The 144,179-nt window shown below is 44.9% G+C and overlaps 2 protein-coding genes across 2 annotated transcripts in view; both read left to right on the top strand.

Moving 5' to 3' along the window:
* The first annotated feature begins 34,140 nt into the window (after positions 1-34,140).
* VPS51 (VPS51 subunit of GARP complex) lies at positions 34,141-90,878 on the top strand. The gene is made up of 10 exons (XM_069207978.1): positions 34,141-34,379; positions 41,850-41,979; positions 47,455-47,601; positions 60,128-60,347; positions 62,350-63,136; positions 65,299-65,514; positions 75,744-75,962; positions 76,708-76,829; positions 87,491-87,578; positions 90,091-90,878. Exons 1-10 carry the CDS (start codon positions 34,200-34,202, stop codon positions 90,349-90,351), a joined length of 2,370 nt encoding a protein of 789 aa, XP_069064079.1. The 5' UTR covers positions 34,141-34,199; the 3' UTR covers positions 90,352-90,878.
* A 52,100-nt stretch (positions 90,879-142,978) lies between these two features.
* Positions 142,979-144,179, top strand: part of LOC138259967 (toll-like receptor 5) — an 8,044-nt gene continuing 6,843 nt past the window's right edge. Inside the window, exon 1 of the mRNA XM_069207979.1 lies at positions 142,979-143,113. Coding sequence (XP_069064080.1) covers positions 143,080-143,113 — 34 coding nt within the window. The 5' untranslated portion in view covers positions 142,979-143,079. The remainder of the gene's footprint in view (positions 143,114-144,179) is intronic.

Below are 144,179 nucleotides of genomic sequence, written 5' to 3' on the forward strand. Positions count from 1 at the left end.
GCGGCCGCGACTAACTGAGTGAGCAGCGATCCTGTGGCGGGGAGCGGAGCGGCCGGAGCAAGTGCTACAGGGCCTGGAAGCCTGCGATCGGCCAAGCGGGACCATCTGGCTCGGACGATCCTCCAGCTGGGCAGAAGAGGAACCGGTAAGTGGGAGAGGAGGCCGTCCAGGAGGGGCTGCGTCCTCCCCACCCCGGTCGCAAACCACGATCGTGCCCTGCACCCTGAGGCCTCACGAAACGCGGTGAGTGGAGTGGGGGAGTCCCCCGCCCAGAGGAGGGCGGCGAGAGGAGGGCTTCCGAATGGCTCAGGGGGCCGGAGACAATTTAACTATTAACCCCCCCACCAACCGACAGTGCCGCGAGACTCCTATCCCTCAACGCTGTAATCAAAGAGAGGAAGAGCCCAGAAATCGGGGACTGCAAGCTAGCGAGGGAGGTGCAGAGGCATAGGAACATAAACCCATCCCCATAACGACTACCTGTCGGACCGGACCTTGTGAGGGGGGACCCCCGGCGCTGAGGGCCCTTGACCTGGCTTGGGGGGGAAAAGTTACTGGGGGCGCCCCTGGCCCTGCTCCTATCCTCCGTTCTTTTTGCACCCTCGGCCTCCCCGCTGCACCCTCTCCCTGAAAAAAGTCAACAAATACTAAAGTTTCTGAAGAATCCCCCCGAAATCCCAACAGAAAGTAACTACCCCACTACCAACATAATACTCCAACATCTGAACCAACGACTCCTTCAACAATGGGGAAAACCAAAAAATGCGAAGAACAGAGCCAGGGCGAGGCTGTAAGCACTAAACCCACTACCCACCCCACAAAATCACACTCCACAGATGATCTGTCACTACAGGAAACTACATTGGACACAGTTCTCCTGGCCATTAGAGAGTCCCGCAAAGCACTGGAGAAGAAAATAGATAACTTAGCAACGGACCTCACAATACTGAGAGATGACCATCGCAAATTAAAGGAGAGAGTAGGAACCAACGAAACATTGCTCACGGCAGTGACTTTAACACAAAAAGCAACAACTGCTGAACTCACAGCTCTCACCTCCCGCATCAAAATCTTAGAAACCAGAGCAGAAGATGCTGAAAATCACGCTCGCAGGAGTAACCTTAGGCTGGTTGGGATTCCTGAGAAAACCGAAACGTCCGCAGACAGTATGGAGTCCTTCTTAGAAAACTGGATTAAGACCACAGTGGCCCCGGAGGGCCTCTCAGCTTTCTTTGCAATAGAAAGAGCACATAGGGTACCTAGCAGAATCCCACCCCCAGGAGCTAGACCACGTCCAATAGTGGCTAAATTACTACACCACAGAGACAGAGACTATGGGGGTTATTACAACTTTGGAGAAGGTGTTAATCCATCCCAAAAGTGACGGTAAAGTGACGGATATACCACCAGCCGTATTACGAGTTCCATAGGATATAATGGACTCGTAATACGGCTGGTGGTATATCCGTCACTTTAACGTTACTATTGGGACAGATTAACACCTCCTCCAAAGTTGTAATAACCCCCTGTATTCTCTCACAAACACGTCAACTCGGAGAGATCACTTGCAACAACCAACGGATCATGATCTTTCCAGATTTCACCAGGGAAACGCAAGCACAAAGGGCCTCCTTTAATGTCTCCAAACGTGCATTGCGCGAGAACGGCATAAAATATGCAATGCTCTTCCCAGCTAAACTCAGGGTGGAACACGGCGGTAAAACGCACTTCTTCACCTCGCCGCAACTGGTTTGGGAGTGGCTGGAAGCTCGGAATATGTCCACTTTGATCCACTCCGCTGGGACCCCACGCCAACCGGGTGGGAAACACAGCAGATCCTCCAAACGAACCACGGTGGCGGCCCCTCCCAGGCATCAATTCCTCCGCGAGATGAGGAACGAGGTGGAAACAGCAGCAGCCCTAAGCGGGGGAATGAGCCCTCGCCCGCAATCTCCGGAAAATACCTCGGATCTTGATTCGTGCTGCGGGAGCTCCTCAATGTCGCATGACACCTTAACAAGCCTGCCTAAAATCACACCAGGCACTGCTGAGGAGATTATCTAATCACTAGCTTCAAAGATCATACCCTGTATGCATACTTGCACGACCCCTACTGTCACATATAGGTCTTCAGGTAGAGACCCCTTCGATCCTGCCACTAGGCTAGGCTTATTGAGTACACTCTTCTGGATCCTAGATTCGACACAGCCGGGCCCCGGGAGCGACTCGGGATGGAAGCTCTCGGCCCCTGCCACGCCACCCACCTATAGGACTTTAAATTAAGAATGTTCATGGTTTGGACGGGGAAAGTTTTGGCTACCGGTCCTGGGGTATGGGAGTTGGGGTTTAAATTTGTTCTTATAGTTAGAGGGGTCCACTTCGCATTAGTCATCCACGAACCTTGCAACTCTCGTCATCATTCCTCAACAAACTCACATAACAGAAGACCTGTCCAGAGGTCCATTCCCGCGCATAGTCACCAACTTACAATTCATAACACATGGCTGTAGCCTACAAAATGATAACATGGAACGTCAGAGGCTTAAATAACATGTCCAAACAATATAAAGTACACAGCTACCTTAACCGTAGAGGAGCACATATAGCCCTGCTCCAAGAAACACACCTACTAGAGCAGGAAGTCACAGCGCTCAAAAAAAGATGGAGAGGCCAAATATATGCCACTAACTACTTCGCTTATGCCAGGGGGGTATTAATATGGATCCACCCAGGGGTCCCATTCCAGGCACTACTAACATCGATAGATAAAGAAGGGAGATATGTGGTAGTCAGGGGAAGGCTAGATGGAAAAGAAGTGACAGTAGGAGGCCTCTATGCGCCGAACTCAGACCAAAAAAATGTCCTGGATAAGTTATCACAAGACCTAGGTCCGACCCTTACAGGCCCAAAAATACACGGTGGGGACTTCAACTGCATAACCAATACACACTTAGATAGATCAACCCCCCCTTACAACACACGCAAACTCAAAAAACTGCCAAATACTTTGCGGAATGGCAACAACACTGGCAACTTGAAGACCGTTGGGGACAACACAATCCACAAGGCAGAGATTACTTCCATTATTCGACAACACATGATCTACACGTTAGACTAGACACCTTCCTGGTCTCCCAGGAACTGCAACATATTGTAGTAACAGGCGAATACCTAAGCTGCACTATATCGGACCATAATCACCTGATGATTTCACTGGCATGGGGCAGGGAAAAACCAGCAATCCCCACTTAGCGATTGAGAACTGAGGCACTCGAAGACGAGGCGTTCAAACACACTCTACACCAAAGCATTGAGGAATTTTTCTCTCTAAACGCAGGGTCAACTCCTTCTAGAACCCTAGAGTGGGAAACCTTCAAAGTAGTAACAAGGGATAACTGCATTTGCGAGAGCACTGGCGTTCGAAAATCTATCGAAACTGAACTCAAAAACCTAGAGAACTCCCACAGAGAAAGCTCCCAACACATCCCGAACTGATGCCCCTCCTGAACGAAACGAAAACTAAAATAATCGAAGCTGGCTCAAGATTGTCCCGCTTTGACTACAAACAGCACCTAACCAGACAACATACAGAGGGCGATAAAGCAGGAGCCCTCCTAGCATGGCTTGCCAGGCCCCATAAACAACAAACTCCCATAGTTGAGATCAAGACACTCACAAGGGGCAGTATACACGGTCAAAAGGAAATAAACACATGTTTCCTCGAAGACTACTCAACCCTTTACGCCCCTCCAGCGGACATTATCTGTAAAACCCAGATTCAGGAATTAGAGTCACTCACCCTCCCAACATTAGGCCCAGAGGACAGTCAGGCACTAGCTGCACCTATCTCAATCACAGAGATCAAAGCAGCTATACAGGGTATGGCTAGAGGAAAAGCCCCTGGAACGGACGGACTCCCAATGGAGTTTTATTTGATGTACCAAGACCTGTTAGCTCCAAGACTATGCGAACTATACGCAAAAGCCTGGCATAACAATAAACTGCCCCAATCAACTAATGAGGCCGTGATGATCCCCCTACTAAAACCCGATAAACCTCCCACAGACGTTCGCTCATACCGTCCACTTTACATGGTAAACCTAGATTATAAAATATTAAGCAGAATACTGGCAAATAGGTTATTATCCCACATGAAATCACTAATCCATCAAGACCAGGCAGGATTCCTACCCCAATGCAGCACAGCGCAAAATATTAGACGCTTAGTTTCAATATTACACGCCATGCCATCCACTACAACGCTATCCCAAGCAGCGATAATCTCAATAGACATAAAAAAAGCCTTTGATAGCCTACGGTGGGACTAACTGGAACTGGTTATGCTAAAACTACCGCTAGGAGAGGGTTTTACGCGCTGGACAAGGCTACTCTGAGGTACATAGATCAACAATCAAACACACCAGATAGCATTATATGCAGACGACATGCTACTGTTTCTCAAAAAGCTGGACACTGGCCTACCAGGGACAATAGACATGTTCGAAAATTTCGGTAGGGCTTCTGGTCTCCGAATCAACTGGAGAAAGTCCACCATCTTTCCACTAATTGCAGACACTTCTGAGCCCGCAGATACTAGAGGTCTTCCCTGGTCCCCGAATACATTTAAATACTTGGGGGTCAATATATACCATAAAGTAGAAGACCTCCTAGAGGGGAATGTACAGAGAGCTATTAATGGACTCAAAACTAATATGCAATTCTGGAATACACCCCCCTGACTGTCTCTGGGAGGGTTGCCCTGATAAAAATGATAGCACTGCCCAGGCTACTATACTGTTTCTCCACCATCCCTCTAATAATCCCAAAAAGAGTATTCAAAAACATAGACTCCCCAATTGTGAATTTTATATGGGGATCGAACAGATGCAGAATTGCGCTCAACACACTCCAGAGGCCTACCTTAGAGGGTGGATTAGCTGCACCAAACCTAGAGATTTACTATTGGGCAGGGCAACTACAATGAATAGCAAGGGCAAGCAGCAAGTTCCTAAACAATAGCAACTCACGAATCTCATTAAACTGTCCTCTAGAAAACATTTTAAACATCTTACTGAACCCCAAAAAACCAACACAACAGCTCCCATTAGAATGGGAGGTGCCTAGACATTGTTGGGACCAATTCCTAAAACGCACGCGCACAAGAACCCCCTATTCACCCGAGATCCCCCTAATAGCTCTAAACCTCATCCCGAAGGGACACATCATAGTGCACTCTAACAAAATGATAAAGTATAACATCACGAAAATGGGAGACTTGTTTACTGATGGTAAACTTTGCAAATATACAGAATTACAAGAACGGTTCAATCTATCCTCGGGCTTATTCCTCACCCATTCTGCCTTAATAAATACTATCCAAAAGCCATGGGGCACAAAATCAAGTGAACCTGACATACACGAAAGCTGCCACCTCCTCTGCACAACGGGAGACCAGAGGGGGGTAGTATCGAGAATATACAAGTCCCTACAAAACACCACCTGTCTTCCACTGAACAAACTTAGATCCAAATGGCAGACCGATCTAGATTGTACCCTAGAGGATACCCAATGGGCCAGAATCACCTCCCACATCTACTCTGTATCCAGGAACGCAAGGTTCAAATTGATAAACTTCTACATTTATCATAGAGCTTACCTGACTCCACAATTACTAACCAATTTTTTAACACGAATAATTCTAAATGCCCCAGATGCGAAGAACTATCGGCGGACCTTCTGCACATGTTATGGAACTGCCCAAGAATAAACTCGTTCTGGACCGAAGTGTTCAGGAAACTAACCTCCAGCACAGAAAGAACAATCTCGCCCACTCCGTTGGTTGCTCTACTGGGAGATTTCCCTCGCCCGTCAGCAAAAAAAAATATCCAACAGGTTCATAGATCTGGCACTAATACTAGCCAAGAGGGAAATAACTTCCCACTGGAAAGACCCGGGAGGTCCTCTGGTGGACAGATGGCAAAATGCACTAGTGAAGTGGTCTGAAATTCAAAGCACAGCACTACCGAAAGAAGCGCTACAAGGTCAAAGACCTAGAGACAGCGCCAAACACTGGGACACACTGCTGGACAATCTAAAGGCGATGGATGCCTCCACCTCAGAGGATAGCACATCTGACTCGGAATCGGACTCTGTACAGTCAACAACTACTACTACATAACATACAATAAGGATCACCGATTAATATTCTGGCAGCAAGGAGAGTTGTAATTAGAATTATAGATGACGGACAAAATGCGAGATGGGGGGGGTCAGAACACACAGTTGGGAATAATTTAGTATCTGTAATTGAATAGACATAATCCTCTGTTAAAAGCAATAAAAGATATTAAAAAAAAAAAAAAGTGATAGAATCTAAGCTTCGAGTTGTTTAAGCACAGAAGTGCGGGTGAGGGATTTGAAGCTCGCAGATGGAGTTGTGAAGACTGTCATCTCCAAGCCCAGTGCTGCCTCCCTGTTTTTGCTGTTCAGAGACCGTGACGCTCGAGGGGGAGAGAGGTCCAAGCGGGCGGTAGAGGGCTTCCCAGCAGTTTGTGGACTAAGTTAAGTTCCACCCAGAGATGAAAGGCCTTTGTTTCTCTGCTCTATTATTATGATTGATTATTATGCTTGCACTGTCTTTATAATCTGAAGTATTCAGCTCGTTTATATTTTGCTTTCTGAACATCGTAGTGTGAGCTCGCTGCAGTAATTGAAACACGCATTTTGGTATGCAGTTAATCAAAGCTAATCTGAAGTATTCAGCTTGTTTATATTTTGCTTTCTGAACATCGTAGTGTGAGCCTGCTGCAGTAATTGAAACATGCATTTTGGTGTGCAGTAAATCAAAGCTTATCTGAAGAATTCAACTCGTTTATATTTTGCTTCCTGAACATCGTAGGGTGACGCATTTTGGTATACAGTTAATCAAAGCTTATATCTGTCAATGAACTCTTTGCTCATATATATATAGATATATATATATGTATATATATATATATATATATATATATATAGATGCTCTTTGTAGTGTACTCATATATAAATAGATGCTCTTCATTGCTATTTTTTATTCCACTATTGTTGATGTATTAAATGCATACATTTACCTGAAATTCTAGTAAAGGTAAATTGTATTCATAATTCGCGTTTGGTCCTTCATTGACCGTCCTTATTGACTTATACCGAACAGGTGTCAACCAGTCACCTGGATAAGACAAGGTGCAAGCGGGAATTGAGCCAGTTGGCAGGAATATGACAACAGGGAAGGACGGCAGTGCCGGCAACATATTTTCAGGTGGGAAAGGGAGTGGACGACAGCAGGACAATTAGGACAGATAGTTGGACATTAGGAGACCAGTAACGTGACGTTTGGATTATGAGAAGAAGAGGTACAGTTGAAAGGGTAATAGGACATGCAGTTCAAAGTAAGCGAGGGGGGTGGGTAGGGTAGTAGTGGGGGGAGAGAGGAAGTAGGAAAATTAATGTATAGTGAGGCTTTAGTTTTGTGAGGCGGAAGGCCTAGGGTTATAATGAATTGTGAGTGCACATGTTTCCAATAAAGCGGCCTTTTACACACAGCAAGGTCCTGTGAGGTTTCCTTCTTCCCCAACACATTTTAGTGCTGGTGGGCGCATCACCGCACTACAATGCAGAGGTCACGCTTTGTTATAGCACCTAGGATCAACATTATAAGCAGCTGCTGCATTTATATAAGCCAGAAGCACGCTTCGCGCTCTAGCTTGCCCAGCCAAAGTAATTATTATCAGCTCATCACTGAGGGGCTCCGCGGTCGAAAGACTGCTGGGGCCATTCTGACTTTCCCGCTGGGCTGGCGGGCGCTAGCCAATATAGCGCCCGCCGGCCCAGCGGGAAAGAGGCCTGCAACACCGAATGGAGCCGGCGGTGTTGCAGGTGTGCGACGGGTGCAGTTGCACCCGTCGCGCTTTTCACTGTCTGCTAAGCAGACAGTGAAAAGCTTCATGGGGCCCTGTTAGGGGGCCCCTGCACTGCCCATGCCAGTGGCATGGGCAGTGCAGGGGCCCCCAGGGGCCCCTAGACTCCTGTTCCCGCCATCCTGTTCCTGGCGGTAAAAACCGCCAGAAACAGGCTGGCGGGAAGGGGGTCAGAATCCCCAAGCAGCGCCGCCATGGCAGATTTGGGCAACCGGGGGAAATCCGGCAGAAAACCGCCGGACCCGGTTTTCTGACCGCGGCTTTACCGCCGCGGTCAGAATAGCCCAGGAAGCACCGCCAGCCTGTTGGCGGTGCTTCCGTCGTCCCCGGCCCTGGCGGTCTTTGACCGCCTGGGTCGGAATGAGGGCCTGAGTCTGTCACTCTCTCAAACAGAAGTGACTTTAAGGTGGGGGGCTCTAGCATGCGGATGGGACATTCAGCGTGGAGTTCCCATTTTCAACAAACTGCTTTTAAAAGGCATAGTTCCCCTCATAGTATCGTTCAAATTCTAAACTTTGTTTTGTTTATACATGGGTTTTCTGTAGCTGACTGCGTACTCACTTCAGTCCATGTTAAAGCTAAGGGCAGTCGCTGTCTTTACAAGTAGTACATTAGCGGCAATCTAAATGCATTTTTAAGTATGCTTTGAAAGTGTGGTAATGTCGTAGTACTTTCAGAGTACAACTTATTTTGAGGTGCTAGGTCAGCCTAAAATAAACAGAGGCTACACTGTATTGGTGCGGTTCAATGTGTGTTAAATTGCTTCACCCATTGTGGCCGCCTGATATTGTGGTGCCGTTCAGTCCCCGTGCTCTGTGTAGCACAAGTGCTGGTTATCATGCAAGTGGGCTGCTGAGGCAGCCTGGAATGCTTTCTTCAACTGCTGCCAGAAACAGTTTATGGTTCACAACAATGGTATGAAAGTGCTTAATTTGAAAGTAAAAACATGCTAATACTCAAAACTCTCCTCTGAAACAAGGGGCTGCTGCATTTAAATGTGCGAGCACGTAATACTGAGGCAGCGTAATCCTGAAGCCATCTCGGGCCTCTTTAATCCATTTACAGCTACTCCCTGCCCCTTCATCTCACTCCTGCAGTTTTCTACTTTCTCCATTTGTGGCGCATTTTCATTTTCCTCTTCCTCTGTCTTTCCAATACGTGTCTTTGCTGGAGGCAAAAAAAAATAAGTGCCATCCCTCAAAAATAAGTGCGGGTGCCAGCACCGGAAAGCACCAGCTCAAATTAAGCACTGATGTCCCTCTTCTGTACTCCAGCCCGCCCCTTCACGCCTTTTGAAATAGTGCCCAGTCCGCCTCTATAAACTTAAGAGTCTACAGGTTGTAGGCTTCATCTGCCCTCTTGCCTCCAGTCTTGAGTGGGGGGTCTCTGTAGGCAGGCCCGATGCTGGTGGCTGGGTGCAAACTTAAAGTGCTGGCCAGCCTGTCCTCAGCTGTTATAGATTTCCCCTCCAAGTAGCATTGATGATTCCACCAGAGACGGACAGTAGCATGTGCTGCACTGAGGGTAGTACTGCTGTAAATAGCAGCACACTGGATGAATTCAGTGCCCCCTCCCACAGCATGGTCCAGGTCCAAGATGTTCTCTACTGGCTGATTCTTACCCGGTTCTGCAGTCTCTTCAGAATAACACAGATAAATCTGGCAGCAGGACACTAAACTCAGTGCAATGAGGCAGTGTAATTGTGTTGGGATTGGCGGGGCAAAACCGTGAGTAACAAGGATGAAATAATTCTGTCTGTAATTTTGTTGGTCTTTCACCTTAAATCAAGTACATATAAAATAGTACACACTTTAAATGAACAATGCAAGTTCAGCATATGGGTGGGCAATGCACTATTTTTGCATTGTGAAACTCAATTGGTTAATCCAATCCCTGTGCAGATGTCTCTCTGCGTGTAACCAGCAAGTAATAGAAAATAATCCTGGTTGGGTGAGTAGAGAATGATAACTCACCTAATTATAGTGCTACAAGGTCCCACCCTGCTACTGCAAAAGTACATTGACTGAGCAAGTCATTAATTCTTTGTCATAATCAGAGGCTCTGATTATGCTTCTCTATCTTTACTGCATCAAAAACATAGCAGCTAATTTATATACTATAAACTTAAAAATACATATCCCATGAATGAATACTCTGTTCATGCATGCCTCAATAAAAAAATTAATGGGATATGTAGTTTAAAGTTTTGTGTATTTTGATTGGCTGCTGTTTGTTCAGTAAAGAGAGACATAATCCTTGCCCCTGTGTCCTTAATAGAATCTAAAATTCTTGACGCAATAGCTACAAATTTTTTTATTCTATGACAGAACCGGAGGATTTGGATTATGCTAGTTTTAAATTGACTCACGACCCCTGCTGTCACAACTATTAGTTTATGATAAAACACTTTAAAGGTAGGATCAGAAGACCAATTTGCCACATTCATAGTATCTTCCAATGTTGAACCAGAGGAATAAGCCTTAGAGGCCATAGCCTCTCTCACTGAACGAGATCCAAAGAAGGACACATCAATCTCTGCTTCAGCCAACAACCACTTAATTCAACTGGCTAAAGTCGTTGAGGAGACCAGATGGAAAGGCTTCTGCAAAGAAATAAGCAATTGTCCAGACACATCTTGTCAAAATTCACAAGTACAATCTTCGTGTGCATTGCACCTCACACAGTTTTTATCATGAGGAAAAGCAGGATAAGCCACACAATCTGAAGCAGTTTTGGTACATCTTGAGATAGAAAAGGATACTCCAGATGGAAAGAATACTCTACCTGCAATATCCAAGGTACGCACATCCGATACTCACCTACAGGCAATCAGGCATAAAAGTAGAGTCAATTTCGCAGATAATTGCTTGCAGGATAATACCTCATTACAGGGCCAGCTCCTAATGAATAACAGTACTATGGTGACTTCGCATAAGACTGCATATTTAGGTTGAGGGGGTTTAACCATGCGTATACCCCACAGGAGCTTACAAATCAATGGAGGTTCCCTAATTGGTTTGCCCTGTATGTGAGGATGTCCTGCCGAGATAGCTGAACGGAAATTATTAATTGTTCTATATGTCAGGCCCTGGGTGGCAACATCGGAAAGAAAATTTGTTATAATATGAATTTCTGTCCCCATGGGATCCACACCCTGTTCGTTCACTGCACCAATGAACCCTTTGACGCCAGGCCTTTTCATATTGCTTATGAGTGGAGGCAACCCAGGATTGGCATATGAAGAGCAGTGCTGAGGGATTCCCAGAGTGTCTGTCAGAAGGACCGGGAGGATTGGCATTTGAACTGGCAAATCGCATGACAAGGCCATCGCCAAAGGGAACCAGGGCTGAGTCTTCTAACAGAGGGTCATTAAAATCAATTCCGCTTCCTGATGTTGTACCTGGGCGAGAACTCTCAGTATCATTGAGAAAGAGGGAACTGCTTACAGCAGACCCTGTGACCATGATTGAAGGAATGCATCTGACCCCGTCGCTTGAGGGTCCCGCCTCCAATTGTAAAATATTGGAAGTTGCATATTCAGCCGAGAGACGAATAGATCCATTGAGCAAGGGCCCCACCTATGGTGCAAGGCCCGAAACACCTGGGGGAGAAGTTTCCAATTGCTGAAATCACACTGGAAATTCAGATTCCAGTTGGCCGTCACATTCGATCGACCCAGAATGTATCCCGCTATTACTGAAATTTTATGCTTGAGGCACTAATGTCAACAGTCCTTCGCTATTTCTTCTAACAGGAAAGACTTTGTACCTCCCAGGCAAATTATGTATCTGACTGCAGACACATTGTCCATCCTGAGGAGGATACAGCAATGAACCTTGAGGGGCCATAGGGACCGGATTCCAAAAGCTCCTGCTAAAAGTTCCAGATAGTTGATGTGATAACTCAATTCCTCCTATGACCATTGACCCTTTGTCTCCACTGGACCACAATGGGCTCCCCAGACCCAATGGCTGGCATCCAGTTCTATGATTACGTTCAGAACGAATCGAAAAATCACCCTGCCATTCCGCGCATCCATGTGGGACAACCACCATGAGATCTCAATCCTGGTTTCCGCCGACAGAACAATCTATTCTGAATACCGAAGGCCCTTCTGAAGGTGAGTGATCTTCAAGCGCTGATGGGCGCTATAATGTAGGGCACCCAGAAAAATGGCTTGTATCGAAGAGGCTAAAAGACCCACTAGCCGGGCCAAAATCCTTAACAATGTAGTCGGAGAGGCCAGGGCTTACCTCAACTCTTTCTTTATGGTGTATTGTTTGGACATCGGTAATAGGTGTTGAGCTTTGATGGAGTCTATCTGAAAACCTAAGAATTTGACAGTTTGGGAAGGCAAAGTACTGGATTTCTCGGTGTTGAATATAAAACCGAGATCCTGGAGCAATTGTATTGTTGAAGAGAGGTGACAAACCACTGTCTCGTTGTCCTAGGCCATAATCATAATATTGTCGAGGTAAATAATCAAGCACACCCCGTTCCCTGAGGTGTTGCACCACTGGTCGAATCAGCGTGGTGAAGCACCAAGGCGCTGAGGACAGACCTAAGGGAAGGGCAGTGAACTCATACTGGCGAGCGCCCCGTTGAAACTGTAGAAACCTCTAGTGAAGGGTGTAAAGGGGGACCGAAAGGTAGGCATCTTTAAGGTCAAGACACACTAGCCACTCACCATTTCTTTAAAAATCTCTTAGCAAGTGCATGCCTTCCATTTTGAAATGGTGATCCACTATCCAGGAATTGAATCGGTTGAGATTGAGAACTAAATGGGAACGTCTGCCTTTCTTTTGCACAAAAAATATGGTGCTGATGAACCCTCACGGATGGGGTAAGGATTCCACTATGGCCCCTTTCTGCAGGAGAAAGTGAATGTCCTCCCGTATGAAGGAGCGTTCTGCTTGGGGGAAAAAGGAGAGGACAGGGAGGGACTGTCTGATGTGGCGTTGAGTAGAACTCAAGCTGAAAGCCCTTACCATCTGTAAGACCCATTGATCTTGTGTGATATTCCACCACATATAGAGAAAATACTGTATTCTTCCCCCCAAAATAACCTCAGAACAGGGAACGATCCATACCTGCAAGAGTGGGATTGCTGTCTTCACAGTAGCCTCCTCTGGAGGCACTACCACAGCCTTCTCTGTAACAGGGCGGATAGAAGTTGCGTAGGCTCCTCTGCCTCTCTGCATGGCGACTCTTGAAGCCTGCTGGTATCTTCGGCCAGACGCCTGACCTAGAAAGCATCCGGCACTGGTAAAAAGGGCATTCTTGATGGAAGTCTGATTTTTGTTGAACGCTGCAAAGGTGGCTACATATGTACTCAAGTCCCTGACAAACTTATTCCCAAACAGCAACCCATTGGCTAGTCTACCTGCATCATTGGAGGCTAGTTCTGCCAGTTTTGGATCCAGGTGCATAATAAAAGACCATCTATGTTCCGTAGACATGGCGTATTTAGCGTTGCCTAGCAGACAGATACCCCTTGGCTCCCATTCGAGGATGATGTCAGGATGAGTTAGATTCCTTAGCGTGAACAGCCAGCTTGAGAAGTTTTGTCAAGGGGACCGGAGAGATCTAGGAGCTTATCTTGGCTACCGCGCCAGGTGCAATCCAGACCCATCTTAGGATGCTTTGCATATTTTTTCTAAGAGGTCGTCATGCTGGGATTCAATTCTGGAGTGTCAGCTACCTTTCCCAGGAGTGAAGGAAGTGGGCATTCTGATCTCAAAGTGCATCTGCCATCTTTTTTTTTTTCAACCTTTTCTCAGTTTATCTTGCAGGTAGTGCGCAACCTGCATGCAAGGCACCCATTTTTTCAAACGCGGATGAATAATGTTCTCTCAAGCGAACAAGAGATGTTGCCCACTCAGCCTGGACGATCAGGGGAGAGACGATGGGCTTTGCGCTTTTTCTTAGACAGGAAAGGGAATCCCTTTGTGAATCTCTCAGTGAGTCCATCTGTATTAGAGGAGGATAACAAAGGTTTGTGACAGACTTGTTGACACTGCGGTGGGATAGTGAAAGTTTCAGTCGAACTTTCAGGGTCCGAATCCCCATATCCTTTATCGCTCAGATCAGAGACTGCCAACTGTGCCATAATGTCGGGTGACGATGGACCCCCTCAATTATTGTCAAATGGGAATGGAACGATGGGGTCAGTTGATGTGACAGGCTCATCTGATTGGAATCTTCCATTAATTCTCTCCAGAGGTTGAGTAAATATCTTAAAGGCCTTAATCAGGCCGATTCATAGAATCTTGCATGTGGCAACCCAGTGCTTTCACTAATCCTTCCTTCATTTGATGCTCATAAGGCACCTCATTAATATCTTGGTATTGAACCCTCCATTGCGGCTCAATGTGAACACGCACATGCATGATGTGCAGTAGAAAGATGACAGCATCCCTTGAGAAAGTAGCCTCTTTCTAGCCTTGTTACCCCCACTTTTGGCCTGTTTGTGAGTGTATGTCAGGGTGTTTTCAGTGTCTCACTGGGATCCTGCTAGCCAGGGCCCAGTGCTCATAGTGAAAACCCTATGTTTTCAGTATGTTTGTTATGTGTCACTGGGACCCTGCTAGCCAGGACCCCAGTGCTCATAAGTTTGTGACCTATATGTATGTGTTCCCTGTGTGATGCCTAACTGTCTCACTGAGGCTCTGCTAACCAGAACCTCAGTGGTTATGCTCTCTCTTTACAAATTGTCACTAACAGGCTAGTGACCAATTTCAGCAATTCACATTGGCATACTGGAACACCCTTATAATTCCCTAGTATATGGTACTGAGGTACCCAGGGTATTGAGGTTCCAGGAGATCCCTATGGGCTGCAGCATTTCTTTTGCCACCCATAGGGAGCTCTGACAATTCTTACACAGGCCTGCCATTGCAGCCTGAGTGAAATAACATCCACGTTATTTCACAGCCATTTACCACTGCACTTAAGTAACTTATAAGTCACTTATATGTCTAACCTTTACCTGGTAAAGGTTGGGTGCTAAGTTACTTAGTGTGTGGGCACCCTGGCACTAGCCAAGGTGCCCCCACATTGTTCAGGGCAAATTCCCCGGACTTTGTGAGTGCGGGGACACCATTACACGCGTGCACTATACATAGGTCACTACCTATGTATAGCGTCACAATGGTAACTCCGAACATGGCCATGTAACATGTCTAAGATCATGGAATTGTCACCCCAATGCCATTCTAGCATTGGAGAGACAATTCCATGATCCCCTGAGTCTTTAGCACAGATCCGGGTACTGCCAAACTACCTTTCCCGGGGTTTCACTGCAGCTGCTGCTGCTGCCAACCCCTCAGACAGGTTTCTGCCCTCCTGGGGTCCAGCCAGGCCTGGCCCAGGAAGGCAGAACAAAGGACTTCCTCAGAGAGAGGGTGTTACACCCTCTCCCTTTGGAAAAAGGTGTCAGGGCTGGGGAGGAGTAGCCTCCCCCAGCCTCTGGAAATGCTTTGATGGGCACAGATGGTGCCCATCTCTGCATAAGCCAGTCTACACCGGTTCAGGGATCCCCCAGCCCTGCTCTGGCGCAAAACTGGACAAAGGAAAGGGGAGTGACCACTCACCTGACCTGCACCTCCCCTGGGAGGTGCCCAGAGCTCCTCCAGTGTGCTCCAGACCTCTGCCATCTTGGAAACAGAGGTGCTGCTGGCACACTGGACTGCTCTGAGTGGCCAGGGCCAGCAGGTGACGTCAGAGACTCCTTCTGATAGGCTCTTACCTGTGTTGCTAGACTATCCTCCTTCCTAAGTAGCCAAACCTCCTTTTCTGGCTATTTAGGGTCTCTGCTTTGGGGAATTCTTTAGATAACGAATGCAAGTGCTCATCAGAGTTCCTCTGCATCTCTCTCTTCACCTTCTGCCAAGGAATCGACCGCTGACTGCTCTGGACGCCTGCAAAACCGCAACAAAGTAGCAAAGACGACTACTGCAACCTTGTATCGCTGATCCTGTGGCCTTCTCGACTGTTTTCCTGGTGGTGCATGCTGTGGGGGTAGTCTGCCTCCTCTCTGCACTAGAAGCTCCGAAGAAATCTCCCGTGGGTCGACAGAATCTTCCCCCTGCAACCGCAGGCACCAAAAGACTGCATCACCGGTCCTCTGGGTCCCCTCTCAGCACGACGAGCGTGGTCCCTGGAACTCAGCAACTCTGTCCAAGTGACTCCCACAGTCCAGTGACTCTTCAGTCCAAGTTTGGCGGAGGTAAGTCCTTGCCTCCCCACGCTAGACTGCATTGCTGGGTACCACGTGATTTGCAGCTGCTCCGGCTCCTGTGCACTCTTCCAGGATTTCCTTTGTGCACAGCCAAGCCTGGGTCCCCGACACTCTAACCTGCAGTGCACAACCTCCTGAGTTGTCCTCCGGCGTCGTGGGACCTTCTTTTGTGACTTCGGGTGAGCTCCAGTTCACTCTTCTTTGTAGTGCCTGTTCCGGCACTTCTGCGGTTGCTGCTTGCTTCTGAGTGGGCTCCTTGTCTTGCTGGGCGCCCCCTCTGTCTCCTCACGCAATTGGCGACATTCTGGTCCCTCCTGGGCCGCAGCAGCATCCAAAAACCCTAACTGCAACCCTTGCAGCTAGCAAGGCTTGTTTGCGGTCTTTCTGCGTGGGAACACCTCTGCAAGCTTCTTCACGACGTGGGACATCCATCCTCCAAAGGGGAAGTTCCTAGTCCTCTTCGTTCTTGCAGAATCCACAGCTTCTACCATCCGGTGGCAGCTTCTTTGCATCCACAGCTGGCATTTCCTGGGCATCTGCCCACTCCCGACTTGAGTGTGACTCTTGGACTTGGTCCCCTTCCTCCACAGGTACTCTTGTCTGGAAATCAATCGTTGTTGCATTGCTGGTGTTGGTCTTCCTTGCAGAATTCCCCTATCACGACTTCTGTGCTCTCTGGGGAACTTAGGTGCACTTTACACCTACTTTTCAGGGTCTTGGGGTGGGCTATTTTCCTAACCCTCACTGTTTTCTTACAGTCCCAGAGACCCTCTACAAGCTCACATAGGTTTGGGGTCCATACGTTATTCGCATTCCACTTTTGGAGTATATGGTTTGTGTTGCCCCTATACCTATGTGCTCTCATTGCAATCTATTATGACTGTACATTGCTTGCATTGCTTTCTATTGCTATTAATGCATAATTTTGGTATTGTGTACATATATCTTGTGTATATTTGCTATCCTCATACTGAGGGTACTCACTGAGATACTTTTGGCATATTGTCATAAAAATAAAGTACCTTTATTTTTAGTATATCTGTGTATTGTGTTTTCTTATGATATTGTGCATATGACACCAGTGGTATAGTGGGAGCTTTGCATGTCTCCTAGTTCAGCCTAAACTGCTCTGCTAAGATACCTTTTCTATCAGCCTAAGCTGCTAGACACCTCTTCTACACTAATAAGGGATAACTGGACCTGGTGCAGAGTGTAAGTACCCCTTGGTACCACTACAAACCAGGCCAGCCTCCTACACATCCTCGATGAATTACTGAAGCAAAGGGCTCCGGTAGTCCCACTCCACTTCTGGCGCTTATTAGGGAGCTAGAAATCCCTCTGGTAGTGTGAAAACACAAACCGGGTACCGTGCAACATATTACATTAAGTAAACACTTAGCACTGGCATTTAAACAGTTGTACTTAGTTTTGACTGCTGCAGCAGCAGCAAAGAAAGAGGAAGGACTTCAGTGACATGGACTCATCTATTGGCATAGAATAGATATAATTGGTTGAGGCCATGTTAAAGGCTCATGGGATATGTAGTTTAAAGTTTTGTGCATTTTGATTGGCTGCTGTTTGTTCAGTAAAGTTAAGACAAGCATAAACCAAAGCCACCTGACCAGCCATAGAATCGCATCCCAACTGTCCCTTTAAGTACTGGAGCCACCATCTTCTACTCCTCTTTCTTTGCTGCTATGCAGCCAGTTAAATGCCTTTAAAATTTGTTGTTATTAAATGAAATTTGCGCTTTTTTGGGTAAACATTGGCACTGACTTTGGTGGTTGCTCTTGTGGCTTATTATTCTGTTACAGTGTGATTGTGCATGTTGTTCAATTTGATGTGCTTGTTTCATTCTCGTGCTGTTGGGGGGGTGCACGTTCGCCTCCCGTCAAGTAGGAGTCACCTGATGATGCCTGGTGTTTGAGTGGTGCTGGGGCGGGGAGTGGACTGCACCAAACTTTGGAACAGGTGCAGTTCTCTGTTCATGTTGCAGGAACTGTGCCCATGCTCACTGGGTATTTTGGACTGCAAATGCCCACACAAACCCAACTGCAAGTTGTTATTAGCGGTCTTGATAGTTCCCTCGCCACATCAAGGATGACACTTATCCTGCCATTACTCCTCTGCTGACTCCCTGAGAAGCAGAGTTCTGCTGGGGTTGTAAAATTTGATAGGCCACTGCGCCCAGGGTTGGGTATGCAGGCTGCTCCCTCCACACTTGATTCTCTCTTCTGTTTTAGCCTGACTGGGTCTCACTCTCCCTCCACCTGGATTTTCTGATGATTTAATGGCCCATGCTTGATCTTTATGGAGTGGGCTATGACGATTACCAGGAATTCAAGCCTAGAATTTGACCTTGTGGAATGCATTGGATAACAGTTTTCAACACGCTGTGAATAAGGCTTTAGCACATACTTTGGGCCCATTTGCTAAAATGTTGCAAGAGTACACCCTGCACCAGGTTGGGGTCTGTATAGGTCGAGAGTGCATGATCCGGCATCCCCAGATACAAAAAGAGTAAAGCCAAGTCCATGAGTATGTCTCGTCCTCATTCTGAGCCCTTTGAAAAATTATCTAATTCTCTGATGGGTGACCATGGCTACATTGTGCACTTTCTAATTGACTCCCCAGTTCCTGCTGAATCTCCCTCAGACAAAACTCTTGACGACTTAGACCTCTCTTCTGCCCACCCAGGTGATAACAATCATGAAGACGAAGCAAGGCCAAGTAAAAGACTTTGCACTGAATTGTTGGGTGGACAGTCGACATCCTCTACTTCTGTAAGGGCACTAGATTTTCAGTTGGCATCCATATCAGATGGCGTAGGCCATGGACGCATTTCTTCAGGACTGGTCTCTGACTCAGGGTTATGCGTTACTCTCATTCATAATGATCCCTAGAGTCCTTTCACAGGTGCAGAGGCAAGAGGTGGAGATCAATCTGTTGATTCCTTTGTGGAAAGCGCAGTAGTGGTTTCTGATTCTGTTGGAGATGGCATGTGCCTGCTTGGTCAAGATCTCTCACCATCAGAATCTATTTTTGGACATGGTGGGTCATCCTCATCCACAAATCCTGTCGGAGCAGCCTACCTTGATGGCGTGGAAGTTTTCAGGTAGAGATGGAGTTTTCCAGGGCCTTCACAAAATGCTAAATACTATGTTGAGCAGGCTTGGTCAGCAGGTACCCATAAACGTTTTGCTTCAGCGTGGCGGAGATGGTTTGGTTGGTGTCATGAACAGAGTGCTGATCCCTTGGAGGCAGACTGTTGCTTGGTGATAATTTTTCTTTCCTCCTTGGTGGAGTCTGGTCTGGCTTACAGGTCACTAAATAATTTGTGGTCTGCAATTTCGGCAGGCCATTGGTCAGTTGACCGCAAACCAGTTAGAGAACACTCCTTGGTGTTTGTAAGCTCATGCAGGGCATTTGAGTGACAAAACCCATTGCTTCCAAGATACTCAGTTTTATGGCATGTCAGTGTTTTCCTCTGATTATTAGAACATGGCCCAGATAATGCTGCATTATCTCAAAAGCAGCTGTCGGCTAAGCTTACAATTTTGTTATGTTTAGTATCATGTAAGAGGATATCTGATGTCCGTGCTCTGGATCTATCAGGTAGAGTGTTTTCTCCTGATGGAGTTTCTTTTTCTATTAGTAGGCGTACTAAAACCAATTCCAGATCTGTGTTTTATTCACTTTTCCTCACAAGTGCTAAATTATGAGTGGTGTGCTGTCTAAAAGAATGTGAAGCATGTACTAGTGATATGAGACAAGATCATGGTGGCCAGTTGTTGATTGCCTTGTAGAAACCGTTCAGACCAGTGTCGGCTGTAACATGACAAGATGAGTATGATGATTTCAGGCGGAAGCAGGTATTGATATTTCTATGTTTGGCACCCATTCAACTAGAGGTGCCCTACCCTCAAAATCCTTCGCTTTGGGTTCACATTTGGAGAATATTATGAAGGAGGCCGATTGGTCATCAGAATCTACTTTTAAGGCCTTTTATTACAAGCCTGTAGGGGGATCACCATCCACTCTGTGTTAAGGGGGTCATTCCGGGGTCATTCCTAAAGGTAAAGATAAATCACCAACAGCTAGTACGGAAATTAAACATCATTCAAGGGATGGACTCAGATTGGTATGATTACTTAAATAACCTATGTCTATGCTCAGCCTTCTCCACAGAAAACACCAGTATTCTTGGATTGTCTGTCCAAAAATACCAGTGACAAGTTACTTGTAGCCTTCTAGCTTTCATACACATGTATCAAGAGTAATTTATTGAAACCCCTCTGTCCAGTTCAAGACTGATCACAATGGTTTGACGGAGCTTGCCCAATGGACAACCATCAGTTAAGGAAAGCTCTCTCTGAACATCCTGGAAACACGGAAAAGGTGCAGGAGGCCAGAAGGGATTACTATCATACAATCAAGGACAGAATTATTTTTTGATCCACAGGGACTGGGAGCAGCAGGTATTGGCCACCTCACAATTTTTGGGGGGAGATTGTGAATGGGTTTAGTCAGAGGGATGGCCCATCAGGCCACCTTTGTCTGTAATTAGATGGTGCAGAGTGGGCTGAAATTTTTTCTTCAATCTATCATTTAGCCAAGGATAAGACCCCCAACAATTTATTGAGGGCTTGTTTAGAGAATTTATCACGACCAATTACTCCCCCCCACTCCAGATCTCCCTGGAAGAAATAGACTCTGCCATCAGGCAGAGTTCGTCAGACCAAGCTCCTGAGCCAGATGGAATACCCATGGATCTCATTAAGTGTAATGTCGAGATTTGGGGCCCATTGCTCACTAACCTGTTTAATAACTCCATGCACCAGTCTACCTGAGCACACTCAATTATAGTTCCTATTTTTAATGGAGGAGAACGAGGGTCGCCAAAGTGCTACTGGACTATTTCCCTCATTGACAGGTTGGTAAAAAATTTGAAAAAGGGTAATCTTTAATCATCTGCAGACCTGAATTAGTCTTAATAATATTCTGTCCCCATGTCAGTATGGTTTTTGTCCAGGGCTCGGTACAATGCATCAGTGCCTGAACCTGTACTCGATTCAAGGGAAATATACCATCTCCAAGCGCTGCCCACTGTACCTGGCCCTTATGGTCTTATCCAATGCATTCGACAAAATAAACAGGGCAAAATGATGGTTGGCCTTACTTGACTTGGGATTTGAGGTTCCCCTGGTAAATACTTTGTACAACCTGCATGAACACCTGTCTGTGTGCCAGAGTGTGATATGGTCATGCAGGAGAAACTACTGTGGTTTTCCCTTTAACTAGCAGGGTGTGTCAGGGGTGCATTCTGGCTCCATTACTTTTTATCCTCTATATAAACGAGTTTAACACCCATTTGTCTGCAGCTACTGGAGATGTGCCGAAAATATCCAACGTTTCTGTCCCAGCATTATTATACCTGGACGACGCTGTTTTTGCTGGCACATACTTCTAGCACTCTGCGGACTCTGGTTAAATCCTTTTTTGTTTTATGGGGAATCTAGACATGTTAACTAACTTTAGGAAGTCCATATAATGATGTGTGGCCCAGAGAAAAATAATTTGAGATCCCTTCAGCTTTTAGACCAGTCTTTGAGCTCTATACAAAATTTTAGCTACCTGAGGATCACTTTTAATTTATCAGGTTCCTGGAAGCCCCAAGTAAATGCCTTGTGTGTGAAACTGAGTAGGGCAGCGGGTTTATTTTTCAACCTTGTCCAGGAGGTTGGCCAAGGCCATATTCTCCCCTATATTAAGATTCATATTCTGCTGTGTGTTCCTACAGCTAAGTATGGAGCAGGGGTGTGAGGGTTTCACTATACTTCCTCCATCCAGGTGGAGGAAAATCCGATATGTAGGTGGCTGTTAAATCACCCTCCAACTAGTTCTAATTTTATCCTTCACTTGGAGCTTAATCTGCAATATGTTTCCGACTCCGTCAAGTTAGCACCACTTTTGTTGTGGGTTAAGATATGGTCCAGCGTAAGTCAAGGTTTCAACACGGAGGTCATTTTGGACTGCCTCAGTCTAGATAGGGGACTTTCATTTCCTTGGCTGAGGGTTGTCAAAACATCCTTTAATGTGATATTGGTATCCCTGAAATGTTTACTTTTCTTTAGAATATTAATAGACTGGACAAGGGGCTAGTGAAATCACACTATGTAGAATTTTGTGTTTCAGAAAGACCTGAGGGGGTTTTTAGCAAGTGCCATCAACGTGATTACTGTATGTTTTTAGCTTCAGGAGAGATGGCATTTTACTTGCAGCTGGAACTCTCACAGTGGTAAAGATCGCTACTTTTTAGATTTATAACGTGTACTATATGGAGTCTTTTGTGATTCTCTGACGATTCCAATGCCTGAGGGGGGGCAATTACCAGCGTGCCTGTGTGCCAGGGCTGTAAAACAATCATTATTATATTTTATTTTTTTCTGTAGATTTTACAAACTTTTTTTTTAATTTGTCTTAAACAGATTCTGAACACTCTTGCGTACAGGAAATGTAATGACGCCTTATTGTATTTACAGATGTTAAGCAGCCAGAACATGTGTTATGATGTATGCTGCTTCCTTAAAATGGCGGTCAGAAATAGGAGATTCATGGACAGTTGAGCACTGTTTTAATATGTCACCCAATCAGGATAGCTGTTGTACATTTCTGTTATTTTTAACATGTGTAATTGCACTTTATTCTAATTGTATACTCTGCACTTTAAGAGGTCGTATTTTCTTGGACGTAATTTGCTCAGTGTATTTTAATCTATTTTATCTATCAGGCCCGATGGATTCAATTTTTTATGATGTTATTGTGTTGTGAAATATTTTTTTCTTTTATGATCTTATTTTTAAAATCGAATAAAGATCTTTGAATAGTATAACCCTACTGTGGATGTTCCCTCAGAGGTAGGGTCACAACTTTAAACAAGCACAATTAATCGGAGCCTCCGGTCCTGACATACAATAAAAACAATTCTAGGTTACTCAACAAGCATTTTCAATTCTGTTAAGTCCCACCCATAATTTCTTTTGCGTAATTGCATAATGAGAAATTTCCTAGCTAGCGAGAAGGAAAGTTTCAATTCTATTAAGGACACGGAGGCGAGGATTATGCAGATCTTTCTTCACTTTTTATTCAACAGCAAGTTCAAAGTTCATCAAGAAAAAACAACAAGAACTACAACTCCCATGGCAACAAATGTCCAATCATCCAGCCTTCCGACGATGTGTATAGATGTCCCTTGTCGGTGTCTTCCGTCCTCGACTTCACTGTGGAAGGGAGTTCAGGCATTCTCAGGTTGCTGACGTCTCTGATCCTACGGAAACAACATCACTCATTAAGCGAATGAAAGACCCTTTTCCAAAACACAACCCGTGCAGGAAAAATAGCATCCTTGATAAGTGCACTATGTCTTTAAACCTTATTAATTACATGAGTCAATGAATAAGCAGGAAGCAAAGACAACCAAGATACTCATACATGCACCTTAAGCAATTATATATGTATATATACATATGTACCACCTCAAATGTTACCTCTATAAAGCTTCCCGGTGAAAGTTACCCCCTCTGGGGAATACACTCTAGCCGAGACATCCAGGGCCCTAACATCCGACACACTTTTGCACGATATAAGACACAATAACATAGCCAACTTAGCTGACAGCTCCTTTCATGAAAGATGTTGATTATCCTGCCACGAGGATAACAGCCGAAGAACATGATTCACGTCCCATAACTCCAAATTCCTGGGTTCCGGAGGTTTGGAAAGTCTGATAGCTTTAAGTAATTTACATACCCCAGGGTGCTCTCCAACTGGACGGTTCTGCAGCGGTGGATGACCAGCCGAGATGGCTGATCTAAAGGAGTTTACGGAGCAATAAGACAAGCCAGATTCCGCCAGCTCCACAAGAAAATTCAGGATATCTGTAATCTGGGCCCCCATGGGATCGATATGTCTGTCCACACATCAACGAGCCCATCTATTCCATGCGGACCTGTACCGCTTACATGTTCCTGGAGCCCATGCCTGTCTGATGAATTTCTTATCATCCTGTGAAAGCCGGCAGTCCTGCCAGCGAGTCCAGAAATCCTCCAAGCCACCAAAGTGAGGTGATCTTGAAGGACCAGAGGGTGAAAGTGCCCCGCAGGGTCCCGGAGAAATGCGGGAGAGTCCAGGAGGCGAATTGGAAAGTCACACGAGAGTTCCAGAATTGATGGGAACCACGCCTGGGACCTCCAAAGAGGGGTTATCAGAACCACAGTCGTCTACTGACGACGCGCCTGGGCTGATACTCTTGGTATTAGAAGGAAAGGAGGGAACGCATACCCCTGATGCCGTCCCCAGTCCTGCAAGAACCCGTCCACTGCCGCTGCCCCTGGGTACCAGCTGAAGTACGTTGGTAGTTGTGTGTTCCATCTGGATGCAAAGAGATCCACTGAACAAGGACCCCAGCGTTTCATGATCGCTTGAATAACTACTTGGTCCACCTGCCAATCGCTGGAATCCGCCAGAAATCTGGAATTCCAGTCCGCCAGAGTGTTCTGGGAACCTGGTAGGTACTCCGCCGTCACCGAAATCTGGTGCTGGAGGCAGAAGTGCCAAAAATCCTTCACCAATTCCGCCAGGGATTTCGAGCGCGTGCCCCGTAGGCGATTTATGTACTGTACTGCAGACACATTGTCCATCCGAAAAAGAACAACACAGGAGATCTTGTCCCGAGTCAGGGACCTGATCGCAAAGGAACCCGCCAGGAGTTCCAGACAGTTGATATGCATACTGAGCTCCCGAGGGGTCCATCGTCCTCCGAACGAGATGTCCCTGCAACAGGCACCCGATTCCTGGCGGCTGGCTTCCAACTCTATGACAAGGTCCGGAGAGGCTCCGAAAATGGCCCTGCTTTATTGTGGTCTAGCTACCATTGAAGCTCTGTTCTCGCCTCCTGGGTAAGGGAAACGAGCTCGGAATACGTTAATCAGCATCGAAGGTGATGGGCCTTCAGACGCCAGAGAGCCCAGTAATGAAAAGGGCCTGGAAAAATGGCCTGAATCGAGGAGGAGAACAGTCCCACTACTCTGGCCAATTTCCTGAGTGAGATCCTGTCACGTCTCAGAACCTTCCTTAGTTCCTGCTTGATCTTCGAAATCTTTGGGCTCGGGAGATTGAGGGATGCAGATTGGGAATCTATGCAAAGCCCCAGAAAAGTCATTGACTGCGAGGGCAGAAGGTCTGATTTCTGTTGGTTGATCACAAACCCCAAATCCTGGAGGAGTACAATAGTCGTGCTCGCATTGGATATAAGTTGGGTCCTGGATTGACCCATGAGGAGGAGATCGTCCAGGTAAATGATCAGGCATATCCCTCGAGAGTGAAGGAATTCCACCACTGGTGTGAGTAGTTTGGTAAAGCACCATGGTGCTGAAGACAGGCCGAAAGGGAGAGACGTGAACTCAAACACCTGATCTCTCCACAGAATTGTAGGAACCTGCGATGAGAGGGAAAATCTGGGATGGTCAGGTAAGCATCCTTAAGGTTCAGTCGAACCAGCCAATCTCCCCGTAACAGGAGATCCCTGAGCATGTGAATACCCTCCATTTTGAAATGTCTGTAGATAACCCACTCATTGAATGATCTGAGATTGATGACCGCGCAAAAGCCCTTGTACTTCTTCTCTACAAGAAAAAGATTGCTCACAAAACCTCTGGGATGGAGGACAGACTTGTGTATGGCCCCTTTCCAAAGAAGGTCTTGGACCGCCGAGTCTATAAGAGCAGAATCCACTGCTGAAAAAACTAAGGGTTTTGGAAGATTCTCCTGAACCGGAGTTCCCCAGAATTCGATGTGAAACCCTGTCACCGTCTGTAACACCCAGGCATCAGAGGTTTATGTGTGACCAATTGGGTTTGAACAAGCGTAATCTCCCTCCAATTTTTTGAGCGGAAGAAGAGGTAATCTTTAGCAGAAGGGCCTCCTGGAGCATTAGCTCCTCCCCGGGCGATCCTGCTTACTCTGCCTTTCCCTCTGCCTCAATTGGGAAAGTAGGCTCCCTGGTGACCGTCTCGCCATCCATTATTTCTGTAGTAGATGGGGCCTTGTTGGTAAGGGTGGCCGGAGGAGTGACCCCTGCCTCGTCCGGCCCCTCCAAAAACCTTCCCCGGGAAGATCATCTTGATAGAAGATTGCACCTTGTCCAGCGCAGAAAAGGTGGAGACGAATTTGCCCAACTCCTTGACGAACGGATCGCCTAATAAATTACCTTGGGCGACTGCCCCTGCCTCCGAGCCAGATAACTCCCCCAATTTGGGGTCTATCTTGATAAGTAATGACCGGCGCCTCTCAGCCGAGATGCCACAGTTAGCATTGCTCAGGAGACAAACTGCCCTCTGGGCCCACCCGGCCGCGACATCTGTCAGTAGTGGGGTGTCAGATTGTTTTGCACGTTCGGCCAGTTGAATGATCTGTGTTAGGTGACCTAACACGTCAAGGAGCTTGTCCTGGCCCGCCCTCCAGGATCGATCAATACCCTTCTTGGGTCCTTGGTGTACTTCGCAAAAAAGTTACACATCTTCGGATCTATATCCGGAGTAGCCGCTACTGTATCTGGCAGGGTAGGCCGCGGGCATTCGGCCTTCAGCCGAGTCTGCACCTCTTTGTCGAAAGGCTGACGAATCTTACTAGCCACGTATTCGGCTACCTTCTGCTCCGGCCGCCACTCTGATGACCGAGGGTGATAAATTCCCTCAGGTTAAAAAATATCTGACCTGGAGTCATCCTGCTGTTGCGGATCTGGCATAGAGGCCCTGGGGCCCCAGGGGCGACCGGAGTCTTGATCCTCCGCAGAGGAGGAATCCCCGTCAGAGTCCTCCGCGATGCATTTGGGTGACCCCAACTCAGGGCCCACTATGTGGTGAAGCTTTTCACCGGTCGCTCTGGGCTGAGAACCCTCCCTGAAGGGTGTGCGCTTATGCGCGTGCGCACTCTTACAGAAGACATTGGCGTGGCGCTCAAAATCTTCTAGGTGCCCCGCGTCGCGCTTGCGCCATTTCTTGGGAGCTGTTAGCTCTGAAGCTTTCAACTCAGCCCTCGTCCCCCCAAACATGCAAGACCCTTTGGACACCTGTTCTGCAAGTTGCGCTACGCTCTCCTTAATAGGGGCCAGAGCCTGGGCAATAGCCTGCAAGAGCAACACATCTACCCCAGAAGGTAGAGCGCGTTTCGAAGGGCCTTCTCCTGGGGACATGTTGGGGTAAAAGTCATGGTCCTGCGCGGACTGCATCGTGAGACTCAGGGAAAAACGTAAACAGAAGAACAGCCTAAATTAATAATAAGGGTAGCCCCCCCACGCTCCTTTCACCAAAATGGCAAAAAATAGGACCAACAGTCTTTTTAAACGTGCCCACAGGGTCGCACGCTGTTTGCCAACATTAAGAAGTCTTACCGGAGCTCAGTGTCTGTCAACCATAAAAACGCAGTGTACATGTGGGGGTTGGAGGGGTTAAAATGAGCCTGGGCTCAATAAACCCCTCTTGCACTGTAAGTCAGAGCACCGAGCGCAAGGCAACTCGAGTGCTCGAAAAAGCCCTGATTTAAGTTCAGTGGCGCGAGAGCGCACCCTCTAGAGGACCTGACGCATCACCGCTTGTTGAATCTGCGCTCGGGCAAAAAGCCTGCTGCGCGCGGTAAGCGTCCCTAGAGACGAGAAGGAAACCAGATTCACAGTGGCAATAACGAACGTGCACAACGCGTTAAAATTTAAACAATTTGTAAGAGAAAACAAGCACTTAGAGGCAGTAAGGGCAAACTTAACTGACACTGGAGCAGTGAAGAAAGAGGAGGGATGACGCCAACAAATGACATTTATGCACATTGTCGGAAGGCTGGATGATTGGACATTGGTTGCCATGGGAACGTCCTCATGGGAGTTGTAGTTCTTGTTTTTTTCTTGAACAACTTTGAACTTGCTGTTGAATAAAAAGTGAAGAAAGATCTGCATAATCCTCGCCTCCGGTGTTGACAGAGAATTTCTTTTGCATTTAAAGTATTTATACTGCTCTGTGATGTTGTTATACTTGGTCTAGGTCAATGTAATTAAATTAACCCACCCTGTTGGATGAGGGTAGTTCTTATTGTGGGCAGGGTTTATGGCTTATTTTTTCTGTTCTTCAGGAAATGATCAGAAGCAAGGCTGAAAAGAAGCATATGCAGTGGTTGCTGGAAGAACATGGTAGTTCTTGTCCAATTCTTCAAGGTGAGATTGCCATGTTGCCCTAGTTTGGCTCGGCCAATAATTTATGGCCTGGATGGAGGTTATAGTGTTCATCACTGGAACTTTGGTTCTTGGTTCATACACTGTCTTGTTGGTGTTACTCTGATGAGTCAGGCTGTTATGTTTTGGTACTATGGTGCAAAGAAAAAGCTGTAGAAGAAGGTGACTCCAGTATTTAAAGGGACAGCTGGGATGTGATTGGGGCATGTTATGGTGGACGTAATCAGGGTGTTCATTGGATATGTAGTTTTAAGTTACTTGTATTTTAATTGGTTGCTATGTGTCCTTAGTAGAATACGAAATTTCCTAGCTATCGTGAAGGAAAGTTTCAATTCTATTAAGGACACGGAGGCGAGGATTATGCAGATCTTTCTTCACTCTTTATTCAACAGCAAGTTCAAAGTTAAACAAAACATGAACAGAAAAACTACAAGTTCCATGAGCCCGCCGCCATGGTAACGAGTATCCAATGAGGTGCCCTCCTTCACGTCAGTATAAATGGCCCGAGACACGTCACACTTCCTCGACTTCACTGCGGAAGGAATCCTGGTAGAGTCAATTGGTCGTAGTTTCGGAACCTAAAAAATAGGTGTAATTAGATGCAAATCCGATAGAACACAGGAAACCTATCAAAGGCAACAAAGTTATGAACTCTAAAACACATATAAATGAAAATATATCTGAATCAAGTGTTTACCTGAAAAATTAAAAATATGAGCAGAATAGCCAATAAACAAAGGCATGAACGCAAGTATACTACCTTGCTACGCAGATAGATGTAATCGGGAGGGAACATATCCGCGAAATGTATGTGGGTGGGATAATCCTCGCCTCCGTGTCCTTAATAGAATTGAAACTTTCCTTCACGATAGCTAGGAAATTTCGTATTCTATCACAGGACCGGAGGCGAGGATTATGCAAGTTCAAAGCTTACTTACCACCAGTGCGGCTGCGTCGTGAATTGGTTTAAAGTAAAACTTCTTAAAAGTAGACTCTGAAGACCAATCAGCAGCATGCATGATGTCCTCCAACCTGCCCCCCACTTGTATGGCTTTGGAAGCCATAGCTCCCCGAGTAGAATGAGCCCCAAAACTCGAATATCTATACCTGCCTCAGAGAGAATCCACCGAATCCATCTGGCAATGGAGGGAGAAGAAACCGCCCTAAACGGCTTCTTAATAGAAATCAACAATTGAGTCTCACCTGGAGGTCTACAAGAACTGGTCACTTCCTCATAGACTTTGAGACATCTAACCACACATAGCCTCGGGGAATCAGGAAAAACGGGATAGGACACCGACCTGGTATTATTCTTTGTTCTCCTTGCAATAGTAAACGTGACTCCTTCTGGAGTAAAGACTCGAGCGGAAACATCCAGTGCTCTGATATCTGACACACGCTTACAGGAAATGAGGCAGAGAAGCATGGCTAATTTTGCCGACAATTCCTTCATCGACAAATATTGGTTGTCCCGCCAAGAGGATAAGAGATTAAGAACCAAGTTCACATCCCAGAGCTCCGAATATCTAGGTTGTGGAGGTCTGGAGAGTCTAATACCCTTAAGAAGTTTACAAACCCAGGGATGCCCCCCAATCGGGAGATTATTCAGGGGAGGATGGCCCGCAGAGATGGCCGAGCGAAAAGAATTGATGGTGCGATACGCTAAGCCGGATGCAGCTAATTCCGCCAGGAAATTGATGATGTCGGCAATACTGGCCCCCATGGGATCGCAGTGTTTGCCCACACACCAACTAGACCACCTATTCCATGCTGATCTATATCGTTTGCATGTACCAGGGGCCCAGGCCTGTGCGATGAAGTTATTAGCTTCCTGCGAAAGCCGGTTGTTTTGCCAACGATGCCGGAAATCTTCCAAGCTATGAGGGGAAGATGACCTTGAAGGATTAGAGGGTGGCAGAACCCCGACGGATCCAGGAGTATCGAGGGAAAATCCGGGAGGCGAAGAGGACACTCGCACTAGAGTTCCAGCAGAGTCGGGAACCATGCCTGTGATCTCCACCAGGGGGTTATTAGAATCACCGTCGCCTCTTGGCGGCGAACTTGAGCAGCAACCCGCGGGATAAGAAGAAACGGGGGAAAAGCATAACCCTGAAGAGTGCCCCAATGTTGGAGAAACGCATCTACTGCCATCGCTCCAAAGATGGCCCTGCCATTCCATGCCTCCATGTGGTCCAGCCACCAACACAACTCCGTCCTTGCCTCTTGAGACAGGGAGATCAACTCGGAGTACGTCACCCCTCGGCGAAGGTGAAACGCTTTCAAGCGTTGCAGGGCTCTGTAGTGTAGGGGACCCGGAAAAATGGCTTGAATCGAAGACGAAAGCAGGCCTACCACTCTGGCTAACTGGCGTAGAGAGATCTGGTCCCGTTGCAGGACCTTTCTCAGTTCCTTCTTTATCTTGGAAATCTTCGTCGCCGGGAGACTGAGAGACGCTGAACGGGAATCCACTAGAAACCCTAGGAAGACTAACGATTGAGTCGGAGTAAGTTGCGACTTCTGTTGGTTGATCACAAAACCAAGGTCCTGGAAAAGCGCAATAGTTGTGTTCAGATTGAACATCAACTGAGACCTGGACTGATCCATCAAAAGGATGTCGTCCAGATAAATTATGAGGCGAAAGCCTTGTAACCTCAGAGTTTCCACTACTGGTTTGAGAAGTTTCGTGAAGCACCACGGTGCCGACGACAGGCCGAAGGGGAGTGTGGTGAATTCGAACACCTGGTTGTTCCATAAGAACTGCAGGAATCTGCGAAGGGGTGGAAAAATAGGGACCGTGAGGTACGCGTCCTTGAGATCTAGACGAACCATCCAGTCCCCTTGTAAGAGGAGGTCGCGGAGCATGTGAATACCCTCCATTTTGAAATGTCTGTAAACCACCCACTCGTTGAAAGCACGAAGATTGATAACGGGACGAAACCCTTTGTCCTTCTTTTCCACCAAGAAGATGTTGCTTACGAAGCCTGTGGGGTGAAGGGAAGTAAAGGAAATGGCACCTTTGTGAAGAAGGGCCTGAACCTCTAAATCTATGAGTTCTGAGTCTTCTGCCGAGAACGCGATGGGCTGAGGCAGTTTCTCCTGAAATGGGGTACCCCAGAATTCTATTTGAAAACCTGAGACAGTTTGTAGAACCCATGCGTCGGAGGTAATGCGCCTCCAATTGTCCCTGAAAAACCTCAATCTCCCGCCAAAATTTGTTGGGGAAAAAGGGATAAGCCTCACCCGAGGGACCTCCTGGGGCATTATATGCTCCTCGTGCATTTCTGGAACCTCTGCTTCTTCCCCTGCCTCTGTTGGGGAAGAAGGTTCCTTGTCTGCCGTCCCTCCAACCGTTGTTGCGGAAGGAGCTGGGGCCTTGCTGGAAAGGACGGCCGGAAGAGCGACCCCTGCCTCGCCCGGCCCCGCCAAAAACCTTGTTGGGGAAAACCTTCTTAATCGAAGATTGCGCTTTATCCAAAGCTGAAAACGTAGCCACAAATTTTCCCAACTCTTTCACAAAGGGATCGCCAAATAAATTGCCTTGGGCAACAGCCCCTGCCTCCGAGTTAGACAGTTCCCCTAACTTGGGGTCGATTTTGATCAATAAAGATCTGCGTCTTTCTGCAGAGATGGCACAGTTCGCGTTGCCCAGAAGACAAACAGCTCTCTGAGCCCATCCCGCTATGATGTCCGTCTGAAGGGGAGTGTTTGCTTGCTTGGCCCGCTCCGCCAATTGAATAATCTGTGTGAGGGGACCTAACACATCAAGAAGTTTATCCTGGCATGCCCTCCAGGAGCGATCAATCCCTTTTTTGGGATCCTTGGTGTACTTGGAAAAAAACGTACACATTTTTGGGTCAATAACTGGCGTGAAAGCGACCCTATCCGATAAAGACGGGCGTGGGCACTCCGCCCGTAGACGAGCGCGCACCTCTTTGTCCAGAGGTTGCCTAATTTTACTGGCGACATATTCAGCCACCTTGTGGTCTGGACGCCACTCCGAGGAACGCGGATGGTAGATACCCTCCGGCTCAAACATATCGGAGTCAGAATCGGCGTGATCCGAAGGATCTGGTAGGGTAGCACCCGGACGCCAAGGGCGACCCGAGTCGTCATCTAAAGATGATGAGTCCTCATCTGAACCTCCCATGAAGCCTTTGGGGGATCCCAGATCAGGGTTCCATAGGTGGTGAAGCTTGTCACCCAGTACTCCGGGCAAACGGTCCTCCCGGGAGGGTACGCGCTTATGCGCGCGCGCACTCTTGGGATTGGGTGAAAATACACCATCCCCCAGGTGCCCCGCGTCGCGCTTGCGCATTTTCCTGGGGGCCGAAAGGGTAGAGGAATCACCCTCCGCTCCCGTCACACCAAACATGCCCGTACCTCTGGACACCTGTTCAGTAAGCTTAGCTACAGTATCCCTAAGAGGGGCTAAAGCGTGAGAAATAGCCTGGGAAAACAAAGTGTCCACTCCGGGGGGAAGGGTACGGAGAGAGGGACCCTCACCTGGGGACATGTTGGTAAAAGGTTCATTCTCTTGGGAGGAATGCATAATGAGGACTATGACAGAGTGTACACCCAACAAAAAATATACAATATATAGGGTAAAAAATCCCTACCCTCTCTGTCACCGATAGCAAGTCAAGAAGTAATGCCTTCCCTAATGGGGTAATTCTTACCCAAACGGGTGTCAGGGTAGGGAATAGAAAAAATGCACCAGGGTGCCAAGCATGTAGTAGAGGAGAAACCCTCAATTCTGGGAAAAAAAGAAAAAAGAAAAAAGCAAACGCTAAGCGCGAGCCGCGCACTGAGAGGCACGCTCTCCGACAATAAAGAACACAGCGCGCGCTCCCTCTGGTGGGCCCGACGTGTATTAAACACGCCGAGGGCCGAAAGGAAATGAAACGCTCGAGCGGCCCGTCCGTTCCGGACCGCTCATAGCGATAAAGTTACTACACCAACAGAAAGCCCCGCAAAACAATTGAGCGGCAGCGCGCCAAGTTTAAGAAACAAACTCCCAACGGAGGCAGAAAAGGCACTTATCTGAGCAGTGAAGAAAGAGGAAGTGTGACGTGTCTCGGGCCATTTATACTGACGTGAAGGAGGGCACCTCATTGGATACTCGTTACCATGGCGGCGGGCTCATGGAACTTGTAGTTTTTCTGTTCATGTTTTGTTTAACTTTGAACTTGCTGTTGAATAAAGAGTGAAGAAAGATCTGCATAATCCTCGCCTCCGGTCCTGTGATAGAATTGAATATTCTTGTTGCGTAAGCTAGAAAAAAAATATTTTATTACAGATGGAAAAAGATACTTGTCACTCGAAGTGTTACACATTTGGCTGAGGAATGTCACTCTTGCGTTCATATAAATGTTACACATAAGCACTCGGAAAACGTGGCAGCTATGATGAATAAGCATTTTTAGCTAAAGGCCAGATATATTTCCATTGTTAATGCTTGCTTCCATTCCCAGCTCTGTTGTGTTGTGTAACTCCTAACCTTGTGAAGAAAGTTTTTTTTTCCTTTTATATAGTTCGTCACCCTAACTCCTAACCTTGTGAAGACAGACATTCTTTCTTGTAATAGTTCGCCAGCCTTTGTGGGCAGGGCTTGTTTCAAGTTGTTTTTGACAGGGATTTGCGCTTCTTCTTGAGCAGCGCCTGGCTCTGCTGTGCAGCTCCCGGAAGTAACCGCCCCCTTTGCTGTCTGTAGGTGTAATTGTGCATCCCAAGGATGGCGTCCCCCGAGAGCCCCTTAGGACCAGAAATGGATCCAGAAACTGTGCGCCGGCGTAAAGCTCACGGGATGCTAAAGCTATACTACGGGCTCCCGGAGGATGGGAGCGGCAGAGATCCGCTAGACCCTACTGACATCGACGGGGCGCACTTCAACCCTGAGAGCTTCTTGGGGAAGGTGTGGTAAAATAGGGGCTGACAGGGTTTGGGTTTGTGGTGCACTCAGTGGAATGTAAAAGTCTTGTGAGCAAAGTGGTTTTGATGACCAGTGAATAGAAGAAGGTTAAGAAGAATGTGCAGACTTCCAGCATTACAAAGATATGATGAAAGCATGTGAAAGGACGAAGTGACAGAACCTGCAGTAAATGGTTCGAGAAAGATGGACAACAAAAGAGTTGCATGACGTTTGAGGGGGTGAAGAGAATAACGCCGAAATAGGGTACTATCCTGGGAAAGAGCAGGGTGCTTTAGAGGAGCTTTGAAAAAAGCAAAGCCCATTGGTGTTCGTAGTCAGTAGTATACCAAGCATTCCCCATTCTTTTTCGTTTAACAAGCTGTATAATTTAAAAACAGTAACATTTCCACAACTGACCCATGTGCCCAAAGAATAACGTTTCTGTTTGAGATGGGGCGGGGGCAAGCGTAACAGCCATGCAGGAAGAGGTAGGGTGCAGGGATGTAGAGTAAGAGTGATGTATGAGCGACGAATCAAAAGATATGCAGAGGAAGACCTGTGAATGAATTTTCTTACAATAGCGCATAACTGCAAAGTTTGCCTTGGCTCTCCCGATATTTGGCAATTAAGGACATTGGTGTTTAGGTAGATGGTAATTTACACAAGGTCACATACTTTGGTTAGGTAGGAAAAACATATTGCAATTTCCAACTACCGCACTCCTTTACTATTTGTATGCTGATAGTGAGATGAGGCAGATGAGGACAGGGACTTGAAAGAAGTTTGGGAGGTGAACATGGGAAGCCTAGCATGGGATGAGTGTATAGAGATCGCTATAGTCAGTGCCACTGAAATTATATATTGTTTTGAAATAACTATGAACTTGTCTCATAAACCATTATCTGCTGCATAATTTGCAAATTTTAATTAAAACAAACGTTGTTTCTAGCTGAAGTGGACGAAAACGTACAAAAAAATCTCAGCAAATTGTGGGTGCGTAGTGGAAAGTCCTTCATGAATATTCATGGGGCACCTTTCAATTACTTATTGCTATACTTGGGTTTTAATGAACTGAAACCTTTGTCCAGACGGTGTTCACGCGTGCGAAAATGTCAAAATAATGAAGTAATAGTGTCAGAAAATGTGCCGTTTTGTACTGCATATTTAGCCTTCTCTTGACGCTTAAGTCAGTCAATCCTGTTGGATAATTTTGTCGTTTCTTGTTGCTTAATCCTAGTGGCTCATGTTGTACTGTGGCAAAAGGACAGATGGGGATAGGGAGAGAAGCCATGACCTACAGAGATGCGATCCGTTGGTTGGGGATGGTGTGTATGCTTGTGCTGAACGATGTATACTCGTGAAGAGGGTTGTGGACAGATAATTTCAAAAGAGGAATACAGGACTTTAGTGGTTACCAAGGCAGATACTGAGAATGGTATTCCTCGCTTATAGTTGAAGGCAGTAGTCAATGAAACAAATGGCTCCATAAATATTTGCTCTTTTGGTCTGGGTTACGAACGCAGGAAGTTCTGTTTATATTTCCTAGCGGTTGAATTTACATATTTTAGAAATACATAAGTGGTGGCTATATTATTGTATTATTTCACACCCTATTTGTCATGCACCTGATGGTATACATTTCTGAACAACCAATGTAAACATATTTTTATTTCATAATTATTCATCTATGGACAATAAAAGCAAATGATTTCCATGCTTTGTAAACACATAAATGAACCAACTATATATTGAATCAATTTTTAGATTGTCCATTGTTTATTATTACACCATCCATAGCAAAACCCACCAGCCATAATCTCCACACTAATACTAATCGACATAAGTCTTCAGGGAAACATAAAACTTGTAAGCAGTACTAAGTTGAGGAGGAAAATCAATATATTGCTTGGCTCTACAGACACATTTTTAAAGAGATATGTGCAGCTTTGTGTGGAAACCTGACCATAAGGTCAGGCAGAACTCACAACTCTCCTCAGGGGTGGGTGATTACACTCACTGTATAACCTGCGCTTACCCTTGGGTTGCTTCGCACAGAGCAGTCAGGGTTATCACAGGGGCAATGTGTAAAACAATTACACAGTAATACAACACAACATTGTGGTGAGCGTCACAAAAGAGACTTCACACGAGGTGTATGTAAAGAATTTTTGTATTCAACTCACACCTTAATTAACACAGCATGAATAACATGTAACTCTGGGCAGGAATTACCATTTTAAACAACACTAGCAGTACTAGGCTCAATTGTGTTAAATCGGCATTTGCAGTATGTATACATGAGAAAAATAATACATTTTATCCCAGCACCCACATGAGGTGCTAAACGTTGTCAGCATGAGACCCACCCTATCCATTACCCCAACTCAGCAGTCCCAGGGTGCACCCCGGTTCACAACTATAGCAACAGTATGTACATACAGAGCAATGCAGCACTTTAAATTAGCCCCGCAGCGTGGACCACACAGGTAAAATCAAAGGCCAACTGTGTAAGTCCTCTGGCAAGAATGAAAGTGTCTGGCAACACCATCTTACAGTGTAACAATCATCTGCAATCGCTCCCACACATTCACTCTGCACCGCCAAGCTGTGCCACGGATATCAGCCAGCTTGTAACCTATACACTTGTATACAATCGCTCCAAGCAATCTAATGCAGTGCACTGATATTCGTCCGGTTAGCAGTTGCTGCACTCGCAGACCCCTCCTTGTGCTCCAAACCCTTCCTCCACCCTTCAACTGGCCCTTCCGTCCTGCCGCCCACTATTTGAAGATGGAACAGTTTTTTCCCCGGGTGGTAAGCTGCACATGGCCAGAGTCACTCTTGTTCAGGCACTCAGGACAATTGGGGGGGTGGGGCGGAGGGGAGGAAGAGATACCAACAGAGCAGATAAAAGTAAACAAATGGAGGTTTGGCCACCACTCGGGAAGTTCACTGTGAGGTTTCCGCACCATGCCTTCCGGTGCGGGCCAAGGTCTGCAAAGCACAGGCGGGGATCGTTGGGGGACACACGCAGGTCACAGTGGTTCCTAGCCAAGCTAGTCACTGTCATACACAGTAGTTACCAAATCCCGTACATTGAGATGACTTGAGAAGCCTCAGATGGTCCCAGTTGCACACAAAGAGATACCAATCCGCATCTCCCTGGATGGAGGCGTTACGTCGGGTGCCCAATGACTTGAGTTGCACCAGATGATTCCGATCACAAACATAAAGTGCACAATGCCGTATCTCCCTGAAATGAGGCACAGCGTCTGAAGCACGTTGACTTGAGTTGCACCAGACAGGTTCCGATTGCACACACACAGTGCTCAATGTCGGATCCCCCTGGAATGAGGCAGCACCAGACAATCCGATTAAATACATAAAAAGGATTCAACTTTTGTACCTCCCTGAAATAAGGCACAACATCTGGTGCATGATGATTTGAGTCGCACCAGACACTTCGATTGCAAACACAACGTTTTCAATGTTGTGCCTCCCTGGAATGAGGCACAACGTCTGCTGTGCGGTGACCTGGGTCGCACCAGACAGTCCTTGAGCATGCACACAAAGGATTCCAATTCCTTGCCTCTCTGGAAAGAGGTCCAGCGTCTGGTGCACAATGACTTGAGTTGCACCAGACGATCCGGCTACACATGCAAAAGACATAAGTTCAGCTGGGCCATACGAGGTAGGATATGGCACTGCTCCTGGCACACCCACACTTCCAAGCATCGTCACCTATGTCACAGACACCGGACACAATGAGCATGCAGTCAGGAGTTGCATGAGAGAAATGGGACACACTCGACAAAGGCAGGAGATGCGAGGGTCACGCACTGGTGAATCCGCTTACCACAAACCATCCGCTTATGCGTGTCGTAGCCCCATGATGAAGGGCCACACTCCTTGAAAGTGGGCAACACTTTGAAGGCACCACACTAGGTAAAACTGGTCTCCTTTCTTCATCGCTCGCACCGCTGCTGCCCGATGAGGGCCAGCCGACGATGCAAGTACTTACAGGGGCACCGTTGTCCAAACGACACCAGTAGAAGTTGTACGTCCTTCACATGACATCTTTGATGACCCTGAGACATCCATGAGAGAACAGGGGCATGCCATCGTACCCCTGGAGAACATACTTTAGAGTGCCATACTGCAGCGACTCATTTGCTGAGGCCAACCACAATGTCGAAAGGGTGCGCCGACCATTCCAGGGGGCTGTAAATATTCCTGGTGCACAACAGAGTCCTCTGGCAGTGTGCACCATGGGTTCCAGTGTCTCTGTCCCACATTCCTGCAAGTTTGCTGAAGTTTGGTACCAGTAGATATACTGAAGTATGTCTTTGAAGTTAGAGGTGGTTCAAAGGGTTCCCTTTTGAACCACAGATGTCGGCCCCAAATTTCAGTCCTGTCTGCCATGGGGCCATGGAATGCAGATCGTTATCTTTAGTTCAGCCATGATCTAGCTCCATGAGGCCAAGTGTCAAAACCTCTCCCTCCAATCTGTCCAGCCAGGGCCTCTACTGGCAGAGGCCTGTCATTCTGGGTGCCCAAGGTTTATGGCTGTCACTGGAGAATGCACAGACGTGCATTCCCCTCCCTCCAGTGAAGTGAATTTAATTTTAAAATGCACTAAAAGAGAGTCTTTAGAACGTAGAAATGCCTACTTCTTATAAGTGGCATTTCTAGAGCATTTCTGACAAAACCGCCTTAACCGTGGGAAGGGGTATATCCTCGTGAAGCCAAAGATAGTAAACACCATGAGGCTTCTCCACTGCAATCCACTGTTGTAGTTCGGGATCAATTATAACTTATTCCCATGTTAACCTATGGGCAGAGCAGCTCTCATGTATAGTGGAAACACCCATGGGTATTACTTCAGTCCATGGGCACGTGCAGTGGCGCACACACAAGCTTGCAGGGGGAGGCTGGACACAAGTTAAAGGACACCACACTGGTGCAAGTGCACCTATTCAGACCTGCTGTGACAGGCCAAGTACATAGGGGCACACCACTGTGCGTATGTGCACATACTGGTCAGTGCAACTTTCCTGGTACAGGTAGAAAAACTTGCACGCTTTTACACTGTATTCACATTGGGAAAGCCCCTAGGGCCCTGAAGTCACTTTAAACCTCATTGTGCTAGTACACACCCACTGGCCTGGTGTGTCAGGCTCTGTGTACATTGGAACACCATTGTGCAAGTGTGCACATACTGGTAAGCAGTGGCAGACTTGGACACTCTGGGGCAAGTGCACACATACTGACCTGCCAGGCCAGGTTCAGCACGTCAAAATACTATTGCAAGTGTACCAACTCTGACCCGCAGTGCCATATCCAATCCACACTGGTTGGTGCCACTTCCCACCATGTTTAGGAAGGGTGCTGGCACTTCCACACTGTACTCACAGTGGGACAGTGCCCCGGGCCCTAGGGCCACTCAAGGGAATCAGCGAAACATATGGGGGGGCCGATCCCTTAGCTAGGGAGAACCCATGAGGGGGTTCTTACCTGCCTGGACAGGGAACACCCTGGGGTCCCTGCCCTGTCTTACGCCTACCACCCTTGCCACCCTTCAAGGGGTACCCTAGGGATGTTTAAGGCATGTTCGTGTTTGGTCAAGGCGTGAGAGATGCCACCCTAGACGCCGCTGCACCTGCACCTTTACAGGCATGCACTGTCAGGCCTGATACATGAGGGTCAGGCTATTGTGGTGGGTAGCACACATAGTGCAGTGCCCCATCAGTGGCTAGGGCCGTACCTGCCCCACATATGTGGTATACCTTTTTACAGGGCACTCCTGGGTACAGCACCTCAACCGCCCTCATACACGCCCTTCCTGGCCTATATAGGAAAGGCACACACATTTTTTCACTGCATTATAGTGGAAAAGTGCACAGAGTCCTAAAGCCACGCCAAGATAGTCAGCAAAAAGCTGGTAGGGAAAAGCAAAATGTTTCAGGGAAATCCCCCTAACAAGGCCATGTCCAACGGTAGTAAACAGAGCATTTCCCAATCTTTTTCTTTTTCTTTTACCAGCTGTATAATTTACAGACAGTAACAATTCCCGAGCTGACCCATGTGCCGAAAAGATAACATCTCTAGTACATCCATTTAAATAATTTGATTGGGATGGCCATACAGTGAACACCACTTTGCTCAGTCCACTAATCAGCTTGTATTGTCTTTTGTTTTTTACAGTGGTTTAATTTACCCCACCATATTCCCATTTTGAAATGTCAGCTGAAAACCCAAGGCAGGAAAATATTTTGTTAAAAAACATATTTAAAAGTAGTTGGACATTTTAATGTTGGGTCCTCATGGTGACCGATCATCTGATTTGTTTGATAGGGCCAGTATAATGGTATCCCAGTCATTGCTTGCCATACCTTTTGCTGTATGGAATTTGCTGGCCATAGACTTTGGTGTGTTCCATTTTTTTCATTTCTTGCAACTATTTCTTGGTGTATCGAGGCCACTAAGGTGGCATGGTGGGCAAAAGAACGATGGGCGCATTGCTACCCCAAATGATTGCCAGTGGTTAGACGTATTACAAGAATCCTTCTCATCACTTTTTGTGTGTTTGATGTACCATACTAAGTGTCAAGAGAACACCCAGACATGGGTCCCCTGCTCTCTGTGTCACTGGATTCAAGCTTACATCGGACAGATGAACCTCAATCAGTGTTAAACTGGTCTTGGTTTACTTTTGTTCCGGCTCAGGGAGGACCTAGTCTGGCCGTTTGAGCTGCACCGTTCCTATTGTAGCAGGGTCAAGACTGTTTGTATATGGCTGTGTCCAAACTGAGGTGGCATGGTCTGCAAAAGAATGATGGATTGGAATGCTACCTCGAGTGATTGCCAGTGTTTAGAAGTACTGCAGGCATTCTTCTATTACTTATTGTGTTTTCGAGATTTAGTTGTCTACTAGGCCCTGCAATGAAAAAGGTCCTGAAAATGCAGGCATATATACCGATGTATCCACAAATGTACATGAAAGGCCTCTGGGTCAGCCCACCTTGGTCTGTTTGAGTGTTGTTTCAATTCTACTTCTCCACGTGACAGCATACAGCATTTGGCCGTGGGACAGCCCACTTCAGTCACTGGCTTTGTGCTGGATGTGACAGCATTTTGCCTGATAACATACACATTGCCTGAAAATGGGTGTTTGAACTCACAACAAAATCGTTGATGTGTCAAAAACGTAGGATGGGACTTCGTTGTGAGTGAAGGGTGAAGACCCATGCAGACACTGCTATGTTGGAGGCTGTGAGAACAGAGTTTCAGCAGACACCCCTCGGAGCAAGAAATATGCTTCTCTGCAGATTGGAGCTAAATAAATGAGGAAACATATTTCATGGATATGATAGATTTGAAACGTGCCCATGGTGGTGCAGAAGTAACCAACTGGTGGGTTGCTAATATATGTAAAAATAAGCACATTAATTCTGCACTCTTCTTATTTTGCAGCTGCGTAAGGGGCTCTCACTGTCCCAGTTGATGGACTGTGAAACTGATATGGTGAAGCAGATCCGAGCCTTAGACAGCGATATGCAGACACTTGTGTATGAAAACTACAACAAGTTCATCTCAGCCACAGGTACCATTGCAGTGTTTGGTTTTCCAGGTCTTGATTCTCACTGAGTCTTTGGTCGGTGTAGTTGCGCCTAAGCAGAACTCACTAATACTTTTTTTTGTAATTTATTTAGGTTGTTGATTTAGCTCAAATCTAGCTCCCAGGGACATCGGTGGCTTACTAATGAAATTTGTATGGGAGCGGAATAATCTCACACACAGTTTAATGTACCTAGCACACTATTTATATGCGTAGAGATAAGCTGAAACCAGATAAACAAAATGTGATGGAAACGAGGTGCAGGGGAATAAATGTGTAATTTAAACTCTTACTAAAAAGCAATTGTTCTTTATAACACATTTGTTTTCCACATACAAATGCACATATTGAAAATTACACTTATTTACAATTTGAGGTACATGATCATAACTCAAAATACATAATTATTTGTGAATTACAGATGTCTAGAATAGAACCCAGATCTCGGGGATGAAATGTAAAACATCACAGTGTTTGGCTGTAAATTCCACAAGTTCCATTGTGGAAATATTCACTGAATATGTAAATAGTGACAATCTTTGTCTATGTACGGGATCTCGAAACTAGAGAAAAATACTTTTTATATTTAAATACTTGGCAATCTAGAAGTACTTTTCCTCCTTTATAAATATTCAAATACAACTCTAAAAACACAAATTTAGAGGTAAAAACCCCGGAAGCTCTCGCTATCCCTTTTTAAGTCTAATTGACAGTACACATGTATACACAACATATTTTTACTAATACTTTAGGATATACATAGAAGAGGGAGTTTAGGTTTTGCCAGAAGAGTATCCTTTCTCACTGCATGCTGTTGGTTTGCTGTATCATTACATCTCCTTTGGAGTGCATACATTGTAAATTAGAATTATTTTACATCTCAGTGTTACCCTAACTCATGACACATTAAATTCTTTATCTCATGGAGCACTGTATTACAAAGATTTTTATTTTTATTTTGTGTTTTGTTTTCTGCAGAAGGCTTTTAATCAGGGCTCAAAATGCAAGCCAGACTTACTGCCTTTATTGATGCTTGGTTTTAAAGGAAAACATGAAACAGTGAGCAGATAGCCAGCACATCTTGACAGAATGAAAATGCGCTCTGTCTCTTTGGGCCAGCCAGACTGACCCTCAGCCTTATGGGTAACTGTGCTAGAAGCTGAAAGGCCGTTTTTTCTGACATTTAGAATGTTTAGTGAAATGTTAAAACCTGACCACCTTGTCCAGAGTCATGTTTTCCTGAGCAAGGAGGCTCATTGTTCTGGAATTCAAGGAAGATTACCATGATGGAAACCTATGATTTCAGGTAACATTTTACTCTCCATGATGGTGTCTTCACTGATAATGACGAGTACTGAAAAAAGCGAAAACAACAAAAGCCTAAAACGAAACAATAGCAGCCAGGGAGATTTTCCTGGGTTTAGTTATGTTTTTTCTTTTTTTACAGAAAGTTCCCTGGAATGGGTGTTTTTTGTTATGTTCCTTGTATGTTCAGTAAAGCCTTTAAAATGTATAAATGATCTTCAGACAGTGAGGATGAAAACAAAACTATGCAGGCAGAGTTATGTTTGTATTTATTTATTTTTTATGTTCTGGGTATAGGCAGTAAAAATGATCTCTAGATAGCAGATCCACACATCTCAGTAATGAGGCCATTTCGAAAAAGGAGTATTGTATCTTCCATTTCCTTTGTAGAGTGAGGTTGTGGGTTTTCTGAAAGTGATTACATCCAGTGGGTTATAGATTATTTGATAATGCAGTCTGGTCTTAATAGGATCCTAATTGACAAACTTTCTAAGTTTTACTTTTTTGTCTGCATAATATCATGGATTCCTCTTCACATCGTGGATGTGAAGAGCTTTTTCTGATGGAAAAGACTGAGGTGAAAAAAGGTTGGATGTAAGTGGTTAGATAAATTTGGGTATTTATTAGAACTTTAGAATGGAAAGATTGGTATTCATGAAGTTCAGAAACTCTGCCCCAAAGCTAGCAGTAGATTGTAGAGCAGAGCTCTGCCATGGGCTCTGGATATGAAATGTGGTGTGCATTATGACTTCCACTGTGGCTGTTCTAACACATGAAGCAGATCTGTGAACCACCACTGGTGAGAACATTCCCAAAAAAATAACTGTTCTTACCTGTTATAGGTTGATGACCCTTGGGATCAGAGTAGTACAGGGGAAAGCATACAGTTCATCAAAAATTCATTCCTCTTCAAATTAGTCACTATATTTCTGGGTTCTAAGTCTCAGTATTTTCGATAATTGCAAAGCAAAAGCTCTATCTGTGATTTCCCTTGTGATGGGATGATCGAAACAAGGAATATATCACATATGAACCATCAGTGACTTTCAGATACGGATATGATTTACAGTTATGGCAATAGATTGTTTATTTGGTACTAACAGATGAACCATCATTATTGAGAACCCTTGATCAAATGGTGAATGTCAGTTGGTTTGAGCATCAGTTAAGAAGGGTCTTGCTCTTTTCTCTGTGTTTTTTCAGATAATAGATTGGTGTTGTGTAGTATGTTATAATTAACATTGGCTTCCCCTTTAATGCTCGTGAAAAGTAAGAGTATGGAGTTTTTCTCTCGGCTCCAGTTTTTCTTAGCTACAAACACTCATTCTGGGGCCCAAGTACGTGTATGTGAAGTCAGGTGAAGTGAGTACCCGACAGAAACACAAAAAAATCTGTTACTATTTATTGAGACAAAATATTTTGTTGTAATTTAAATCTCTTCACTATGGTCTTTTCCTTTGTCCATTATGGAAATAATTGCAAAGCCACTATTGATAGTTTGCGTTTACTACACTAATCTGTCACTGCAAACTGTTGCAGAAGTGTAAGCGAAGAGCTGTGGTTGAGGTCAACATTTTATTCCAAAATGAGAAACAACTTTCCTCCAAAGATAATACACTTACGTTGGTTTAATATATATTAATGCCTCTAGGTATTGAATCTTTTGCAGTAGATTGAGCACTGATGTGTTCAATTTGATGTACATATCCAGCTTTTGCTCACCTAGTCTGAAAGTGTTGTAGTACTTCGGTGAAAAATTGGCTTTCTACATTTTAATTGTCCTGGTGAGGGTGGATAAAGATGTGTCTTAAGTATCTGTTTGCTTTCCATTCCCACTCACTTTAAAGCATTAGTGAGTGAAGTACTTATCTGCACAATACATGCCTGAAGGGTTTGTGGTTTAAGACTAAAAGAAAAGGAGATGACCAATTTAAAAGCATAACCCCTTACTGAATACATGAGATGTGGGAGCCGTGTCGAAGGTTCAGTAATCGTCAGTCTGTCAAAGAGTAATTGTGAGGCAGTTACAAAGCTGCAGAATTTAAACTGAGGAAGCCTTGCTACCAGGACGAGCAAAGTTAAATTGTGTGACAGAAAAACAGTGTAAGGGACCAGAACAAAGGGAACGAGAATGGGCATTGACAAATGCAATCCAGATCATACCGAAAAAAGAAAACAGCAGGCAAGACTGTATGCCTTGAGCTAAATGTGCTGTGCCGCATGGCTTGTGCCAGAAATAAGGTAAGATTTACACAGACTGTGTACTTATATGACTGCTATGATCCAAACTAACTACAGCCTTTGATTAATGCTGGAGAAGAGGTCTAGGTAGGAGAAGTTATCACAATCCCTCCTCTCAATACTGGGACTCACAAGTGCTGAGGGATTCTTCTCATAAGTCTTATCCAATGAAAACATGAGATCATCAGAGTCAACCCGTTCTCCCAAAAGAAACTGTTAAATGGCAGATGAAGATTTTACCTTTGGCAACTGGGGAAGACTGAGATCTCATCTCATCAGGTCAGAACGTGAGATTCCAGACTGGCCTGATCACAAAGCAGTTCCATAGTCTTATTAGCTCTGAGCTCCAGAAAGTTACAGCTCATTCAGGCTGGGATGGCAGATAAATAGGGCTGGAGATATGCTCAAGCTTAGGTAGCGGCTGTCAAAGCGTAAGATCAGCTGTGTATCACAAGCATACAGTACCGGCTCCATGCCTAAAGAACTTATAAAACCATTCATTGGTGCCATTAAATGTTGAAATGATTTTAACACAGGGAGGACCCCAGTGGAACTCCGTACATTTTGACTGGAAAGAAGGATATACTTAGGCAGGCAGGAAGGAGGGGAACCAATAGAATTCCGCTCTTTGTTGGGTAACCACCACTAAATGGTAGATTGGTGTAGAATGTTCCACAGTATTGAAGATGTGGAGAGATATAAATCCATAAGGGCAGCAGAGTGACTAACATCAAGGTCCGTCCTGAGATAGTCCAACACAGTTACTAAAGTGGTTTACTTTTCCATCCCTGGAGTTATAGTATTTGAGAGGAGCTGACAATGTTCCGTATTTCTTGGTGAGCCAGGAGCCTGTGTCAGTTATGTTTCCCTAATCTTAGTGACCCACATATATTTGCCATTTAGGCCTATAGTTGGATTTGACATTCAAACTGGCCTCCTTAAGCAAGGGCTTGATTATCATGTTCTAAAAGAAATGTGGTTACCACCCCAGAGAAAAAAAGTATATTGAGCTTAGAGGTCCGTCCTTTTACTACTGTGTGGATGATAGCCCTCAGCACAAAGACTGGAAAGAAGTCATCAAGAGACCTTCATTTAAGTTATCATTTAAGATAACAGCTAGGAGCAAATCTTACTTTCATCTTAATAGAGAAGGTTTTTCTGGATGTCCACTAGTCTTCCAGTCAAATTAACAGAAAGATATTGTGTGATACAATACTGTACTTCTTTACAACCGTTTCAGTGAAATTTTCTCTGAGAAGTTAGAAAGGTTGTCTACAAAACCTTTGTGGAGGAGGGAAAGACCTGTCACACAACCCTTTTTAGGGAGGGATAGGACTGTCGAGGCTGCACGAGTGAATACAAATCCTAACCAACCCAAAAAGTGTCTTAGTAGAGTTAGAGGCCCAAGTCTTCATTCAGATATCAGTATCTTTCTCCAACAAATGCATTTCATCAGCTGCATGAGGTTCAAACGAGGGTTGCTCTTGGGTGGGAGATTTGTGATTGTTCCCTTTTTTTAGCATCAGACTTCAGACCAGCCTACATCACCCACGATGTAGGGAGGATAGAAATACCATGTCTCTAGCCATAGCACTATTCCTGGCTTAGAAAAAAGTAGGCAAACTATGACCACTTCCCTGAAATGTGGTCTTCTGTCCATGGAGAGATCGTCTCCATACCAGGGATCAATTGTATCCCTGCATAAGTTCAGTGGAATCCATGGTCATTGAATGTGTACTGTACATAGTTGATGTATCATGAACATTTGTCCTTCAAGAGAGGATTTCGCTTAATGAACAGTGTGTAGGTCTGAATTGACACACTTTGAGTCATGAAGTAATCAATTTACCTAAAACCTATGATTCTAAAGTGGCAATCTTTCTCTTACTTTTTCCCTGTCTTGCTGTTCCTTAGACACCATCCGCAAAATGAAGAATGATTTTAAGAAGATGGAGGATGAAATGGACTGTTTGGCCAATAATATGGCATCTATCACAGAGTTCAGTGGACGCATCAGCAGCACCCTGCAGGACCAACACGAGCAGATCACTAAGCTGTCTGGTAAGGATGCCATAGTATAGAAGCCTCTGCTAGACACTCTAGTTGGGCCATTGTGGTGGTTGCTTTCACTCTGCATCAACACCTGGCATAAGCAACCTCACTGCGCATGGCACCTGCAGTGTGGGCTTTCACTCCGCAAGGATACTGAAAGTTCAACATACTTCTAAATGACATCCTGCTGACATGTTTGGCGATGAAGAGATCTTGTAGCTTAACTGTTGGCTGTGTTCTAACCATGCCTTCCGTATTTCCACAGACCTATAATTATGGAGTATCACACCAGTTCCCTTACCTGTTAAAATGGTAACACTTAAAAATTGAAATACTCTATTAATCCCAAGCTACCAGGCCAGCTGCATTTCTCTTTTCCATATGTTTTGACCCCATTCTATATCACCAGAAATGTCAGTGTGCTCATTAAATTTAGACTGTGACTACTATTCTTCATAAGAACCTCAGCCACAGTTGACAGTGTCCAGTTACTCAATTTAAGGAAGTTCAATCTCCGTCTCCTGTTTCACATACACACAATGTATTGTTAACAAACTTGTCATGATCATATAGATTTTTGTAATAGTGTTAGATGGCAATCGACAACACTGATCACCCCACAACAATGTTATTAGTTTTGTGACACAAACCTTTCAGTCTTTTTCATCACAACTCCACCTATCCTTAGCTGCATGAGGCAGGAGAGCTATAAATGAGCTTTAGAGGCCAGCTGAAACTCGTCATCTTATTTTTGAGGGTATGCATGGCCACATTTTCCTTGTTTTGCTATTATTTCCTGGGCTGCCCATTTGCATCAATTTTAATTGCTTTAGTTCATTGTTCAAATAACACCTCCAGAATGTCCTGAACCCCACCCGTTCTCCATGTTGCTTTCATTCACCCAACCTTTTCAGTCTCGCTACTTAAAGCCCTCCCTACAATCTTTGAACCTCTTCAAAATGCTTCTGAAATCATACTTTTTTGATACCCACACATGCTGACCTCCACTCTGTGTGTTACAGTTGAGTTAGAATCTGGGACATGGAATAACGCCTTATATTTTGCCTCACACCAGCCTTACTGGCAGGTGTTTCCGTTGTCTCCACTACCACGCAAATAGGAACTGCCTTAAGTTTCTTAACGTTCTAATAATTAGGCTGATAAGATCCAAAGTGTGCTTTCTAAGAAGGGGTTTTGACCAGAGCCAGTCCTCATTCAAATGCATGGTTCTGTGGAACTTCCCATTTTCACCATTTTTGCCAATTTTGATTGACTACCTGATAGGTCTTGTGCTTTTAGTGGCAGGGTGTTTTGGGCTTTTGATTGTTAAATGTTCATGCTAGTCTTCTCTTCCCCAGTGCATGGCTCCCATTCTACCATTTTCAACTCTTTGCCAGTTGGGAGTGCCTTCTTTGTTTGTATTTGCTCCCCTTTCTATTCCCATATAGTTTTGTCTATTCTGGTTGATGGCTCTTTGTCTGTTTGTTTTCATTTTCATAGTTCCCTCTTGTGTTTTTGTGGCCTAGAGGGAGCATTAAAATACTGAACCTTTTCTGTCAGCTGGGCAATATTGCTTTTTGCTGTCTGTTGTGCTTCTCCATCACCACAGTGCTTTTGGCATAACGTTGAAGGGTTAGTGATTCAGATATGGCACCTGTTACCATCTCTGTTTCATCTGGATAGTTTCATTTTTCACGTTATTCAAGGTACTCCCACAGTTTGTGCATACCCACTTTGGTTACCTCCGCTATGCATTTGCTGTTTCGCTCCCGGTTTCTAAGCTGCTGTAGCTACCACTACTCCTATGCACATTGTTTTTCTGCTGCTTTGGTCAGATGTTTATAACGTGGCTAGCAAGAATGTTATCACTGCCTCCGGTTCCCCTTTCTCCGTTCCAAACATTGATTCAATGTCTTCCCTCTGGAAGAGCCCAATATAATTTTTTTTATTTTTTAGTAGTTTAGTGTTCAGTATCAGCGCTGTACCTCTGTTAGATTATAAGTATGGGTTTCTCTCAGTGCCTAGACTGGTTCTCGCTGCTGTACTAGGGCATCTCTGTACTTTGTGGCCAGGCTAGTCACCCACACACCAGCACCATATTGCTTTCTTAAAATCTTGAGGAAGTTAGAGGGAGGATCAGTAAGCTAACTTCCGGCACCTTTAGGATATGGCTAAGGGATGACTTCTGCCCAGAGAGTGGAGCAGTGTTTCATAGATATTCCCAGATCCCATCACTCCTCTGTCACTTATAGGAAGTCTTGTTTTGGTAGTACGATGGAGCATGCTTCTTGAACAGGTTACGAGTTTCATGGAGAATACCTTGCCTATCCACAATCATAGCCATTAATTCCTACCCCAAATTTGATTTTTTTAGTGTGGACGAATCATATATAGTGTATGTTTATAGAGCAACTGTGCAGGATAGTATAGCAAAGCAAACAATATGTTGCACAGCTGTATTTTTATATGGCAGATCTGTACTATCTGAGGAAGGACACTTTTCCTGCTTGTAATCCTCGTTCTTCACTTCATTTAATTCAGAACACTACTTGCATGTAGGATTAAATGCTTTCTAACAAGAGATAGATCTGTTGCCCATAAATGCATGTGTTTTTATATGAAGCAACGTTTTTCAAGTGATGTATAGCACCACATTGTAATTGCAACTGTCTTAAGAAAATATAACTATGCAGTTTAAGCTTTTGAATTGCTTTCCTTAAATTTGTTTACAATCTAAATCAGATAGGCTAACATTTCATAATAAATCGATTTGCTCCAGAGCCCCATATTGCATTGATGACTGGGAGAGATACTGACAACCGTTTACTCAAAAACTATTCTCCTGATTTTCTGTTGGAAGGTGGCAGGGTTGTATATTAATTTAATGAAGATGTCTGTGATGCCCACAAATAAGAAACATTACTGATGTGCAGACGCCACCACGTGAACTTCCCTCCATCTTAGATTGAGACACAACCTTCTCAAACAGTTACGGCGTGTCTCCGGTGACACACAGCTCACATTTGTTTTGATCGTTTTCTTTTCCTTGGCGCATTTGGGTGATGTGCATAGCAATGTGAAATTAACAAAAGGCACTAAAGGTTCATATATTTGCCAATGCATTTGCACAGTCCGGTGGGTTCATTATTTTTGATTGTACCCTCTCTGGCATAGTACAAAGCAACCTTCAACTGTACAAAGCAAAACATATCTATTGTAATTACTTTTTTCAATTATTGTCTATCTTCAGCGTGTCACGGTGATGTCTACACCTTGTTGAGACCATTCAAGCACACCACAGTGACATGCACACCTCATAGGAAGATTTTTGCATACAGTTATTTTCATACATTGTCTTTCATTCAATTCATAGGCATTGTCTTTATTTTGATATTAAGTAGTAGTGTTGAATTAGCACTTTCTATCATTTTTGTTTTACGTTAGTACTTGCCTTATTGTTCAGGTGATATGTGTGCTCAAAGGTTTTCCCTTATTTCCCCGTTACCTTCCTTCCTGCACCAGGGGAACTACAAATTAAATGGCTGGAGTGAAAGGAGTATTTCTTAAATTACATTTCAGCACTGGAAGAAGAAGAACATCTGGATGAATTTTTATCTAATATTTAAAAGAAAATCTTGCTCCATAGTTTTGGTCCAGAAGGGTTACAGACTGGAGAGGGCAGTGAAAATGTCTTTATTCATGCTTTAGAAGACTTGGATTGTTATTATCACCCATCTGCCTGCACAGCAATTGATAGGTACGTTTTGTTTCCAAAGACAACAGGACAAGTCAGAGACAATAGAAGATTGTTTCTGCCCTTAAGAAATTAGCAATATCTTGTAAATTTGGATCATTACAAGAAGAGTTGATCTGTGATCAAATTGTAGTGCACGCAAATAACTCTAATATACTAGAAAAATGATGGGTGTGTGGTGATGCATCCTTGAAGGAAATTGTGGTGATAGTTAAGAAAGCGTAAATGTCAAGAAAGTGTGCTCATGCTGCCCTAAAGAACAATGAATCTACCAAATATGTCCATGTATGTAAGGTTTTCACTTCTGCCAGCAAAAAGATCTGGAAGCCAACCAAAACTCATGGTGATGATGCTGGAAATGAAAAAAGACTGAGTTGTTTTAGATGTGGAAATAAGGGACACTTAGCTAGGGACAAAACATGCCCTGCCATTAAGGTGATAATGTGCTTATTGTGGTATTCTAGATCATTTTGGTAAGGTTTGTAAAAAGAAAAGAAAAAAGAAGAAAAAGTAACAATTTGAAAGTCAAACGTGTTCTGGATAATTCGAACAAGTGAAAGGTGAAGAACCTTCATGTTTGGGTTGTATTTTATATATCAATAATCCAATATTGAAGTACTTTGTTGAAGAAAAAGCCTAGTTGTGTCATGTACATTGGAGTAGTGGAATTAAACATAGTGGCAGACTCTCGGTCACCTTACATCATAGTACCACGATTGGTTTGGGAGAACACGTTTGCAAAAACTTTGAGAAACAACTTAACTCCTACTGATATGCACCCAGTTACTTTATGGGTGGAAAGATTCCTATGGTCGGGTTTAGGATACTTTTCTTGGAGCTTAAGGCAGGAAAACAGAGGGACAGTTATATGTGGCCAAAAGGGGTGCCTCAGTTTTGGACTGGATGAACCAGGGGCTGTTATGATTCACACTCAATCCGAACCGCAAAGACTACATTTTGTTACTTGGGGACCCAGTAGTGCATAAGAAAAAGGAGTTTTTGAAACGATTTCCCAAGGTGTTTTCTGGTTTAATCAGAAGATTGAACAGATTTTCACATAAAATGATACTAAAGAGGGATGCCAAGCCTACATGCCATAAAGTGAGAAGCATAACCATAAGTGTGTGGGATGATGTGGCAAAAGAATTAAAACAGTTGGAGAAAAATGGAATCATTGAAGCAATAGAAAGTGTGTAATGGTTGGCTCCATTGGTGGTTGCCATGAAGTCTAATGGCAAAATAAGATTATGTGTTGACCATAGAGACTTAAATAAGAACATTGTGGTGGACAAGTTCCCACTTCCTAAGATCAATGAACTTCTGGCAGAAACCTTGGGAGTAATTTGGTTATCCACTATGTACCTGACAGCATCTTACCACCAAATTCCATTTCAGTCTTTGAGCAGGGGTCTCACATCCTTTGTTACCCCGTTTGGCTGCCACAGATTTTTTACATATGCTATTCAGAGTAGCCTCTGCAGTGTTTCAGCGCCTTAAGCAGTGTTTGTTAAAAAAATGTCAAGGGTGGTAATTCATTTCCAAGACGATATCCTCATCATGGGACGCACCAAACAGGAACATGATTGCAGGTTGAATTTAGTATTGAGAGACTGGCTGCTAGATGTTTAACTGCAGAACTGGGTAAATGTGCGTTTGGAATGACGTCTGTGACTTGCCTAGGGCATGAGATAAGCAAGGATGGTATTCTTCCCTCCCAAAAAATAAAGCCGTATAGGTCGAAACACTTGTTAAAGGATCAGCATGAATTGGTTTCGAAAGAATCATCACAAAAGGAATTTGAGTGTATCAAGAATGATCTATATATAGAGAGCAGCTCCCTTAGGGGTTTGATTCAGCAGCACATTGTTTCCTGACTACCGACGCAAGTGGCAAAGGACTACGGGCCAGATGTATAATCTAACCCTTTTACGATTCGGTAATAGCGATTTTTAAGAAATCACTATTTCTGATTTGCAAAATGGTATGTATCATATTTGCGATTCGGTAATAGTGATTTCTTAAAAATCACAAATGCTATTACCGAATCGCAAATTGCGATATAGACCCCATTCACACCTATGGGCCTGTAGGCCCATATTTGCGAATTTTTTGCATTTCCTAAATTGAGAATTCCTAACTGGAATTCGCAATTTAGGAAATGCAAAACCGCAGAGTGCTGGGGCCTAAGGCCCCCCTCTGCTGCACCCCAAAAAAATATTTTAGGACATGTAAGGCACACACACGCCAAAGGGGCAATGTTACATGTCAATTTTAAAAATGTATTTTTAAAATTTGCACATGGTTACCACCAAGTTTTACAACTTCTGCCTCCCCTCCTACCATGACGACACCATGTGTGAACCCTGCCGCACATTTTGGTCCAAGAAGACCCATTGATACTGACGGGAGAGATATTGGGCACATCAGAAAATGCACCAGCAATCCCCTGAAGACTCGCCAGACATCTTTGGAGAGCATGCCACTCTTGGCTTTAAGCATAGGTCACTGACCCTTCGGGTATCCTAACCCACCAATCATCACCTAGTCCAGAGGCAGTCTTTTCCTCTGACTGTGAGCAGGAGGACAAGAAGTCTCCATCAACCTCCACAATCACTGGCCTTCAAACAAAGACTTCCACCTGGGTCATGAGTATGGTTGGAACTGGCACACACGCTAAGCCTCTTAAAATGTCTCACACAGAGGTAGAGTACCATACTGTGCTGAAATCATTACAGCTTCTAGGGCCTCAGCTGCCTTTGGACTCCAGTCTGTACACAACAGACGACTCGCAGCCAAGCACCCAGACAAGGGCATTGACCCTTTACAGCCGCTGAGCCGCAAAATCCTTCATACAACTCAAATCCACCCAAATCTGAAGGCTTCTTTGGTGCCTAAGCCATCTTTGACTCCAAAGCTGCCATCAGTGTCTAAGACCCCTTTGATTTCAAGGTCAGATAACTCCAAACAGTAGATACTCTAAAGACTGCAGGAGGAGGTAGACACGAGGCAGAAAACACTCCTTGTATCCCCAAACTGAGAAACGTTTATCAAAGCCACCTCTGCCAAAATCAGTTGAGACAGTGCGTCAAAAGAGGAGGCTCACCTTCGAAGAGGAATCTACAGTAGAGCCTGTGCATTCACCCAGGTACGAGAAACATATGACATAGAGGCTGCAGCTCTCCCCCTTATGTTCCATCTCAGTCTCCTTTGCTTGCACCGCACCCACCTCCACAGCCAACTTCACTCTCTCATCCGCAGACAAGGGAGGGATCTCAACATTCCTGCTATGACCCAGGCACCTCCTTTAGCCCCACTGACTTATAAGACACCTTTTGAGCTGGGTCCACACAGGACCCTTTGAACGAATGAGGTTGATCCTCCAGGAGACCCAGACCTGGATCACTACCCTATTAGGACATCTGCCCCAGACTATACCAGGACATAGCAAAAGATGATCCAGTGGCCAGCCACCTTTCAAAAGTTGTACATACAGGTCAGAAACGAGGAAGACAATTTCCCTGTGGAGTAGTTATCCAAGTCTCAGCACACAATACAGTTTTTGCTGTGTTAAAATTAGTTTCTGACCCATGTAAGGAGCAAATCAAAGCCAGGGTGTGTGGTAAGCAATGTGATGAATGTTCTGGGTTTGCATTCTGGTGATGCGATTGAGAACTCTGGGGTGGAGAAGGATCGAGAGACGAGGACGGTTGAAACGAGGAGCAGAGTTGGTAGATGGCGTAGGGCTGTAATATGATCTTATCTTAATAAGAAACACTTCTTTCACCACAAAGCTGACTCGCTGGACTTTCGAGTGTTCTCTTGATTTACACAGATGACGCACTTTACATTGGTGACGAACGATGTGCAGGTGGCAGAGACAAGCCCTAACAATACGACATTCCTTTGGAAAAGGAATCGCTGACTTGGGAGGCATTTTGCCCACAGAAACCCTTGTTCACTCAAAGGTACATTCATTTTATAAGTTGGATTACCTCTGAATTGGTGAGCGCTCCGCAGAAAACGGTTTCTGCACGAGCGGCCATAACTGGAACGCGAGCTCTGGCGGCCGCACGTTGTGCACGCTTGGTCTCCTTTGCAATGAAAATCAACAAGGATTGCGCGTCGTGTGTGGGCTGAACGCGTTGTGTGCGCTTGGTCTCCTTAGTAACAGATGATCAACAAGGTGTGTAGACCGGACACCTTGAACACATGCTAAGTATTTACAGCGCATGACTTGCGGTGATGCGCACACCTCCCCCCATATCAACCTTAGTTTCTGACCCATTTAAGGAACAGGGAAAAAAAAAGTAAAGATCCTCTCACAACGACACTCCAGACATTGTGTCTCATGTCTCAGCCTGATCCTTGGTAGTTCACACTGCATTCAAGCTGGCTTTCAGGCAAGCCATAGGTGACTCAACCTCCTCATTAGGGAGAGAAAAAAATCGACTCTGTGGGTAAAAGGATGGCGGTAGCTTCTGCCACCCATTGGAGAATTGCCATCTTGGTGGGGCTCCTCTCCTGTTATGACAGGGCACACTGGGATAGGATCCAGGAACTAGTGAAGTATCTCCGGGTGCAATTTAGGAAGAGAGATGAGGAAATAGTCTTAGAGGTTAAGATTATATTAATTTCCACCATGCTGTGCTCCATCAATATGGCGGACACCGCTTCATGCAGGTTGAACAGTAGGGTCAATATTAGGTGCCCCAGCTCTGTATTTTAGGCTTCAAACTAAAGGGATAGCTGCACCTCCTCACCCTACTGTTTGATTGGGAACATCTTTTTGGGCCACAGGGTGATGAGATGCTGAAAAAATAAAGGACACAGACATGTTCAGACCTCTGTTCCAGAGGATCGTTTTGAAGGCAGTCGCCTTGAGGAGACCCCAAGATGCTTCTCCAGATCCATCCACATCATACCCAAGTCATTCTTCCCATCATCAGGCAGGAAGAACGTGCACAAGGGATGCCTACAGGGACAACAATAACAAGACAATTGTCAGAGACGGCTCCAGGAAGAGGGTTTCTACCTCCAAGCATTGACTTACCCACCTGCCCCCGATCACACATTACCTGTCAATGGGAGACTGCAGTATTTCCTTTCTCACTCAGAGGAAATCACATCAGATCAGTGGGATCTAGAAGTGGTTTGTCATAGCTGCTGCCCAGAACTTTTCACAACTCCTCCCAACATCCTGATCCATTCCTACATGCTCTGCAAAGAACATAGAAATATTGTGAAGGATGAGGTACAAGCGCGTCTTCAAAAAGTGGCCAAAAAACTAATGGATCCTCGCCACTGGAGCCAGGGACTTTGCTCTCTTTAACTCATTATCACAAAGAAGGCCATCTCACCCAGGCCTCTCAATCGCTGCATCCTTTTGGAACATTTCCACATTACAAACATACAGAATGTCATCCCCCTACCACAACAAAGCAATTACACAATGGCGTTAGACTGCCTCCACTTTGTGATAAGTGACCATCATTCTCAATTAAAAGTACTTCCTTTCTGGGCCACCACTGTCCTAAGGGTTTTCACAAAGTGCCTGGCTGTGGTAGCTATTCACTTAATAAATGAGTAATCTTCGTTTTCCCCTACCAACGATTGGTTTATCAAGAACCAATGCCTGGCACATGCCCAGGCTACAATCTCTCTGCTCCACAGCCTAGGTTTCAAAATAGGGCCTGTTCTCAATGTAATCGCAGGCATGTCCGATCCCAGCCTGTAGAGGTGTTGGTGTTCTAGCAGCTCTTACCTCTTTTTCATCCCAAATGCCTAGCTCACAGCCCAAACTCTCTTTCCCTGCCTATACATGATGACCTCCTGCAGCGCCATAGTACTTCATCCTTCGCTTCTCATGCATCCACTTCAAGAATGCCATTCAGCTCTGTGGTCACAAGCCAAGAATTGATGGGAAGATCTAGTGTTGGTAAAGGCCTGCACCCATTGTTCTCTGTAGTAGTGTGTCCTTTTGTAGAGCCGGATTTCCTAGACCCCATCAAGCAAATCACCTTCACCAAAGACATTTCCCTTGTTGGCTAGGAGGTCTGGGCCACTCATCACCAACGTGGCACATTAACTGCCTAGAGCTACTTGCTATTCACCTTGCCCTCAAAGCTTCCCCTCCACTCACTTGAGGCAAAGCAGTCATCAAAACAGGCAACATGACTGCCATGCATTATCTCCAAAAACAAGGTGGCACTCGCTCTCTTCCGCTGTCAGCACTAGCACAGTAGACCTTGGCACTGGGCAATCTGTCACGCAGAACTGTCTAGTGGTATACTTTCTACATGTGAACAATGACTTGGCAGATGATATTCCACAATCTTCCAGCTGTCAGTCAGCCCCCACAAGAAGCTCCCAGCAGGGCTGACTTTCTCACCCACAACAAGGTTGAAATCAGACACCCAGACCACAGTCAATTGATTTTAGCGATCTGGCACCTGAAGACTTAAAGTTCGGCTACCTTCACCTTCCGCACGATTGCGTGGACATCTTACATGAATCCGGCAGTCCTAGCACACAAGCCTCCTATGCAGCAAAACGGAAGAGATTTGTCTGTTAGTGTATCTCTTAACACCTGGACCTTCTTAAATCTACTGTCTAGAACATTGTGTTGCCTTTTCCATTTACAGAAATCAGGCCTCAAATACACTTCTGTATGCTGCCATGTAGCAGACAAATTGCTTACAAGCAAAACAGAGAACACGCCTCTGTCTTTCATGTCCCTGCAGTTACGGCCTTTATGGAGGGCTTCAAAAAGATCATCCATCCCGGTGCTGTCTGGAATCTCATTGGACCCTCCATTGATCCTCTGCACTCTTGCAATCTTCAGTTCCTCTCCTTGAAAGTAGGTTTCCTCGTAACCATAACATCTCTAAGAAACATAAGTAAGTTGCAGGCCGTCGCGCTTTAAGAATCTTTCATTCAAGTCCACAAGGACAGTGTTGTTCTTAGAACCAACCCAAAGTTCCTCCCAAAGGTAGTCTACACTTCCCACCTCAACCAAACAGTAGAGCTCTGAGACTTAGGCCCAGATGTAGCAAAGGTTTTTACCCATTCTGTGTCTATGGGAAAAAGTGTTCGTACATATGGCCCTTCGTCCTTTAACCAGACTCTGTAGCAGAGAAGGCCCTTCACACCCTAGATGTCAAATGGGAGTTCATGTACTACATTGACAGGAGCTCGCCCTTTTGCAAAGCTCACCATTGTTTGCATGATTTGCCAAACCTAACAAGGATCAGACTGCTTCTTAGACCAGTATTGCCAGCCACTTGGTTAACAACTCCACACAGTTTCAATAAACACTACTCTGTGAATAGCTGAGATCGCCAACACATCATGGTTTGTCAAATAGTCCTAAGGACTTTATTTCAGACATCTGCATCATGCTACCACTTATAGGGGAGTACTGCTTTATAGTCTGTGCAAAGCATGTGTGTCTAAAGTAACACATGCTACAAACGGAAAATGTTAGCCTGTAAGCAGCTGTTCATAGTGTTTAGTGTTATAGATTCACATGCACCCACTTCCTCCATGAAAGCATGTGGCTCTACTTGCAGATCTCAACCTTAATAAGGTTAACAGGGACCACAGCCAAGCTTCAGAGAAAACTCCAGCGAATCCAGAGCACAGCCGCACGTCTCATCCTCAGCCACGAACACATCTCCACCCACCTCTGATCCCTACACTGGCTACCCATGAACAAAAGAATCATTTTCAAAATCCTTGTCCACGTTCACAAAGCCCTTCACGACACTGGACCGGCCTACCTCAACGAACAAATCAACTTCCACATACCAACTCGACAGCTCCGCTCCGCCGACCTCGCCCTTGCTACAGTCCCCCGCATCCAACGCACCACCTCTGACGGCAGATCCTTCTCCCACCTCGCTGCCAAAAACTGTAACTCCCTCCCCACCAATCTACGCAAGACCCAGGACCTCCTAACCCTCAGAAAGCACCTCAAAAAATGGCTTTTCGAGCAGTAACCCCCCTCCCCCCCAGCGCCTTGAGACCCTACCGAGTGAGTAGTGCGCTTAAGAAATTTATTTGATTGACTGATTGATTGAATAATAAAATTTCTTTCATAATCACATGTGCACCATACTGCGTTCACTTGCCAATTCATACTGACTCCCACTCGCTGTGAGGTAAACTATTTAAAATGAAGTTGGTATCCATGCACATTGTCTACTTAAGGTGGAGTCACTCTGCATCCTGTGTCTCAAACAGTTCCTTTGAAGAAAAAACCTTATAAATGCCGGAGCACAACACTAGATGGCAGGAGGATGCACAGCAAGTGAATCTATAGTAAGTAACATTATCCTTTTCCTCTATTCTCTTTCAGGCTTTCTTTGGTTTCCTAAGGTTATCTGAGATCCCCGGTTTCTTCAAGAATTTAGGTTTAATCCTTATTTTGTTTATAATGATGCAGAGAATTCCAGCAACTCTGCAAGGACGTTGTTCTGTTGTTCTAATAACAGCGAAGGATTGTTATTCATACTGTTACGATGGGATTCATTTAATTTATTCCCGAACAAAGTATTGAGATCCTTCTAGGTGACTGCGATTCCAATTATGTTTAGTAATGGTAGTGGTTTGTTTATCATGAAAATGAACTGCATGGGAAATAGCCATGCAGTCACTGTTTAAAAAAAAAGGAAAAATGTTATACTGTAAAGAATGAAAAATGTGAAGTCTTTTTAACTACAAACTCCAGTTCCTATCTGACCTCGTCTTGCTCATTCTCTCGTTCTCCCTATACACTCCCAGGTGTCCACACTCTGCTGCGGAAGTTACAGTTTCTCTTCGAGCTGCCTGCCCGTCTGAACAAATGCATTGAGATGGAAGCATACGCTCAGGCTGTGCGATACCATGGCAAGGCACGCTCCATTCTGCACCAGTATCAGCACATGCCCTCCTTTCAGGGTATCCAGAATGACTGCCAGAAGATAATGGGCGAGTTGGCACAAAAGCTCCGAGAGAAGTTCAGGTGCTTGCTTTATATTAGTTATCCCTAGATCAGGGGTCTCCAAACGTTTCTGTAGAGAGAGCTACTTTTGATCAGTGAACATCATTGTGAACTAATGAAGGCTAAGCAACTTGTGCATTGTTGTTAGGCACCCCTCACGCCCAGCTTTATTGACTTTAAGCCTAATGTCTGTACAGCCAGATACTATGGTTTGAACAAAATACTTTGACTAGGGACACTATGGCTGGGCTGCCGTGTATCAGGGAGAATGTGGTCTTTAGGGATGTATGAACATATGTGCGTATGAATGGGACACAAGTATGGATGACTGAGAGCCTCTGTTGAATGTACTTGTGGCACAGGACATACCTTTCAACTTATTTGGCACTGCACATGTATAACACAAACATGCAACCATTTTTTAAATGTAAGACATTTAAAGTGCAGAAAAATGTTCTACAGCATTTTTCATACCATGAAACATTTTTCTGCACTTTACATTTCTCCCACTTAAAAAATGACTGTATTTTTCAGTTATAAATATGGCACCATGTCTACCAGCCACTTGTAGCAAAATACCTGCTGTGTGTAAAGGTGACACTTATAAATTGTAGAAAATTAAACTGAAGAGTTAACTTTATGTTTATATGGAATCCATAAAACTCATCATTCAAATGTTCTCCCATTTCCAAGTGTCACATTTACAAATAGCAGGCATTTTGTTCCCAGCTGCCTGTAGACATGATGCCATATTAATAACAAAAACTACAGCCATTTGTTTAAATGGGAGGAATTTAAAGTGGAGAAACATGCTTCTTAAAACATTAATACGTAGTTGGCTTAATTGAAAGTGGAGAAAAACATTGACTTAATGTTTCATAGAAATACTTTTCGTGAATTTAAGTTTCTCCCATTTAAAAAAAAAAGTCTATTTTCAGTTATAATTCAGTTATAAATATGGCACAGTGTCTACTGTCTACTGGCCACTGGGAGCAAGAGGCCTGCTGTTTGTAAATGCAACACTAAACTAAATCATTAAGGTAATGTTTCATGTCAATTTTCTCTCACTTAAAAGCATTCAGAAACATCATTTTCTTCTCATACTCCAATATAGAGTTGAAAAGGATATGTATTTAAGAGTTAAATACCTCAGTGCTTTAATTTATTTCTGTGCCCAAGCCTGCGTCATGAATCTGACTCCAGCATTATCAGGCCCTGCAATCTGCAGCATGATGATAATGTAAATAAATACCACCTTCCCTTCATTTTAAAAGGAAAATGTGGTCCTGTGCCTATTTAAAAATGAACTCAAGGCTGTGAGCTACTCTGAAGGGGTCAGCGAGCTAAAAGTAGCTCGGGATCAACTTGTTGAGACACCTGTCCTAAATATTTAGTTTAATTCCTCCATTATAAAATCCCACCCCTTTATAGACAGTTGCCTGAGGTGCTCCTTTCCAAGAATTCTTAATCAGAATTTTGAAATACAAGCTCCCCAAATAGCTCTGAAACGCCACAGATTGTAATTCTTGATCCACAGCTTCTCTTGAGAGCGCCGTGATTAAAGGAGCAGCTCAAAAGCTTTAGCATTCCTAAACTGGCAGCACATCCCACCCTCGCTAGCCCCCACAGGTTCTAAATGTAAGACTAAGGGCTTGATTTGAACATTGGCGATTTGGATACTCTGCCACAAATGTGACAGATATCTTGTCTGCCGTGTTACAAGTGCACGGGATAGCTGTCATGTTTGTGATCGAGTATCCCATCTGCCAAAATCTAAATCAGGCCCTAAGTACCAACGTTTCCTGCTACACCATTCTCCCCCTTAAACCTCAAATGCCCACTTTTCTTTTTTCCTATGTTGTTTGGTGTAACCTCATACCTAAACCGTTAATTTAAAACTGTTTTTTATGTTAGTTCTTAATAGAATTATTAGTTTGAAGTGCCACCTGCATTCCTGGTTTTTCATTTTTACCCACAGTACTGTTGTTCACCGTTTGATTTTTCACTGTGTGTTTCTTTGCAGGGATGGTGGCACCAGTGCCCAGGACTTGGCAGAGTGTGTTGAGCTACTGCTGCAGCTGGATGAGCCAGCTGAGGAATTGTGTGATGAGTTTCTGTCTCATGCAGAGTCCCGACTGGCTGATGATCTGAAAAGCCTGCAGGCTGATCTGGGACTGCCTAGCTCCCCCTCTGGAGCCTCTGCCACCACTGCAGCAACCCAGCTGGGTGACATCTTGGAGTTTGTTGACCAAGGGTGTAACAGTTTTGTGAGCAACATGTGTCTGGTGATTGCTTCATATCAAGACCTTTTTATCAACCGACTGTCCCAGGGTGGAGTGGCTAACAAGAACATTTCTACTATGGCCCAGGTGAAGCTGGTGTCCTTCGTGAACCAGCTCATGGGTCGTTATTTTGTTGTTGTGGACTGCCGGATTCAGCTGGAGAAAGGCATTGGCGACAACTCCCTCCTGGTCCGTGCCCTTGACCGCTTTCACCGTCGGCTCCAGGCTGTGGCAAAGCTTCTACCTGCCTCCAGTGTTGCTACTGAAGGAACAGAGATTGTGGTGAGGGCTGCCAAGGAGCGCATTCGGCAGTACCTTCTAGCACTACAGAGTTTTTTTCTGGATTGCCTGACAGACGTGCGGCAGTCATTGGCTGCCCCGCGCTTGATGGGTAAGGACCACTCCAACCTGGCAGAGCTTCTGGGCAACATCTCAGCCTCCATCTTGAACCAGATCAAGTCAGTCCTGGCCTATGTCCATCTGTTTACTGCCAAGGATATCACCTTCTCCAACAAGCCCTACTTCAAGGTATTTGTATGGCAGAGCTCCAGCCTTAAAAGATTAGATCGCCGTGAATTGAGTTTGTGCTAAGCCAAGGCATGACACTGTATCATCTCAAACTTATAGCGCTCTCCTTTAAATAAAATCCCAAACTACAAACATTAAGCTGAAGAGTTTAGAGCAAGCAGCCATTTAAAACATATATAAAACATACTTTCTGGGCAATTACTGTATGTATGTACCACAAACTGTTAAGGTAACTTGACTAAATGGGGGGAAATGAACACAGATTTCATATTTGCGCTTAAGGCCATCCATGCCCACTACTGTTCAATATAGACCATTCTCCCAGTATGTGAAAGTTAAGATTTCAGTACTAATTAATAATTTATCCCTAGCCACTTTCAGAGCTGCGAATAATGGATGTCTTTGGCAACAACAAAAACTGTTCGAAAGTATCCTGAGATGCAGTCATGGTAATGTCTTCCCCAACCCCTGTTAACAGATCCAAAACTGGTGGAAGGTAAATCGATGTGCCTGACCCAATGCTTTTCAAAGACATACGTCTGGCATCAAACCATTAAAGATCATCCTACTTTCCGGAAGGTGATGATTAATCCTCACTTTAACAACACATCTCTGCTGAAAAATGCAAACATCTCCACATGTAACAAAGATGTGCCTGCTTCACACGCCTCATTTTTTCCTTAGTACTCCTTCCCTTTTCCCACCTGTTCTCCATCTTATCGAGTGCATTCTGATACTTGCAATGCATTAAATAAAACCAGTACTCGCATACGTACAACTGAAGACCTCGCCTGAACTTTCTTGTCACATAATATCCTGTTCGTTCTTCATGACCATCTACAGGCGATAAACTATTTTTGACTACAAGGCAATAAAAGCACAAATACAAGTCTAGAGTTAGTGATGGTGTCAACTGAGTAATTCCTAATGAGGTGCAGTGATTTACCTTTGTTCTCAGTGTTCCTGTTTAGGACAAACGTAGCAGTGGCATATTGTGAAGAAGTATTTTCAAGGCAGGTAGAGACAAGATGCTTATTTATTCTGAATTCCATTTTGCAACAAAAGATAGGGTATACATGGCGAACAGGAGCTGCCGTCCACTCTCTAAAGTATATGTCTGCAGCTGCAGGCACTGATAAAACACACAAACGGGTATCACCAACCACTGCAACATCATTAGGACAGCACATCCGATTCCTACCCCTTTGAGAACGTATTATTCTATTTATGTAAAACAGCATTTCAATCTACGCAGCCAAATGCACTGACAAAGAGCATCTCATGGTGCCTATTCCTTCCTGATAATTGAGAGAACTGAAATACATTTGATCAGTTAGGAAACACTCCTATAGGGCTATTGTTGGTCCGCAAACATTACTGTTAAGAAAATAGTAAAGGAATTAGTTACAGTTAAGACTCTGAAAAGCCTAAAATATACCTTTTCTGTGAGGGAAGGGTTGTGCACTCCTATTTGAAGAAATCAAGGTATTCAATGATAGGCTGCAAAAGTAGAAAAGTAGAATAAACATTTTTATTTTTGTATAGCAAGGGTGCTTACTCTGGACGTCTAGAAGGAGGGAGGGAGTTGTTAGTCTAGGGACATCAGTGGGAAAAAGGCCCACTCTGGAGTTCAGCACAGCAGATAGGTGAGCTTAGGTGTTAAACTGAAAGTGCAGATTTTTTAATTGATCAATTTGATTACGGCAGATTACCAAAGCCAATGTCATCAGAGATGAAGAAAAATGACAGCAGGGGTCTGAGCTGGCATAGACGACGGAACACCATCTTGACAGTCTCAATTCTCACCTTTCCAACATGGTAGTTGATTACTAAAATCACTAGAGTTTTTCTTTTATTTTCATAACCTTCGTTAGAGCCCTCATTGTTCAGCTTTTGTGGAAAATCCTGCCAGTTTGCTCTAATTTAGTATTTCTTCAGATAATCCAATTGGCCCAGCTACTAAAAAAACATTTGAGCTTCCTGGCAGTGGTTGGTCAGAGAAGCTGTATACCTGTCGCAACACTGGAGATGAAACATCTACTTTTTTGTAACAATTGTTTTTCATAGCAAATTTGGACTATCTAGCAAGTGCTTTCAAAATTGTGTTACTATGTTAATTTGTTTCATTTTACACCTCTGATTTTTTTATTCTGCTTTTTAAGGGTGAGTTCTGCAGCCAGGGAGTGCGTGAGGGACTTATTGTTGGCTTTATCAAATACATTTGCCTAACAGCGCGTCAGTTCTGTGAGACTACTGGCGACAAGGGTGGCTTCACCCCGCCGACACTGCTTCTGCTCCTCTCCAGACTCTGCTTGGATTACGAGACGTCCACCATCAGCTACATCCTGACTCTGACAGATGAGCAGTTCCTGGTTCAGGTAATGAGCCGGTGGTCCTATATCTGCAGTAACACAGCTCTGATTGTTGATCACACATTGTGCTACAAAAGTATTTTGAGTGAACAATATTTAAATACTGTATATACATTCAAGTTTGTTAATTGAGAATGGTTTTATGTTTAAATACTTTTTCAGCACAATCATAGGAAGACAGAGTGAATGCAAACATTTTTGAAGAGTTGTTCTCCAGCATGAATTAAAATAATAATGTGAATTGACACTACAGAATAGGTCACTGTGCCCAGTTCCTACACTGTGTATGCGCATCAGTAATCATACATGCATTGCAATAGGGAACAGCATTGTCTATGACTGCCTACATTCTTTATTTCTATAAACCTCTTTTTGGACTTACCCATCACCCATTGTCCCTCCAGTTAAGGTGCAGACTTATGAGATTGAAGTTTCACACCATTATTTGAGTGTTTACCTTCTTCAGTTCAAAGTCTCCAATTCCTGGTTGATATGTTAGTGATAGCTTTTTAATGAGGAAGCTCAGACATTCGAAAACCCTCACCACAGCATTACATCCAGTATCTCTCATGCAGCTGTAAGCCTATTTTATAGCACCAATTTTAACATTTATAAAAGCAAGGGGACTCTCATATTTATTTATTTTTGCCCGTAAGTCGGCATAGCATTCTGTTCAAATAAACCGGTCATACAATAGTTTCACGAACTCGGAACACTCGCACTTAATATTTGGTCTGACCCTCTGTCCCCAGAATGCAGTAGCCAACAGCAGACCAGCATGCTTGCATGCTTGCATGTATCTAAAAGTCCGCCATCGGCATTGATTGGTCAGATATCCCTAATGACCAACGGCTGTTACATGTGATGTTATATATATATATATATATATATATATATATATATATATATATATATATATATATATATATATATATATATATATATATAATGACTATATGAGAAATCTCTCATTATTGGCACAGTTGAATCATGTTTTGTAGTGTTAGCTTGCTATTTCTTTTAGTTTTACTTCCTTGCTTCTCCCTGCCTTCATGTCTTTAATTTCCATCCCACTTTTGCTCTATGGACAGTTGAAGATTTTCACTTTCCATTGACTTTGAGCTACAGTTTTCACGAGCAATACGAATAATACCTTGAAACAAGTGATATGTGCAAATTCAGTGTTTGTGCATGTTTGGCTGTAGATATACATGCTCTGCATGCTTTTGACCTCTAATAATGGGCTCAGATTTTTACAAGTTGTTTTTGTTCGAAGACGTTTTTGGAGTCACATGGTATGTTGACCCCTCCTTTTGCTGGTAATGCTCATGGGCACCGGTTCCATTGTTACATTATTTTTCCCTTCATCAGGTTTGGACACGCGTAGATTGGGCTCTGTGTTCTGCGCCTATCAGCACCTTTCATCGGGCATCTTCGACTCTCCATCTCCGGGTGCTGACAGTCTTCGCGCTTCCTCACTGCAAATGGTCAACTGACAAACGCACCAGCTTTGATGCTTTCAATCAGGGCTTTGGTCCATTGTCAGGGCTCCCTGCCCCTACCTCAGCTCTCTTCTGCTTGATAGTGCCGGGTCAGTGATGGAAATAACATCCTTCCAGTTCTGAACCGGGCATCAATCCAAATTCCCCTGGTATTACCCCCACGAGATCTGTAACTTATGCCTCTCCGCTGAGAACGACAACTCCATATGGCAGGCCTGCCTCACCTTCCGGTCAAAGAAAACCCTTCAGTACCGATGCGAGTGGAGGCTGTTGAGACACAAGGAAGACAACACCCCTGACGTCTTAGGTGAAAGCAGTGCTGTGGAACAGGATGATCCTCTGGGCCACAACCACTACATATCGGCTCAGAAAGCCAGTTCATTAGATGGCTCTGACATTGAGGTGATTGCAGATCCAAAGACTGACCGTGAGTATGACCCAGTCACAGCCATTGGATGCATAAACATTGCATTTTCCTGCAGAGGACTGCTCCCTCGGGGTCGGGCGTCTAGCCCAGGGACTGAAAAGCACCCTTTCGGTCCCCCACTGCCTTTGGGCTGTAGTCTGCCTCTGAGTAGACAGCCTCCCTTCTCCTGCCACACAGGTCCCAAATACAATGCTGCCTTCCTCAGAAACCTCAAGCCCTTCCACTCCGTCACGAAAGGCCAACCAGCACCAAAGACAGTGGTGCCCAAGCCACCCACAGCACCGCAGCAGTCAACACTAAAAACAGCTTTGGTGCCTAATCCTCACTCAGTGCAGAAAATCCACTTGGTCCCATTAATAATTAGTTCAGAGGAGTCCGCACAACGCATCCTCTAGTGTGTCGGAGAAGGAGCTTGATGCCTGCCACAAAAGGCTCTTCTTGCACCCACAGGTGGGGCAAGGTATTTTCAAGTCCTCGCCAAAGACTCGGGACATTTTATCAAAAAAGTGGAAGCTGTCCATCGAGGAGCAGCTTGCCCTGGGGCCTACACCTTCCCAAGGCATAAGAAACACAAGAAGGGCACTTGCCATGCCTCCACTTGCCTGCCTTGTCCTCCACCCTCGCTGCCACCACCACACATGCCAACTCTGATAGCCCTACCCCAAAGGTTACAACACTCTTCTGATGGGAAGGGAGAAAATAAACTTAGATCAGTCCTACGATGCCCCCTGTGACCAGGAACCAAGGGATGACCCATGGAATGACAGAGGGCCTGATTTAGATCTTGGTGAATGGAATACTCTGTCACAAATGTGAGAAAGACACTGATACAGCCAAGGCAATGGAGGACTGGGGTTTCTTTCATAGTTCCCAATACAGATGCAGAAGCAAAACCACATCCCTCAAATCTTACACATTCTACCAAAGGCAGCAGAAATACTATTGACAGTTCACAAGGGGGTAGTCATGGGGTCGTTACCCAGGCATTAACACCAGATGCAGAACCACTGGAGGTGCGGCCAAAGGAGGCGCCTCCACAAAGCAGTGACTCCCTTTCCCTTGCCTCTGATCATACTACATCTGTCTAGGGAAAGGCTACCGGGGTTTCTTCTTTAAGGAAGAGATCGCTTCTGACCAGTGGGTACTATCCATCATACAAAATGTGTGCTGCCTGGAACTCGCAGCAGCCTCACCAACATCCCACGAAGCACACACACCCTCCCAGCAGGTCACCAGCACCTTCTACAAGAGTAAGTCTAGGTGCTCCTCTCCAGAGCGCAATAGAGCCACTAACATTGCAACACCAATGAAGGGGATTCTACTCCCTCTATTTTCAGATCCCCAAGAAGGCAGCTCCCTGAGGCCAATCGTCGATCTCAGGCCCCTCAACATGTACATTCTCTCAGGGCACTTCCATATGGTCACCCTGAAGGATGTCATTCCTCTTCTACAGCAATTCGACATCGGATACATTTCCTAGCGGAGTATCTTCCTGGGGTGGATAATGACTTTGCAGGCCTGTCAGCAGGATGCAGCAACAAATCCGTGAGTGGAAACTCCACCCACAAGTCCTACTTCCTTACTTCTGCCATTGGGGAGTACCAGATATTAACCTGTTGCCTTGACCAAAAACGGCAAATGTGAAAGCTTCACCTCCAGATTTCCATATCCCCGGTACATGAGCAGTGTACAGTGGATGGACTGGTCAGTCCATGCTTTTGCGCCTTTGCTTTTGCGCCTCTCCCACTTCTTCATTATGTGGTTCAAAAATTGCGGTAAACTGCTCTCAACCTTATCCTGATTGGCTCCATCTTGGCCAGGCAACTGTGGTTCTGCACCCTCCTAGAAATATTAGGGGTTTTCCACAAGAAATTCCCAACAGGCAGGACTTTCTCACTCAAGGCCACAGTAAGATCAGACACCCCAGTCCCAGGAGCTCAGTCTAACAACCTGGTTCCTGAAGTGCTAGAATTTAGTTACTTCAACCTCTCTCAAGAGTGTATGTCCATCTTCAAAGCAAAATGCAGTTCTTTCTTCTGGGCCTGCTACAACCAAATACGTTCCTCTATGGATGCAACGGATACAGCTGCAAGAACAATAAATACCGCGGTAACCATAAGGAGGCACGCATGGTTGCGCACATCTGGCTTCAAACCCGAGATACAACAGGCAGTGCTCAATGTGCCGTTCAATGAACAACAATTGTTTGGACCCGAAGTGGACACGGCAATTGAAAAATTGAAAAAAGATACTGACACAGCTAAGGCCATGGGCGCACTCTATTCCCCGCAGGGCAGAGGCACTTTTGGCACATTTCGCAAAACAACCTTCAGAGGGGGGTTTCGAGGTCAAACCACACAAGCTAGTACCTCACAAACAACACCGTCTACCTACCAGGGACAGTACCAAAGGGGAGGCTTTCGGGGCCAATACAGAGGGGGACAATTCCCTAGAAACCGGGGAAAATTTCAGGGTCCCAAGACCCCACCAACCAAACAGTGACTGACAAGTCACTCAACCCCTTCACACAACACCAGTGGGGGGGAAGACTAAGCCAGTTCTACAAATTTTGGGAGGAGATAACAACAGACACTTGGGTCTTAGCAATTATTCGGCATGGTTATTGCATAGAATTTATCCAACTCCCTCCAAACGTCCCACCAAAAACACAGAATATGTCAAAACAGCATTTAGACCTTCTACAACTAGAAGTTCAAGCATTACTGCAAAAAGACGCAATAGAATTAGTACCAGGTCCACAAAAGAACACAGGAGTTTACTCACTGTACTTTCTAATACCAAAAAAAGACAAAACACTGAGACCAATCTTAGATCTCAGAACACTAAACACCTACATCAAATCGGAACACTTTCACATGGTCACGCTACAGGACGTATTACCACTGTTGAGACAACAAGACTACATGACAACCTTAGATCTAAAAGACGCGTATTTCCACATACCGATACATCCCTCGCACAGGAAATACCTAAGGTTCGTATTCAAGGGAATACATTACCAATTCAAAGTGTTGCGGTTCGGTATAACAACCGCACCGAGAGTCTTTACAAAATGTGTAGCAGTAGTAGCTGCAGATATCAGAAGGCAGCAAATACACGTGTTCCCCTACCTAGACGATTGGTTAATCAAGACCAACTCCCTAACAAAGTGTTCACACCACACAGATTATGTCATACAAACCCTCTACAAACTAGGGTTCTCCATCAACTATACAAAGTCACACATTCTGCCGTGCCAAACACAGCAATACTTGGGAGCGACAATCAACACAACAAAAGGGATAGCCACTCCAAGTCCACAAAGGGTTCAAAATTTTTACAAAGTCATACAAGCCATGTATCCAACACAAAAAATACATGCAAAGATGGTGTTAAAACTCCTAGGCATGATGTCCTCATGCATAGCCATTGTCCCAAACGCAAGATTGCACATGAGGCCCTTACAACAGTGCCTAGCATCACAATGGTCACATGCACAGGGTCACCTTCTAGATCTGGTGTTGATAGACCGCCAAACATACATCTCGCTTCTATGGTGGAACAGTATAAATTTAAACAAAGGGCGGCCTTTCCAAGACCCAGTGCCACAATACGTGATAACTACAGATGCTTCCATGACAGGGTGGGGAGCACACCTCAATCAACACAGCATCCAAGGACAATGGGACGTACATCAAAGAAGGTTTCATATAAATCACCTCGAATTGTTAGCAGTATTCCTAGCGTTGAAAGCATTTCAACCCATCATAATCCACAAATACATTCTTGTCAAAACAGACAACATGACAACAATGTATTATCTAAACAAACAGGGGGGAACACACTCGACACAGCTGTGTCTCCTAGCACAAAGGATATGGCAGTGGGCAATTCACAACCACATTCGCCTAATAGCACAGTTTATTCCAGGGATCCAGAACCAGCTAGCAGACAATCTCTCTCGGGATCACCAACAAGTACACGAATGGGAGATTCACCCCCAAATTCTAAAATCTTACTTCCAAATTTGGGGAACACCTCAAATAGACCTATTTGCAACAAAAGAGAACGCAAAATGCCAAAACTTCGCATCCAGGTACCCACACCAGCAATCTCAAGGCAATGCTCTATGGATGAATTGGTCAGGGATATTTGCGTACGCTTTTCCCCCTCTCCCTCTTCTTCCATATCTAGTAAACAGATTGAGTCAAAACAAACTCAAACTCATACTAATAGCACCTACATGGGCAAGACAACCTTGGTATACAACACTACTAGACCTGTCAGTAGTGCCTCATGTCAAACTACCCAACAGACCAGATCTGTTAACACAGCATAAACAACAGATCAGGCATCCAAACCCAGCATCGCTGAATCTAGCAATTTGGCTCCTGAAATCCTAGAATTTGGACACTTAAACCTCACACAAGAATGTATGGAGGTCATAAAACAAGCTAGAAGGCCATCCACTAGACACTGCTATGCAAGTAAATGGAAAAGATTTGTTTGCTACTGCCATAATAATCAAGTTCAACCATTACATGCATCTCCAACAGATATAGTAGGATACTTACTACATTTGCAGAACTCAAATCTGGCCTTCTCTTCCATAAAGATACATCTCGCAGCAATATCTGCATACCTGCAGATTACTCATTCAACTTCACTGTTTAGAATACCTGTCATTAAAGCATTTATGGAAGGCCTAAAAAGAATTATACCACCAAGAACACCACCTGTTCCTTCATGGAACCTCAACATTGTCTTAACAAGACTCATGGGTCCACCTTTTGAACCCATGCATTCTTGCGAAATACAATACCTAACGTGGAAAGTTGCATTTCTCATTGCCATTACATCTCTAAGAAGAGTAAGTGAAATTCGGGCATTTACTATACAGGAACCATTTATTCAAATACACAAAAATAAGGTAGTTCTAAGAACCAATCCAAAATTCTTACCAAAAGTTATCTCACCGTTTCACTTAAATCAAACAGTAGAACTACCAGTGTTCTTTCCACAGCCAGACTCAATAGCTGAAAGGGCACTACATACATTAGACATCAAAAGAGCACTAATGTACTACATTGACAGAACAAAACTAATTAGGAAAACAAAACAACTATTTATTGCATTTCAAAAACCTCATACAGGAAACCCAATATCAAAACAAGGTATAGCCAGATGGATAGTTAAGTGCATCCAAACCTGCTACCTTAAAGCAAAGAGAGAGCTGCCTATTACACCAAAGGCACACTCAACCAGAAAGAAAGGCGCTACCATGGCCTTCCTAGGAAATATTCCAATGAACGAAATATGTAAGGCAGCAACATGGTCTACGCCTCACACATTTACTAAGCACTACTGTGTAGACGTGCTATCTGCACAACAAGCCACAGTAGGTCAAGCTGTACTAAGAACTTTATTTCAAACTACTTCCACTCCTACAGGCTGAACCACCGCTTTTGGGGAGATAACTGCTTACTAGTCTATGCACAGCATGTGTATCTGCAGCTACACATGCCACCGAATGGAAAATGTCACTTACCCAGTGTACATCTGTTCGTGACATTAGTCGCTGCAGATTCACATGCGCCCACCCGCCTCCCCGGGAGCCTGTAGCCGTTTGGAAGTAATCTCCAACATTAATACATTTGTAAATATATTACCTTAACCTTTATCTTGTACATACTTTATTCATTCCATTGCATGGGCACTATTACTAACATACACAACTCCTACCTCACCCTCTGCGGGGAAAACAATCTAAGATGGAGTTGACGCCCATGCGCAATGGAAACAAAGGAGGAGGAGTCCCTCGGTCTCGTGACTCGAAAAGACTTCTTCGAAGAAAAACAACTTGTAACACTCCGACCCAACACCAGACGGCGGACTATGCACAGCATGTGAATCTGCAGCGACTAATGCCACGAACAGATGTACACTGGGTAAGTGAAATTTTCCATCCGCGTAATCCTCCAGTACAGGAAGTTATTTGTTACCTTCTTCACTTTCAAAAATCAGACCTTGAGGATACATCCATACTCCAACACCTGTCTGCTATAGTCTCACATTCAGGTTCATAGATGACGGATAGGTCGAATGGACCACTGCTTCCAGGAGCACAAGCATCATTGTTTGGAGGTAGTAGCATCCATGTTATCCCAAGGGTCCCGTCCCTGAATCTAGAAAGGTCATCACCTTTAGAGGGACAACAACTCAGTAGAAGTTTATAAGTTACAACTGGTCTTATTAGTGAAGAGCACTCGTACTCTCTTAGTGAAGACTAGGCTTTCTTTAGGTCCTGACGAATCGCCAATAGATCCATAGCAACTGACGAGCAAAGAAACATGTTGACCATGACTTGTGGAATATAAGTAATTGTCCACACACAGTCCTTTATTTCTTTTCTCACATATTTCGAGCTAAGGGAACATTTTCTACACATTTCTCTTAATGACACTAAATGCCATTATAGCTGGCATATTCCTACGTTGTTTTTAACCTTGACGTAGGTCCCATTTTTTACTTATTAAAGGTTATCAGTTTGGCACCTATAGTCCATTTTAATCACACCTGTTCCAGTCTACCTCAATTCTTCCTGCCAATCACAAACAGAAGATCTCTGGCAAAGAGCCCTCTAGCAGGGCCTGTCAGGCATTGCAATTGTAGTGCCGGCCTGACGAGGAGCAACGCCTGATAATGAAGCATGTTACTTACTGGTGTTGAGGGCTCTTGCTCCCAACAAACTAACGTGCTTGATGAGCAGGTGACCGCCCACCTAATTGGCTGGGTGGTGCCTTACATGACAGAACAGTGTACTTGGGCATTATCACCTTGCTTTAGCGTCCTACATGCAAAATAGAGACCCGATTTCTTATTCAGAATAACTGGAGTCAAGGCCTTCATGGAGTGTCTCAAGCAGGTTATTCCAACTGCAGATGCTCATGCCCCTTGCTGGAACTTTTAAAATTGTCCTTTCCAGACTTATGGACCCGCCCTATGAACCTCTACATTCATGTCTCTTACATTTCCACTCTTGGAAGGTGTAATTCCTTGTCTTATTCACATCTGTCAGACATGTTAGTGAGTTGAAGGCCCTCACTCTCGAGGAGCCTTTCTTTCAGGTTCACAATGACAGAGCTGTCCCTAGAAACGATTGTGCATTTCTTCCACAGGTGGTATGTCCATTCTATCTCAACAAAAGCATTGAACTGCTGGTGTTCTTCCCACAACTGGACTCTGTAGCAGAGAGTGCACTTCACATTTCTTGATGTAAAGTGTGCTCTCATGTACTCATTAATAGAACAAATCCTTTTCACAAAACTCAACAGCTATTTGTCACCTTTTCCAAACCACACAAAGGTTATGCTGTCTCAAAGACATTCATGGCTTCATGGCTTGTCGACTGCATATAAACTTGCTATGCCAAAGCTAAAAGAAATCTGCCTGTCCCACCCAGGCAGCATTCCACTTAAAAGAAAGGAGCCTCTATGGCATTCCTAGAAAACATACTTATACCTGACATCTGCAAAGCAGCTAACTGCTCCCCTCTTCATTTACTAAACACTACTGTGTGGATGTCTTAGCCTGCCAACCAGCCAACGTTGGCCATAATGTCTTAAGAACTCTTTTTCGATCTTCGGCAACATCCTCCAGCTAGCCACAGCTTAGAGGAGAAATGCTTTATGGTCTGTGTGTAGCATGTGTATCTGCAGCCACATATGCCGCAAAAGGAATATGTTATACACCTTGTAAGCATCTGTTTGTGGCAAATAGTGTTGTAGATTTACATGCAATCCACCCACCTCTGACTTTTGCAGATACACACAGTTCTTTTTCTCAGTTCTTGTTCTCTTACATCTTGAATGGTCGCTATCCTTTCTACAGTACGCCCCATGTCCCTCCTCATCACAATTCGGAAAACAAACTAACAATGGAGCCAGTGCCCATATACATTACCAGCCAAAGTAAGGAGTCATTGTACCATGTGACTTGAAAGACTTCTTTGAACAAAAACAACTTGCAAATGTCCTAGCCCAATACTAGATGGCAGAGCATGTGAATCCATAGCTCTACATGCCACAAACAGATGCTTACAAGGTAACGTAATCATTTTGTTACATATCACAAATCTTCATTTAAAAGTGCAAATTGAAACTGAGCCCAGTATTTCTCTTTCTCGCCACAAACCTACACCTCTTGCCCTACAACCTCACCTCAAATGTATGCATTTGGGCTGCTGAGATCCTCTTTTTCAATCTATGGTAACAATTTCAAAAATAAGCATGCGTTTTTCATGGCAGGATCACTCACCTGTGACTGCAGTAACCAGTCTGTGTACTGAGGCTCGGGAGGCAGCCCAGAAGTTGCTCAACCACTATGTGAAGGTGCAGGGATTGATCATCTCTCAGATGCTGCGCAAGAGCGTGGAGACCCGGGACTGGGTTAACACCATCGAACCTCGAAATGTTCGGGCAGTCATGAAGCGGGTAGTGGAGGATACCACTTCCATTGATGTGCAGGTAAACCTTTTGTATGGGTGAGGAGGAGGATTGGGGGATGTCCTTTTCCTTATCTTCATAACTCTCAGTCCACTGCTGCTTCCCCACTCACAGCTCTGTGGATGACTGATTGGGAATGAGGTGGTTGGGGACTTTTGGGTGTGGGAGATGGGGAAGATTGTTGTTGTTAAAGAGGGGTTGACTGGTGTAGGCTTAGTCACTGTTGAAAAGGTGTTTTGCTTTTTGGATAGAAGCGAGGATAGTAGAATTGGGGTGATGTGGCTGGATGTTCATGCGTCTGAAGACTTACAGGTGTTATCTGGAGAGTCGTTTCTTGCCATTTAACTTTTTCAGATCTTTATTGGGGGAATCATGAGTCACCCTGATCTTGCTGCAATTAGATTAATAATTTGACTTATACTACTAAGAGTTCAGTTGTTATTGTGTACGTTAGACTGACCCACGTTATAAGACAAAATAAAAGTGCTTAGAGAGCAGGAGCAAAGTGTCCAGTGGGCTTCTTCATTGCAGCCTTGCATTAAAGAAAGGACAGAGTATCAGTAACAGGTACTTGCTTTTTCTTAAGACCCAACTAAGGTAAAAACAAACTGGCTACTAAATTGTACTGTATAGATTTAGTAAAGCACAAGGTGCTCAAGATAATCCTTTTTATTTTGGCAAAATCATCAGTAGTAGGAGACACATACAGGAAATGGTATGTTATTTTAAAACGTTAAACCTGTGTTTCTGTCATTTTTGCCTGCAGGTTGGGTTTCTGTATGAGGAAGGTGTTCGCAAGGCACACAGCAGCGACTCCAGTAAGAGGACATTTTCTGTCTACAGCAGCTCACGTCTTCAGTCACGCTATGCCCCAAGCTACACCCCCAGGTAAGATGGAATCTGTAGAAGCATTCTTAGTGGTTTAAAATATACTACCTGAGCTTCCACATTGTCCCCTATCTGGAAGATTGTTGACAGAGGCAAGCCAGAACACCTTTTTGAAATGCCTTTTGTCTCACAAGCAGTAGTGTAAGCTGAGTTCAGAAGCTTTAATTCACCAGACTTGTTGGATAAGTACAGTAGTCAATGAGCATATTTCTAAATTGTTAATAATGGCACTTGAGGGTGTCACACGGGTATTTATAACTGGCTTTGGCAAAGCTAATGGGTATTGCCTTTTGGATCTGTTTGCTTTGTTGATGCTCATGGAGTGTACAGACAAACACAAAAAAGTAGTTACCTAAGAGTGAGCAGTGGAAGGATAAAGGCCATCCACTCAGAGAGATGGTAAAGAGGCTATGCTCCAGGACACAAGGTGCACACAAGGTGGACATGCAGGTACAAGAAAAACCATTGAAGAAGAACCAAGCAAATGAGTGACAGTAAAACTAACCAATGGTCAGCAGTAGGTGGGCTGTAAGCCCCTGTAACTTCTCAGTATGCCTGCAGTAGGTCTTTTGCAACCGGACAGTTTGCGCTATCTGGTGGGGTCGACCTAAAAAGTGAATATTCAAAAAACACAGATTCAGAAAAAGGGAAGACATAAAATAAAATTTTAAATAGTCCTTAACCACTTAATATCAAAATTAGTAGGAGCATCTAATAATAGCGCAATAGAGGAGCACGATACATTGATGAAAAATCCCAAGATGGAGCTTTTTATTGTGGCCAAAGCCACTGGCAAGGCTGAACCAAGAGCCTAAGTAGAGAAGTTGGGCTCCCGAGTTACCTACTATGTTACGTGGAGTAAAACTTCTAAGTCGATGACCTTGGAAAGCCTTGGTGAAAATCTCCACAAAAATAATTAAAAGCTCTGAAGGGGGCAGGGAGCCTCTTGAGGGTTAATATTTGTTGTTACCATATTGCAGTAATGTCTTTTTCGCAGTTGGTTCTTAGGTTGTTGCAACCTTGGACCTCAGATGTTTTCTGGTCTCAAAGGCCTTCACAATGCAGTTGGCAGCAAATGGGTTGTGTGTGGCTACAAAACCTTGCCGATGAAGCATTGAAGAGACCATGCATGTTGTGCCTTCCTCAGACTGATGGTACTACTTGGCCAAATCCTTTGCCCGCATCTAAAGAAATATCTTTTTTGGAAAGATTTGTTCACTGCTAGTTTGACTTTGTGGACTTGCATTCTTGAAAGATTCTGTACTTGGAAAAACCTCAGAACGGATCGTCTTGTGAGCTGATCTCATAGCTCAGAACCTTATGTGTTAGGTTACCTTCTTATTGACAATAATTGGAAATGCAGCTTTGATGGACTGCAGTGTTCCTTCTTCTTGGCTCTTCTCATGAGTCAGCTTCTCTGCCACTGTGCTGCTACACTATTTCATGAGAACCTCCGGCGCAACAAGGCTGAACCCTGGACTCTGAACCAGTAGGGTATCCACTTTACCAAAGGGACAAGGGTACAGGCTATATGTGCCAGTCCTGGTATATTATTTCTTGTCAGTAATCAAGCAGAGCAGGTATTCATTGCAGAGGCAATATAGCAGATAGTTTCAGGCTAGTTCAATCTTCAGGCCACTTAAGTTTACTTAATAGAGACCATCTTACTGATTTAGAGATCAAGACCAAAAGAGACCAATGACATTTAATGTTGCCATCAATTGTGGTGAGGTACACCATGGCCGCAGACCTCGGATAGTTTGGAGAGTGTACTGGGGAATCTCACTGTGGACTTCCTTCTTGCCAGGATTCCTTCTGTGTTCCACCTTGAGTAAGGGGTATTCTTCTGGCTGATCTACAGGATTTAGGGGAGGGTTAAAAACCCTCCTGTTGTAATGTTAAGCTTTGCTAATGAGGCCATCTGCCTGTCTCTCCACGCTTCTTCATTGCCAGGTTTATCAGACTATTCAATTACTCTTTTTCAAGAGAGATCAGAGATGCTGTGAATGACCGGGGAATGCTTGGCATCAAGGAGCAACAAAGCCTATTTCGTTCACCATTTTCTGGACCATTTGGATAAATGTTGATAGGAACATGACCCTGTAAAAAGAACGTATCCTGAACTAGTTTTCTAAAATGAATTTCAGTATTTGTATACCTAAACATTATTTCTAGCTCCAGGCCAAATTGTTTTGAACGAACACAGCATAGAGAATTTCCTTTGGGACCCTGAGGGGTTTGTATTGGCATGCTGCTGAAACTTTTTATTGTATCACCTTTGCCATTTCACATTAAGGCACATACAACATTAAAAATACACAGCACGTTCACCCCACACCTCACTGCTAGGCACTTCTTCATCAAGCTTGTTTTCTTGCAGATCACATTGGACCATGTCTAGCATTGAGAGAGGAGTAATGGTTCCTTTGCTGAAACTTTAGGTTCCAAGCTTGTGTGACTGTAGCCATCTAGTGTTGGGCTCAGACATTTACAACTTGTTTTTCTTTGTGGAGTCGCAAGATGGTGAGAGTCCTCCTCTTGGTCTACAACGCACATGGGCACCAGCTCCATGTAAGATTAACCCCCCCCCCCCCCCTCTCCCCCCCCATTAGGCTTGGAAGTGCATCGAGTGTGCTTTGAATTCATTATGTCCTGAACGCATTTTTTCTTCTCCATGTTCAGTTATTTTTTGATCTCCTTGAATTAGAGCAAGTCTCGGTACTTTAATCTCCCCATTGCGTGAGCTGCTTTGTCTGCTGACTGTTGTTGACTTCCTGGGGTGTTGAGAACCTTGCCACACCTTGGGGGCTGAGAGCCTTATCTTGCCCGTAGTTGCTAGATAATGTTGCAAGGGTGGTGGAATTGACAGAGTTGCTCTCACTGCCAATCAAAATGCCGTGGGCAGACCACCACGAGGTGTGTAACTTTTGCCTGTCCCAGACTGACAACACTTCCTGCCATTCGTGCCTCTCCCTCAGGTCCATAAAGATTCTCTGGTATTGAAGGTAACAGTAATAGGCCCACAAGAGGATGTACCAGCAGAACACTTCTGAGATTCCAGACAACTTCTAATAGAAGATCCCCGCGCCACAGAAAGACAAGAAGATGTTGACTCATCTGGTCTCCCAGCCATGCAACTAACACCCGGTCTGGCAATAGTGTCTTTGAGAGAGGAAACATCACTAGCAACACGGTCAATACAACGCTATCCATTGAGCACGCTGCCATTACCACACATGTGCGTGGTAAAGACAGAGAGCGCAGTCCGGTCGGAACATGAAGGAGTAGCGACCAGAGGAGAGAGGTAAGTGGGGCCAGGATTTGTGGGGGGGAAGGGGACATTTTTAGGACAGGGTCAGAGGGTCGGGTAGTTTTTAGGATAGGGTGGGGAAGTTTTTAAGGTTCCGGTAGTTTTTAGGACATGGTAGCTTTTAGGATTTAGGGTGGGGTAGTTTTTAGGACAGGGTAGGGTTTAGGGCGGGGGATCGGGGTAGTTTTTAAGATAGGGTGGGGTATTTTTTTTAGCCTAGGGTAGGTTTTAGGGTTTAGGGCGGGAGGGTTGGGTTGGGTAGGTTTTAGGTTTTATGGCGGGGGTAGTTTTAAGACAGGGTGGGGTAGGTTTTAGGACAGGCTAGGTTTTAGGGTTTAGTGTGGGGGGGTCAGGGTAGTTTTTAGGACAGGGTGGGGTAGGTTTTAGGACAGGGCAGGGTAGCGTTTAGGGCGAAGGTGGGGTCAGGGTCGTTTTTAGGACAGGACGGGTAGGTTTTAGTTTTCAGGGCGGGGACAGGGATTCGGGGTAGTTTTTAGGACAGGGTAAGTTTTAGGGTTTAGGGCGGGGGTTGGGGTAGTTTTAGGACAGGGCAGGGTAGCCTTTAGGGTTTAGGGCGGGGCAGAAGGCGGGGTAGTTTTTAGGGAAGGGTAGGTTTTAGGATTTAGGGTGGGGGATCGGGGTAGTTTATAGGACAGGGAGAGGTAGTTTTAGGACAGGGAAGGGTAGGTTTTAGGGTGGGGTGGTTTTTAGGACAGGGCGGGGTAGGTTTTAGGAACAGGGCAGGGTAGCTTTTAGGGTTTGGGGAGGGGCTGTTTTAGGATAGAGCAGGGTAGATTTTAGGGTTTAGTGCGATGGGTCGGGGTAGTTTTTATGACAGGGTGGGGTCGTTTTTAGAGCAGGGTAGGCTTTAGGGTTGAGGTTGGGGTGCCGGGTAGTCTTTTGGAGAGGGCGGGGTAGGTTTTAGGACAGGGCAGGGTAGCTTTTAGGGTTCAAGATGGGGGGTGGGCTAGTTTTTAGGGTGGGGTTGGTTTAAGAACAGGGCAGGGTCGCCTTTATAGTTTAGGGTGGGGGGTCGGGTAGTTTTTAGGACAGGGCGGGGTCAGTTTTTGGGCTGGGGTCGGGATAGTTTTTACGACAGAGAGGGGTCGTTTTTAGGACAGGGTAGGTTTTATGGTTTAGGGTGGGGGTTGGGGTAATTTTTAGGTTTAGGACAGGGTAGTTTTTAGGACAGGGCAGGGTAGCTTTTAGGGCGAGAGCTGGGGTAGCTTTTAGGACAGGGAAGGGTAGGTTTTAGGTTTCAGGACGTGGTCGGTAGTTTTTAGGACAGGGAGGGGTAGTTTTTAGGACAGGTAGGATTTACGGTTTAGGGTGGGCATCGGTGTAGTTTTTAGGACAGGATGGGGTAAGTTTTAGGACCGGGCAGGGTAGCTTTTAGGGTGGGGGTCGGGTAAATTCTAAGATAGGGTAGGTTAGGGTTTAGGGTGGGGTGGGGGGTTGAGTAGTTTTTAGGTCTGGGTAGGTTTTAGGACAAGGCACGGTAGGGTGGGGGAGTTAGGGCAGGGGGGTGGAAGGGACAGTTTCAAGGGCTTGGGAGGGTGGAGTATTGTCAGGTGTAAGGTGCCGGGGGGAAGAATTTACCACGCATGTTCCTTTACCAAACGTGTTTTTACAACGAATTCCGTTGTAAATGCATGTGTGGTAAAGAGGCGGTTTTTGTAGAGACTGCGTTGTGAAGGCACGCGTGCTCTACGCATTCGTTGTTCCATCATACATCCGTTTGAGACAGTCTGAAAACAAGGAGATGAAGAACATCGAACCAGGGTGCCTTCTGGCCCAGAGGTCTATATCAGTAAACAAAAGACATAAAACAATTCCCATGCCAAGATAGAGCACCACTGCTAAAGGAGGAGGGCATCGAGCCCCGAGCCTGGATGTTGAGAAAAGGCATCTAAGGGCTCCTGGTGCCCCGGGTTTGGGGCAGCGCCATGAAAAAGCTTCTGAGTCAAGAAGGGCTCCACCCAAGAGTGTTGACCCCCATCAGCCATATATTCTGAGACACTCTAATGGCGCCGACAGTTATTGGTTCCACCTGAAGTAAGCACCAAAGGCTGTATCTGCTCCAGAGTCCAGAACCCATTGATGCTGGAACCGGCCTTGATGCCAAAGCTGAGAGCTAAGCCCACCTCAAATCCTCTGTCGATGACAGTGTCAAAGCTCCAATCCTAAAAACGCTCTAACAAGAGCTGGACACCAGGCAGAAATGCCAGTTTATCGATCAAGTTGCAGGCAAAACCACCTCCACTGCTGTCTCCAGAGCCTCTGCTTTGAAATAGGGGACTGGTCTTTGAGTTGGGAACTGTTTTTCCAAACCTCCCTTCCCTGAGCGGGAACTGAAGAAACACAAGGGCAGAGCGACCAGTCCTCTTCCTATGCCACAGGGCACACCCCTACCTCCACCACCAACCGTGCCTCTCCCACTACTACCACCACCACATACATGCACACCCTCCACTACCTCAGCCAGCGATGTCCCCTCTTTCATATTCACAGCCAGGCTGCCCCTATGTCCCATTTGAACCTTAGACCAGTCCTTTGGCAAAGCCCCACAGTTGATCCCTGGCATGACTAGAATGTGGGTCCCACAGGTGACTCTGAGCTATGCCAATATGCAATTAGGGCCTCACCCTCGATGACACCACAATGGCTTCAGCAGTCCATAAAGTAGGTGTCACCCAGGAAGATGAAGACTTCATTACGGAGGTGCTCTCCAATTTCAAGCATATCATGCAATTCCTGCCTGTGTTGAAGGGCTTTTTAAAATCTGCTCCAAATAAATCCAAGGACCATGTCAAGGTGAAAGTAATGACCCTAAGGTTTGAAAAGAAGGTCACCCCTCTCCTACTGACCTGCCATACATCAAGGGGAAGATTCCATCTGACTTTCTGGTGGTCTACATCAAAAGTAAGCACACCTCTTCCTAGACCACAGGAGATGCTCCTCCTCCAGACAAAGAGAGCAAAAAGTGTGATGTGGTGGGAAAAATGATGGCAGTTGGCGTAGCAACCCATTATCGTATAGCCAATTTGATGGCACTTCTCTCACAATACAACAGGGTCCACTCAGTCACGATGCAAGAACTCCTTACAGGAAACATGAGGTGGAGATAGAATCTGAGGGCATAGTTATGTCTCGCTCTAGCAGTTGCTGTGTGTTAGATGCTGCAGAACGCCTCTAGTGCATTAATACCAGCATTATCCTTAGATGCTCTGCCTGGCTTTGTATCTCATGCTTCAAGCCAGAAGTCTAAAGCATCTCCTCAACTCTCTCCCATCCCCTATTGGCTGACAAGTTGCTGGAAAAAATCAAGAAAGATACATAGACAGGAAAGTCCATGGGGGTGCTCCAGACCACTTCGTACAGGGGTTCTTTTGGAAACAGCATACCACATTGGGAGCAAAGACAACTTTGCCTGAACAAACAGCACTCATACCTGAGGCAACATCAGTCCTTTTACTAGCAAGCGGAGAGAGGGTACCATAGAGGTTCCTACATTACCAGTTCAAAATACTTCTCTTATGGATCATTATAGTTCCAAAGGTGTTTACGAATTGTGTAGCAGTGGTGGCAGCTCATAATAAGGTAATGCATTCACATGTTTCCCAATCTCGGTGACTGGGTGCTCAAGAACAGCAGTAAGCTGCAGTATCTAGCACACAAATAAACAGTGCTTCCAAGCTCCAAAGGCTAGGATTCACCATAAACACCAACAAGACCCACCTACAGCCTCTCCAGGCCCAACCCTTCCTAAGGTAAGTCTGTGATGTTTTGAAGAGGAAAGCCTACCCCGACCAGCAGAGAGTCACAGCCTTTCAGCAGTAGTTCCCTCTTTTTCAGCCCAATTGTCCACTTATAGTCCAGACAGTCATGCACCTTCTAGGAATTACACCTTCCTGCATCACCATTGTTCAACTGGCAAGGCTTTATATGCAACTCCCTCCAAGAGTGGATTGTGATTCAGTGGTCGCAGTCGGAGGGTCATTTGTTAGAACTAGTGTTGGTAAGGGCTAAGGAATGCCACTCTCTGCAATAATGGAACAGCAGCAAATTGTTGTGAGGCAGGCCTTTTGCAGACCCTTGACCTTAAATGACCATCACCACAAACACCTCTTACGGGATGGGGCCAGCATCTCAACAACATGATTGATCAGGGAAAAGGACCATCTCGACAACTGGGTCACCCCATCATCTACTTGGAGTTGCTAGCCATTGACTTAGATCTCAAAGCCACCTTAAAATTAATTTGGGACCAAGTAGTCCTGATCAAGACAGATAACTGCCATGTACTTCCACACAGAAGGAGTGTAGAACACATTCCCCTCAGCAGTCTCATTTAGTGCAGAAGATTTGCCATTGGGCAGTCCGCCACAACATTCACATCATGTCGAATCATCTCTCAAAGGTGGACAACAGCTTTACAGACATGCTCAGAAGGATACATTAACAAGACCATGAGTGGGAACTCCTCTTCAAGGTCCTACAAAGACACTTTCAATGCTAGGTCACCCCCAGAAAATTCACAATGCCCAGACTTCACTTCCACATATCCACAAGCACAGTCCAGGGACTGCACTATGGGCGATTTGGTCAGTGATTTTTGCTTATGCTTTTTCACCTCTCCCACTGCGTCTCTAAGTGGTGAGCAAACTGAAGCAAACATCATGAACTCTCTTTCTGGCATCCCAATCGAGGGCCAGTAACTCTGGTACTCCACTCTCCTTGAGATGTCCATCTGCCCTCGCTAGAGAATCCTGCTTAAGCCAGAACTTCTCACAAAGAAGTGAGGTATCTGGATTCCGGACAGCCCAGCCTTGTAATTTGGCATCTGAGGTCCAAGGATACGGGTACCTAATCCTTCCTCTGGAATGTTTGTCCATCTTAAAGAAAGCCCAATGACCCACAGCACTGGCTTGTTATGTAGCAAAATGGGAAAGGTTAGTTCACTACTGCATTCTAAGCACCCAGGCTTCTAAAGTCAACAATATAGGATATTAGGGCACTTGCATTTTCAAAAAGCAGGGTTCCCTTACACATTAATGCCTGTAAACTTAACCACAATTGTACCCCACATGCAGAGTAGGGAACACTGGCCCCTCTAGGATTTTTTTTATTAAAGATTTCATGGAGGGTCTCGAGAGAGTAATAACCCTGAGAGTGCCTCCCGATCTTGTGGAGAATTTCACTAGACTCATGGGCCCACCATTTGAACCTCTTCATTCAGTTCATATCCTGGAAAGTGGCCTTTCTTGTGGCCATTATCTCTTCTTAAATGCATTAACGACCTGCGGGCACTCTCCAGTCCTAAGGTGGTATCACTCTGTCCAAACCATAATGCTCCCAGTTTGTTTCCTGCAACCATATTCCAGTGCCAAAAGATCGCTATATAAATCAGATGTCAAACGAGCTTTTATGTACTACATCGATGGGACTAAGTTGTTGCTTAAATTGGAACAGCTTTTTGTCTTTCTTCTTTGAGTATCCTATCTCCAAGGCACGTGTAGCTAGGTGGATAGTGAAATGTATTCAGACCTGCTACCATAAAGCAAAAAGGTTTCCAGGCGCTCTACCCAGGACAGACTTCACCTGCAAGAAACAGGGGAACATGGCCTTTTCAAGAATCATCCCAAAAGTGGATTTTTGTAAGGCAGCCACCTGGTTGTATCATACATCTTTACCAAGCCCTACTGTGTGAACAGCTTAGCATGCTGGCCGGTCATATTAGACCAAGCGGTTTTAAGGACATTGCTTCAGACATCTGCATCATCGACATGCCACCCATCCCTTCTGATGGGCTCTACTTTTCTTCCCAGGCTAAGCATGTGTATCTATAGACACACATGCTACTTACTCTGTAAGCATCTGTTTGTAGCATGTAGTGCTGTATATTCACTTGTGCCCGCTCTCCTACCCCGAATCCTGTATCTTGCTTCCTGTATTTCACTTTACAATCTGCTTTTTTCATCATACTAACATTCACACTTCACCTATACTCACATCCGCTGTGTGTAAACCATCTAACATGGACTCCGTGCCCATGCACAGTGTACACCAAGAGGAGTCACACCATCTCTTGTGACTGGAGAGATGACTTCAAACAAAAACAATTTCTAAATATCCAAACCAAACACTAGATGGCAAGAGGTATGCTACGTATGTGAATCCACACCACTGCACACTATGAACATTTTTGTACAGCATAAGGAGCGTTTCCCTTCCTGAGGATTAAAGTGCTAACTTTAACACATTAACATTGTCTGAGGCCGATCGTGAGGCCAAGATTCTGCTTATTTCGTTTCACCACAGAATGCATCAGTACTGCAGGTTGTGGTATTTCTGGGTTGCAAAAATACCAGATGTTTGAGTTGTCCTTCTGAGAAATACGGATTAACATATGACATTTGCAATTTAAGCAACAATTTCTACATGTCATTGCAGATTTGCTGTTTCCACCTGCTTTGTGTAAGTGAAATATTTGGTTGAAAATTCTTAGTCATAGAGTATTTCTGCATTACTTATAACCAAAGTTACTCTCCGCAATGGGAATTACATGCCTTCCGTAATGAGACCCTTGACGTCAGCCACGCAGAGCCGTGGGACTACCGAAGCAGCCACTTTTTGGGGCTGCAGTGATAAAGGACTTCAGACAGTCTGAGTTGGCAGCTTTTGCTGCCATTACCAAACATATTATCGTGTGCAGGATGGTGACCATGTGACTGAAAGCATGGTGCCTGAACTTTTTGCTGCGGTCAAAAGGATGCAGAATCAAAATGAAAGTTTCTGGGTTGGGGTGGAATCCTCACAGAATACTCCCTTTTAATAACCAGTGGCCTGACATTTCCATAGACTCCACCAGCCTGCACTAAGGTCAGCTCATATTTTAATTGCATGAGAGTTCCTTGATTTATTTTCCTGCAAAAAATGTTGTCCTCTGCAGAGTTGGGAAGGTGTTTAGTCTTTAGCCATATGACAATATCAAACCAGGTGAGTCTGAAGCCCAGCACTACTGAACCGTGATGTTGACATTTTGGTTATAGTTTTTTATGGCATTAATATACAGCTGGCTGGTATGATACTTTCAGTCCCTAAATGAGCATGGAAAGATATGAGATCTTATTGAAGTCTCAATTTTATTCATTCTGTGGGCCTTCTAGCGATTCTAAAGTGATCACTTCAGCAGAGGCATAAAATGCTCATTTAGTGTAGATCATCAACAAATGTGCATTAGCCAAGCACCAGGCCATCCGTCGTGTCAGATCCTGCATACAGCAGAGCTGAGGCTATAAACAAAGGGGTATTGAATGGATATTGAACTGTATGTTCTTCTTTTACCCAGTGCACCCATGGACACCAACCTTCTTAGCAACATTCAGAAGCTCTTCTCTGAACGCATTGACATTTTCAGTCCAGTGGAGTTTAACAAGGTGAGCAGAGATGGTTTGGTTGCATGCTGGCATGGTCACTGAGGGGAATGTGCTCAATATTTACACCATTTTCCTAGGACCGCATGTTTATTCATTTATATGGTTAGGATAATTATCCAAACATTTGGCTCTTGATGTTCCCCAGTGAACTCTGCCAATTGTTATATGTTTAACCTACCTTGTGTATTTTACACTTCTAAACTATTATGTGGGCCAGTCAGTGGGAGTTCAAAGCAATCAAATAAAAGAATCACATGGCCCTTCTTGGACAAGCCTTCATTTTCATTTAATTGTAAATTGTTCAGTTTTAGACGTCCATCACCATGAAGAATGGAAAATGAGCAACAAATTTCCACTTGTATTATGTGCTGCTCTGTCAACATTGTGCTCCTTAGAGGGAACAGAGGCATCACCAGTCTTTAACGAACCGAGGATGGAGGACACCATCTTTAGTCTTTCCTCAGTCAGCATGGAGCTCCATTGATGCTAATGGTCTTCTTATCAGCCATTGTAAAAGTCACCTGAAGGAATACTTCTTCCTCGGGCAACATTGAGGTCCAGAGATGGAGGAAGTCCTTTTAGAGCTACAGCAGATGGAAGATGATGTAATCTCTCATCTTGGAGATGCGGAGGTTAAATATGCAATTATCTTTCATTGTCAGACTCTCTGCATGAAAATGAAAATCAATTGATGGACGACATCCGTGTCCTCGGTGAGCATGGAATGCCAGAGATGGAAGACTGCATCTTCTTTCATTGTGAGGCTATCAGCATAGAGGCCAAGTGATGGAAGACACCATCCTACGTTAGCAGAGAGATCCAGAGATTGAACCGCATGACATTTTCTCTCAACATGGAAATCCGGAGATGGAAGACACCATCCTTTTGTATTGTGAGGCTGTCATCTTGAAGATATGATGGAAGATGCCGTCCTTTGTCAATGTGGATATCCAGAGATAAGATTCTCTGTCAGCATGAGACTCCAACGAATGAAAGATGCATTAGTCAGCTCATATTTCCATTGATGGACCTGCTGTTGTGTCAGCAAGTTGCTCTGACATCCTCTTTCACTGTGGAGCTCCAAAGGTCAAAAGAATATGATGTGTTTATCTGCAACTCGAAGAAGTAGAAGATTTCATTGTCTATTAGCATGCAGCTCTGTGGGTCGATCACTTTATCCTTAGCTGTCAGATGCTCCGTTAATACACTATTTAATAATCCATGAGCTCTAGCAGTAGCACGCTCATTGTAAGTCACCCCACGTCACAATAAGGGCAAGTAGTGTATTTCTGTCCTTGTGGCTTTCTAAATCAAAGGTAAAACGGACATTGTTGTCTATCCATGTGAAGCCTTAGAGTACAGATGGCAGTTGGTACTTGACAGAATTTTACAGTTCATCGCTGGGACTTTTATTAGTTAAATGACAAAGCCTTAACATGGAAGCATGCAACACTTCCTCTGACCATGCTCTGGCCTACTGACATGCGTTGTCAATGTTGAAATGTTATCTGTTGAAGAAGGAAGCCCAGGTAGTACTGGACTGGGAAATGATGTGTGAGTATCTAGAGGCCAGAGGCAATTACCTCAGGTCCTTGTGAAAAGCAATGTGGTCACAGTACTGCAGTGGGGATGTCTGCTGTGACCGGTCAAAATGGATGGACAGAAGTTGCGACTGTTATAATGAGGTTGCTTTCCATCCTATTTTGATGCTCACTGCCTACTGCTAAAAGTAGTGTTTTAACGGACTAGCCACGTGGAGATGTGGACTCCAGTGGTATCCCCTACATCACTGATTATATTTTTGATAACTTTCTATAACGGGTGCTTGTAATATGTGTCTGTATTTTTTGTGAAGTGAATTGATAGCATGTGAAGCTTATAATGTTTTCGATTATATACCAGAAAATAGTAATAACATGTTCAAAATAAAATTTCATAGTAAATATGAATATTGCCAAACATTCCGAGACAGCTAATTTTTTGCCTGCTCATGACCATACTCAAGGCTATACATGGTCTACAGCTTAACACTTTTTATTTAGCAATATTATTTCAGAGTTGAGATTTCAAACGCTTTGGGAATACTTTGTAGCGCAGTGTCGTGCTGTGCTGTGTTACAAATTCTCTTTAATGGCTCTCTGGTGACGTTGAAGTGCATGAAGAACTGTCCTATTTTCTGATTTCATCATGGGTTATTTTACAGGTGAAGGGGACTATTCTTTTCCCTCTGTTAATAGTGTTGTGTATATCATTTGTACAAATTGGAGACAACTGTATCAAACAGCCATGAAGATTCAGACAAAGATGATGGAGAATGTATAGTTTGTCGGGACATTTGAAAGAGAGCGTCTTCTTGGTGTTAATGAAGTGTACATTCTGGTTTAGTAAACCTTTCTCTCATGAGGCCTCTGCCGATAAACAGTTGGCATGTTTCAGTTCTATGGGTTCTGTGGTTTGCACTTGTGGTCCGTTTATTACTCCTCATTGTCCGTTCTTACCTCCTTCTCCCCAGGTCTCTGTCCTCACTGGCATCATAAAGATCAGCCTGAAGACCTTCCTAGAGTGTGTGCGCCTGCGGACATTTGGGCGCTATGGCCTCCAGCAGATCCAGGTGGATTGTTACTACCTGCAGCTCTACCTCTGGCGCTTTGTTTCTGATGAAAACCTAGTACACTTTCTGCTGGATGAGATTGTGGCCAGCACTGCACATCGTTGCCTTGACCTTGTGCCAATGGAACAGAGTGTCATTGAGGTTATCTGTGAACGTGGTTAGCACTGAAACCTGTTGCTTGCTTCCTTGCGGAGGTCTGTGAGCAGGGCACGAGCCAACCACTACAGCTTGCACTCTGTATAGCTATATCATCTGTATCGCTGGAAGTGTGGATCATCTGTAAAAGAGGCGAACTTTGCACTTTTATAAAAACCCGTAAAAAACAGAGTTGCCTGCAAGTGGGATGATTGCTGCCCATCTCTGCCTTCGCCCAGTCTTAAGGAGAAATGCTTTGTCTGGAAACTGGCTTGAGTAAAGGAATCAGATGCATCCTGAGTGGACAACACTAAGGAGTAAAGTAACAAGCTACAACCACACCTCTTCTAGGAAGAAAGGAAATATTTTCCTGTATCCCTTAAAAAAAGTTATGTATATGCACACTATTAAAATGGTTAAAGTGTATTTAAAATACATCCTTGGCTGTTCGCCTTACCATTAATGTCTCATGTTTTGTGGCGAAATTATGTTAACTCTAAGCAAAAAATGAAGTTTACAAAAAACTGTCATTAGCCACTAAATGGGGCAAACAAGTAACCGTGCAAGTTGTTTCATTTCTGAGATGGAGAGAAAAGTTTGCTGGGCCATTTCAAGACAGCAAGGCAAGCTGCAGCAGTGTCCTTTTAGGGGCACTCACCAAATGAGAGCTGTAGAGATACCCCAGGTCAGCCCTTGTAAGGTTTTGAGGCATCACTGAAGGCCTGTTGTTGGTTAAGTGGTTCACACTGCTGTCTGTCTCTGGTCACTACAATACAACGTATAGGTGGTGTGTAGGTACCGCATTGGGGCTGTCGTGATGTGTGCGGTATCAAGGCTGTATTTGGTCTCACTGGTATGTGTTTTCCTATGGAGAGTGTACATCTTCTTTTTATGCACCACATTTATCCTGACGACCCCACAGGAGGACTCTCCTGTGGGTTCATCTACAAAACAGACAAGAGTCACTATCCAAAGGACAAATCCTTTTTGAAAAAAATGCTCCTGCTTTTGAGACTCATTGGAGAGTCAAAAATAACTGTGTTATTCTTCAGGGCCAATCCTGGTTCCTCACAAAACTTTGACCTGCTCATCCACCAATCTATCTGAACTTGATACTGTCATTTGACCACGTTGCGCCTTTTCAAGGCTGCCTTTTGTCCTTTCGGATCGCTTCTGTTTACCATGAGAGGGCTGCAACCTTTGGTCTTGAAATATTGGGTAGCCCCGACCCAGTGAACACCAACTCTGCACCGCTACTGACTCTGGCCCTGGTATTGTTTTAACAGAAGCCAACTCTATCCAAGGTGCTGGTATGATTGTCTTGTGGCTTAGTGGCTAAAAAGTCTTTGTCAAAAACTAAACCACATTGCTTTCATTAAGGCATACAAGGACTGCAAATCCAAACAACTTGACTCCATAATGCGTAAAGGTTTTGTTTCAGATAGTCTTTGGACTACGAGCACAAAATGACTCTTCTGATGGTATGTCCACAACGTGTAATGAAAGTCCGATCTCATTATTAGTCTCCCAATTGCATATGAGGTACATTTTATGAGTTGGTAAAAAAACAGCTGTGATTTGATCCCATTGATTGATGCGATTAGGTATTTTTGCTATAGGAGGTGGTTGTGAAATATCCGGTAAGGTGTGAACAATTTGCAGAAATACAGTAGAAAGTAGGCAGACCACATCCACATAGATAGCAAGCTACAACAAAATGTGTAAAATTGTAATGACAAACAACAACCCCACAAGGAAAACTTGAATAGAGGACTGCACAAACACTTCTTGATCTGGCCCTCCTTGGATCTTAGTGATGGGGGTTAGGCTGATGTGATTCTCTCTTGGTTATTAAAGGGGAGTTCAGAAACATCTATTTGTAGACCCCCAAGGTCAGCATTTGTGTTGGTAATTGCTTTTATGAACAATGTGATACAGATTGTTGATGGATTACGTTGGACTGACCAATTCTTAACCATTCTTCTGAATTTTTTAGTGATTCTAAGGGCTTCTATACTTAGCAGTTAGTGAATTCAATACTTTGATCGCTCTATCGGAGAAAGTAGTACCATCAATGTTTCTCTTCCTCTAAGCGTAGTCCATTAAATTGGCTGGCTGTTAAGAACATATGTTCCTAGGTTGGATGTATTTGGTGATAAAGGAATTTTCATCCTTTGCCATTTACTGTTTTGTCAGTGAAGCATAACGGCTTGAAAGATCTTCTTGTCATTGGGAACCAGTGAAGAGCTTTCAGGACAGGAGTGATGCGTTTATTGTTTGTTTACATTTAGAAGTAGCCTTGCTGCTGAATTGTCTGCCACCTTCTCATAATTAACAGTGGGATGTAGTGTATATACTTTGGTAGCGTAATCCTGTTTTGAGAGGATGAGAGATGGTGTTGCTAGTACCTTTTTTTTCTTTCTTCAAATTCTTTTTATTGAGGTGTTTTACCAGTACAGTATGGCATGACAGGATAATGACAACATAACATTCTTATCAGAGTTATCATATGGCAGCATGAATACTTCAGTCTGAGGGCAAGTTTGCTGCGTTATTGAGGAAAAAAATGGAGTGGGAGCTAGATTGTTAGCGGGCTTCCTCTGGAAGAAGAAGGAAGTGGCGTTGGCTGATTGTGCAGTTCAAGCCAAGTGAAGGAGGGGAGATCAGCTTCTCGCATTTCCTCATGAAATGGTGTAAGCATGGTATCCCATGCATCAGCTCTGGGTTGTTTAATGGAGCGGCAGGCCTCCTCATAACGTAGATTTGTGCGTTTGGTTTCTCTGCACTGAAGAAGGGGATTCCTCTATTTATTCGGGAGCAGTGGCTGAGGGCTCTTCAGTGTTGGATGACGACTCTCTTGGCCAGCAGTAGTGTCAGATTAGCAAATCAGGCTCTAATATGTTTTGGCTCCCTCCTATAAACCTGTAGGGCCATGTCTTCCCATATATTGAGGTGAGTTAGTTCTGTAATGGATGCTAGCACATAGTGGACTGTCAGTTAAGAAGAGTGGTACTCCCATAGTTGTGGCTTGGGTCTGCGCTGTCTGAGTAACATCTGGGTCAGACGAGGTTGGCAGTTGGGAATATGTGGTTGAGTTTTGCAGGAGCCAGGTAGGCTTGGTGAAGGATTGAGTACTGGATACATTTAAATCACACGTTGTGGGATATGTCGCAAGGTGAGTCCAGTGCCTGTGCCCACTCCGAGGCATGAAGGGGCCGCCTGATGTTCTCCTCCCACTTTTGACATAGGGGTGTCTGGGAGACCCCAGTGTGCTCTCTAAGTGCTTTGTACAGCCAGGTGATTAAATGACGTCCGGTGTCCCTGGTGTATAAGGTGTGGATGACTGCATGATTCATGGGCTTCTCATCCACCGTGTGTCTTAGCCTGGGTCAGGTTGCCAACAGTTGGCTATGCAGAAGATGATGGCCCAGCGGTATACCAAGGTCTTGATACAGTTGGTCAAACATCATCAGGTGCTAGTCTTGAAACAGGTTTCAATTGAATTTATTATGCTAGTGGGTCCGGTCCTCTGGCATGAACGAGTCTGTGAAGCAAAGGAGTGCCTGGAGTGGAATCCTAGCTGCATAGTGTAGGATGTGGCGCATGTGATAGAGACTTCTCGTTGCAGATTCCTTACCTTAGAATTTTCCCCAGGTGTCAGACTGGATTTGGAGATTTTTCTTCGAGCAATACTCTTTCGCGTCGATAGGTGGCGTTGGTCGACTCCGCGGGCATCATTGGCATCGCAGTGGCGTCGGGAGACCTATTTAGATGATATTGGTGCTTTTCTTTCTGTGCCACACGCTGATCCGGATAGAGCTACCCTAGGTCAATTGTTTATTTTTTTATTATTCTTCTTATTATTATACAATAATAACAATATAGTCAATATCCCACATCTGAGAGGCTAGCATTAACATCACATGAAATGAGTAAAGCATATTTATCAACAACAACATGCAACCTTCTCTCACTGTCTTCCAATCAGGATTCCGGCTTCACTACGCATGATATAGTACTATCAAATTCTGTGCACTCCCAATGAGCACATTGAAAATCGAGAGAAGTAGACAACAACCAGCAGGTTCAACCCAGGAAACTAAAAAGAGAGAAGCAATTGAAGAGTAAAGTGAGGAATAGAGAAAGGTGAAAAAAAAAAAAACATCAGGACAGTTCTGCCACCCACATTACTTCAATATTCCTGCAGACCTTATGGGATAGCACAGAGGGAAGGAAACCTTCCAACGCAAGCTATAGGAAATGCCAAGCTTCTAGTCACTGCAAAAAACTTGATTCGCCAAAAAAGCTCTCAGTGGGCCCCATATATCTTTCGGACTCGAGCCCTCAGGTATGAGCTCCCAGTATATCATCAGCTGCTCCTGGCTGTACGAAGCATCCCGCAGCCACTCACGACTCCGAGGCACTCCACCACGTCCCGAGCGCATCGCAACCCTGCGCTTGGCCAGCAGCAAGAGCAGCCCTATCAGTCTTCTGTGAGCAGCGGGGACCCCTTCCACAAAGCTTAAGAGGGCAAGCTTAGGAGTTCACAGCAGCTCAGTATCAGTCATCTCCTCAATAATTTGCAGCACCTCTATCCAGTATTCACTCAACCCGGCACAACTCCATGCGAGGTGCAGAAAGTCCACATCAGAAGCCCCGCATCACTCACAACATGCGTCAGCACGCAGCACCATGTGTCTCAAGCCGCAAGGCGTAAGATACAGCCGATGTAAAAACTTAAAATGAATAAGGCATAGTTGATAATTGGGGGACAGCTCTCTCATATACGCGCAGCATCTGTGCCACACCTCATCCAAGATAGCCTCACCGATGGTACACCTCCCAGCGCACCCTCGCACCCATCTCGGTCTCAGGCGACTCGCTCTGCATACAGGCATAAAGCTTCGTGATAAGTCTACGTGAGGACCGTGTCTAGTACAGGAGCTCCAGTACACGACACACTGGAGGCATCGCGGGGAAGCAGGGGTAACGCGAGCGGAGCATGGCACCAATTCTAAGCACATATAGCTGATTCTGGCAGTGTCATGCCCATCACTTAGCGCCACCTCAGACGAGATTCCCAGTCCATCAGAAAACCAGGAGCCCAAGGTGGCCATGCCGGACTCACTAAGAAACTCATGCACACAGGCATCTCCTGACAGCTGCGTGCCCGCAACATCCAAAACTGGCATCGCAGGTGCAAACAGCTCACTCACTTTAACACGCCTCAACAGCGTAGACCAGGCCCTTGTCGTGCAAGCCACAGTATTGATCTTACGCAACCTCGGCCCAACCGGGCTCCCCAGCACACGGGGCAGCCTATCAGGCCATATAGCGTCCTCTTCAGGTGCCAAATGTGGCAGATACCGCACAGGGTACAGCCTAAAATGCACGAAATGTGCCTGCGCACAGTAATAATAAAGCTCTAAATCTGGGGCCGCCAAACCACGAATCTCAAACGGAAGTGTCAATTTCTCCCACAAAATTCTAGGCTGTCTATCCGGCCAGACTAACTTCACCAGAGCAGACCTAAGCCTTTTTTTAAAACTCACAGTGAAAACAAGTGGTAGAATTACCATCTTCGCTATGGCGATACGACCCGACAGCGGCAGCGAGCGCCACATCTTCACCTTTTCTTCCAACCATGTAAGAGCTCTGCCGTAATTCGCTGACCAGAGCATAGTGACATCCTGGCTCAACCAGACGCCTAAATACCGCACCGGGCCATCAGCCCAGCCAATTGGATATCCAGAGGGAAACTGTGTCGTAACCGCGGAGAGAGGTACCACCACCGACTTGGACCAGTTGATGAAGAGCCGTCCAAAGCACACTAATTCATGTAGCAGAACATCAAGATGTCGCTGTGGATCTCGGACATACAGAGCAATATCATCTGCATATATAGAAATTAGTAATGGCCGCTGTCTGAATGCCAATCCTCTATGATTATGATGTTGCCCCAGCCAGGCAGCCAACGGCTCCATCGCTATTGCAAAAAGCAGCGGGGACAATGGGCAGCTCTGACGAGTACCTCTAGCTATCAGAGAAGAGACATAAATGGTCCCCTTCACTCTCAGCCGGGTAGAAGGTCTCGAATACAGCAATCAAATTAGTTGGATAAACCTGGAGCTCAGTCCCACCCGAGCCAGCAGGGTAAACATGTATGGCCACGCAAGAGAGTCAAAAGCCTTGGTAGCATCTAAAAGCACTGCCGCCGTGCGTACATCAGGGTCGAGCGCACCACAAACCGCAAAGTAGGTACGGAGATTGTGCAGTGTGGAACGGCCCGGCATAAAGCCAGACTTGTCTGGCAACACCAGGGATGGGAGCAAAGGCTGTAGTCGCACAGCAATTAGCTTCGCCAGGATCTTTTTATCTATATTGATTAATGAAAGCGGGCAGTAGGAGTCGCAGTTGCATGGATCTTTTGCCTGGCTTCAAAATAGTCACAATGAGGGCCTCAAGCAGCGAGGTAGGGAGAATCCCAGCATGGAGCACTTCCGCATAAACCTCCAGGAGGTGTGGCGCAAGGATATCCGCATATTCCTTATAGAAGGACGACGTTAAGCCGTCCAGCCCAGGAGCTTTATCACCCGGCAAGCTGCGGATCGCCTGGACCACGTCATCCACCAAAAAGGGGGCAGCTAGATACCCCCGATGCGAATTTTCAAGCCACAACAAACTGATATCCTCAAAATAATCAGCTGAGGCAGCAGAGTCCAATCCAGGAGGCTCCGCATACAGATCAGCATAGAATTTAGTGAGAATGCATTTAATCTCGTCAGTGGTAGTGTAACGATCGCTGGCTGAATCCGACAATTCTACAACATAATTACTTGCCAACGGCTTGCGGAGCATGCCTGCTAGTGTACGACCAGCTCTCTCCCCTTCACCATATCTTCTCGCCACAGTATGCGCCCCCAAGAAAAACCTCTCGCAACGCAGCCTCCTCGTACTGTGTCATCGTACTTCTCAAGGTGGCCAGAGTATCACCCGACCAATCCGCCGCTAAGTGTTTTTCCAGATCAACAAGCTGGGCCTCCAGCTCCGCCAGCTCCTTTCTCAGCACCTTCAGCACTCCATGCTGCTTAGTGATGCAAATGCCACGAATCGCTACCTTAAAAGCCTCCCACACTGTCCCAGCAGAAGCCACCGACCCTCGACTCTCAGCAAAGTAATGCAGGATGGTTTCACGGATCTCATTTCGGAATACCTGATCTCTAAGAGCACCTTGAGAAAGTCGCCGCATGAAGGCCCATGAGGGGCCTCCCGGTATAGCCAACTCCAGCGGAACTGGAGAATGGTCCGACAAAGTGCGCGTCATGTGCTTAACTGACCGCGTCCAAAGTTCAACATCCCTGGTACCAAGCCACCTGTGTATGCGGGACCAGCTATTCTGAGCATAATTGACACAGGTGCCCTACCTATCAGTACCATGCTTCGCCCTCCAAATATCTACCATAGCACCCTCAGTCATCATATGCAAAAGGGCCCTAGCAGCCCCCACATGCTGCGGCCGAGCTGAGCTCTCACGATCCGCCACAGGATCCAATATCATATTGAAATCCCCCCCCCCCACCCCACCCCCCCACAGCAAGGTCCCAGATCCCAACGAGTCAATCAGCTGGCCTACCTCTCGGAAAAAATCAGGGTCGTCAGTATTTGGACCATAAAGCGACTCCAATCTACAGGGCCTATCCAGCAGCGTGCCGCACAGCATAACGTAGCGACTGTCCGGATCCACAATCGTCTTTTCGGTGCGCCACTGTAGCCCCTTCCTAATCCAAATCGCCACACCTCTGTCATAGCTCGAGTATATAGCAGTATGATGCTCTCCAATCCAGCCAGCCTTTATCCTATTATGGGTGGCCGCAACCAGGTGGATCTCCTGCAGCATACAAATGTCAGTTGCGTGACGCTGCATGTAGGCAGACAGCAGTCTCATCTTGCTCCTGTCATTTAGCCCAGGTACGTTCCAAGTAAGGCAGCGCACAGGCGTCGCACTAGTCCCAGCCATTCCCAACAGCATACAGCCACCCAACCCTCCGCACCACAAACTCTAGGCGACGTCAGTATGAAGAAAGGGAATCAAAGACAAGGAAAGGAAGACATAGTAAGAAATCCAAAACCAGAACAACCCTAACCCCCACCCACGCTGACCCCCCAAACTGGTCTGTGTAGCAATCCCACCCAACCCCAAATACACCTCCCAAATAACAGTATTAAACAGTGTCAAAGGACTCATCCAGAGGGGCGTGGAACAGGCCATCTGAGACACCATCCCATGCGGGACGGATGGCAGGGGAACTCGCAATGCAACAAGTACAATAGAGCAGTCATCTTACATATTAGAAATAAGAACCATTGTATTAGCAATAAGGCGGTGGGCGGGGCCACCATTGCCCCAGCACAGCAGAGACCATTTAGTCATTGTCACTCAGGACACCTCTCTCTCGGCTAGAATCTCGCGAACCCTCCGACAGTGCTTTATTGGGAACCGATTTTGCAAACTCGGCGGCCAGTTTCGGATCAGTAAAGAAATGCAGCTTGCCTCTATGCTGCACATGTAGTTTGGCTGGATAAATGAGGGAGTATTTGGCGTCCGTCCAGCTTAAAGTGCGCTTGACTGGCAGGAATGCCCTACGGGCAGCCTGCACCCCAGGGGTGTAATCAGGAAAAAAGTTAAGCTCAGTATTGTTGTAAATCACAGGTCTACGCTCTCTGGCCAGTCTAAGCACAGTGTCTCTGTCCCGGTAATTCAGCAAACGAAGAACTATAGGACGTGGCGGAGTTCCTGGCGGCGGTCGAGAACCCAAAGACCTGTAGGCCCTCTCCACCACCAATACCTGGGAGAGTTCATGGGGAGATAGCTCAGACAGCATCGTCTCAACATTACCCTAGGTCAATTTTTCAAAACTTTTTTTGTGTTTTTGGTGAAGGTTTTGGTGCGTCGAGGATGTCCCCGAAGACCGGTTTCAAGCCTTGCGAGGTCTGTCACCGCATGATGTCAGTGACAGATTCACACTGGGTCTGTTTGTGGTGCATGGAGCGTGACCACGACCCGAAGTCGTGCTCCAAGAGCCAGGCCATGCACCAAAGGCCTTGAGGGAACGCTCGCTCAAGCTTATAGCAGCCCGGCGCTCGACTCCGGATTGAAACCCGGTCTTGCTCGAGAGGATGGTCTAGAGACCGCTTGCGGAGTCATCATCACTAGTCCTCCTCCATGTCGGGTCACTGAGGTAAGAAGTCGTCGTCTTCAAAGAAGTCTAGGCATCCTTCGACTTCATCCCATCTCTCAGCTGATGTGACATGGGAGAAGCGTTGAAACTCTAGGCCTCCGTCCTCAGAGCCTACTTCTGGGTCCGCTCCATGCCTCTCTGACTTTCAGGAGCCGAAGCGACCCCTGCCCAATTGAAAGAATTCTATGAGGCCATGCATCTTATTTTTTGGCAGTCTGACCCATCTTCGGGCCCGGGGGTTCAGCTGGGGGCCCTTTGGGTTCCGCGCCTCCAGCCACCGAAGTCCCACTCCAGATCTGCTACCGGATCTGTACTGATGCCGATCATACCTTGGGGCCTTCCGCAGCGCCGGTTTGACCGTCAACGTCAGTTATGCCCAAGATCGACATCGACCTGATCCTAATCCCAGACGACTCTGAGTCGAAGCCAAAGGTGCCCTCTTCTTCAATGGGGTTTCTTCACCCCAGGTTGGATTAAAACCCTTATTCTTATGGGTATGAATACAGGGAAGGATTGGGGGGGGGCCCTGGACCCTTATGAATACCAGAGCAACAGTAATATGGATTGGGCACAGAAATTGGGCAAAGCCAGTGGTCAGACAATGCCATGCTTTCTCCTCCTACCGTGGCTACGGGGGAGGGAGCCGCTTATTCTATGGTGGTCAGTAGGGTGGCTGAGGTCCTTGGATTCAAGCTGCCTACTGTTGAAGTCAGGTCTGATCTCCTGACGGAGGTGCTTCGACCAGGGGCTTCCACATCTTAGCCTCTCCTTCCTTTCAGTGAAGTCCTCACTGATGTCCTTCTGGGTACTTGGTCCAGACTCCGCACAGGGGCTCCTGTGAACAGGATGATCGCTCGCCGCCATCGTCCTGCCCCGAACAACCCTAAATTCCTGTCCCAACACCCCACGCCTGAGTGTCTTGTTATCCAGGCATCCTCGTCATCCGGCGCATTCCCTTCCAACCTCAGAATCGGGAATCAAAGAGACTGGACCAACTTGGGAAGAAGATGTTTTCTTCCTCCAGTCTGGTATTGCAGTCAGCGAACACCACATGCCTTTTGGGCTGTTATACTCACTCCCTGTGGGATACGGTCACGCACGTCTTGCCGAGATACAGACGGAGGCCCGCACTATCATCTCCCAAGCAGTTGCTAATGGGAGAGATGTGGCGAAGTTCACTTTTCGATTTGGGCTGGACACGACAGACTCTCTGGGCAGATCGGTTGCGTCGACGGTGACCTTGAGGCACCACGCCTAGTTGAGGACATCTGGTTTCTCAGGGGATGTCCAACAGACCCTTATGGACATGCCCTTTGATGGCACCCGTCTCTTTGGAGACAAGGCGGACTCGGTGCTTGAGAGGTTCAAGGACTCCCGGGCTACGGCTCGGTCCCTCGGCCTTTCGGCTGGTCCTCCTCTCCAACAGTCCACGGAAGGGGCTTCCTGTTGTGGATGCGGAATCCCACTGGCTCATAGGACAGCGAACTAGAAGTCTGCCCAGACCACCCCCACCCCTGCTGCAGCCTTCAAACCTTCCTAGTCCATCCCCCCACTCCAGCCCATTTGGCGGCTGGATTTTCCATCACCTGCCCCACTGGGAATCCATCACTATGGACAGGTGGTTTTGCAGATCGTCAGAAGGGGCTACTACCTCCCCTTCGAGACTCCCCCTCTAGCCATGCCTCCATCCTATGGCCGATTACCGGAGTATCATCTGGTACTTCTCCATGAGGAAGGCGCAGCTCTCTTGGCCAAATGAGCCATAGAGAGGCTCCCAGCGCCAGAAATGGGTTGTGGTTGTTATTCTCACTACTTTCTGGTGCCCAAAAAGGACAAGGGCTTACGTCCTCTCCGAGACCTTTGGGCCCTCAATTTCTTCTTGAAAAAAGAGAAGTTCAAAATGCTCACCCTGGCTCAGGTCCTGTCTGCCTTGAACCCAGGAGACTGGATGGTAGTGTTGGATGCTTATTTCCATATCCAAGTCTTTCCTTCCCACAGACATTACCTACGATTTATGGTAGGTCATGAGCACTTTCAATTTTCTGTGCTTCCCTTTGCCCTTACCAGCGCCCCTTGGGTGTTCACAAAAGTGATGGCGGTGTTTGCAGCTTATCTGCGCAGGTTGGGGGTTTCAATCTTCCCCTACCTCAACGACTGGCTGTTGAAGGTGGGCACGCCCCAGAAAGTCGTCTCCCACCTTCAAACTACGGCAAACCTCTAGCACATGCTGGTGCTCACTATAAACGTGCCAAAGTCACACCTGACTCCCTCTCAGGTGCTCCCTTTCATCTGAGCTGTTCTGGATACATTGCAGTTTCAGGCCTGTTCTCCCAAAAAGCGAGTTCAGGATATGATTCCGATCTTTTAGTCTCTATCCTGGGTTTGGTGAGAATGACTCTGAGGCTGCTGGGCTTCATGGCCTCCTGCATCCTGCTAGTGACACATGCATGGCATGGTCCAGATCTCAGAGGGGACTGCAAACGACCTGCAGTGGTGGCTTTCGAATCAGAATTGGGTCATTGGCAGATCCGTCTCCCTTCTCCAACCAGATCTGTCAGTAGTGACAGACGCGTCACTCTTGGGATGGGGCGGCAACATGGGAGAGGCAGGGATCAGAGGTCTCTGGTCTCCTGCGGAGTCTAATCTACACATCATTTTTTTGGAGCTTCAGGCGATCAGGCTTGCATTGAAAGCATTCCTTCCCTCTCTCATGGAGAAAGTGGTGCAGGTGTTCACGGACAACACAACCGACATGTGGTACTGCAACAAACAGGGACAGAGTGAGGTCCTGGACCCTTTGTTAGGAGGCTCTGCGTCTCTGGACATGACTGGCACATCAGGGCATTTACCTGGTGGTTCAACATCTGTCAGGCTCTCTGAATGCCAAAGCAGACAAACTCAGCCATCGATGCATAGCCGATCACAAATGGCGTCTCAATCCGGAGGTGGCACAAGGTCTCCTTTAGCAGTGGGGAGAGCCTTCGTTAGATCCGTGTGTCTCTGTAGAGAATGAGCAATGTCAGCTATTTTGCGTGTTGGAGTTTCCAAGGCGACACTTGCTCGGCAAAGCATTTCTTCTTGAGAGGAACTCTGGCCTCCTTTCTGCCTATACCATTTCTGTCCAGAGTTCTGAAGAAGATCAAGAACGACCGGGCCCAAGTAATCTTGGTGTCTCTGAACTGGGCACGGAGAGTATGGTATCCAGAGCTACTGAGCATGGCCACCGATCTTTCACTCAGACTGCCCCTTCGAGAGGATCTTCTGTCGCAGCAGCAGTGGACAGTTCTCCACCCAAACCTGTCCAATCTTCACCTTCATGCATGGAGATTAAGAGGCAGCAGTTGACGGCTTTTGACCTTCCACTTGAAGTCTGTGATGTTATCCTGGCAGCCAGGCGTCCCTCCACCAAAACGGTATTTGCCTGTCATTGGCATACATTTGTGGCATGGTGTACCAACAAGTCTTTTGATCCCCTCTGCTCCTCTATCTGAGGTTCTTTTGTTCAATCTTTCTTTGGCCCGGAAGGGCTTTGCTTTGGGCACCCCTGAAAGGTTACTTTTTGGCTATATCAGCCTTTCTTAGATTGCCTGATCAACCTTCCCTTTTTAAGTCTCCTAAACTGACGTCACCGTGCTGAAGCAGCATCTATATACGACTCATGACGTCATCACGGCAACCACGACGCCAACGATGCCCATGGAGTCGACCAATGCCACCTAATGACGCGCAAGGGTACTACTTGCAGAAAACTCTCCGGATCCAGTCTGACACCTGGGGGAAATCTTAAGGTAAGGAATCTGCAACTAGAATATGTCTCTACTAGATAAATTGGTACTGATGATAAGTAACTTGTTCATTAACTGCAACAACTGTGTCAAGCACTTGCGGACTACCCATGTGTGCAGTGTCCAGGATCGTTGTAGTTTGTCGGAGGGGAGTAGGAGCTGGCAAAGGACAGCTTTCGAGCTGGGCCGTTTTCAAACAGTTATGCCCAGGTTCTTGCCTCCCTGCCAACACGATAGCCACTGGAATTGTGCTGCTAAGTAATATGTTTCAAATGAACAGACCCCCAACCCACACTGCCCTACTGGCAATTGAAATTGTGAAGACTACTCTGTGTTACTTATCGTCTCATAACAGTTCCCCCAGTTGTGTGTAGGGTGCATTGGGCTGATCTCTGTAATTATATGAGCGGAGACCTCGTGGCATGTTAGCCATGCCAGTAGGTGCCCCAGCTTGTCACCCGTGGAGTGTATTTGGGCTGTGTATGCTGCAAAGTTGTAGCAGCAAAGGTGTTCCAAGAGGGCAGCGTATCTAGTTTTGGTGTCGGTGAGGGTCGCCTGAGCATTTCCATCGTATGGGATCCGACCCTTCAGATCCTTCAGGGCTAATTCTGTCTAGGTTAACTCTTCCTTGAGCTCTTGGCGCACACCCACGTAACAACCTTAAAGGCCTCCCATTCCATGAGTGGTGTCTGTGGCCTGTTTTCTCTGCAAAAAGGGGCTAATGTGCCGAGTTGTGTGTCTCTGAAAGTAGGTTCATCAAGTATGTCCCGTGGGAGCCGCCAGGTGGGGCCTGGAGAGAGTGGCGCACTCCAGTCTGTGTCTGTGGTGTGAGCTGCATAGTCAGCGACAATGCACCCTTTATTGTTTGTACCTTTTGAAGAAGTACAGGATAAGGAAAACTGTGTCAGAGTATTTTCATTGTGCATAAAATTGATGTACAGAGCTTGTCCACTTGAGCAATAACGGAAAGGGCATAGTTTATTACAATTCCAATATTTCTTACCTTTTTACCTATTTTCAGGGAATGTCCTCGTTCATCTGGCCAGAAAGACGGAGGATCTTAACTTTTCCATTTATCACAAGTCAATATTTCGTTTTTTGGAGCATTTAGCCTGTAGTGATTCCACACCATCAATCGATCTGTGGCTGTAAGGCAGCAGTTGTTTTTTGTATTTCCCTGTCCTTAGAGTTTTAGAGATGAAAAGACAGATCCCTGTGGAATTCCTCGTTTTAAGCTGTTAGAATCTGATTAAAAAAGGGGCATATGAATTATGTTGAACCTTTTGTATGGGTAAGAAGAAATTCAAGTAAAGCTGCTTATCCACAAGTCAGGTTCTCTGGGCCCTGACTGCACAGGATTGGGTAGTGTTCCTAGATCTTCATCAACCTATCCTTCTAAATCACAGGCGTTACACATGGTTTACCAAGGTAGCAGCACTGTCAATATGCAGTACTGCTACTAAGATATACTATGAGTCCGTCTTAAGTTGCTGGCAGTAATAGTAGCTTCTGTCATGAGGTCCATATTTAGATGATTGACTGGTGAAGACACGTTCCCCGGAGTTGTTTCGGGCCATCTGTGACTAACACTACCTTATCAGATGGACTTCTCCTTCATACAGCAGAAGTTTCTCCTCACCTTTACTGAGACACTGTCCTGTAGAGCACATGAGGTGGTGGATGGGATCCTTTCAGTCATTTATACAGAGACATCAAAGGAGTCTCTGTGCTCATCTGGAGGTGTTCCAAAACTCAGATGATCGATGCGCCTCTCAATTCTCATGGGCATACCTTCAGTACTGTGACTCATAGGCTACTGTTTTCACATACCCACTTTAATGGGCAGGGGTGCTTCTCAAGGAGATGATGATATCACGCATCCATGTTAGAGCAATGACTGCGTATTAGGGGCTGGATTTGAGGGCTGATGACTTAACTCTGATGACATTTCTTTCCTACATCTCTGGCTGTGTTGTCCCAGTTCTTTCAGACAAGACTACCTGCGTCCTTTACCTTAGCCAAGAGGGCAGAGTGGGTTCATGGACCCTGCTTTGGAAGGCCGGGCTCTTATGGCGGTGGGGTGTGCAACTGGATATTTTCTCAGCAGTTGCTCAATCTGGCTGGCACTCTGAATGTGAAGGCAGATGCTTTAAGCTACCCATCTCCCCAGGATCACGGGTGGGATCTCCAGCCTGATGTGATAGACATCATCTTTTCTTAGCTGGAGCTTCCCTGCATTGAATCCTTTGCCATGGCTTTAACATGAGTTGCCCTCTATTCTGCGCCCTACACTTGCCATGCCTGATTGAGCTGGTCAAATGGCCTGTTTCACGCAGTCTATCTTATTCTTCTACACTCAAAGGTTCTGCAGAAGGTGTTTGAAGATGGTGTTCACCTGATCCTCATTGCACTTGATTGTATGTTGAGGACTTGCTATACCAACTGGCTTTCACAGCAGCTTAGTTAAGTCCTCCCTCCCAATCGTTGAATGCTTTGTGTGCATGCATGCTCAGAAATTGAAAAGTACCTGTGAGAGGCCTTCAACTTACTGCCTGCATTAGTGGATGTTGCTGGGACAAGTTTGCCTCTTAGTGCCGGGCCTCTGAATTACACCCTTTTGAGAATCACCTGTCTGACTTCCTGTATTTTGCGCTTTCCATAGCTTTCACTACAGTAACAGGATATTTTGCAGCACTCTTATCTTTTAATGCCTTCCTGAACAACCTTCCTTGATCATGTTGCTCATAGTGATGTATATCTTGAGAGTTGTATATGTTTCCACCCACACTTTTTAATGTTAAACCTAGTTTTGACTTTTCTCTTAGCATCCCCATTCAAGATGCTGTACAGTTGTTCTGTTTGACTCTTGCCTGTTTCGACTCCTTTTCTGGTGGTAATTACTTTGGCATGCAGGTTTGGAGACCTGCAGGACCTGGTTGTCCAGCAACCATTTAGTGTATTCTATCCAGACAAGGTGTTTTATGCACTTGTCCTTTCTTTCTGTCCAAAATAGTTTCCTTCTTCTTCATTGTCATTCTATCATTCGTCCACCCTTCTTTCTCCCTCATTATCTTTCCAACAAGCAGGAGTGGCCACACAGACTGGACTTTTGACAACCTGCTCTGACTACCTTGATTGGAAGGGATTTTGTAGCTGGAGCATGACCTGCACTTTTGGGCTTCATTGGAGCTATCTAAGGAAAAGCAGTGACTAGGCTTATTGTTTTGCATTGGGTCGTCCTTTCTATTAATTTCAGCTGTGCCTTAACTTAGAAAGGCCCACTGTTAGAAATGGAGTCTTTGGTTGGCAGTCAGGGTACCCCTTGTCCAAGCAAGGACCCTCACTCTAGTCAGGGCAAAGGAGAAACACACCTGGTTAACCCCCACTCATGCCCTTGGTAGCTTGGCACGACCAGAAAGGCTTAACTCAGAAGTAATGTGTGAAGTATTTGTACCAACACACCACACACAGTAATACAGTGAAAACACTACAAAATGGACACCACAGCAGTTTAGAAAAATAGGTAATATTATCTAAATCAAACAAATTAAAAAGAATAGGAGTCTTACTCCATAGAAAACAATGGAAATGCTAATTTTGCACAAAGTACCTGGTTTGCGTAAAAAAATAAAGCCCCACAGGCATGCGTACATCGGAAAAGTCAGTGATGCGTCAATTCCCTACTCGGAACTGAGGCCGTGCGTCGTTTCTTCTCCGGTCGGGTAGGCTGTGCATATTTTTTTCCCTCGCAACAGAGTGATGTGTCGATTTCTGGACGGCGCACCTCAGGTCTGCGCATGTTCACAATGACTTTGACGCCCAGGGACGATGCGTGAGAAATTCGGTGGCACAGTGTTAGAAAACTGAGCTGCGTGTGGTTTGTGTTCTCAGCAGCCGCAAGCGGGTGTTGCGTTGTTTCTCCAGCCGCGATGCGTCGATCTCCCAGCCGCGATGCAGGTGGAGTGTCGATTTTTGCTGTGAAGCGGGTGGCACGTCGTTTCTCAGCCATGTTGCAGGTGGTGCATTGAAAATTTCCCCGCATGGCTTTCTGTGTGTGGATTTCAGTCCTTGTACAGCCAACTTCACTTCTCAAGGGCCCAGAGACTGGGCAGGGCACCACTTGGCAGGGCAGGAGTCTCAGATGAGAGTCCAGGTGCTGGCAGAAGAAGTCTTTGATGGTCCTGAGACTTCAAAACTGGAGGCAAGCTCAGTTCAAGCTCTTTGAGATTCTTCTCAAGCAGGAATGCACAACAAAGTCCAGTCTTGTCTTCTCTCGGGCAGAAGCAGCAACTGCAGGCCAACCCAGCAAAGCACAGTCACAGGCAAAGGGGCACTACTCCTCCTCCAGCTCTTCAGCTCTTCCCCTGGCGGAGATTCCTCTTGATTCCAGAGGTAGTCTAAAAATCTGGTGCTTTGGGTCCACTACTTATACCCCTTTCTGCCTTTGAAGTAGGCAAACTTCAAAGGAAAGTCTCTGTTTGTTCACAGGATCCTGCCTTGCCCAGGCCTGGGTACAGACACACACCAGGTGGTTGGAGACTGCTTTGTGTTAGGATAGGCACAGCACATTCAGGTATAAGTGACCACTCTTTCCTCCATTCTAGCTCAGATGGATCATCAGGAAATGCAGGCTACACCCCAGCTTCATTTGTGTCACTGTCTAGAGGGGATTCACAAACAGCCCAACTGTCAGTCTGATTCAGACAGGGAATCCACAAACAGAGTCACAGAATGGTTTAAGCAAGAAAATGCCTACTTTCTAAAAGTGGCATTCTCAAACCAACAATTTAAAAATTAACTTTACCAAAAGATGTATTTTTGGATTTTGAGTTCAGAGACACCAATCTCTATATTTCTGTCCACTCCCAAAGGGATCTGTACTTAACAGATGTTTAAAGGCAGCCCCCATGTCAACCTATGAGGGAGATAGGCCATGCAACAGTGAAAACCGAATTTGACAATATTTCACTGTTAGGACATGTGAAACTCATCACTACATATCCCATCTTTAACAAACACTGCACCCTGCCCATGGGGCTACTTAGGGCCTACCTTAGGGGTGCCTTACATGTATAAAAAGGGAAGGTTTGGGCCTGGCAAGTGGGAACACTTGCCAGGTCGAATTGGCAGTTTATAACTGCACACACAGTGTGGCAGGGCAGGTCTGAGCCATGTTTACATGGCTACGCATGTGGGTGGCACAATCAGTGCTGCAGGCCCACTAGTAGCATTTGATTTACACGCCCTAGGCACCTCTAGTGCACTTTACTCTAGGGACTTACTAGTAAATCAGCTATGGCAATCATGGATAAACCAATCACCAATACAATTTACACAGAGCATATGCATTTTAGCACTAGTTAGCAGTGGTAAAGTGCCCAGAGTCCTAAAGCCAACAAAACTGGTCAGAACAAATAGGAGGAAGGAGGCAAAATGTTTAAGGATGACCCTGTAAAAAGGGTCAGGTCCAAAACCCACCAACAGATATATGTGCACATCTTACGGGGGCCATGGCAGTTTCCATTTCCATCAACAAAGGAAGCTTGGTGCCTGATGCCTCTTTTTCTGTGACTTTTCAGACAAATACCGCAGAATGTGACTTTTCAGACAAATGCCGCAGCCAAAATTGTTGAGAGTTTAGATCCCATGATTGCAGGGAACGAGCACCTTCTCTCAAGGATCCCTTAACTATCTGGAGATGACATTGTCAAAATTACTCATTTTCTTTCCCTAGAGTACTTGAAGTCATCACGAGGTACGGGTAGTGTTTTCAGTTTTCAAGGTTAGCATTCTGGCACTATAGACAGCAGTCGTAGGTGTCAATCCGTGAAATTATTTGCTGCAACTATAGCATTTTGTGTAAAAAAAAAAAAAAAGAGTAAACAAAAATTTAAAATAAAAACAAAAAAATAGCTGAATCATTGTAAATGTTTGTGACTGTTGGAAACATTGCAGATGGTTGGAGAGTGCTACCTGAAAAGATAACTGAACGAGTCAGGTGGGTGGAGTTATTTTTTTGTACTCTTTGTGGTCACTTTTAATCGACATTGGAATCACCATGGTGAAAGGCACATAACTGGAACCACATACACAATTAAGCAGCATTTTTTCTTCTATGAATTGACATCAGGTACTGATGATACATTTAGACTGGGCTGGAGTTTTTTGTTGTGATGTGGCACTTGGGTATGTTGTTGGGTTCAGGGGCATGCTAACATGTATGCCTCAAAACGGCAAGGCTGGCAAAGTTGCAGTATTCATGTCTTGTTATTGACAAGTTTTCCTACTTTGATTGGCGACCCTCGCAGAAGAGGAACTAGTCTGTAACAGAGAGGAGCTAAATAATTCCTGGTGTACATCTCTGTTTCTATAGCAGCTGCAGCAGATCTTGAATGTAGATGGAAATGAGAACTGTAATCATAATATATGACCAGGTGGAGCGTGTTACTTAGCAACGGAGCAATTTAAATTGCCCATTACAAATGGGGAATAGTGAAACATTGCATCACTTTTGGAAGAGTGGATGAGTGTTTTCGACCCTGCCTGTAAAACAATGTTTCATACTGCCCCACTCTCTGTAATTTGCTCCTGAAATGTTTTATTTAACAACAAAACTGAAGACTTGGCTATTTATTACACCGCAAAATGTTTAATTTGTTTCCTGACCACCAAATTATAATACTGTGACTGTTAAGGCCAAGAAACCGTCTAACAGTTGTGCATTTTAAGTGGTATACGATAAAAAAATAACAAATCTAAACTTGGGTCATGCACTTGCTGTCACCCTACTCCTCTTTATCCAGTTACTTCCCAGGCAGCAGCAGATAATCGGGCCTCTTCCATGTGTATACAATTTGGCATGAGCTACATCGCGCCTGCTGACAAAGGCCCCATCAAGTAAAGCACAGCGTTTTTATGAGTGCCTTTTAATGGGTTCTTGCATACAAGTGTGAAACTATTGTCATATTCTATTTCATTGTTGTCGGCTGATTTCCACTTGTCCTTCTGCTGGACTCTTTCAGTTCTTCCTTTAGTCCTTGCTCTGAAATAAATCAGAAATCATGAACTCTTCTTCCTTACTTCTGAACCCATCAGTGGAAAAATAAATTAAAGATGGTGGACATGAACTAAGGTGTGTGGCTAAAGACTTAAGGGGATTCTATCTTTGCCTGTGGTCCACACCCAACAGGAAAATGTTTATTTAAAGAAAATGTCCAGGCTTAGCTTTTATAACGTGGAGCAATACACAGCATGTGCATCTGAAAGTGGAAAAGTGGTTAATGCTGCAAAACTGTTGTTAAAGGAAACTAACTTGTTTCATGTGTGTGTACAAGTTACACACCAGTTTTCACCCACCAGTTTGCATTGGCCAGCTTTAACTGTTTTTTTTTGTGGGGGGGGGTCACAATGGGATTTTTTTATAATACGAGGTAAACTCCGAGTCGCTCCCTGCAGCTCATAGCAGTATAGGACCTTTATTGCATGAGCAAGGCTCAGAGGAGGCTTTAGCACCTCTTAGAGCCCCTTGCTCCACCCCTGTGTGGAGAAACAGGATCTGTTGCTTAACAGCGGGCCCATGGGACCCTCCACAACCTTGAAGCTTAGAACAAACTGTGCCCATGCAAAGATAACCCTTTGTGGCCAACTTGCACAACACGAAGTCTTGGTAATCTGATTACAGAACTGTCGAAACAGAAGCCAATCTGAAACTGACACCCACAGTAAGTTTAGTCACAAGATAAACAGGGAACAAAACACATCGTTTTATCCCATCTTGTCTAGCAATAGACATTCATAATTATCTATTTTATTTATTTGGTGCCAACAGCCAGCAAACCACTTCATTGAAGCCCAAAGAAACAGGCCTCTTATTCGAAATAATGAAATGCCATGGATTTTATTGATTAAAATTGATTGATAAGCAGTATTGTGGAAGCAACCTTGAGATTGAGGAGAATACGTCTGTCAGAGATCAATCTTACCTGGCTAGAGAGATAAGTGTCTAGCTAGTCCCAACAACCATGGCACAGGTTGGCTGGATTTAGCATGCCTTTGGAGCATCAGAGGCCAAGTAATTAACAAATACCCATATACATAGTACCGTGTTAGCCTATTAGTCATAGTGCTCCTCCTAGGTAAAAAAGGATTTGCTGCCCAAATCAAGGTCTAGAGAATCCCGAGCCACTTATCCCGTTGACCAGCTGAGACACAGACACACTGTCAGTGCTTAATTCATGCCCATGGTTGGAGTTGGTGGCATCAGCACTCATTTTTCAGGGTCAGGAGTTATTTTAAATCATCAGACTTTAACCCACAGTAAGAGAGAGAAAGGGACAAGGAAGAGAAATATTGGGACAGTGACATAGGGGAAAATAACTATGAGAAATAGCTTGCAGAGGTGAGATAACACATCTGGAAGTGTAGGGTGATGAAAGAAGGGGGCATGACATGAGTTGGACTAGGCATCCTTGACAATCGTCTGTTTCTGAATTTGCTAGCATGAGCAGGGCGCACCAGGAAAAACTTTGGCCCTCGCGCTTATTTTTCTAATTACTTCAGCAGAACACATGTGCTGCTTTTACCCCCCTCCCTAGTAAAGAAGGGAGTTCAAAGAACCCTAGAATCCAACCAACACACTGCTAATAGCTGACCTTTGGCACCACTAATGTCAGAGGCATAAGGAGGTAATGATGATGGTGAGGAAACATCAATGTGTAGTGGTGAGAACAAACCTAGCACCATCACGGGCAGCATAATGATGCAGACTTTATCTTATTGCAAATATCAAATGTTACCTGCATAACTGCATTCAATGAAGCACACTCGCAGGTCTTCCATCGTTGTTCCAAACGTGCCATTCACAATTAATTGAATTGCATTCAACTTAAAAAATCTAGTTCTAGACTTTAATTGTTTTGTGAACAAGTGCTTGCTGGTAGAATTACATCCGAGTCATACTTTATTTTGAGAATTTCCTAGAGGGCCGAGCTTTTGAGCTAGCTGCACCATTGAGTGTGAGATTGGAGTAGCCCTTAGAATGAAGCCCTTTTGCACTTATTGCTCCCATGTATTTAGATCTACCCTCCTTTTTGCCTTCAGAATTATTTTTCTTTTCTATGGCACCAAGAGGTCATCTGCAGAGGGTGAATGTTCACACTTAAAACATATTCACATATATAAAGATTACCCTTGAATGGACTTGTGGTGGCTTCTTCTTATTGCCTTAGGATCACCTTGCAACTTCACCAAGCTTCGTAGGTGGCATTCTTCTGTTCTTACCTTTCCCTCTTGACAATGTTCTCTGTTTCTTATGCACAACTGATGTGTTCATGTGCACAAGGGTGTTTAAGAAGAAAAGACTGATGAGTATATGTGGGTGGATATGTAGGAGTGTATAAGTTTATTAAACTTTGTGTAATAAACGATTCCCCACTTCTTTGTGTATTTTTCCATAGTCTTGTGTTATGACATCTCAACTGCAAGGTGGAGACAAGGCATCCCGACCTGGGTATGATCTTCGATGGTCAGGTCTAAGGTTCCCAATATGTCCTGCAGTACAGCTTATGGATTTCTCTTGTGTAGCAGTGTTTCTCTGCTGACTGTTGTAAGGTTGTAGGTCTCAGGCTTGTATCTAGTGTGACTGGCTTCCCTCCCCTTAACGATGATCAGTATGTCAACTGCATAGGCTTCCTTTAGTTGTTGTACCTAGATTGGCATGTTTAGAAGCTGGCCTGTGCTTCTGCTTTGCCACACTTACCCTTTGTGCCACCCTGACCACAAATAATTGTTTAATGAGTTAAAACTGCGACCTTTCAGCAAGCAGTAAACAAGCATTGGCAAGGCAATCCATCTTGACGTTTACAAGGAAGTGGCGATCTATTGGCTTTGCCAAAGCTTTTTTCATGTTGCACAGGTGAGAAGGTAAAAAAGCTGCCACTGTGGCTTGTGCATATGTCATAAATTTTCTTTGAAATAACACCATAGCTGTATTCAAATTGTGTTGTCTCCAAGAAAAGTATGGAGGCAGGCAGTGCTTCTGTATGTATTGTGAAGCAACAGTAGCAATTTTAGAATGTGGAATTTGGAAATGTAATTTACCGTTTGAAGATTGCCATTTTCATACTTTTTTTTATAAGTATGCTAGTGAGGGCAAAAATTGTAGTTGCACGGTAGCAGTTGCAAGCTGCTGGGCACTCAGCAAAAATGTGTTTTTTGTATAACTTAAAAAATCGTTTGAGAAGGTTAGATCCAGTAGACCAACGGAAGAGCCAAGCGGTGGGCAGGGTAGGGTGGTTGGAGCAAGAAGCAGTGAGCAACGCTGGGGCCGGAAACGTGCTTTGCATGTTTTTTTATTGATCAGGAGAGTTGGTGAAGAAACTGACACGCTGATGTCTGGGGAAGGAGGCCAAAAAGTGAGTGGCCCAAAAGCAGTGTGGAACTGCCAGGACTTTCATAAAAAGTGTTTATTTAAAATAAAAAGCTGGGAGGCAAGAAACGGCGAACAGAGCATGGAAAGATATGTTGCCAAGGAGTGCTATATATATATCTATATCTATATATATATAAAAAACATTTTTAAATGTCCCTAATGTCAGCAGTCGAAGAACACAAGTTTTTTTTCATTCTGAATATGGCAAATAGGACATATTGTAGGTTGTAGTTCCATTCCTCTTCCTCTTGACTGTTGCATTGTCTCCTCGTGCCTGGTATGTCTGGTCTGCGCCCGAGAGCATATGTATGATTGAAGGGCCTGAGTGTAGGGCTTTGGAACCTCTAGTGCGGAGGAGATAGGAAACATCTTTCACGGCTCACATAATATACAGGCCTGCAAATGCTGTTCAAATCTCCTTTGACCTTACTGTGGTCAACTCTTAATTCTCAAACCTGAACGTTGCAGCAATGTTATTAAAAGAAATATCAGTGGCAACCCTAACTGGCCCCTCCTAATTTAAGTAGTGGCTTCTATCTTACACTAGTGATGAGGTGGCTCGGCAATCATATGTGCTCTTTAACAGTGAAGTGTTGCTCTGGGACTCGCCTCCCCAATCATGTTGTTATCAGAAAAGTACATAACTACTGCCACGGGTGAGCAGTGTCTCCAATGCATCAATGACTGCCACCCTTGCTATCACTATGCTCCCCCTTCACTTGCTATTCCTCCCCCTTCAGTCTGGCTGACATTAATACACTAGTCCTCAGGTGGTGATGTGTGATAAGACTTCAACATTTACTCTAGCCCTCTAGGCATTGAAAATGAGATGCGCCTCATCTGTCTTTTAATGCAACGTGTTCGAATCTGATGCCTGTGGTTGATCATCCCATTCTTAAGGGGCTTAGAGAGCTTTGTGTGATGCGTCAAATGACAGTTTAATGGCACATTTTCCGACGGGGAAAAGCTTTGATTATGCGTCCTACCTATTTCGCTCAGTGGTGCAAATATCCTGTGAGACAATTGACTCTTTTGTTACAAGATTAAAGTAACTAATTCAACACTGTGACAACTACAACTTTGACAAAGCCTTTAGTTCTCAGATCGCTGTTGGCTTGAAGTCTGTTCCCTTTCGCCAGAAGCCACATCAAAAATCCAGAACACTGACCAACACGCTAGCCATGGCAGCTCCCAGTTTTGAATATCATGCCAAAGTCATGAATCATCACAAGCACAAAAATGAAGTTGATGAATCTCTCTGCTGTATCAAATGGATGTGGCTTTCAGAAAATAACACCAGGTGGTTTCAGGCCGGGCAGTTCGACAATAGATCAATGTTTGAATCTGTACCTAATTATAAATAAGAATGCTGTTGCGTGGGTAGAATCACTTAATTTGTCTTTTATGGCCCTCACGTCTGATTTTGAACGGCTCAATCACAGGAAATTGTGCCCCCCTGCTCCTTGCATTGGGGGTAGATCCAGATATTGTGTTTTTCTTATCAGGTTTACGTGCCCGCACCTCCGCTTTGGTGCAGTACTCTCAGGGCTTGGACTGTACTCAGGCCTTTGGAACTATCAGGGGAGTTCGCTAGAGATGCATCCTCGTCCCTTTTTTGTTTACACTTTACATTAATTGGTTCGAACAGGCTCTTCTCTCAATGAAGGCGGATTGCCCGAGGCTGGGGATGTGATTGCTCGGGTTTTATTGTATGTGGATGACGCGACTCTCATGTCACTAATGGCTTTGGGAGTGCAATCTTTATAGGACAAGTATGGCACCTTTATGGCTAATTTGGATCTTGCCGTATACTTAACAAAATAATATGTGATGTAGTTGGCTGTTGTTCACTAGCTCAAAAATGTTTAAGTTGGAAGATCATACCCTGGCTAAAGTCCCGATCTTCTCTTTGAGTTGCTGTTTGGCACAAACAAAACACTGGAAGCCTTTGATGGATGGTAGGAAAGGAGAGCCTGTTAAGGCCACAAGGGCAGTGGCCAGTTTTGCCCAGAGGCTTGGCTGTAGGCCACCCAGCACCTTAGCTAAGATTTATCAAGCTAAATGTGCCTCCAAGGCAGTATATGGCAGTGAAGTATGGGGTTATACAAAAACTGATAGTATTCAGACTGCTGAAAATGTGTTTGAGACGTATGTTGCATGTCCCAAAAGGTACACCAGCTTTTTCTTTCCATGCTGAGCTAGTGATACAATATATAAGTGACATAATTGCTCTCAGACCGTTGTTATCTGGATCATGGAGAGTGCTCAGCTGAATAGCAGATTCTCTCTGATTGTTAGTCCCTCAACAATGTGAAGAAAATTCCCTGGATTGAGTACATGAAGGCTGCCTTCATCAGTTTGGGCACAGAGGATGTATTTTATAAACCCCAAACGCTGCAACCCCTAACCTCTCCCTCCCAAACCTGAAAAGGGTGAGGGTTCTAACTGCAGGCAAAGAATAACTGTCAAAACTTGAGACCAGCACCAATGTGAATGGAACTTTATTCGTTTTTCCGGTGGACAAGAGTAATACAAACAATTTCAACATACCTCTTAAGTCTAAGCTACCCCCAACCAATGTGCACATTTTACCGATCAATGTGCACAGTCATTCATATGGCACCCAGAAATCTCTTAAGTGCATATGTTTCTCTACCTTCACCAAACACAACTCAAATTCTGTAATATGACATTTGTGCAATTGAAACTGCTGTCAGCAAAAAGTGTCTTCTGAGTTTCAAGCCGGTGATCAAACTGGAACTCCTGCAAGTGCTATATCTAGTCCTAAGTGAGGTGTTGCCTGAATAACGCTGATATAGTAAAGCTTTTCCAAATATAGATCAGGTCATAAGGTAAACACCAGAATGTAGAGATCCTGTTACATACAAATGAAATCTTCAACTGTGTGGCCCAACATTTTCATGGTATTACATTCAGGATCCAGAAACAGGTTGGGGGAGAGATTCAAAACCTTCTCAAGAAATACATTATTGAGCCAGTGGAAGCACTAACTCCATGGTTCTCAAATGTGGTCATAATGCCCAAGCGACTAACTGAGGGCAAGATTCATATTTTTGTAGATATGCTGCAACCAATTCTAGCCAGTCAATGTGAAAGACATCTGGTGTCAATGCAAAACATCAAACACCAGTTGAGTAGAGCCTGCATATTCTCCAGTTTGTATTTAAATGAAGGATATAGAAGCGTGGTCATGCTGCATCAGACATTTTGCCACTCACTGTGGTTTCTTCAGATATAATCACCACAATTTTGAGTTACATCAGCCTTTAAGGTATTGCAGGAAGAAATCAGGCAAGGTACCCAGGAAATACCAAACTGCCTAAACTATGGTGATGATATCTTAGTCTCCAGCTAGTCGAAAGAAGAACACCATGAAACGCTGACCAAATTCTGCCAAGCTCTTAATGATGCCAGCCTTACACTAAACAAGGACAAAATGTCTCTTGGAGACAACCTGTCTAAATATTTATAGTACTGGCGACTCTGCCAGAGAATATCTTGATCCTTTGTTAATTTCTAGGACTAGTTCTTTACTGGTCATGGTACGTCACTGATTTTCTACCAGCCAGTGCACCACTGCGAGATCTCATATAAAAGGGATATATTTTCAAATGATCCCTGAAGTTCCACAGCACGTTTGAAAACATTTGTTTGAACATCACAAAAGCTTAAAACCTTGCATACTTCACCGTTACTTGCACAATCGATTGGTGAATGACGCTTGTCCTATTGGTTTAGGCATTCTAGTGCAAAGAGATACTGACCCTGAAGTCTATGACCAGGTAGCTGCTTATGTCAGGCGTAGCGTATTCAGCTTGCACTATTCACCAGCAGAAAAGGAGAGCCTTTGCTCTAGTATTACCATGTACACATTTACATCTATTCTCGTATATAAAGCTGTTTATTGTCATTACAGCTCATCAACATTGCTTGCCAAAACTGAAATGCTAAATCGAAGATGTCACCTAATATGGAGAGGTGGTGACAGAAGGTTGTGGCAATATTAGACATCTCAGTAGCAATTCTGACTGGCTCCTCCTGATTACAACAGTGACTCTAGCCTTACACATTGAATAAGAAGCAGGGAAATGAGGTAGACAAGACCTCCAAACAAGAGCAAGAAGCTGACCCAAAGATCACTATATATATATGTGTATTTTAATGTAGTGAAGACTATAGTCTTCAACAGCAGACAGTACAGCTATCAGTAGGCGAGACATACAAATGTACTATCCCTCAGAATACATGCTCTGAATTTCCAGTTAAACTGCAACTTTCTTTCCCGAGTGTTTTGTCTACAAATATTTGCGTATTACTTGACATATGGAGACCTTAAAACTTTAGAAATTTCACCATCGTGTTTGGCAGATAACCGCTGATGACAACCCTTGCAGAAAAACTTTAATGTATGTTTTTTGTTTTTTTCGAATGTGACATGTTAATTATGAAAATGATTGTGTAATACGGGAAAAGAAGAAGCTAAAGGAACAGCAACTGTTTGCATTGCATACAACAAACGTGAGCAGTGATTAAGCAATCCAGGCTAGTTCCTGGTGGCCGGAACACTCACTGTGTCTAAAGCACATCAATATGAGCAGGATGTCAACACGCTGATATGCAATCCAGGCTTCAAATTTAAGACCAAGCGGTTTTGCTGATGCAAACAGGAGTGCGCAGACAGTTCTTCTCTTTGAGATAGTTATGTTGATACACTATGAGATAAAGTACAATCTACGGTAGGTTATAAGAACATTGTACTGGAAAGTCACTGAGGAGTTCTGTGACAACACAGAGAAAGGAGACCAAAGTCCGAGTTCCTTTATAAGGTCAGGGAACTTAGCAGTGATCTGCAATAATATATTTAATTAGAGCGTAGGATATTTTATTCCTCATAATGCAGGTTCACGTCATTACCATTTCTCAAAAATACTTGATCTCTTTTGCTTGCATATGAGGTTGTGTGGTTGTAGAATGGATGTGGAATCTGTTGTTTAACGGTACACATACCAAAATGCACCTGTTTGCTGTAAAACCATAATAGAAATTGAATGTAAATTGCTGTATAAAAAGATTGGAATTCAGAATGAGTTTTAAAAGTGAAAGAGATTCCTACTTTGATGCAGTGAACTCTAGCAATGCAAAAAATAAAAGATAAGCATACTTCCATAAATGCCCTTTTTCTGCTAATGATCATTCATTTCAGTTATATAAAACATCATCGAGGTAGATATTATCGAGCTAGAATAATTTCACATCTACTGCTTTGGCTACCAAACCATCATGAAGGTAAGACTATAATTAATGTTCTTAACTCTCTCTCGATATGTGTGTATATATATATATATATATATATATATATATATACTTGCTGAGATTTACCTTGCGATTTAGTGGTAAGTTCGATGTAGTGGATGCAATATTTTTGCCATGTGAATTAGTTAGGGTGTAACCTTCCTTTTGCACTGTCTACTGGTTCTGGAAGAGCGCTTGTGATGTCATAACTCAGCTGTAATCAATTATTATTGTAGAGTAGCTACATTATTTTCCTATTGCTGGTGGCTAGAGATAATTTAATTAGAGATCTGTGCAAAGAATTGAACTTTCTTACTGGCTATGATCAACGGTACTGTTGCTCATAATGTGGTCACTAGTTAGGACATTAGATTTATGTGCACTCATCTTAAAAGATGATTAAGGTCTCACAATAATTTTGTGGCTGTACGAAATTGTTGACACTGTTTCCTCTTCACAAGATGCATTGCTTAATGTGGTTTCATGAGCTGTTACAGCACGTCCATGTTGATGTTCCATTACATAGACAGGGGTTGGTGCAACACTGATCAAACGTCATCAAATTTCAAAGCAAACAATTCAGTAAGTTAATGGGCCTACTTTGTCTCACCCTGCTTAGTATTCTACAAAGCAGCTCTTGAAACGAGTGGCATGCTGAATTACTTTTAGATTGGAGTTTATACAGATACTTGATATTTCCACATTACCTGGTTGAGCAGATAAAGCATAAAAGCAAGGCGTGTAAACACACACATCGGTTCAGTGAACTCTAGACCCAAATAAACTGAAGGATTGATTAGCAAAACGCCACTTTTAATACAGATTTTCATGCATATGGTTTATAGTAAATTTCCTGCCAGCGGTTGTATGAGAAAAACAGAATTGTGAGAATTCACAGTCGGTGCAAGTGCTCGAGGCATGCAACCCTTTCACCCAGAGGCAACGCCTGTTCTGTCAGAACTCCTGTATATTGAGTTCTTTGATCTCTTTCGCAATCCACACCGCAACGACCTGAGACACGGCAGACGTCACCTGCTGTTTCTCTTGGAGCAGCTCTAGAGACTGCAATAAGCCTCTATTGTTGGGACTGCTATTTTATCTAAATGATTTACTGGATAACGATAGATTTGACATTATAGGAAATTTGATGCATCGTCTTTCCGCTGGAGATGCGCCATCGGCCTTATGTGGGAGTTGCAGCCAGATTGGCCATCTTGGCGTCATTGATCTCTTGGTAAGATGGCAAGGTGTCCTGAGCACGGCACAGACAGGATAGGCCTCTATCGGTTGCTAGTGCTTTTAAATAGTCCTCGGGCTCTTTAGTTGCCAGGAGTCTGGAGAAGAAACAGAGGCAGGCGTCTACCACAGCATATTCTGGGCCTTTCATGTTCTTCACTGAGCAGAAAGTGAGGCCCTAACTGCAGGGAGCTGAATCAAACTAGTTCACATTTAACAATTAAAACATTCCTAATGAACTAGGATGGGAAGCACAATATAGCCTCTAGGAGCAGTAGCACCAAAGAGGCACATCATTTAACTCTTCCGTCCCCCAACAATATATGGTATAATTATTTATGTACATGTGTATGTACCTTTTGTAGAGCTCTTAGCAAACAACTGGTAATTGTCTCAACCACCAAATTAAAGGTGGTTAAGTGTACATCTTAATCAATGATATTATGGGGTTTGAGATTTCCTAGCAAACAATGAGGTGTACCAAACTAAAAGGCAAAAAGGTCGTGTAGCAGGAACTTGGTAGAATAATGGCCAGAGTTTAGGCGCACAGATTTAGGACCATTAGTTGGGTGTTATCTGGAATAGTAAAGGACATTTTTAGTAGGATTGTTATATACATGGTGGTGGAAGCCACATCATAACTTAACAAAGGACATGCAACGATTCACTCATCCAGTGTGTGTGTGTGTGCCAAGCAGCAAGCTGCAGCCCCATCCCTCCCTAACTGTATAACTTCCAATTATTTGGGGGCCACAAAGAACACAGCTGGGCACCTACACCTTGTCACCAGGCTCAACACCTCATCAGTGTGTTACTTCACAAATTGTGATTAGACAAACTAGAATTTAAAAGTGTTTCTGGCTTCTCAGGCTATGTAAAGGTAGTTATATGTCTTCTTTTAGTACGTCAGGGATGGACTTGTGTGTTAACACACCAATAATAACCATTTATAAAAAACACAATGCAAATTTACTGTTTTGGCACCGAAGTGTTTCTTCTACCCAACTAAATCCATTGTATAAAGCTTACAACTAAAACTATAAACCTATAGGAAAGAGAAACATTTTGTCTTGCATGCTATATGCAGCTGTTTGCAGCAGAGCATAACACACCAAGTTATTGTAGCAGGAATGTAATTTGTGATCTGCGGGTTAAACAACAATCTATGCAACAAAAGCAATAACCAAATGAGCTACCTTAGAAAGGACACAACTTTGTGACCTCATCTAAAATACATTTCGGAGCTGGAATATCAACCTACAAAGCTATTTAATGTTCCTTCATATTTGTATACAGGTATAACACTTACAGGCTTCCAGCAACTGCATTAACTAGCTAGGTTATCTTCCTAGTGTCATTTTCTGATGCGTACCAAATATAAATAGAGCCCTGAGGCGCGCGCCTTAACCCCTTAGCTGCTGGGCCTTTTTCCCCCCAGTGCTGAACCCGTTTTTGGCTATTTGGGGTGGTTCGCGCTTAGGCCTTCAAAGCTTTTTGTCCACACAAGCTATCCACGCCAAATTTGCGACCTTTTTTTCCCCAACATCCTTGGGATTCTAAAGGTACCCTCTGGAGGAGACCAAGAAATTGGCCAAAATACAGCAAAAAAATATTTTTTTCAGAAAAATGGGAAAAAAGGGCTGCCGAAGAAAGCATGTGTTTTTTTCTCCTGAAAATGGCATCAACAAAGGGTTTGCGGTGCTAGAATCACCCTCTTACCAGCTTTCAGGAACAGGCAGACTTGAATCAGAAAACCACATTTTTCCACACAATTTTGGCATTTTACTGGGACATAACCATTTTTACAATTTTTTGTGATTTTAGACTCCTTCCAGTTAGTGACAGAAATGGGTGTGATACCAATGCTGGATCCCAGACAGCTAAACATTTCTGCAAAGTAGACAAAATTGTGAATTCAAAAAGGGGTCATTTGTGTGGATCCTACAAGGTTTTCCTACCGAAAATAACAGCTGAAATTAAAAAAATATTAAAATTGAGGTTAAAAAAAAAACATTTTGCTCCACGTTTTACTCTGTAACTTTTTCCTGCGATGTAATATTCTCAAAAGTAATATACCGTTACGTCTGCTGGACTCTTCTGTTTGCGGGGATATAGAGGGCTTGTAGGTTTGTCAAGAACCCTAGGTACCCAGAGCCAATAAAGGAGCTGCACCTTGCAATGGGTTTTCATTGTATACCGGGTGTAAAGCAATTCCTTTCTGTGAAATATAAAGAGTGAAAATAGGTATCAAGGAAACCTTTGTATTTCCAAAATGGGCACAAGATAAGGTGTTGAGAAGCAGTGGTTATTTGCACATCTCTGAATCCCGGGGTGCCCATCCTAGCATGTGAATTACAGGGCATTTCTCAAATAGACGTCTTTTTTACACAGTCTTACATTTGGAAGAAAAAACGTAGAGAAAGACAAGGGGCAATAACACTTGTTATGCTATTCTGTGTTCTCTGAAGTCTCCTGATAAAAATGGTACCTTACTTGCTTGGGTAGGCCTAATGCCGGTGACAGGAAACACAACATTACATCACATTTTTAAATTGAAATCTGACGTGTTTTTTGGAAAGTGCCTAGCTGTGAATTTTGGTCTCTAGCTCAGCCGGAACCCAGGAAAACCTAACAAACCTGTGCATTTGTGGAAACTAGACACATAGGGGAACCCAGGATGGAGTAACTTGTGGCGCTCTCACCAGGTTCTGTTACCCAGAATCCTGTGCAAACCTCAATATTTAGCCCAAAAAAAATCTTTTTCCACACATCTTGGTGATAGAATGTTCTGGAATCTGAAAGGAGCCACAAATGTCTTTCCACCCAGCATTCCCTCAAGTCTCCCTATAAAAATGGTACCTCACTTGTGTGGGTGGGCCTAATGATCGCGACAGGAATATATCCCAGAACGGTCAAAGTTGGTCCTTAGATGAGGGCAACTGTTGACCCTGGGGTGTTCCATTCCTGACACAGGCACTAGGTACAGGCACTCAAGTGGGGTAACGTTTTTATCAGGACAGGTGGGGAAACACTGGGTGGTAGGAATTTCGTGGATCGCCTCATATTCCTGTAGTTTGTGTGACAAAAATGCAAGAAAATAATTAGTTTTTATTCAACATTTCACCTTTGCAGGCTATTCTGGGTAAGAAAACTTTGGGGAATCCACACAAGTCACACCTCTGTGGACTTCCCCGGATGTCTTGTTTCCAGAAATGTCTGGGTTTGGTAGGTTTCCGTATATGGCCGCCGAGCCCAGGACCAAAAACGCAGGTGCCTGCCTTACAAAACAATTTTTTTTGTGATAGATAATTTGGATGTCTTCACAATACGATTTGGGCGGTAGAATTTGGGGCTGAACTAAATTGGGGAGCTCCCAAGAGAGCACTCTCTCTGTGCTTGCCGTTGCATGCACCTGCTCTCTGGGTTGGGCTAACCTGCTATTGTCCCGCTGCCCAGGCTGTGCTTGCGAAGGGACAGCAGGACTGTCCTCATCACCTCCTTCCTAATCAATGAAAGAGGAGTTATCGAATGGGACTCCTCCGAATAAAAAATAACTTCCAGAGTCAGAGCCATCTCTCAGATGCTGTCTCAGTATCTGCTGTCTCTGATCCTATGTCAGAGCTGTCTTCTATAACACGAGTGAGGGCTTGAGCAGCAGTCATCCAACAAGATGACATCTCTGCTACTGACTAAACTGTTGCTCTGAAACACTAACCTACGTAGACAGTCACAAAATTGCTGGTGTGTGCATGTGTGATACGTGTAATAGTAGAGGTCACCTTACCTTCACTTCTTCGCTCAATCAGCACGTTCTTTCAAGACACTCAAAAAAAGACACACTATTGCTTCACCTTGTCACATACCAATGGTCACAATCTTTAGCGCCTCTAGCGCCCAACCCAACAATCATTATTGATGCTCCCACTCATATGACCTCCTCCTCGGATTCCCTCACTACCACCTAGCAGAAGTGCCATTCATCTCTCCATAGCCCCCAGCTCATACATTTCATTTGTATTATTGCGCAGGTAATGGCTGACTTTACTAATCTACTCAGCTATTTACACAAAATACAGATTTGATCTTTGCCGTAGGCATATAAATCTTCTGCGCTACTTTATGGCATCAAAACTGCCACTAGACAAAGGTCAAATCCTTTTGTAGCAGAAACATAATCACAAGACTTTTTTATTGCTGCCTAAAAGCTCCAGTTGAAACGTGTCAGCTGAAGTATGTGCATTGCTTTGAAGACGCAAGCTGCAACTGCAAGAGAACTGGTGGCGAATATATATATATATATATTTATATATATATATATATATATATATATAAATATATACATATATAGATCACTTTATATGTGGGTGTGGTTTTCCTGGAGGCCGATCGCAGCCCCCAGGGAACCCACACATGCGTTGACAATAGTGTTCGCTATATATATATATATATACACATATATATATATATACACACACACACACATATATCCATATATATAGATCTATCTATCTATATAGATAAATATATCTACATAGATATGTCTATATATATATATATATATATATATTTATATATATATTTATATATATATATATATATATATAGTTTTAATAGCTGTATGGTTTCCTTGGGGACCCCCGTCAATTTCATTGTTTTTTATTAATTTTTTTGTAAGAAAAATTGAAACCCCAGGGTTAAACCTACCTTTTTTTTTTTTTTTTTTTAGAAAAAAATGCCCCAGATGGGCGGGAGGAAGGGGGGGGGGAGCTGGCTCGTTTTCCGAGGGGGCTGACCCCCTCAAGTGAACTCCCTGGTGTCTAGTGGGGTTTCAGGAAGGCCTTGTTTGAAAGGGGAGAATCTCCCTTTTCAAACGAGGCCTTCCCGAACGTCAGGGAAGCCTGTTTGGGCTAATTTTCCCCACCGGAGCAGGATGCAGCCGCTTCCTGCTCTAATGGGGAAAACAGATAGTGACGTCAGTGCGAGGAGAAAGGGGTGGGTTAGACACAGAAGATATTCCTGGAATGCCGTTTTAAAAAAAATTAAATAAAAATCCTACGATGGGATGCGTCGCAGCATTTTTCAACCCCCCTACCTGGTGTCCGCCACTGGTCGTGATCCGCACCAATGAGGTTAAGTACTCATGTTACTGAAGGAGAATAAAATCGCAAATTTAATGCACCCTTAGTTTACTTCACATATTGCCTTTTTGCCAATTTGTTTGGGCCAGAGATTGCAAAAAATATAACTGACGCTAGGTCCCTACCTTCATCACTATTTGTGAGTTCCCTGGTACAATTTTCCCATTACCTGCATAGGTGACAGTGAAGCATTAAAGGAGATCAGGAGTTCTCTATACCTTGTTTATCGAACTGAAAAGTAAGCCACGAACACGGACAATGCACTGGATGGCCATGTTGAATGGGGACCATGAACTACTGGTAGCAGTAAAAATGTAATTCTGTGTCCCTTAAAATGAGCTAGGGGCCCAGGTATATTGCTAGGAGTGTAGCACTGAAAAGCAAAACAAATGGCAGAAGATTGGAAAGAAGATACCAGTAAGAAACTAATAAGCAAAAGGAGGCCTGCTTCCCGAGAGCACTGACTTCTGTTGAAATGGGAAAAATCAGTTTGGAGGTACTGTAATTTGGAAAAAATATTTTTTTTAGAATTTGTTCAGAATGAGATATGAGGGTTGGAGTGGTGTTCCGGCTCATTAATATCCCATAAAGAAATGACTTTGCAAATGTTCTCATTCACTTCTTTTTCATGCACTGATGTGCATGAGTTTTCGTTGTTAATAATCAAAGAAGGCATTTTATCTTTAAGATGTTTTCCAGGATGATTCAGCTCCTGGTCTGAATTTTTTCGGCACAGCCCCTCAAACTAGTAGTCAGTCTCATTCTCTGGAACCTCAGAAGAACTTCATTTGTTGGAAATGTGTTAATGGCAAGAACAGCATGAGGTTTATAAGATGAAAACGTGAGATCCTACAGTAGGCCGGAATTGACGCCATGGACAGAGCCCCCTTTACTCAAGAAAGGGAAGCACATTAGACTCTATGGTAGCTGTACCGTATCCTTGTTTAAAGTGTCTGAATGGCTAGTAGCTGTGTGCTTCTTAGACTGGGTGTGTACAATAGGTGTTGTGGTTATTTACTTTTACCTATGTTTGCTTCTCTTGTTTCTGCTGTGCTTATACTGTTAGATTGCATGTTACATGGAAAGATCCCTATCGCTTTTGCTCTCTCTACTCACTCCCCTGACTCACCCACCCTGGTTGCATGCCTAGGGGACGAGCCCTTTTAGCATACCTGAGGACCCTGGCTACCGCAAACAATGTGAACAAGGCAGAGGATAATGTTAATGGTGTATAAAGTGATGACATGGAATGTGCGGGGCATGGCTAGTCCTGCCAGGCAACATTAAATTTATAGCCACTTAAGACGCAGACAGTCACACATAGTCATAGACTCATATGAATAGTATTGAGCTAGCAAAGTTGCAAGACACTAACAAGAGGTGGAAGGGACAGGTTGTGAGCACCATATATAATGTGCCTATGCAAGGGGTATATTGGTATGAACATCACCAGACATGCCATTTTTTATTCTCTTTTGGATCCGGTTTGGGGGTATGTTATTGTGGAGGGATTGCTAGATGGGGAAATATTGGTTGTTGTCACCGTCTATGCTCCCAATAGTAAACAGATGGCTGTTCTGGATTCCCACATCCCAGCCGCTGCCCTGATCAATAACCTGCAAGCTTAGTGGCTTTGGGGCACAGGATTTAATTGTCTTTTCGATCCAGACATGGAAATATCCCTCCCTGCACTCATAGTACTTGATTAGCAACACACTTCTGAGGATGGGTAAGCAGATGGGGCCTCTGTGACACCTGCAGAGCAAGGAGTGTTTCTACTACTCAGTATGACACCAACTACCCGGATTTCTATTTTCACAATTATACTATGGGTGACAGGGTCTTAGACACTGAGTTTTGAGGCCGCACATTCTCTGACCATAATTTCTTCAAGTTGGTGCTGGGATTGGGCAGATCCAGACTGTCAATTCTCAAGAGGCAGCTCAATACTAGCAAACTAGTGTACCCACTGTTCAGGGACACACTGAGAAAAGCTATAACTGAGTACTGTAAGGTAAACGAGGGAATCGCCATTGACGTGATAGTAGAGTGGGAGGCATTTAAGGTAGCGTTGAGGGGACTACGCATCAAAGCAGCATATGGATTTAAGATCGGACTTTCTAACAATACACTGACTGCAGAAACTGAGATACGTTAAAAGAGGGTTGTGCAAGGGGGTATAGACTCTTGGGTACTCCAGGGCTTAAGACGGAAGCCTCATAACTATATTAGATGCAGTCGACTACTGGGTGTATGTTGCACAGCAGCATGCAGACGTGACAGATCTGGGTGGCTGCTTACTTAGCTCTTGAGCGCAGAAGTTGATAAGGAGCTGATTGGGGCCATTAGGCTCCATGAAGGGAGGGTGGTAGGCATGTAGGCCGAAATAAACTCAGTGTTTGCAGACTACTACTGTATGTTGGAAAGTCTGGGGATCGGCCCTTACTTTAATGACACTGACTGCTGTACACCCAACTAGTGGCATGAGTGTGGACAGACTGGGTGATATGGTTTGAAGGGGAACTAGGCAAGGGTGCCCGTTATTGCACCTCATTCTCGCTCTTGCTGTGGAGCCCCTAGCCTGCATGTTGGGTAGTAAGGAGGTGGATTGGGGATATGCCTAGGAAATAATTGGCAGATTGTTTCCCTGTATGCTGATGACGCTTTGATCTATCTTAGAGACTGCTTGGATGCACTGCCAGAGGTAGGCGAGTTTGCAGACAACTCCTGGTTAAAGATTTACTGGAACAAGCTTTCTCCCTCCTCTTCGATCCTTAGAGGACAAGAAACATGATGGGTTCCCCCTGGTGGGTTTCTGATTTTTAAGTATCTGGGGCCCTTAGATGCTGACCTAATGAGACAAATCGAGGTTGACTAATAACAACAACACATCAGTCCATGAAATCCTGGGTGTCCCCGCCACTGTCCCCAACCAGGATAGCAATATCCAAAATGCAGGTTCTCCCTAGATTACATTATTTCCTATCAGCAGTTCCAGCTAAGTTGCCCAGGAAGGTATTTCCTGACATGAAGAAGATCCTCGCCAACCTGATTTAGGGATTGAGCAGGAAACCAGTAGCCCTACTTAAACCACAGCGTCCAATTGATGCCGGTGATATGGAGGACCCCAAATATGAATTATACTATGTTGTGGCCCAGCTTCAGTGGGTAGCTAAATGGCTGACCCTTTAGCATGATCAGGAAAGGGACAATGTATTTGGAGACCTGCAGGTCCCTGACATAATACATTGGTTGATGCGCTAAGGAGCACAATGGCCAGTAATGCACAAACTGGGGGAGACGGTGGAATGTTGCTGGCAACGGTACATACACTCCAAGAACTTTACACACCCTTATGGACCAGAACACCAGCTTTTGGCCTCTCCTCCCAGCCATCTCCTCATGACCACACAGAACAAGCATCCTTGAGCTATGGGGGCTATCAATGAATTAGGTGACCTCTACATAAATAGGACTTTACATACATTTTGGAGCTCCAAGACTAATCTGACTTGGGACCGGGTCAGTTCATCACTTTAAATGCACCGATTAACACATTGAGGCAGTTATGGGTGCAGGATGGCAACGCCTACCATCAAGATGTTGCTTACTCATGAGTGAGGTTTTGGTGGTATACAGTGCACTGTTGACCCTGCATGCTGTCACAATGTTGTTTTTGAAGGCTGTTTGGAACAGAATATTGGGATGGATTTACAGGATAATCAATGGACTTGGGTGTTGGAGTTCGTTAGAAGAGTATCCCGCAATGCTTGTCTAAAATACACCCAATTCAGTGACCTGCACTTGGTCTATCTCACTGCCATAATTGATGGCCACGTATACGAGGGTGAGGATTTTGGATGCCTCCCACTTCCAGTTCCCTTTATCAGAATTCTTCCATATGGCGCTTGAGGTTATGACCAAGCTGGCTAGCAAAACAATATCACTAGAACCTCCCTTTGCCTGCTGCGGGGTTTAATGCCCCAGCAGAAGGAATCCAAATACCTCACAAGATTCGGCCCTTGTTCTGCTAACACTATGCATAGCAATAGCATGAAAGTCCCCCAGAGTGTCAAAGCTGAGTCTGTGGTTTTGAGATCTGCTGCGATGGGCAAAGGCAAATGTGCATGCCACCTTGAAGATGGGTGAGGGGTGTGGGCTGATGACCATGGAGTGGGACATGATTGTGCTGGCATTAGAAACCAAATCAATACACTGCCCCTGTGAACACCACTGGCTATTCCTGTTCCTGACCTCATTTGGCTAAGCTGTAGATAGTGCTTCCCAATCCAAGTGGCTGATTGGAAAGGAGTGGCATACTGGGTTTCGATTACATACACTACCACATGGCTTGGAGGGTTGGGTAGCTGTTGGGGGGCAAGCAGGCAGATTTGCGGTCAGCAATGTCTGATCAGGGGAGATAAACAGAATGGCAATTTATTGACCTCTATTTTATTTTGATTTATTGTTCAATTAATGTGCGCTGTGCAGAGTAGGGGTCTTTTCTTTTGTTTCTTTGAAGATGTTCCAGTTCGACCTTAGGAGGATGATAATCATCACGGTTCATATCGCTACTCAAGTAAGACTGAATACTATGTTAGTTCTTATTCTCTTTTGTATTTACTTCATACACAGACTGCGGGGGTAACTTGAACCAAGGTAGAAGAGCATTCTATTGTTAAGTGGACTTTTTCTGTAACATTCATTCACCTGAACTGTCTATTCACCGAAAGTTTAATAAAGAACAATATAAACCAAAAAAAAGATGGGAACATGAAGTCTCTGCTGCCCTAAAAGTCTTAGTCTGTAGGTAATATTGTACCATCCCAGAAGTCCTCCCAGTTATTGCATAGAGTTCATAACCTGAGATCTCTGGAAATCTCCTAAGTGTCTTTTGCTATTAACACCTGAGATCTCTGCAGCTGTATTAGATGCTGTATGTGAGTAATAATTGTTGACGGCCACAGCACTAACTTATTCAAAATGATGTTTATTCTACCCTTGATAGCTTGACAGCTACCATAGGCACTTACTACCATGAGAACTCTGCTGCCCTGTCAAGCACCATTTACAACATACAGTATTTGCAGCCTTAACGGATACAGTATAGAGTCATACCTTAAGCCTGTTAGGCAATGAAAAACGCTGTGTTCTGTTAATGCCGTCTGACCTCTGGACTCTCATTATTACTCTAGGTTCTCTATTGACAGGCATGTGAAGTATGGAGTTTAAAACCTGGGCCATACTTGGCCGCCAAAAGCATCCTTAGCAAAAATACTCAAATGAGGTGCATCCCAATCCTCTCTCCACCAATCCAAACTCCTTCCCTCCTCTCCCTCACTTCTCTCTCTCTCTGATCTTTCACTCTCACTCCATCCCTCTCTCTCCTTAAATCCCTTTTGCCTGCTGCAATTAATATCTGACAGCTGTGAAAAGTGATAGACGCACCAGCAGATGCCTATGTTTTCAGAATTGGCCTCCAATGGCCCCAGACCCCCAGTGAACTGCCTGGTGAAATAAGACTATGGGCCTCATTATGACCCTGGCAGTTCAGAGACCGTCAGGGCCGCAGTGGAGATCGGACTGCTACCAAAGCAGCAGTCCAGCCTCCATATTACGACCGTGGTGAAGCCACCACGGTCGGACCGCCGACACAGTGCGATTGCCGCCAGCCTGGCTGTGCCGGCGGTTTCAATCTACCAGGGCAGGGCTGCTTGCAGCGCTGCCCTGGGGATTATAAGTCCCCGGTCTGTCGTGCGAATGTGTTTGGCAACTGGAAATGAGGGCCAATATCACAACAAAAGGGACTGAGGGCCTTTAAAGGTCCAGCATACATGCCCCACCTAACTATAAGTACAGGTAAGTATGCAATTCCTTCACTAAAGAGGGGGGTCCAAAGAAACCACAAAACTCCCTGTGTATGAATGCCAATGGATATTTATCAGGCGTAGGAACTTCACCAGAGGACATTGGACCCTAGTCCTCCATGGGAAAACGTAAGTCAAAAAGATGGTGAGGTGCCCACTATGTAAATGTGATTATACTTCTTCGAGTCCGTTTTGTCAAAAGACGTGGATTTCATCAAACAGGACTAACGTCAATATTAGTGTTGCTCCAAATCCAGTTTATTTATTTGAGAAAGGCAAAAAGTACGCAGTAGAAATGTAGGCACTCATAGGTCCAAAGGAATATGGCCAGGGCTTTCTCAAGGCATTTATAGTAAGTAGTGTTCTAAAGGTCATTGACAATCAATCATGTAGATATTAGGTCAGCTGTTAGCCCGTTTTTTATTGGTGTTGAAAATACGGTGAGAAGGTATTACTATCTGTCGCCTGTAATAATGTTAGAAAAGACGTGCCTTTAAGAAACAAAGAAAGGTCACAGCTGGCGCTAGTCCCAAGATGGTGGCCATACTTTGACACTAGCTCCAGTCTATTCTTTTTAGAAGCCCGAGTGTTCACCAGTCTCAGCTGTTCCCGTTAGGGCAATGGGAACTAGTTTTATAAGCCTCCTGCCGGTTCCTGCCTTCATTCCGGAGAGGGCAGAGGATGGGATAAGTCTCTGGAAAGATGCTCTATGGGACTCAAGTGAGTATCTCCCCGTGTGGGACAGGTGGTGAGAATGACTGCCTTTTTAGATTCTTTAAGCCTTGGGCATAGTTTACTTTGTTTCACTCTCATTACCTTCCCTTTCAAACTTTTTAGGCGAGACACACAAAGGGTGTCCCCTCTGCCACTCGATTGAACTTTTTAAGCGATCAAGTTGGTAAGCCAGATTTAGCCTTGTTCATATATTGTCTGCTGTTGTTTTCATGACTGCACTGCATGAGGATTTCTGTATGTCACTACTGTGTTTTTGTACTTTCTATGAGAGAATTCCCTCATTTGATTGTTTCTGTGCTTTTTTTGCAGGTCAGCTATGTACAGAACAGGTAGACACTACAACACTTATTTTGCTAGGGGTGGATTACATGGGGATATCCATTTATCACAACCCCCTGAGAGTAGGTTAGGTTTCTGGTCCTGAAGAATTGACATGAACCATGTGGGACATTAAAAAGACAAGAAAAGTGTTGACCTTATTCCATTCATTCACCTGAGTCAGAAGGATCACTGCGCCCATTACTGACTCGCTCTGGTGCTTTTAATTATGACGGGCTTCTACACAATAAACTGATTTTGGATCCCCCATAGTCATTTTTAATTTACGTATCCTGCCCCTATCTATTCACTCTGATAACACCATACTTCTACTGCACCTCACTATTCACATTGACAACCAGAAAAGCTCACCGGCAGAGAGCCCTCCAGTGGGGCCAGTTGAGCATTGCAGCACCAGCCCAATGTGGAGCTGCCCGATGATGAAGCATGACACCCTTTGGGGTGTGTGAGAGCTCTTGCTCCTGAAAGGGGCTACCCCCATGTGGGGTTCTGACCTGCATGCAGTGCTGTTGGCTTCTGTAGGAACTACATACTTACCTTTAGTTGAAATAAGACTTTAGACAAAAGTGATGGATGGAATGCTTGAATTAATCTCAGCCACTGATAATTCCTTGGGGCTGCATCCCAATCCATTGGTATTTTACAAACCATGCCACCTTGGTTTTGGCCCAGCTATGTGCAACTCACTCTTGACCCTGCTCCAATGGGAACAGTCCAGCCCCAACTGCAAAGCCATGTCCTCCCTGAACCAAAATACAAGCAGTCCAGCACTGGTTCCGCCTTAGTTATGGGCTCATCAGCCAGTTATAGCTTTGTTCCAGTGACACAGTGTACACCAAACACACATCCGAGCATACCTGTCAAACTTCATGCTACACATCAAAGTATACACAAAAGTGATGAATGGAATGCTTGAAGTAATCTCAGACACTGGTAATTACTTGGGCCACATACCAATCAATCATTGGTGGAATAAAAGGCTAGTCTGGTTCTGTTTAAAACCTGAGAATGTTTAATCATTATTACAGAGATCTCTAGAGACTTGACAGCTATTATAAGGCGTTTATACTGTGAGGTCAACGCAACTCGTACAGTTTAAGGCATGTATTTTGAGATCTTTACAGATTGGCTTACACTACAGTTTATCTGTATCTATGCCATGCACTGAGCACACCACAGAGGGCTCTGTATTTAAATCTGATATCTGGGTGACGTTGAACTCCATATCTATTGAAAAGGTTGAAACGAGGGACATTTAAGGGAAGGGAGTTCATTCCTGACTCTCACACATGTCACAGTTGAAATATTCCAAAGGTGTGCATAGTGACAACCTAAATGAGGAAATTTTACATGTACGTAAACTGAACACAAAATGAGCAAACCTGAAGAAAATTGAGAACAACTGGGGCACTAGGGATAGAGTTCCAGAACCAAACTACAAAATGAGGTGCATCTAGTTATCTATTATCATCATCATTGTAACTTTATCTAGATCACCTAGTAACGTAAAAGTACAGATAAAAAACATAATAAAATACTCCATCAATCTACATAGAAGAACGTTAACTCATTGAGGAATATAAGCTTTCTATAGTTGGTCAAATAATCATATACAAACATCTCATTATTTCCCTCCTGAGCTGCTCAAGTGGCCTTTTACACATTAGCAGTAAGATACATATTATTCATATATACCTCATGTGAATATAGTCCATCACATCATTCAACATAGGAAATCATATATTAAATCATCAAGACTATAACACTGTACGGAAAGGTCAGGTTGCTCATATACAACTTCCCACAAATCACATTAATTTTTCTAGTACACTGTTGACTTGTGCAAATTAGCAACGATTTGCAAAGACATCCTATATCCCTCGCATCAGCTCAGACTAATAATTCTTACATACTCTAAAAACAATTGCAAAGGATGTACAAATTTGCAAAAAAGTGAAAATGCATCACATATCCCTTATATCCACTCAGACTAGTAATCCTTTTAAACTCTAAAAAACGTGCAAAATATCAATAGGAAAGTTAGCAATGAAGTGCGAAATTCCATATGGGCTCAACCTACCCATCCGTTTAGCTCCTAGGGGATAATGCAAAATAGCAATGGTCATACCACCTCCATAATGAAGGAGAAAAACCACAGTTAGTACCTGGCTTAAATACACTTGCTTTTTGGCATTTATAACATACAGTACACTTCAGTCCCAACATTTCAATCGGTAGTTATCATACCAAGGAACCAGGCTTGTCAAAGAGAACGTGCAAGCATGCAATCAAAGGTCTACCCCACATTCTCCGCTGACATAACCTTGTACTGGAAGTGAGATATAACTTAAAGGTGAGGTATAGGATAATGGTTAATACAGCTCCCCTCCTGGTTCATTGTTAGTATTGTATCCAGATAGTGACCTAAAAGCCAGAGTATGCAAAGCATCAATAGCCACTACCTGGTCCTCTAAGGTTGCGTTGTTACAAAGACTAAGGCCCATATTTATACTTTTTTAGCACAGCATTTGCGTCATTTTTTTACTCAAATGTGACGCAAACTTACAAAATACAATTATACTTTGTAAATTTGCACCGCTTTGGCATCGAAAAATGACACAAATGCAGCGCTAAAAAAGTATAAATATGGGCCTAAGTTTCAGGGTTAAGATGTTAGGGGGAGGGGAATCACAGGAGCCATCATATATGTTAGGAATTGGGTCTCTAGTTGGCAGAGGTATACACCCTTGTCCAACAATCCTAGTCAGGGTAAGTCACACACAATCCAAATTATTCTGTGCCCACCCTCTAGTAGCTTGGCACTGAGAAGTCAGGCTTAACTTAGAACGCAATGTGTAAAGTATTTGTGCAATAAGTCATACAGTAACACAGTGAAAACCCCACAAAAATACATCACACAGGTTTAGAAAAATAGATGATGTTTATCTGAATAAAATAAGGTCAAAATGACAAAGATGCAATATGCACAAGTTGAAATATCACTTTTAAAAGGTTTAAAAGTGTCTTAGTCCTTGGAAATAAACAGTTGTCTCTTTGTTACTCACAGTACCTGGTATGCGTCAAACGGAGACCGCGGAGGAGAGGATGCGTGGAAAAATAGGGTGTGCGTGGTATTTTCCGACACCACACAGATGATGCGTCGTTTCTTTACACGCTGCAATGGGTTTGTGTTGTTTTTCAGCACACAGTCTTGGTTCCTCGCTGAGGTGCAGGGATAGTTTTACGCCCAGGGACGATGGGGAGAAATCCTTGATGCAATGGAAGAAGGCACGGGTGCTGCGTCGATCCGGTAGGTGATGTGTCTAATTTTTCATTACAAGGTAGGCACTGCGTCGAATTTCACCTCAGGAAGTCAGTTGGCTGTGCAGCGATTTCTCGGTCACAATGTAGGCTTTGCGTCGATTTTGGCAGGCTGCGCATTGATTTTTGACACACAAGGAGTTTCCTGAATAGATGAAGTCTTTTTGGCCCTGAGACTTCAGAAAACAGGAGGCAAGCTCAATCCAAGCCCTTAGAGAGCACTTTTGGGAAGGCAAAGTCACAGGCTAGAAGGGCAGCAGGGCAACAGCAGGGCAAAAGTCCTTCTCAGCCAAGCCATCCAGATGAGTCCTTTGAGCAGCCCGGCAGTTCCTCTTGACAGGATGCAGGTGTAGGTCCAGAAGTATCTGATTTGGTGGGGTCAGAGACACAGTGGTTTTGAAGTGCACATGTTCCCCTTTCACTTCAGTCCTGTTTGCCAGGGTTCCAGCAGGGGGTTTAGCAGTCCATTATGTGAGGACAGGCCACTCGCCTTTGAAATGTAAGTGTCGGGCCCTCCACCCTTCCTGCCCAGGAAGACCCATTTAATATGCAGATGAATGCAGGTGTGACTGAGTGAGTGTCCTGTGTTTGTGGTTGTCTGGGTGAAATGCACAAAGGAGATGGCAACCAGTACAGACCGGACATTGATTGGAGACAGGCTGTAAGGCACAGATGGTTTTAAGTGCAGAGAAATACTCACTTTCCGAAAGTGGCCTTTCTAAAATAGTAATACAAAATCTAATATCACCAGTGAGCAGGATTTTCCATTACCATTCTGGCCTTCCCAAATAGGACTTGGTTACCCCTTTCAGATCAGAGTCTACCACTCAAAAAGTATATGAGGGTAGACCTAATGCTAGTCTATGGAAGGAGCATGCTTCACAGTAGTGGAAAACAAATTTAGGAGTTTTTCACTACCAGGACATATAAAACACATACGTACATGTCCTGACTTTTACCTACATAGCACCCTGCCCTATGGGTTACCTAGTGCCTACCTTAGGGGGGACTTATATATAGGACAAAGGACGTTTAAGGCTTGGCAAGTACTTTTAAATGCCAAGTTGAAGTGACAATGAAACTGCACACACAGGCCTTGCAATGGCAGGCCTGAGACATGGTTAAGGGACTACATATGTGGGTGGCACAATCAGTGCTGCAGGCCACTAGTAGCATTTAATTTACAGGCCCTGGGTACATATAGAGCACTTTACTACAGACTTATAAGTAAATCAAATATGCCAGTTGGGGATGAACCAATGTTACCATGTTTAAGGGAGAGAGCATATGCACTTTGGCACTGGTTGGCAGTGGTAAAGTGTGTAGAGTCCTAAAACTAGCAAAAACAGTGTCAGACCATTGAAAGGAGGCAGGCAAAAAGTTGAGGGATGACCACCCTAAGGCTGTCAGGTCTAACAATATATATAGACTAGTAACAAAACAAAAAAACATCTTGGGGTCGCGTATGTCAGTTCGTACAAGTAAAGGTGGCTTAACGACCTAGAAGAATGCGGATATCCTTACATTAACCTATGGGAGACCCTGGGACATGTGAGCAGGGGACAGGTACTCCAGCCACGGGGAGAGGGGGAGGGGAAAAGTTGGGTGGAGAGAAGAAAAGGGAAGTTGGGGGGCACCTGGTAAGCGGAGCTACCATCCTGTGAGTGGGTGAGGAACCCAAGGGCACATCAGGGTTTCCCCTCTAAGGTCTACTCTCTTCGTCTTCGGGGTCCCTGGAGGGGTCCCCTTGGTCACTCTCCTCCAGCCCATCTGTCCTGTCATGGCTCCCCTCCTTGTCACTCTCTGGGTGTTCCCAAGCCTCCTAAGCATCCTGTGTGCTACAGGGCTTTGGACACTGCTCTTGCATCCTCACGGATCAGGGCCCTCTACTCTGCCCTAGCCCACACAGTCATTCATCCAGGTGCTCCCCTTTGGCCCTGCCACTGACTTCCAAGTCATGGCGGTACATCTCCTGGCCAGCACCAAGTTCTAATCTGGGAACCGGGAGCCAACCCTATGTTTCCTTGTCCTAGGAAATAGGCCCAGCAGACAGACCTCCAGACTACCAGTGAGGGATCGGTTCAAGGTGGCATTCAAAGCCCTGATCACTGCGTCCTAGAACAGCTGCAACAGCGGGCAGCCCCAAGTCATATGGTAGAAATCTGCTTCAAAAAGCTTACATCTAGGGCAGCCCTGAGGGTCCCCTTGATAGATAACCTATAGCCTGTGGGGTGTTAGGTAGGTCATGTGCATATAATTAAACTAAGTATATTTTAGTCTCATATTTCTGGTGACCTTCTTGAGGTACGCCAGGATCCTACGTCACTAGGGGTCGGTAAACTCTCACCCTAATATCTCTCCCCACCGACACCTAGGTATCACAAAGGTTTTCCGGACCATTCCATTCCGTGATCTATAAAAGCATTCCACGAAGTTCTGTGCCGTGCCCATAAAAAATAACATCTGGAGTACCTCATGCGTCACCGGTTCATCTCTGCCACTGGCCCATAAGTCTCCAAAGCTCACGTCAGTGTTTTGTAGGTTAGAAACTGGTCCAGGGGTAGATCATATTGGGACACAAATTCCTCCATCTGGAGTGGAGTTCTCAACTGAAAACAGTTGTCGACTGTGAGCAATCCGATGTCCGTCGAGGCTGACAGCTGACTAGCCGTAAAACAGATGAGGGGGTCACAATGGGGAAGACCAATCAGTGGCAGGGCAGATGTGTAAAGGGGTGTCCCCGTCGTCTTCCACACACAGCTCCTCCAACACTTCAAAGCTGTAGCCAATAACACTCCTGATCAGGGAATGACAGTTGCTGGGCAAGGTAACTTCGCCAGCAGCATATTCTGATTCTGTGCCATTCCTACCATGCCCAACTCCTCAAGGCGAACACCATCAAGCCATTGGGTGACCCATTGGAGCTGTGCTGCTAAGAAATATAACTAAAAAAAAGGCACTCCTTGGCCTTCCACTTCAGGTCGGTGGCAAAAGGACTTCTAGGGACACTGTGTGGTGGCCTCTGTCCCATATCAGTTCCCAGAGCAGGGAATCCAACTGACAGAACCAAGGTGAGGATACTCCAACCAAGAGATTAATAAAAAATACAACAACTTGGAGAGCATGACCATTTTGGGTATCGAGATCCTGGCCATAATGGGTAGTTTAAGAGATCTTCAAAAGGGAACACAGGTCTTAAGGGTTCCAGGTACCTTCCCTGTTTCCGTCCCGGAGGTCTTCCAGGGAGTGAAATATCTGAACCCCCAAATATTTGAAGGTTATGGGGGAGCAAGTTAGCTCCTGTGGAATATCCCTTGGCTGGTGGACTCCTGCTGTCAGGGATAACACGTAAATCCTAGCTATGTTATCCTAAAGGCCAGAAAGCATCGCAAATTCTCCCAGAAGATATAAGGCGGCCTCTGCACCCATTGGGCCGTCAGCCAGATAAAGCAGGAGATTGTCCGCTTAAAAAGAAAGGATATTTTCCCGTCCCTCAACCAGCACACTTGAGCCCCTCCCTCTTGTTAAAAGAGCACTGCTAACAGTTATATGGCTAAAGCAAAAAGTACAGGGGACAGAGGGCAACCTTGCCTAGTGCCTCCGTGGATGCTGTACTGTGGAGAGACAATAGTACCAGTCCTAACAAGTGCAGTCAGTGTAGAGTAAAGACGTTTAATCCAGTTGATCCAGGATTCCCCCAGTCCTATCCACTGCATTACCTCCAGCAGGAAATTCAATCGCACTAAGTGGGATGCTTTCTCCAGGTCGACTGACATAAGCATGACCCCCAACTAGGACTGTGCTTCCGGATGATAAAGGACTTGGTATAGCCATCGAAGATTGAAGGAGGTGCTGTCGGAAGGAATAAGACCATTTTGGTCTTCATGGATCAATGTGAGCATGTGGGCGAGTAGCCAGCGGGCCAAAACCTTGCTAAGAATATTGAAGTCCTTATTGAGCATGGACAGGGTGTGGGACTCTGAGGCGATGGCGCTCTGAGTCTTAGTCTTGGGTAGCAGGATCACAACCACATCCTATGTAGATACACAGCCTCTGCCCCAGGAGTAGAACTTCCAGAGCATATACAATATTTCATAATATTCTTGGAATGAGGCATAAATGGCCTTTGGATAATAAAGGATTACTCCACTGTCTGTAGGATTTGTGTAATAGGGGTCCCCCGAGACTCTGGGCGAATGAGCCGTACCAGTAGCCTGTCCGGTCATTCCTCCTCGTCATGTGACAAGGTGGTTTTCCTGCAGCATAGCTACTTTTATCCCCTGCGCTGCAAATATCTGTGAATATTGTGGCATATGGGCAACTAACCCATCCCTGGGATAATCCAGGTCAAAAAGGTTGATGCAATACGTTTGTCCTGCATCTGAACAGATCACTTAAGTGGCCCTCGCTGATCTACCCAGTGACTCCTGGCAACCACACCCTCCCCAACAACACACGTTGCGACCTCAGAGACAAATCATAAGAACCCCAACTATGAACTCCCCAACTCAACGGCTGCACAGAAATGACTGGCCACCCACACATTAAAAAAAACATTGTCCGTAGAATGTCACCTACAGTCACCTGGTGGCGTCCAATCTGGTAGGGGGTATGTTCTGCTGTAAAATGTAAGCCAGCTGCGCACCAGCCCCTCACCCATTCATCATATGGGAACATGTCCCCCCACTTCCAACCGTCGGAGCACCCCCTATCTTGGGCACAGAGTTAGTCAAAAACTCTGCTAGCACTGCCAGCGGAGCAGAGCTCACCTGGTGCACATTGCAGCCCAGTTATGGGCTGCACAGCGCAAACACAGACAGTCTGACGGAAGCAGAGGCCAGAGGGAGGCGCAATCACAATGAGGAGAGGAGGACCCCCTGGAAGACCCAGGTAAGTCCTTATCTCTTTCTTTGTTTTGTCGTTGTCTGTAAATGCTGGTACACAAACAAGGACTGAAATGGCCCTGGCCTGGCTGTCGGTTCAGGCCTCTTGTGCACTGGCCTGTCCCGTTTGCACTGCACACGAGGCAGGTCGGTGCACAACAGGCCTGGCAGCTTTTGCTGCCTACGGCCTTAGCCTGCATTCAGGCCAGATCCATAGGCAGTGAAAGAAAGCTGCCGTTTCAGGCCTCTTGTGCATCGGCCTGCCCCATGTGCACTGCACACAGGACAGGCTGGTGCACAAGAGGCCTGGAACAGAAGCTTTCACAACCTCTGGCCCTCCTAACTGCACCTGATCTCAGAAGCACTAAGCAGGGTTGGGCCTGGTTACTCAGGCCCGAACCTGCTTAGCGCTTCGGGCACACACAGGACTCCATGGGTCACGGAACTCCGCCTCCGTGGAATTCCACAGACTTTTTATTCAACTCTGCGAAATTCCACTGAAATGGACCCTGTGAACTCCGCCCAGGCCTAATTACAATACATTAATCTACTAACAGCACTATTGCTCACAAGGTTGTCCGAAATCTACTGCTTTGGTACCTGCAGGCCACTACTGGATGGATATTGTAGAGTATTTACCCTGGCAATCTGTATTCATTGCGCATGCTGTGGTTTGCTTCTCTGTCATTCCTAGGATTACTGTATGGGATACCTATCGTGGCTGCCTACAACCAGTGCATACATGTGGACGTCTCTTTCTAATTCCCAAGTGGACTATCCAGATAATTTACCACAACTCCAAGTAACCAGGGGACATCTCTTATGGTACATTTGAGTGGACTTTTTAGAACATTCACCATGGCTGTCTGTATCCAGTGCAAGCTTCGCAGATGCACCTGTCACTCTTGGGTGGACAGTTTAGAGTATTACTCATCACCCATGACACCAAAACACTTTCCACAAAAGTCACGCCCGTATCCAACACCCCTTTGACCAGCCACAGCAAGAAATCCTCTATGCTCCATAAAGGCGCTGCGACCAATATCGTAATAAGGGCACCCTTACCATCATCACACACAAGCCTTAAAGCCTAAAACAGTTCCCACCTAGGCCAATGCAAGTCGTCATTCTTCCAAACATGCACGCCTCTAAGTTGTAGCGTTCCACAATTCTGATAATACTCTTAGGCGTCTCAAAACTGGCGCGAATCCCTTTATAAACCCGAATACAATACACTGCAGAAGCATCCATGTGCTTACTCCTGAAGTGAAGCAATAGGCGCGTTCGCTCTGGAGAGGCGGCACGTAGCCAACATGCTCGCACATGACCCTGGATTAAGGTGCTGTGACGTTCAGCTGGCATCGTACTCTCACAGGCACAACTATAAAGGGATCCTCAGGGCCGTTGGCCAAGAACCAGGGCCTTCCAGTGATATCTAGTTCAACTGGTTGTAGGTTATGAGTTAAAGGCACTGCACTGGAACCTTTTCAGCATGATGGAATTCCCTGCACCCCTAACAAGAGAGCCAAAAAAGGCGCGACCTCCCCGCCTTAAAACCAGTCTCTCAAGACACGGTGCCTGGCCTCTAAACACGGTGCCTGGCCTCTAGACACGGTGCCTGGCCTCTAGACACGGTGCCTGGCCCCTCTTCTAACCCAATGCTGACTCAGATATCTCACACAGAGGTCTGCTAACGCACCTCTAATTTTTGCTCATTCGTCTCCAGGGCTATGCTTAGTTCACCTGACACACTTCACCTCTTCACCGTCAGCTGCACTTTCAGTTATTTCATAACAGTGGCCGCCAAACTGCTCTGCCGGTGCCCTTTAGCCTGCTGCAAAACCCTATGAACGAGTTAATGCGCACTCAGGACTGCCGATGTGCGTCAGTCTTTGATTAGAGAACTTTCTGCAATTCTAAATCAGGCGCCACACACAGAGAGTTGTGCAAGCGGATTTATTTCTAAACCCCAGCCCTCGCGTTCTTCCAGTGGGGGTACCAATAAGCCGCTCTGACAATAGACCCCAATGCTGGCGTGCATCACCCATGCCATTCGATTGCTAAGAATCTTCAAAAGTATCTGCCAGTGTGTTTCACTCATGATTTTCGAATACCCCTTGCAGTAGCCACACACAGCAATGTCGGACCCGCGCCTATCACAGTCAATGCTCCTCAGCTGACCTGCCTGTGAGTTCAACAGTCAGAGGACTTGACTTGCACAAACATGAAAGGGATACAGAACTGTTTGCGTTGTTCATGGTGGGGGAATTTCCCCAACCGTTTCCCTGAGCGCGAGAGTTGCCAAATATTCAAGGTAAACAGCAAACCACGTCAAAGCAGGACTTCCTCCCAGCGGTTACTCCCATCCACCACGAAGCTTAAATAAAAGCGACACAGTGTTAACAAGCAAGGCTATGAGGAGAGCCCAACCACTGGAAAAACGCGTGGAGCAAACCCGCAAGAAGAAAGAATGACCCTCGCAACCATCCGTAGCCTCCAAAACGGTGAGTACTCTCCAGAGTATTTTCACAGAACTGTTAGACGCAGCGCTTGATAGGCACCCGTTGATCTGTACCCAGATTACATTTTACCAGTTCCAATATTACCCCTGTCTTTGCCTACACCACACTGTTGGGCTTTTAGCTATTTTTGTTTGCTAAATAATGCTATCTCCCGGTTGAATGCATTGCTTTCGTTGGGTTCTCGCGAAGCATGCCCACGTGTTCCATTTATTGTGTCTATAGCTAGCCAGAGTATCCATTAATGACCAGGGACCCCACGTGTTGCCCCTACAAGAATATCATAGCACAAATATTGACAACTAAAAAACAACAACTTGGAGATAAGTATAGATTGGTCAGAATAGACTATTCTAAATACCACATCTACGGACCTTGCAGATGTATATGTATTTTCAAGTTAAATATATGTGGTATAAATTGAATAAAACTATACCTTAGTAATATTCTGCCCATCAATCTATTTTTGCTACAATATCTTTGTAGTAGGATATTTAAAACCCGATAATTTTGTACTGTATATGAAGGAGATAATAACATTACATGATATAAATATGCATATTTTTATGGGAGATTGGTGAAACAATGTACTTTTTATTTTCAGTTAATTTTTATTGATGTTTTATAAGCGTTCGATATTCTCCTGAAGGATACATCAATCAATAAAAAACACTGAAGACCACGTATATTACTGTGAGTGCCTTCCCTAATTGCCCTCAGTCAAACCACTATCCTACTTTAGGTCGCGATCGAACACAGCAACCAAACTCCTGAATATTGTTCAATGCCAGGCGCTATGCTTGCTTGATCTAATAGCCTATTGACTATCACCCTTCTCCCCCCAGGGCACGGTTTCTTCTGCCAGTCCACTAGCCCGTAGCCAGTATAATTAAGCCCACCTAATGATTGGGGAGTGTCATAAAACCACTTCAGTGAGCTATAAATGTTATCACCTATTACCTTATCATGGCGATTGACTGTCTCTCCTGAGAAATCCTGCGCCGTGACTGTGGTGCCCCGCTTCCTACTTAGTTTCCTAATCACATTGATT

The sequence above is a fragment of the Pleurodeles waltl genome, chromosome 9, assembly GCF_031143425.1.
Source record: "Pleurodeles waltl isolate 20211129_DDA chromosome 9, aPleWal1.hap1.20221129, whole genome shotgun sequence".
NCBI lineage: Eukaryota > Metazoa > Chordata > Amphibia > Caudata > Salamandridae > Pleurodeles > Pleurodeles waltl.

Bases quoted from the DNA above. Each gene is read 5' to 3' on its own strand.
- VPS51 (XM_069207978.1), top strand. From the start codon at position 34,200: ATGGCGTCCCCCGAGAGCCCCTTAGGACCAGAAATGGATCCAGAAACT. The intron at 65,515-75,743 runs GTAATGAGCCGG...TTTTCATGGCAG, and splicing joins ATGAGCAGTTCCTGGTTCAG to GATCACTCACCTGTGACTGC. The intron at 75,963-76,707 runs GTAAACCTTTTG...TTTTGCCTGCAG, and splicing joins CCACTTCCATTGATGTGCAG to GTTGGGTTTCTGTATGAGGA.